Source organism: Nuphar pumila, chromosome 6 (genome assembly GCF_984573655.1).
Source record: "Nuphar pumila chromosome 6, dmNupPumi1.hap1.1, whole genome shotgun sequence".
In the NCBI taxonomy this organism is placed as follows: domain Eukaryota; kingdom Viridiplantae; phylum Streptophyta; class Magnoliopsida; order Nymphaeales; family Nymphaeaceae; genus Nuphar; species Nuphar pumila.
Genome location: NC_143254.1, coordinates 4,820,099 through 4,940,549, shown reverse-complemented (window position 1 = coordinate 4,940,549; position 120,451 = coordinate 4,820,099). Strand labels below are relative to the sequence as shown.

At 38.4% G+C, this 120,451-nt stretch overlaps 5 protein-coding genes across 6 annotated transcripts; 3 read left to right on the top strand and 2 right to left on the bottom strand.

Annotated features, from left to right (window-relative positions):
- Nucleotides 1-4,057: 4,057 nt before the first annotated feature.
- Nucleotides 4,058-9,959, top strand: LOC149833718 (plant cysteine oxidase 2-like). The gene is made up of 5 exons (XM_090010964.1): nt 4,058-4,881; nt 8,256-8,377; nt 8,522-8,681; nt 8,976-9,215; nt 9,494-9,959. Exons 1-5 carry the CDS (start codon nt 4,668-4,670, stop codon nt 9,595-9,597), a joined length of 840 nt encoding a protein of 279 aa, XP_089867090.1. The 5' UTR covers nt 4,058-4,667; the 3' UTR covers nt 9,598-9,959.
- A 20,409-nt stretch (nt 9,960-30,368) lies between these two features.
- LOC149833717 (WRKY transcription factor 72A-like) lies at nt 30,369-36,258 on the top strand. The gene is made up of 6 exons (XM_090009205.1): nt 30,369-30,494; nt 30,627-30,707; nt 31,546-31,632; nt 33,487-33,999; nt 35,083-35,196; nt 35,311-36,258. Exons 1-6 carry the CDS (start codon nt 30,402-30,404, stop codon nt 36,256-36,258), a joined length of 1,836 nt encoding a protein of 611 aa, XP_089865331.1. The 5' UTR covers nt 30,369-30,401.
- A 14,400-nt stretch (nt 36,259-50,658) lies between these two features.
- Nucleotides 50,659-69,893, top strand: LOC149833716 (Cystathionine beta-synthase (CBS) protein). Its single transcript, XM_090009826.1, has 6 exons — nt 50,659-50,823; nt 52,025-52,198; nt 52,742-53,187; nt 53,716-53,982; nt 68,639-68,811; nt 69,476-69,893. Exons 2-6 carry the CDS (start codon nt 52,027-52,029, stop codon nt 69,768-69,770), a joined length of 1,353 nt encoding a protein of 450 aa, XP_089865952.1. The 5' UTR covers nt 50,659-50,823; nt 52,025-52,026; the 3' UTR covers nt 69,771-69,893.
- Nucleotides 69,894-70,099: 206 nt separating this feature from the next.
- LOC149833715 (pentatricopeptide repeat-containing protein At4g30700-like) lies at nt 70,100-71,549 on the bottom strand. The gene is made up of 4 exons (XM_090009203.1): nt 71,363-71,549; nt 71,120-71,289; nt 70,950-71,040; nt 70,100-70,332 (listed from the first exon to the last, which is right to left on the bottom strand). The coding sequence occupies exons 1-4, from the start codon at nt 71,547-71,549 to the stop codon at nt 70,100-70,102; spliced, it is 681 nt and encodes a 226-aa protein (XP_089865329.1).
- A 13,811-nt stretch (nt 71,550-85,360) lies between these two features.
- Nucleotides 85,361-114,639, bottom strand: LOC149833714 (ABC transporter A family member 7-like). 2 transcript variants are annotated; one of them, XM_090010967.1, is made up of 18 exons: nt 114,403-114,639; nt 110,677-111,058; nt 110,399-110,478; nt 110,088-110,232; nt 109,884-110,003; nt 109,680-109,804; nt 107,418-107,576; nt 90,423-90,585; nt 90,220-90,345; nt 90,027-90,110; nt 89,545-89,912; nt 88,670-88,870; nt 88,365-88,474; nt 88,134-88,218; nt 87,684-87,812; nt 87,490-87,595; nt 86,667-86,755; nt 85,361-85,789 (listed from the first exon to the last, which is right to left on the bottom strand). In XM_090010967.1, the coding sequence occupies exons 1-18, from the start codon at nt 114,496-114,498 to the stop codon at nt 85,490-85,492; spliced, it is 2,868 nt and encodes a 955-aa protein (XP_089867093.1). In that variant the 5' UTR covers nt 114,499-114,639; the 3' UTR covers nt 85,361-85,489. The 2 variants fall into 2 exon arrangements, with proteins under 2 accessions (XP_089867093.1, XP_089867094.1); XM_090010968.1 differs by lacking the exon at nt 107,418-107,576 and having other exon boundaries at nt 114,403-114,638.
- Nucleotides 114,640-120,451: the final 5,812 nt, after the last annotated feature.

Here is a 120,451-nt window from a genome sequence, read left to right as displayed (position 1 = left end):
GTGTTTCTCCTCCACTGTCAGATTACCAAGGTTTTGTTATCCAAACAAAACGATTTGTAAATATGAATGCTAAATCTTATATCTGGTTTTACTATTCATGCTAAATAACACCTATTTTCGTACTGAAACAAATTGATTTGTACCTATCCACCTTCTGGGCATCGAAAAACAGTTAGTTAGCACGATTTGTTCTTATGAAGGCCAAACATTTCAACGGTGTGTACTTATGAAGGCTATATTTCTACAATGATTTGTACGTTTGATGCAACAAAGATTTATACGTTTGAAGCAGTAATGATTTAATGAAACTATCACGATTTGTAATTAAGTTTGATAAATCGTACAACAATGTATATGTATAAAGCCAAACGTTACAACGATATGTACTTATGAAGGTTGTGATTTATACAACGATTTGAAAGTTTGAAGCAACAACGATTTGTACATTTAAAGCACTAAATATGTGTATTTATGAAGTTACCTCGATTTGTACTTCAAGTCAAGAGTGAATCCAATGTTTGCACTCTTGTTATCATGTGCATCATTAGTGCACATGTTCACTTCTTCAGGTGCGTCATTAGTATAGATGTTCACTTCTCTATATCTTTTAAATGATTGAGATAGATCATCTTCATTACAACCAGATGATAAGCTCACCACTGTTATAAGCAAGATATCAATTTGCGTTAGCAAGCACATACGTTACTACGATTTATTCAAGATGCATATAACAACGGATACCGATAATGTTTAGCAAGTCAAAGAAACGATTGAATAAATCACAATATAAAAGCAACAACGATTTGTTATTTGCTTATACTATGCATCGAGTTGTTACTTACCATGTCAATAAAAAAAATGATTTGTCGTATATGTGTGGTGGCGATAGCGATTTAATTATATCTACGATGTTGTGAAGCGATTTCAATAGAAATCACTAACAAAGCAGTGATTTGAATACGAAAATTGCCACCGCAAGCACGTAACAATGTATTTATGCACGCACACATTTTAAAAGCCTTTCTACAAATATATTACAAATCGATACTAGAAAACACATAATATCTTACAAATCGATATACATATCGCATAATATATTACAAATCAATACGATAATTTAGCATAATAGCTTACAAATTGATACTACAAAATACATAATATCTTACAAATCGATATACATATCACAAAATATATTACAACTCAATACAAAAATTCAGCATAATAGCTTACAAATCGATATTAACAAACAAAATAATATCTCACAAATCGGTAGTATGTTACTACAACTGCGATTTGCGATGCATTGCATATACTAAGTGAATAAAGGATACCAAATGGGGTAGAGGCCCTTCCTCGCATCTGTAAACAAGCATTCTTGTCAACAGGTCCCAGCGTCTTACAAATATCGTTAAGTTTTCAACCATCGAAAGGACAAGATCCACCTGCAATAACAAAACAATGCTTTAATGGCACTCACGATGACATACGTTCTTCAACAATAGCATAATGACATAGAAATGTACTCACAATGCCTTAATGGCACTTGTTGGAATATTTGTGCGTCATTGCTTTCTTCCATAATGCCTAACGATAACAAAAAAGAAGAGAAGACTATAAAAAGAGATGGCCGACAAATGCCCTATGATGCCCACCAATGATCGAACCAGTCGATCTCGAACCCAGGAATGTTTTGTAACACAAGGCAGGAACGAGAAGGTGGCAATGTGTTATAACACAAGCTAAAAACCAAGGCAGAAAGCTCGAGTCGAGACGACGGCAAAGGCTGCTACTCCGGTGGCAAAGTTTGCATCGTTTAAGGGAGCTCCTGTTACAGCAGATGGTGCAAAAGTTTACTGCTTAGGGCGAAAACGGAATGTTTGTACTTTGAAGAGTTAACAACATCCTCGACTTTTTGAATGAAGGACATTTTGTCTGTTTCTCAAACCGTCATTTTCTTTTTTTTGAATAGAGGATATTTTTGTTATTTTCTTGAACCGTCGTTTTATGGCAAGAATAGCAGGAAATGGTACTTATGTCTTTGCAACCGCATTGGACTTGGATGCTAAGTGATGCCGACACACACGAGAATACGAGCCCTATGTGCTTATATACGTGATGATCATTGGGACCCCGAACGTGCACTGTGGCTAACAATCATCTTGAGGGGAGGGAGAACACACACCACCCTCCCGTTGATTTGAGATTGGATGTAGTATTTTTTTTTTCAGTTAAAATTTTTATGATTTTTTTTTGCTTTTTATTCTATTTTTTGTGTTTTTTTGTTTTTCTCAAATTTTATGCATGAATAGCATAACATAGATTTTTAGTAAATTGAGCGCCTTTGATTTACATCAATTTAGCTGTAACAATCTACGACTCCCCCCCAACCATTACCATGATACATCTATGTTCATGGGGAAGCAGTTCGATGAAGATGGATGGTTGAGTGCTCAACTAACAGAAGAGGCGAATGATATTTCACAACATGTCGACCCCTTTCTTGTGCAACCACACTTAGTTCCAACGAACTGCAACTACGTCACTGGCTGGAACTAGTCCAACCACATCACCCCCACCAGGTTTAGGCCGACAGGGATTCACCGTCCCACACTCCTCTCCTGTGCGCTTTCAGGCGAGGCATGGCCTAGCCGTCGGCATGACCCGCTCGTGACCCTCCACCAAACTAGACAGGCTGGCGTAACCCAGCCCCTCCGGCGGTGAAGCCTCCTGCGACTTTTTCGACTTCCTCGTTTCTCATATCTCTCTCCTATCTTCCCTCCCAAAAACTAGCAAGGACATAGGATGCCACCGACTAAAGTTGGGCCGACGACTTGTCCCCAGCCTGGTCAGGCTGGTCGGAGCCACCCTCCCCGACTGAAGTCCTTGTAGCTACATATCCTCCCTCTTCCTCTCCACGGCTATCACCAACCCCACTTCACCCGAACATGATCGACAAAGCCCTGATTGCTGGTTGGGTAATGGTCAGCGAGACACCTCTTGCCCTCCATAGTTGCCGTCTTCTACCCTCATCGAAGGCGCACCATGGGAGGCCGGTGGAGGGATTCCAAACCCTAACTCCACCTTGGCACCCTTCCCTGTCGTGAGAATGGGTGTTTTGTGATTTTCTTGTTTTCTGATCTATTTCTCATATTTTCTTGCTTCTCTCAATTTTCATTCGTAGGAGTAAAATTGCGTAGAGTGGGTTTTTTTTGTGATTTTCTTGTTTTATGATATATTTCTCGTATTTTCTTGCTTCTCTCAATTTTCATGCGTAGGAGTAAAATTGTGTAGATTTTCTCGGATTCGATTTACATCACAAACCATTCCAGTTTGATTAGGCCGAGCTTCTCTCTCTCTCTCTCTCTCTCTCTCTCAAACTGATCCATTTGGACTGGGCCATGTTATAAGCTGGACTTACTCTCTCCCTCTCTAAAAGTGACCCATTTGGTGTGGGCCAAGTTATAAGCTTTGCGCTCTCTAAACTGACCCACCTAGGATGGGACAAGTTGTAAACCTTTGTTCTCTCTTTAAACTGACCCACTGCCTGGGCCAAGTTGTAAACTTTGTTTTCTCTCCCTCTCAACTGACCCACTTAGGCTGGGCCAAGTTCAAAACAACACGAAACTTCCACAAATGGGGAAATGGAATGGTACGATGAGTTTGGGGGCGGGGTAGTTGGGGTAATACCGTCATTGCATGGCGTTGCCAATTTTCTTTTGCCAATTAAGCTGGAGCCGACGCCTTTGATTGGGTAGTCCAGTCAAAATCCCCTCCCTTCCCATGCGGATAAAATTCCGCTCACACCAGCCCACCGGAAACAATCCCCTTCACCCTCCCCCCCCTTCATAGCCGCCCCCGGTTTTCATTCCCTCCTCATTCCATTAAACTTATGGCGGTCCCCTCTCTCCCCATCCTTTTTATACCTCTACATCAGCCTCAACCATCTGAAAAACCCTCCCCCAATCTCCCCTCGATCCATTCCGTCCCAAAAGATTCCTTCTGGCCCTTCCCGCAACTTTCTGGACCATATTTATCCATTCCCTTGCCTACCCATCTTCAGATTCTTCGTGTTTCTTAGGTTCCTGTGCTCCCTCTACCGGGAAAATTCCCCTTTTCCCATTTTCTGGCGTACCCATCTTTGTGTTTTCCCTCTTTTCCATCCGGGTTTCTTTGTTTTCTCACGCGCACCAAGTTTTAGAATCTTTGCTGCTTTGTAGGGGTTTTTGTGTATTCTCTTTCTTAAGGAATCTTTGGTTCCTGGTAGTGTCCAGATTTCTGGTTTTTTAAGTTGTGCTCTTTGAGGCGATCTCCACCAGGAATCTGTTTTTTGGGAACACCCATCTCCGGATTTCTGGTGTTTTGATCGTTTTCCTTCTTTTTCTGAGCCATCTTTACCAGAAATCTGGTTTTTCATAATACCCACCTTTTTTTCTTTTTTTTTCTGGGTTTTTTAAGGTGCCCATATCCAAGTCTCTGGTTTTTGGTGTTGGCCTTCTTTTCTTCTTTCCATCGAATCTATATCTAATTTCTTGGCTTTTCAATCCAAAACTCGTTTTTGGTTGTTCTCTTGGTACCTTTTCCTTAGCATCTACCTACACGTTTCTTGAATTTCCTGGTGCTGATTTGGATGATCAGTACCTTGGGGTCTCGATTTTGAGTTTTCTTTAATGAAGGTTGAACGGAGATTGATCAGCGATACGGCGGAGAGTTTTTACGATCTCCCATCTGTGGAGAAAGTGGCCGATAAGAAGGCTAAGAAAAACCGCAAGAAGCAGAAGCGTGCCATGCTCAAGCAGCTTTTTGAGGCATGCAAGGATGCCTTTTCTGGCCCTGGAACCATTCCTACGCCACCAAACATTCAGCGGCTATGTTCGATTCTAGGTATCCATTTTTAGTGTCTTTACCTTCTTGCTTTTATTGCCAATTCGAATTCTAGCCAACAAACTTATGAAACTGTCAAGCATGCGGTTTGGAGTTCCACAATGCTGTTAGTTGGACTTTATAGGGTGTTTTGTGTGTGATCGATCTATTTGCAGTTTATCGTTGCATTGTGAATAAAGCAATGCAGTTTTGTCTGCTAAATTGCCACTGTATAGGAAAAACTGAAAATTTTACAAGTTGGAGTGGTTTTTTATTTCACAGTGTCTTGTTGGATTTTTTCTTTCTTATTGAGCTTCGGCTCGTTCAACTGGACTTTTTTTATATCATATTAAAATTCATTTGTTTCAGGATTTTATACTTTGATTTTATACGAGCATGCACACACACACACACACAGTATGTATATATATAATTACGTGTATAGTGTGTATTTTGGGTGGGGGGTCACTTGTCTGTGTATGGTTGCTACTGCAACTGATTGAAAGTAGACCTACAGTAAAATTTGTAGCATTGTACAAGCAAATAAAAGTGAAGAAAAAAATAAAGCTGAAGAAATCAGAACGGAACCCAATGTATTGGAATTTTTTTTTTCTGAAAATTTATGCTTTTGAAATTTGAAGTTCAGTCAGACATTTCTGTTTCCTGAAACAAGAAGGCACCTCGGTGTAGCAGAAGAGATTCCTTGCTCATTACATTCGTAAGAAAGGTAATATATGGATGGTGCAAATATGCTGAAGGGAATGCTAAGCATGCATCTGATTTGAACAGATTTTCTGTTAATAAGCAATGGATTAGGCATGCCTTACGAACATGTTATCTCAACTCATGTTTTTGCGACATATAACATTGCAGCAATATTCTACCAATTGAAGGTACATATATCATTCAAGGAGTTGAAAACTTGTAGTGCATTAGGAAAAAATTCTTTTAGTTTTTCTTGGAGTTCCATTTTTATTTGCTTTTATGGGAACAAGTTGAAATTGATGTCATGGTTACTGATAAGTCTAATTTCTACTTGAGTTCCCTGTTTGGATTATCAGGGAATTGAAGATTTATATCACATTTGTTACTAGTATTATCTTTTCCTGTACTGTTGAACTGGATGCTCTTCCAGTTATTTGTAAATCTGTGATAACAAGATACTGATGCTATCTAATATCAAACAGATAACACCCTTCTTTATTTAGAAAATTTGAGAAAAGAGTACATGATCAGAGGTTAAAATGCTAGGAAACAAAGAGCTCCATACAGCCAAAAAAAATTGTTATCATGAACTTCAAGTAGAAACAAGAACACGAGTTGACTTTTCTTTTCAAAAAACTAGTAAAATAAGATAGAGATGCCATTCTTAAACCTGATTTCTGCAGATTTGAACTCATATTTCTAGATGACAGACACATAAATAGAGTTATCGAGATGAAAGCATAATATTATTAAAATCATGATTAGTGTATTTTAAAGTTCAATGTTGGAGATAGCTACCGCTTTCAAACTTCTTTGAAGAGAAAAGAAGGCAAAAGGAATATTCTTGTTACTTTTAAATTTTGGGAAAAGGAACTGTTGTAGGTGAGGCCAATGTGGGAAGCTGCTGATTCCTAGATATTGCAATTTAATGTTTCCATAAGAGATTTCTATTGGTCATATTTTATGCCAAAAAAAATCTTCTATATTAGTAAACCATGTAAGCTTAGGTTCATGTTTTCTGTTGTGACCTTTTTTGGGTTGGAATCTCTTGTGTTCCTCGCTTGTAGGAGAGAGGCTTCAAGTGGTTGTTGCGAAGATAAAGATATTTTCTTGGAGTTAGTATTTTGGGGCCACGGGTTGTTTCATGGTTGAAACTTCAAGATGTTGATCGTAGGCTTCAATCAATGATATCTACGTGGTCCTGCAGTTATACCATTGTGCTGAATAGGCATTTATTTGCACTTGACTGTGTTCGAACACAGTTTGCCATAAAAGTTAAAGTGTGTGTATATATATATATATATATATATATATATATATATATATATATATATATATATATATATATATATATATAACATTAAACTAGTTGTGTTTATATAGATTCAACCTTTTAAAAATGACTAAAATACCCTTAAATGGTTCTATATATACATATAAGGTTAATCTAACATTAAACTAGTTGTGATTATATAGATTCAACCTTATGAAAATGCTAAAATACCCTTAAAATGGTTCTTTTAGAAATGCATGACTATTTTTTTGGGCATTATGGGGCTTTTGAACTTGAAGGGAATTGAAAAGTCAAACACCTTTTCCAAAAAAATAACTTTATGAATCCAACAAATTTACCTTTTTGACCTAAAAAAGTAACCATATATTTTCAACATACCACTTTTTAAGGGTATTTTAGTTATTTTAATATGGTTGAATTCATGTTAAACACAACTAGTTTAATGTTAGATTAACCCATATATATATATGTGTGTGTGTGTGTGTGTGGTCCATGTGGACCTCACGGTGCCATACAGTGTGTGTGTGTGTGGACCTCAAGGTGCCATGGTTGCAAATTGATGGAATTCTGTTTTATGTTTCTAGCTTCCCTATTTAATTGGGTTTGCTTGGCACGATTGCACCTCTCTCTCTCTCTCTCTCTCTCTCTCTCTATATATATATATATATATATATATATATATATATATATATATATATATATATATATATATATATATATATATATATATATATATATATATATATATATATATATATATATGGGGGCAGGGCGTAACGTTGGACACCCTTTTCATCTGATGTTATCAGATGCAGTTGCACAGCTGCGCAAAAAAAATTGCACAAAAGGTGCCTTCAGCAGTGTTCTTTTCTGCCTCTAAAGGCCCGTTTTGTGCAAAATCAGCACGCGCTGTTGGTCGTGTGCACGAGGGCGTGTGCTCAAGTGGGCATCCACTGTTACTCATATACATATATATATATATATATATATATATAAAATTTCTAGACATGCACATCCACAAACAGGCATTGAAGATATTAAAGTGTGTTCATGTTACATGCATTTATGACTGAATACATAACATTGCATTCGTATGTGCACAGCATGTCTGTGCATAGAAATAAATTCATTGTGCACCTTTATATGTAGAAATATACATGCTTCTAAAATACACCGTTCATTCTTTGCATTTAGGTTTTAAAATTCAATACAAAATTTTATATATTTTTAGATACATATGTATTAAGAATAGCCTGCATAGATCCCACATACATGCATGCTTTTAACATTCATTAATATATGGCCTTTGAGCTGTAATTACGGAAGCATGAACATGAAGACATACATATACTGTGTGTGGTGTATTTTGCTTATGCATTCAAGTTCTCTCATGAAGATAACATGAAGCCATCAGACCTGGGCCTGAGTGAGGATATGCCATATTTTAAGGTTGGTGAGGCTGAATTGACTCCATTGGTAACAATAATGCCCATTTATGAGCTCGAAAACAACTTCTCAGTACGTTCTTTACACCTCTCTAAGTTTCTTTAGTCACATCTATTAAACTAATTGGCAATAATTTTCTTATTTTTATTTTGTTTCTCCCTTGCATTACCTTCTCCTTGTATGTAATGAATCCCATTGCGTCTTGCTTGTTTACAGATCTGCATCTTCTGTTTACCTCCGGCTGCTATCATTCCCCTGCACAATCACCCTGGCATGACTGTTTTCAGCAAACTTCTCTTTGGATCAATGCACATAAAGTCATATGATTGGGTCACCAGTGCCCCTAATGCGAGTGATCCCATGAGCCAATCTGGCTGTAAGTCTGGTTCTCAATTTAACCATTTCTTTGATCAGCGGGATGTTGCACTATTGTCGGGGACCATTTATGGTATTATCATGCTTGGTTTTCAAGCAAAATTTGTATCATGGGATAGAAGTTAATCTTGTAGTTGTACCCTGCAGCTGTTGCTTGTGTTCATCTCAGGATTATCATGCTTGGCTCCTCTATGTACCCGATGATTTATGCACGATCAAATTACATCCATGTCTTAGTACCATAAGCAAAATGTTGCTGATATTGCTTTGTGACAATGTACGCATTGTTTGGCAGTCCAGGTGGTGAATTCAACTGCAAGTAGTGTTGGTCCTCGATTGGCAAAGGTTCATTTTGATGGTGTTTTTACCTCTGAATGTGACACCTCTATACTGTACCCTACTACTGGAGGTAACATGCACTCTTTCCGGGCGCTTACCGCATGTGCGGTTCTTGATGTTCTTGGGCCACCATACTCGGAAGTTGATGGCAGGGATTGCATGTATTACCGCAGTCTGCCATATCCAAGAGACTCGGGTATGTATCATTGGTACCTAAAAATGCTACGGGATCCAGTGTGTAACAGAAAACTGTGTATTTGGTGAATGAGCTTTGTCATAAGCTGCACTATTGTGTTTGCTAGGTCCATGTTTTGTACCATAATCCATCAGAACGTATGAATGGTTCAGAGGACTAGTGGCACAGCAAGGCCCTAGCAAACTGCATAAGGGTTCCTACTGGGGCTTCTAATATCGTGGCTTGTTGCTTGTCTTTTTCCCAGTGATTTGCTGATGTTCATTTATTCCGTGATTCAGGTGAAGGTGCGGTGTCTGCAGAGGGAGTTTATGAGCTGCTCGAGGAGATAGAGAAGCCTGATGATTTTTTCTTTCTTGGTGCAGAATACAGAGGTCCAAAATAATAGAAAGAAATTGAAGAATAAGAAAAAGTTCAAATGGAGGAAAAAAGAAAAAGAAAAAAGTGAAAGTTGCGATTCCTTTTCTTCTTGGGGCTCAATGCAGTTGTGGCCCTAACACGTGTGTACATATCAAGGAAAGAGAGAAGAAAGAAGGGATAGAACCCCACTTTTTATCTTCATGGCCTTTTTTTTGGGGGTGGGGGATTGTCCTTTTTTCCACCGTCTTTTGTTCTGGTGTTTCTTGTGTTCAACACGTTTAGTGTTTTACCGTGTTGATTCATTTATTCAAAGTTGAAGTCATTTGCAACTTGTTTGTCTGGTAAACTCTCCAGCAACTAAACCTTGAGCTTTCAAATAAGCCAGCAGCAGTCGATCCATCTTCCGTTCTGCACATGGTCTTCTCAGTTACATACGATTCTAACAATCTAATGATCATGTATTAGACAAAGTGCATTGTTATTTGGAGATATCAATTTGAAAGACCCATGATTCTGCTTGCCATGACTTGGGTCAGCTTATGCCAGTTATGGTCTTTCAGTTCCTTTATTGAGATGCAGTATTCTCTGTAAGTTTTTTGGACGACGAAAGCTTGGGGCTAGGCAAGACCCTTACCAGTCAGGACTCATTGGACCACTGTTGATTAGTGTTTGCAGACGCCATTCTAGCAGAAGCTGAGCAAGACCAATCATATCTGTGTGAACGAAACTAACCTTTGCACGTGGAAGATTTAGCAAAAGAGAGACTAGATGATCCAAGCTCGGACTGTGTGGGCCTCTATTGATGAGGGATACCTGATCCTTTCTTGAAGCTTCGATCATGACGTTCAGATCAGTAGAGATGCCACTAACAACATTTATCCACAATTTCCAGCCTCTACTTGAAACAAGTGAATGATCTGTCATCCATCCGGCTTTGAGAAATCGACCTTGGTGGTATCTTAAAGTGAAGCTAAACTGCCACCAGTTATCGAATATGCCAAACAGGTTAAGCTTGTCCCAGTGCAAAGGAGATGACCAACTGCCAGCATTGCGCCAATGCCAAACTACATAATAAATCCATATTATGACAGATCCTCAGAATATGTTCTCTAACTGCTGGAAAACATATTCTTCGGATTTGCAGGGCATTGAAACATATTCTTTGGATTTGCTTCTCTTATTTTAAAACGTAATTAGATTGCGCAAGTGCCACAGTTTCCAAATCATTACTTGAAACGCTACCAGCCAAACCCTGTTCAAACGTTTGGGTTTGAACCTGTTTTCTCCATCGCTCAAGAGACTCTGCCACCGATCTTCTTGGATAATCATACCTTCCAAACTGAATACAAATATGCTTCCATATCCTTTGAGACCATCGACACTGAATGAATAAATGGTCTCCTGATTCCTCTTCATGTTCACAAAACAGCATCGGCTGACCAACTCCATCCTCGTGACTTTTAAGTCTGTCATGAGAGAAGTTTTCTGCTGTAGGCAAAATAAAGAGTGAGGGCCGCTTTGAGGGTAATGCCCTTTGCACCAGATGAGAGTTGAGTAGGCCTGAATTGGATGCTACTGCCTAATGAACTCCCAAGCAGCCTTGGTAGAGAAATCTGAGTTACCTGCCCACATAACCCGGTCTTCCAAACTGGGTTGAAGGCTCATTTCCTTTAGGCTAACACCCTGGTCTACCCAAAACTAAGTATTTGTACCATTGCCTATTCTCCATGAGAGCTGACCCTTTATATCAAGAAGGCCTTGACAAATGCTTTTCCAACCCTAAGAACCTTTGCCGCGGGAACCACAGAGAATAAGACGCAAGATATTTGCATTGAATGAGACGAACCCAAGGGGGAGGATTCTTTTGCACCACCAACCACTTTTGCTTGGCCAAGAATGCTAAATTATGAGCTCCAAGGGATTTTATCCCCAAACCACCTTCTTCTCGACATACAAACCTTATCCCATGTGATCAGATGAACATGTAGGTTTGATGGTAAGTCATGCCAATTACACCAGTTCATAATAGTTTTCATTTTCGAAATAACAGCACTTGAAAGTTGGAAACATGAGCTCCAGTAAATAGGGAAGGACACTAAAACCGATTTTGTAAGAACCAACCTTTCTGCCATCCAAAGGGATCAGTTGCAGAGCTAAGGCGGCCTTTAAACAGAGGAAGGCCCAACTATTTAATAAGAAGCTGAGCCTTCTGCCAACCACCGACCAGAAGAAGAGATATTAAGAGGAAGAAACACAGATTTCACCAAACTAACAGCGAGACCCGACTTCACCTCAAAATCGTAAATGATATCCAAAAAGTTACAAATGGATCTCTTATGATCACGAATGGAAAAATAAGGCAACATTCGCGAAAAAAGAATGACTCCAACAAAATCCTCGAACAGACAGGGTGAAAAAGACCCTCAACCTCAGCCTGCTGCAAGTCTATCCATGACCAAAAAGGAAAAGGAAATGGAAATGTGAGAGAGAGTCCCCTGCCTCACCCCGTACTACTGGTAAACTCAAGTCTAGGCTCCCATTCACCACAACTGCAAATTTAGGCGTAGGTAACACATGATGCGTTGAATCCAAACCTCAACAAAGGGCATCTTCAAGAAAAGACTAGTCCACCCGATCGTAGGCTTTAACAAGATCCATTTTAAATAAGACAGATGGAGTCTAGATGTTAGCCATAGAAGCCACCAACTCATGGGCAATAACGATGCTTTCCTGCATGTCTTTGAAAATGATGGACCGGAAAGTAGTAAAAAAGCTACCTAGGAAGCCGTCTGGGCCTGGTGAGCGCTCCTCATCAAGACTGAACACCGCAACTGAGATATCCTCATTGGATAGTGGTTGGAGAAGACTATCTCTGATGAAGAGACAATAGGTTCCATACACCCACCGAAAGGATTGCAGTCCACTGAAGTGCTGGTGAAAAGCTTCACAAAGAAATCCGAGGCTTGCTTGAAGGTGTTCTCTCTCCGAACAACCTCTGAACCATCCTCCCTCTGGAGCCAATGGATCTGCTTCCTCTACAAGTTCCTGGTAGCCCGAAGATGAAAATAGTGGGTATTCTGGTCCCCTTCCTGTGTTCATCTGCATCTTGAGGTCTATCTCCATTTAGCTTTCTCTATTTTCAAGATCTCAGATAGCTCTTCTTGCAAGTGGATTTCTCTATCCATCGACACTGGGCAGCCTTGAGACATACGAGGTTGGATTTCCTCCTTTCTAGCTTGTAAATCCCCAACTACTTGTTTCCTACATTCTCGCAGTTGACGAACCTGTTAAGGAAACAGACTTTGTGAAATCTACAAGAGAGACGTCTTCCAAGGACTCTCTCAGAATCAATCAAGCCAGCCGAGTCATCCCAGCACATCAAATGGGTCGTCCAACGCTTCATCAAATGAGGATAACTCACCAACATCATCAAATGAGGATAACTCTCAACAACCCTGTCGAGAGTTCAAGAAACGAAAGAAAAAATAATAGGAGTCCATCCTCTTAACGATGTGGATAAATCTCCAGACTTTTCATTGTATTCAGTATCACGTAAATATGCATGGCCTTAGTTCAAGACTTACATGCTTCTCTCAGTGTACAAGAGAGTGTCCGAACTGTTGCACATTCCTTTTATGGTATCAAAGGACACCAACTCTAACTACCTTAGTTCACTCCCTTAATGTAACCCTATAGCTAGTCTCGTTTGGATGAAACTGAATTGCAAAAATTATCTTCTTTGTAGCGGAAAGAAAATCAACATTATCACTCATGAAGATCAACAAAATGTTGAACCCATGAACAAGATAAAAAATAAAAATAAAAATATAAAAAAACAACAAGATAAAGAAAAAGAAACTAGAGACAGATAGCAACAGACAACAAAGCTAAGCTCAACCAGGATTCGTTGTACTAGAAGGCAGGATTCGTTGTACTAGAAGGCACCACCGATGACTGAACGTTGATTAGAGGGAAGGGAAGGTCTCTAAGATGCATACATAGAATCACATATACATTAACCTAGATTTTATAGACAAGATTATTAAGGACGACCGAAATTTATCGAAAAATAGCATCATTGTGCATCATCCAAACAAACCACCAAGTAGTAAGCAACCACATCTTTCAGATCAACCTCCACCGCTTGCATCGTCTAATTCGAACAAGGCCCAAGAGCAGATTAAGCGCGAAAGACTCCTCTTTGACAAGTACGTCTGAAGATCTCCACATCCTATTAAAACGGATCACAAAGATTGGGCAGGACCAGAATAAATGAAAGACAGTTTCTTCAGCAGCTTGACAAAGCATACACCAGCTAAGAAATTAAAAACCCAACTTCTTTAAATAGCTGTGAGTCAACCCTATCATGCAAAATTAACCAAGCCAAGACCCGAGATCTTAGAGAAGGGCCCTTAACCCATAACATGCACTCAGAGAACCAATCGGCCCCCGAGAGGAGCAATGATCTATACACTTTGTGGGTGTGGAACACACCATTTGACACAATCGCCCATTGCGACCACTGATCGTAATTTCCCCCATCCCCAATTTGATCTCTGAAGAACGATAAGTCTCTCAGCCACATGTTTCGCAAGTACGAGATCGCCAACCCCCGGGTTCCATGACGAAGAAGAAATAAATCAGAAGCACCATATTTAGCATGAAGCAAACGATCCCATGGAGAACCCGATCGATGGGCTATCCAACATTGCTTGGCCAAAAGAGCAATACTCCTCTGTTTGGGTGCAAAAACACCTAAGCCAGCCATATGCCTAGGTAACACAACCGTTCGCCAACCAACCAAATAGCGCTTACCCAAGAGTTGACACCCAGACCAAAGGAAATTTGTCATTAAACGACAAATCTGCTTCTCCACACCCACAGGCATCATGAACATTGACATGAAAAATTCAGGGATAGAGGAAAGAACATGTTTGATTAAAGTCAGACGACCAGCGATGGAGATAGAATGCCTGCCATGAAAAATCTTGTTTTTCACTTTTTGAATAGTTGGAGCCCAAGCAGCGGAGGAGAGGCGCTTCACTTGTAACGACATGCCTAAATACATCATCAGCAACTCAGAGATCGCGCAATTAAAAATTTGTTGTCTCGCTGCAAGCATAGAAGACTCAACATTAAACATAGTAAGAGAGCATTTGCTATCATTTAGAGAAAGCCCAGAAAGAGAGAGAAAGAACTGGAGAATAAGTTTGAATCTAAGCATATGTTGTACATTTGTTCACCAAAAAATAATCATATCATCAACATAAATAAGAATATGGTCCGAGAAATTCGAAACATCTAAAGGATCTATCATGCGCTTCTCCTCAGCACGCTTAAGCAACACCACGAGACCCTCAACAATGGCATTGAACAACAAAGGTGAGAGAGGGCAGCCTTGCCGTAATCCATGCCCCAACTTGATCTGGCCACCTCTAATGTTGTTAATCTTAATCATAGTCTGAGCATTAGAGACCAATTCCCTTACCTACCCAAAAAATGATGACCAATGCCGAAATTGGATAACATTTGAAATAAGAAGGGCCAATGCACAAAATCAAAGGCTTTATGAAAATCTAATTTAAGAGAAAAATATGACTGACCACTAAAATGTAAGGAGTGAATGACTTCAAAGGCCAAGATGAAAGAATAGTGAATCATCTTATTGTGGATAAAAGCGAACTGAGAGTTTAAAAGTATTTGGTGAGCCACAACCTTCAACCTAAGGGCTCAGCTTGAGTCTGTTATACTCAGCCAAGACCTAGTCAAGTTTGTTTGCCAACCTAACCAGTTCATAACAGCTACTGATGAAAGCAAAATCGATAATGCAGATTTTCTCACATGGAGTTGCTCTGACCAACTGGCTCTCAGCTGGATCAAAGCTTCAGTATATGAGCCTGTATTAGGTTAGATTATGAAAACCAAAACAACAAGTGAAACATGGTTGGCGCTGGAAAAAATGTATGGATCTCAATCACCGTTGAGACTCATGATTCTGAAAAAGGATCTTACCTTCATCAAGAAGGAAGGTATCAACATGTTGTCATACTTAGATCACATCAAATTTTTAATCGATTCTCTTGCTACTGCAAATCATCCGATGAAAAATAATAACCTTGTTCAGATAGCCTTGAACAGGCCTATTGAATATAAAAGTTTTGTTACCTCAATCACCACTGGAGTTGCCACTCACTCTCTTGCATACTTGTATGATCTTCTCAATCAAGAAAAACGTGTTTTAATGCTCCACCTAAAACAACCCGAAGCACATGAAAATTCTCACATTGCCTTCAACGCCTCTAGAGGTTGCGGTTATGAACGTGACTTCTATAAAGGCCGAGGTAGAGGCCAAGGAAGAAATTTTAATCAAAATCAACCTAGTTCCAATCAAGGCACACAAAATCCTTCAAATCAACGAGGACCTATTACTTGCTAGTATTATGGCAAATGTGGTCACATTGCTAAAAATTGTTGGGACATTCCCAAGGCCTTCTCAACAACGATCGTACAACAAAGCAATGATATCGGTGAGACAAATCATCTTACCATGGACGATCAACAATTCTCCAACAAATATCAGTATCAAGGAAGTGACTCCATCATGATTGGTAATGGTAAGATGCTTCTTATTTCATAAACTGGCAATCTTGTTTTATTGTCAAACAATTCTACCTTTGATTTGAAAAATGTTCTACATGTTCTCTATATTATAAAAAATCTTCTATATGTAGGGCAATTTATTGAAGATAATAACTGTATTTTTTTAATTTAGCCACTCTGAATTCATTGTCAATGATCAATAGACATGCAAGATTCATTTCAGTAGATCAAAAACCAATGCAGGTCTCTATCCAATTAAGCCAGACACTAATCATATGATGGCGGCCTATGTAGGGACAAAAGCTTTATTTAACCTTTGGCATCAACGTTTGGGGCATGCCAACAAAAAGATTGCTTTATTTTTACAATCTAAAAATGCTCTTTCATTAAGTAGGGATAAACAAATAAAGGTGTGTGAAATCTGTCTCATTGGAAAAGCCTGCAAGCTTCAGTTTGGTCGCTCAGTTTCTTGCATAACCTCTTTTTTTGAGCTTCTTCATGCTGACGTTTGGAGACTAGCTCTAGTTCTCTCGTGTGAAGGTTTTTAGTACTATTTTCTTATAGTGGATCACTTCACTCGCTTCTCATGACTTTTCCCTATGCATGTTAAATCTCAAGTTTTTAATTGTTTCCAGAACTTTAAGCAGATAGTTAAAAATCAATTTCAGTTTGCTATTAAGTCTTTCCAATCACAGAATGACCTAGTAGAGCATAAACATTGTCACATAGTGGAAACCAGACCGAGTATGTTGAGCACCGTTTGTCTCTCATGATTTTTGGACTGATGCTTTTCAAACAACTTATGTTATCAATAGACAAACAACTTTAGTCCTTGGGTGCAAGTTGCCTTATGAACTACTTTTTAAACATTTACCTAGTTATCAACACCTGCATGTTTTAGCTCTATTTTCTACCTGCTCATAACTCCGTACAACACCTCTAAGTTTCAACAAAAAACTAAGCCATGTTTATTTCTTGGTTTTGCGTCTCATCACAAAGGGTACATTTGTTTTGATCCTAGCACTCACCGCATCTACATTTCTCGTCATTCTGGTCATGTCTACTTTGATAAAATGTCATTTTTTTCAAGCCACTTATCTTCATCACCTTCCCACTTGAACCTCTTTCAGTGGGATATAGAGTCTTATGCCGTTCTTTCTCCTCTCTCTCTCTACTGCAGTTGAGACATTTCCCCCTGTTAATGAGTCAACTAGCCCACTTGCATCCGGTCTAATCCTTTTATTGTAAGTAACCTTTTGCAACCAAACATGTCTTATACCTTTTAATGGATCCATCAAATTGATATTTAATTTTGTAAACCCATTTTAAATCGATCATCTTCTATCTACTTGTCATCTCTCATGGTCATTTGAAAATCTTGTGGCTTATCGTTGGATGAGATAGAAACAAGGAAAGCAAAATAGCTCTTTGAAAACTAAGAGAACGAGAGGCAGTGACACAAGGGATGACTAGTACCATTCATCTTAGATGACATGGCATGAGCATAGAGTGCAACATAGGAACAAGGACAATCTTTGAGATATGTGGGTCTAGTACTATTTCAGGTAGATTTTCTGATTTGGTTTTGGCCTTGAATGGTAGGAGGATCTGATTCACTATTTGGGACAAGTTCATTCTTAAGTTGATTTTTCTTAGGTAACTCAATTTGATTCATTGAAGGTGGGTTGCTTGGTTTTGATTCTAATTCATTGGGTCGGTTTCGAATATCAAGTTCATGGATTTCCACGTATGGTTTGGCAAAAAGTGATTTTGTGGAGGCTGATTTGTGCATGATTGGAAAGGAAATATATCTTCATGAAAAATCACATCACAATTAACAAAAAATAGAGTTATTTTCAAGATATAAAACTTTGTATCCCTTTTATCCAAAATAATATCCAATGAAAATGCATTTTCAAGAACGAGAATCAAACTTATACTTGTAATGAATATTATGAGCATAACATAAGCATCCAAAAACTCTTAAATGCTTATGATTAGGCTTGAAAGCATAAAGCATTTTATAAGAACTTTAATTATCCAAAATTACATAGGGAAGCCTGTTTATTAAATAGGTAGCAATGAGAATGCATTCTCAGTTTGCTTGAAATCATAAAAGCTCTTGCAATTTCTAACAAATGCATTTTCTCTCAACTACACCATTTTGTTGTGGTGTATCTACATAACTATGTTGATTGAAGATGTCATTTTCACGCAAATAATTTTGAACCTCATTAGAAAAAGATTTGATCATGTTGTCAGATCTAACGATTTTAACACAACAACAACAACTACTACTACGCCTTCATCCCAAAACAATTGGGGTCAGCGATATGAACCAAAAAAGAAATTCATATTGGGTCTTCCACATGAATCCTTTTCCTCCAATCATTTCTATCCAATGCCATGTCCTCGGTGTGGTTCAAAGCATTCATATCCTTTCCTATCATCTCCATCCAAGTCTTCCTAGGCCTACCCCGACCTCTTTTAACTAATATATTTTCCCATTTCTCCAACCTTCTAACTGGAGCATCATTAGGCCTTCGCCGAATATGTCCAAGCCACCGTAAACGGTTCTCTCGCATTTTATTTTCAATGGGTGCAACACCTAGCTTCTTACGTATCTCCTCGTATTTTAACAATTCCTTGAAAATAATTTTTAACCATAGCAATAAAATTTTGTAAAAATCCTTTATCCTGATCAGACTTGAACCTCATTAAATAAACCCATGTAGATCATGTGAAATCATCCACAATAATTAAGAAAAAATTAGCCCCAGTTATAGACAATGTAGAATATCCACCACAAATATATATAAATCAATTCAAAGGGGTGTGAGTTAGTCTTTTCACTATGACAAAAGCGCAAACGGTTTGACAAGCACAAGGACAAATATCACAATGACAATCATCAAATGAAATAAAATTAAATGTTTCAGATAAAAGTTTTAATTTATGAGAAAAAATATGGCCTAAACGTCAATGCCAACGATTAAATTGGGTAGCCTGGGTGTTAGACACAACTGCAATTTTATTGCCTTCTAAATTATTTGGATCCATGTTAAGAGAATATAGCCCATCATGCACTCTATCCACTCCAATCATCTTCGATCAAAGGTCTTGAATTTCACAGTGAAAAAGAAAGAAAATAACATTACATTTCAATAATTTTATGAGTTTATTGACCAAAATCATATTAAAGTTGAATGAAGAGAACCAATATATGATCAAGATAAATTTTTGAAGTTATAGAGGTTGTTTCTATGTGAGTTATTGAAAAAAGTGACTCATCAGAAAGTACTGGTTTGAGAGACTTACACAGTTTGGATGTAGTAAGCAAAGAAAGAGCTCATGTGATCAATGACTCCGATGTCCAATATCCAAAGTTTGAAAAAAGGAGATTTAGAAAAAGAATGGAGATTACCTGACATTGGCCATTGGTTGAGGGTTACCTGAAGAGATGATTGAAGGCAACTGATTGTATTGTTCCAGAGTGAATGATGATACCATATTACCTGAAGAGCTTTCAACTTCAGGTTGAATCTTAGCAGTATTGACAAATCTTTGAGAAAATTTGTGGAGGAAATAACACTCATCTTTAGTGTGCCCGAGTTTATTGCAATGATCACACCGGTCTCTCCCGATGATTATTTCCCTTAGCACATCCATATAGAAATCGAGGTGGACAATTTCTAGTGTCCACTGCAATAGCCATGTTGTGCTCTAAACTTGGTGGTGAATGCTTGCTTCTCTATCTTTCGTCTTGAAGAAGCAAGTTATAGGCTTTATTCACTCTAGGCATGGGTTCCATGATCAAAATTTGGCTACAAACAATAGTGCGTCTCATTCAATCCCATCAAGAACTGAGTAAGACGTTCTTGATGGTACATTTCAGGCAATGCTCTTGCTGCCCTACACTCAAATGTTGGCAGCGTGATATGGGTAGAGGGCTCGTCCGAGACTGTTTTTATTTTAGTGTAACATGCAACAATAGACATTTTTTTGATGCAAAGTGACCTTGGACCTTTGAATTTCAAAGATTCTAGATCCATTCTTTTGAGAAAACCATTTTCTCAAGTCACTCCAAACGGTGGTAGTGGTTTCACCATAAATTAATCACACTCTTGGTGAATCCATGAAAGTACCATGTTATTGCATCAAACTCATGTTGTTAGCATGAGGGACATAGATTCAAGCTTCAATACATATCTATCAATAAAATCCATCTTATTTTTTTATAGACAAAGCAACCATCATGACGAGACTCCAGGATGGATAGTTGTCCCTAGTGAGTGGGCTCGTCTCCAAGATTTGTCCTGGGTTGTTCGAGCGGTGAAGATAAAAGAGGTTGTTGTTGAACTCTCTGTTTCCTTGAGCTTTGAGTTGTTCAACATTATTAGTGTTGTGGCTCATGGTTAAGGTCGATGGACACGTGAAGCACGATGAAGAAGATATGAAACTCAATTCACGTGAAGGCTTAGAAATGTAAAAGTGGTAATGCATATACTATTTTGAAGATGATACAAGTAAATCCATCCAGACCAGGTCTTCGATCCTGAGGGTGGTTTATTCGTGCGAAATCAAAAGAATATTTATAAAATTTTAGGCTGTTGATTATTAAACCCTATAAAAACCTACTCATGTATCAAAATCCGATGGAGTCGATTCTTATAAAAACAAGCATGTAAATTCAAAATACTTCAACTTTTTTTTTCTAGAAGAGGGCTGAGTCAAATGACAATGTTTGCATCTGTAAAGACAGATTAAAAAAAAAGAGACCCCCTGAAATCTCTGTTTGTAAGCAGTTCGCACCTACACCCTACTCATACAACTTAGGTGTGTACATCCAGAGTACAGTGGTGTTAGACACCACTTTTCGGTGATTCAATAATATGGATATGGTTCATGTTCCATTTGCTACCAATTGGCCTTTGGTTTATGTTTTTTCTGCAAAAAAAATATGGTTTTATAATGATTTAAATTTTAAAAATTATAGATTGTTGATGTTTCAATCCTTTAAAAAACCTGCTTAACTGACGGAATTGGATGTTTCAAAAGCTGGTCCCCTACTAATTCAACTGTGTAGTGTATGGTCAGAAATAAAAAAAAAAGTTTGTTAAAAAATTGAATGCACTCCGTGCTCACAGAAATTGGTGCACACACACACACACACACACACACATATATATATATATATATATATATATATATATATATATATATATATAGAGAGAGAGAGAGAGAGGCAAGGTGGGGGACGGGGGAGACGGGTCTCACACGAATGTTTTACCACACACGTGTGTATGCAAAGTGCTTGCACTTCCTTCTTGCTTAGAAATATGCAAGCTTGATTGTAACATTTTTATGATAGTTGTAGATCGTGGCCCATTTATGCATTGACTTCATTGAGAATGCAACTTGACATCACTCATCTCCTGAGTTTTATGCTAAACTAGATAATGGGCACCTCGAAATTCATCTTTATAATGATTTAGCTTGTGATATGGAACTAAAGAAAGCTTTGATATCTATAAATAATGATAAAAAACAATAATCTGATCAGCCTAGCACATAAGTTCATCCATGTCCTTGATTTTTTTTTATCTAGTCCATGGTTGAATAAACTTAGGAGTCCAATCTTTATCTGGGGGAGATCAAATACTTCTCTATATATTAATTAAAAGATTAAATCTCACTTGAAATAGTCAGGAAAGAATCCCAGATCCCAACCACAGAAAACTAATTTCAATGCTTATTAAAAGCATTGACCATTCCTAATTTATTTCCAACTTGTCCTGATTCACAATTGTCTTTTTTTTTTTAAAGAAATATAATTTCATTCAGCATAATATATAAGGAGCTTAGTGACGAGGGATCACCAAGATTCCATTAAGAAAAAACGACACAGCAGAGTATCAAATACAAACAGAAAATAAGAGAGAAGTTAGCGGACTTCAGCAGGTACCCGCCTTACCAATTCTGCGCACTCCAACTCATTGCAAACCTAAACCCAGCCACTTTAACTGCAATCGCTCCAACAGCTGGCCGACGCAATAGAAAATCCAGATTCTTCTTTTCCTGAATAATCCTATTGTTCCTTTCTAACCAAATCATTCTTCACAAAAAAAACAGCCAACAATGCCACACGAAGATCCACCGACAACCCCAACTGCTAATTTTTGCTGCAATGATTAAGAGGCGCATAAGCTCATTTGACCCCATGGAACTAACAGTTGGATCGAAGTGCAGCCCCCAAAAGGGTGGTGCATGTCTTCCACATGTGCGAGGCATAGAGAGCAACAACTAGGAAAGCAAAAACCTCTAATTTGCCTTTGTCAAAATTTTATCTAAGAGCACTAACCAAACATTAAAAGAAACCCTTGCTGGGAGACTAATAACTCCACAATGCATCATCCGGGAGCCATTATACCATAGGCTCAGAGACATACTCGAAAGCTAGCTTAAGCCGAAGTGCATTACCTGTAGAGAAATTAAGATAACAAAAAATATGCGGAAGCAATATAGGATCTAACAAAGGCACAATCAAATCACAACACAAGGTTTTACGTGGTTCGATCAACACGACCTACATCCACGGGGCACAGAGAGAATAACACACTATAATGAAAGTAGAGAGTACAATGTAGAGAGTACAACGTCCAATAGCTTGCCCAAAGCTAAAGATAATAACAACAAAAAAATCACAGGAAGAAATGAATACAAGATTACCTCTCGGGTGCACAACTCGAGTCAAAGCCCACACCACAACCAACACCTCTCTCTGAGGATCAATGCGTGGTGACGAACCTTCTTCCTTCTTTTTCTTCTTTTTACTCTCTCTCTTTTACTTCTTCTCTCTCTGCACACAACCACTATATCCTTCTCCTTCCAGCACACAGCCTCTGCACCCTTATTTATAGATGACATAGAGTCTTCTAGATATGAATCTTCTACAAGTGAGTCTTCTAGACTCATTCCAGAAACTGAAGGGTTTTTAACCCTTCAACTTCCCCTGCATTAATGAGAAGTGAGTGGCTATTCCACTTCCTCACACCATTAATTAGGGATAGGACTGGACCCAACATTACCCCCATTAGGCTTTCATGATAATTGGTCTGAAATCTCATTAGGCAACATTGGGGAAGGAGACTCATAACTTGCAGCCATTTATGAATAGCCAATTCAGAAGATGTAACCCTCAAATGTATTGTCCTACCATCATTAGCGAATCATCTTTCCGCAATAAGGCAACCCTTATCCCTAGCTTCTCGATAAAAGGAAGAAAACTCTACAATAAGTGACAATGGGAGAAGTCATGGGTCCTTTCAAAGAAGAGTGCTTCTTCCATTGCCAACCTTCACTATAGATCCATCCAAAATGAATTGTCATAGGAACCCCGTCATTGTCTAATAAGTTATATGTAAAATCTATCTCTCTCTCTTGGCATAGAGTTGGACCCATGATCCATATAATTAGTAACGAACTAAACTGGTCGCTTAAAATATATGGCAGAACAAATAATGCTTCGGTTGTGTACTTACTATAAAAAATAATTAGCATAAAATATGCTATAAGAAAGTTGACCTTATGCAGACACAATTCTTCACATGAAAAAAACGGCTTGTGCACATGCATGAGCTTGTGCTTGTTCACTGACACTTGCACTTTCGTGTGTATAAACGTGCGTGCAGGCCTGTGCTTGCATGTGTGTGGAGAGAGAGAGAGAGAGAGAGAGAGAGAGAGAGAGAGAGAGAGTAGGGCCGTCAGCATATGTGTCGGGTATGACCTAATCCAACCCGGATCTTTGTTTGGTAATAAAGAAACATGTCACCACTGCCGGGGTGACCTGCGTGGCCAGAGGGGTGGTTGTGAGGGTGCTGAGATGAAGGCACTGGATCAAACCCCACTGGCGCCTCACTTCGGTGAGGGCTCCTCATCATCCAAAAAAAATAGAGAAAGATGTCCAAGTAACCGTTTGGGGTACCGGACCCATAAAATCCAATTAGGGTATGGAGCCGGGTATGATTTATGAAATTTCATAACAGACCTGGGTACGTTTGACCCGAGTTCTGATTAAAGATCCACAAACTTTTAATGTAAAATCTATAAAAAAACATATTTAATTTAGTGGGCCTGGTCCAGGTTTGGTTTATGATATCCTTATAAGACCCCAGCATGGTTTTGACTGCTGTAGGTCTTACTGAACCCGGACCTTGTATCAGCATCTTATAGTCTGATCTGGGTCTGCTAAAGGTCTGATCCTGACACCCCCCCGCAACACACACACACACACACACACACACACACACAGAGAGAGAGAGAGAGAGAGAGAGTTGTTTGGTCGTGGGAATCTAGTTTTTTTTTTCTTGAGGAAGGGACTTGATGAAGAGTAAACCCACATCAAATTGAAGAAAAAACATTTTTTTCTGAATAAAAAATTGAAGTAACAAGAAGAGGGGCCGAAACCTTATACGTGTGGGACTCAACTTGAGACCTAAGAGACCTTAGACCCTTTTCCCAACTCAGCTTGAATGAATCAGCTACAACACGTTTCCTATGTAAGAATTTTGACTTCCCTTTCTCATTTCAGTGTGTACCCACATTATCATGAGAAAACTGTGTTCACATCTGCAATTTCATTGCAGTCATGCATGAGCATATACATGCATCTTTATGTGTGCAGTGGTTTTATTGTTGCCATGTGCATGCACTTGGCATAGATTTGCATCTTAGTTAGCTTGATTTAGTATATATGCAAGAATACGTGTATATATGTGTGTGCGTGCATGCATGCATGCGTCCATAATATGCATGCTTTGTGTCTTTCTCATCATATTCGCAATCTCGTCATCGGAAAATATCGTGTGGAAAAATCTCACAATATTTTAAAGAGTTTTCTCGTGAAAATCTTGGGAAGATATCAATGTATATAGATACAAAATGCATAAAAAATATGAGATTTTAAAAACTCAACAAAACTGTTTCTATTGCATTAATATCATGATGAACATGTTATATTCTGAACGTACAAAATGTGCAAATATGAGCCACTTTTGTGACGATGGTCTTCATGCACTTGCAAGTGCATGTACTTGTCAATTAACTTTCTTTGCATTTAAGACTACTAACCAAGATGACATCTTGCTGATGTAATTTCAAGAAATATGTGCTTGTATCCACAATCAAAGCTGTGCTCATATGAAAAAATATTAGTTGCACTCAACTGTACCGTACTCTTTAATATAACCTCTTTCATGCGATCATTTTGATCATTCTGATCCCACAGATGTGCTCAGCATGGTTCATTCATTAAGAATCACACTTTGAATCAAGTGGTTTCAAATGAAAACATGTTTTTTTTTCGATCATGAAAGTTTTGTGCATTGACTGTTGATTTTGTTAAGCATGTAAAAACCTCCTTACAAGAGGCAATCAAATGAGTCAAAACACATTTTTGACTAAGCAAAAAATATAGGTTATATATGTAGGGTTTATTCTAAAAAAGTCAAGAAAATATAAAAAAATAAGTGGTTTTTAATAAAGAATATATTACAATAAAATGTAGACAATATTTTCCCATACGTGTGTTTGTGGTAATATAGGATTCATACTCTGTAACAAAAAGTTACAGTGTGTGGGTTTCATCTAGCACCATAAATATTAGTGATATTTTCAAAATTTTATGATATCATTACTTAGACAAAAATATGATATTATCGCTTAGTGATATGTGTATCAGCAGAATATAAGTTAAAATGCTATCCAGTTTGTTCTTTTACATTTTATTTATTTTTTTGTTCTTTTGGGTATACTTTTATTTTTATTATTTATTTTTCTTAAGATATTATTGATAAAAATATAAAAAATTTAAAACATCACAATATTTTCAATGCCAGATGTGTTCAACACTATTCATTTATTAGGCAAAAGTACTGGTATCGAACCCGAATCAATTTTCAAAACGATCCAGAGAATCAGCCGATAAGGATTTTGAAGTGAATCGGCCTTTCTTACTTTTTTTTTAATACAAAGAACATTAAAAATCTAAAAATATTATAAAAATATTAAAATATTAAGAATTGGCCGAGGTTCCGATTCATCGGCAACGATGGATCGAGCCGTTTCGATGAAAAAATATGATTGTATGTATGTGTGTGAGTGTGTGCACGTATAACAAAAAATTTGTATACTGAATCGCTTATGACCATGATATATGCTCAAGCATTTTTCCGGGAACATTTTGCTATTGGATTGTTTGAGGACTAACAATGTACATACTTACGATCATATATATGTACATTGACAATATGTATACATATATATTTATAGAGCATAACTTAATGAAAATTGAACTTAGTTGTACATGTGAGGCGTGCCATGTTATTTGAGACTTGTGGTTCGAAATTTGCCTTGTGTGTGTTAGGAAGGGGTTTTCAATAGGGTTGACAAAGAAGTTGAAAGCTCATCTCTGGTATTTTAAAATGGGTCTTCATAGACCATATGATCTTTTCATATCTCACTTTTCAGGCTTGTTTTCTTCTTATTTCCCTCCTCCTTTCTTCTTCTTTGGAGGTACACAAGCGATGACCAAACAATCTTTTTTTATTATATAATGTCCTTCTTAGCTAAGGGTGTCAACGAATCGGGTTTGGATCAGACCCAAGTAGAACCAGACCCAAACCTCATTTGAGATGATGGTACTGAGTCCGGACCCACCATAAGAAAAACCATACCCGGTTCTTTATAAGGATTACATTAACCAGACCCAGACCATACCTGATAAAATAATATTTTTTTGTCATTTTTACATTGAAAAATTATGGATCTTAATCGAAACACAGGTCAGGCCCGAGTCCAGTATGAAATTTCACTAACCATTCCCGACTCCATATATTAATCGATCGAGCCCTTGGGGTTTGACCCCGATTCTAATCAGGCCTTCTTATTTAGCACCAAACCCTGACCTTATAGAGTTTAATACGGGTCAGGTTCAGGTTAAACCCGACCCATTGACACCCTAATTAGGGCTAGCTGGCAAAGGGACCTTTGCCTTTTCACATGAGCATTTTTAGAAATTTAATACTCAAAAACTACCAAACTGGAGTCGTTAGCTAACAATTTTGACATAAGTATTGGTCCCACGTAAAATGATTAAAATGCCCCTAACCGTTGAAAACCAACAATGGTTACTGTATGAACAATCCCTGTATTTCTAACCTAACACAAGTTACAACAACCTATTTGACGGTTTGGAGTGACCAAAATACCCCTGATATGGTGGGTGATAACTGATAAATGTTCGATTGATGGGTTTTATGAATTATTCAATCAAGTCAATGGTCAAGGCCGTGTTTTGTTGGAAGAAAGCGGGGGGCTAGAGTTGGAGGGGTATTTTAGTCATTCTAAGATTTAGGGTTCCTCTGGTCTCGTGGAGACTTGAAGGGGAAAAGAAAAACTTTTCACCGTCGGGGACGCACCGACGTCACAAAAATCAATGCCGTAATTGCCCTTGATTATTTACCTAAACACTGAACGGTTTTTAGCAATTTAAGAAAGCAGAAGGTAGCTTGGTGAAAGTTTATAAGTCATAATAATATTCTTCAAAAATTTAAGAGTATGGCAGGTTTTGGTTATCCTTGTTATAAACATGGATATGTTGGATTATTTGCATACCCAAATACATTCCTTTTCCAAGGAAAGGCAAATAAAAGTTTTTTTTTATTAGCACAAATAATTTTTTTTAATGTGACCATAATTCAGCCAACACCATAATTGTGTCACCACACTTCCTAATTTCATTTTAGATATACCACAATGGTGTCACTACTAAGCCAAAGTCGTTTTCTTATTGATATAATTAAAGACTTGGCTAAGTCAAATCAAGGTTGGGGTTGAAACTTGGTAGTTTCACTTTTAGAATTATGCGTATAGTATCGGCAGAAAATCGATACGCATCACCCCTGAATCGGCTACTTTTAATAAATGTAAAAAATACTAAAAATTATCTTTTAATATTTTTTAAATATTATTTTAATGGTTTTAACAAGTGTCACGTTCTGATTGATACATAATGTTTTTTTATTATTTTTTGGCCAATACAGAACGATTCACTTTCACCGATACAACTGAATTGTTGGCCAAACGATTCAGGGCTCGATACAGAACCATTAAGCTTGGCAGTTTATAACCTCATTGTAAACCAACACAAATACTAGCACAAGAATACTACCTTTTGTGTTCATAGATTATAAAAAGAAAAACACTGCATCTTATTTTAACTGTTTAGTGTGCTAGGATGCATATCAATAATTAAGATTATTAATGTTCTAAACATACCTGTATAAGTATCAATGTATCAGGGAAACTGGAATATGTAAACTAGTATGAAGTGAGATTTTCATAGTGTTTTTTGCATATCTAACCCTGCAGATGTATTCAGCGTGGTCCATTTGCTTGAAATTGACTATTAGATCATCATAATCTAATCAAGAAATGTGATTTTTTATGCTTGAATGTTTACAAAAATTCTAAGCTGTTGATTTTCAAACCTTAAAAGACCCTTCTTATACATCACAATCGGATGATCGAAGAGTTTGTTTCTATAAAACCAAGCATCTAGATCGCATCCATACCATAAAATTTTAGAGAAAAAAAAACCTACGAAAATCTCGATGCATACCAATTTACATATTTCTTGGTTTATATATTCCAGTTACTCGACTGTACATTAATGGCTGGCCTCCCATTCGTAAAACCCTTAACATCTTCATTGCCAATAGAGAGTACACTCAACTTCCACATTGCAGCAATGGACACCCCCACATAGATTTTGAACTGTGATCAACTCATGTCAGGTGACAAACCACAATCACCGTTAACTAGGGCTGTCAATGGTGGATTTGACCTAGACCCGACCTGCACAGTACCCTATATGGTAAAGGTTTGGTGATAAAGAAGGAGGCCCAATTAGAGTTCGGGTCAAACCCAAAAAGTCTGATTAGTATATGGAGCTGGGTATGGTTTGTGAAATTTCATACCAGGACCGGTCAAACCTGAGTTTCAATCCACAATTTTATGGGGTATGAATCAGGTTTGCTTCATGTAATCCTTGTAGGACTCGAGTCTGGTTTTTTTCATGGTGGATCTGGTAGGATTCAGGTTCAAACCCTGTACCAGAACCTCAAATTCATATCCAGGTTCGGACCCACCTAGGTCCCCTATAGCCTTGACCAGGAAGGTGGAGCCCTTGTGGGTTAGTGAAAAATATCATTGATGTTCTGAAAACATCGCAAATTTAACCTGATATTTTCAAAATTTGACATTTCTGGAGCATGTTACCATTGTGTTAAAATCACATAAAACATTTTTTGCAGATTTTAAAATTATTTATATGTTTACTTTATAGTTATATATGTAATTCACATATAATTTCTATTTCTTATGTACAGACATTCTCTGAGATTTTTCCAAGAAAACCCAGATTGTTGAAAATATATATAGCAAACAAGATCTGTGACTATGGTCCCAATGCATCTTGGTCCTAAGCAATGGTTGGCGTAGTGGGGTGGGTCCTTGGCTGCTAGACAGGCAGTCACGATTCGATTCACCGCTCTGTGTGTAGCATAGGCCCTGGGGTCAAGGTTCCTAGCCTCGGAATTTTACGCTGCCGGCATGACGACCATAAGTATGGCAGACTGAGCCAGTGAGACCAGGTCTTCGTGACAGGAGCGGTTTCTTTTCGTTATAAATCCAAAAAAAAAAAAAAAAACTAAGCAACGGTTGAAGCTCTTCTAAATATCTTTGACAAACAAGGGTGTTTGTGAAAAGTTTCCCATACCAAGGGTACAAGGGTAAACTGCCCACCATAAAAAAAAGTCGATCTTAAAAAAAAAAAGGTGGGAGTGGGAGAGCCGTGGACTGCGGCTTGAAGTGCTGCACGTTGCATATGCACAAACCCCATCCACCATTGAAAATCTTATTCCACATCTCCTGCTTATGCAACCCATGGTTGACATTTTTGAATTAAAGAATCACAAGGAATACATTGGGTTTGAAAATTTTCATTAAATACTTTGTGGAGCTCATCAGCTAATAAAATATGGGTTTCAAATGTTCACCCTTACTGGTTTCTCACAACACACCAAGCAGGCCTCTAGGCTTATAAATAATTACTTGAAGGCTGGAGAAACAGGTACAGAAAAAAAAAAAGGAGAGGAAGAAGTTCAAGAGATGGCAATGGATCTGCTGTTGAAAAGAACTTCTGTTCTTGAGGAGAAGAATCAAGAACCCAAGAAAGCGATTGAAGAGATTAATGGAATTAAGGTATAATTTTTTGACCCTTGCTTCTGTTTTTCTTTTTTTTCATGCTTTTTCATGAATAAGATATGGGAAATGGTTCTGGGTGGAACCATGTTCTTGTTTTTGCTAAAATTGTGATCTTGAGGGTTTTCTTAGATTGAAGGAAGGTCGGCCATGGAAGATGAAAGTTTGAAGGTTTCATCTCCTAATAAGAAAGATTCAAGCATCGTCAATCTGGTGAGGAGTTGTGCCATGAATGAGTCGAAAATATTGTACTCTTCTTCTTCTTCTTCTTCTTCTTCTTATTATTATTATTATTATTATTATTATTATCATGATTGTTGCAATTATTGTCATCGACATCATCATCGTGGTTGCTGTCGATGTTATTAAGCAATTCATCAAATGTTGATGATGCGTCGGATAAATCTACCAGTTTTAAGTTTTCATGGTTATTTTTCTTTTGAAAGAAATTATGTTTTCACTGTTTGTTTATATTTACATGTTGAAACCGCCCCCAAGAACTGAGACCTAGCCGCACTGTCTTTTGGCAGCCTAAAACTCTATGGGCTTACCACTTGCCTCCAAGGAGTTGCCACTCTTCTGCTTGTGCAAGTGGTGACGCCCATGAGATTTGAACCTAGAACGCCTGCCTAGCAGCCTAAGCCCCATCCCACTACGCCAAACCCCTTTGGGACATGTTTCACTATTTCAAACTTAGAACTGTACAGTTCCATTAAAGAACTTATGGTTTATGCAGTTCATGAAATGTCTGAAAATGCTTTAGAAGATCTACCAAGATATTGCTTGGATAATTATCACTCTAATTGAATGGCCGATAAATCTTTGCTTTTTTAGTGGACCACACGACCAAGAATATAATATGATTTATCTGACTGCATATCCTTTCTGTTTTTCCTGATATGATGACAATATTTTTTTCCTTTTTTTGCTTCATATTCATGTAATATAGATATCTGTTTGTCTTCTATATTTCTTTTTTCTTTTTTTTTGAATGAATGTCTTATTCTTTTATATTTCTTATTTATTCTCTTTATGTATTATTCTTGACCAGGTTTCAAGGGGTAGTGAAAAGGCAGGCATTGATGGAAGTATGAAGCCATCTTCAGAGAACCAAAAGGAATTCATCCCAATTGTCAAGGTGTGTTTCTTTATTAGTTGATTTTCAAACCAAAAATACATGATGTGCTTTATTATCATTCAAGGAAAGAAAACAAGGACACTGAAATAAGCAAAGAAAATTTTAATTATTGGCTATTAGAAAGAGAAACCATGACTTTTTTTTTTGGATTGACAAGCTGGGGTTAGGCAGATCCCGACCAGTTACATCAAGAGTCAATTACATGTAGCAATCAAAGGGAAACCAATCTGGTGAAGAGAAACCATGACTTAGAGTTAATATAAAATCATTTCTTGTTTTATTACCTCTAAAATTCTTTTGGGTTACATTGACAAAAAAAAAATCATCATGATCGCATGATGTACGCTTGGATGACACAAAAAATCTAGAATTTTCCAAATTTTAAATAGAACACAATTACTAGGAAGCATAAAAAAAACCAGGAAAGATGTGGATTTGTGTCGGCGAATATCCTGGATTATCAATGTTTCTTGTAGGATATTTGAAAATCCTGGGATTGAAACAATCTAAGCATTCTACCGATTTGATGACATTAGATAATTAATGGATTAGATTCGCCATACTCAGGACTAATCCGGCTTAATTAGGCCATGGAAATCCACAAGAACTTTGAGCCAAGTTAACTATCTTAATTAGTGTAAATCCCAACTCTTAAACCGAGTCAGGTCAATTCATCTGAGTCCAGAGTTGCATACGTTGTTGGAGTCCACGTTCAAGTAGTTGATTATTACACAATCGTCACTAGGTGGAAATTGTATATCTGGCTCTTGATGCTAGTTTACACGTTACATTCTATAAACTGATAAATGGCAATTTGTCTGACTATTATGCACCCAATCACCTAACCCATGTTTTGAATTAATTGTCTAAACACACAGAAAGTAATGGTTGCTAGGTCTTCTGTTCACTAGGTTTTGTCATGAAACGTCACTATTTACTACCTATATGCAATTAGGGTGATGAATATGTGTCATCAGAGCACAAATGATATTCAATAATGAGACCAGACCTGGACTTGGCTCGTGGGTCCGATAAGCTTGTTGATAAGTCAGATAGGATCCAATGCTCACTCAGACTCAGATCCCCGTTGAATATGTCAGACTTATGTCTACATGCATCCAACCATCAGTCTTAAAAAAAAATGAACAGTTGAACACTTGCGATCTTATCCAAAGATCCTGATCATGCTGGATCCACATAAGATCAAACCTGGTTGGTATCTGGACCATGTTAAACATTTTTTATCTTATCGAGGTCTGATTCACTTTTATATATTTATATGGTCCATTTGCTTGGAATTGACTGTTGGATATGCTTTTTCGATAAAAAATATGCGATGATTGAATATTTACAAAAATTCTGAGCCATCAATTTTCAAGCCTTAAAAAACCCTGTTTATGCATCACAATAGGATGATTCAAGAGCTGGTCCCTATCAAACCGATCAAGTAGATCACATCCGTAAGGTAAAATTTAGGGGAAAAAACATGAAAATCTCAGTTCACACTCTAGTTCTCATATTCTAGTGACCATATATATATATATATTATCATATTTATAATGTGGGTCAGATATACTAATACCCCCACCCAATCCATCTAGAAATCTTGCTTCAAACTCTTTGCATCTGGATGAGAGATGCTCCTCCTTTGCTTTTATGGAGGTGCTTTGGACACGAGTATCATAATTGGAATAACCTTATTTCTCTAAAAAAATCCATTTCCATTTTTCAAAGAAAATCAAAGATTATTCTGGTTCTTGTATAAATTTTCTCTCAAGAATATATATATGATGTAAATTTGTATTCAAATATAGCATCTGTATTCAAACATGATAGTCCAACTATTATATGCAGGTAGACCAACTTGAATCCGCCAAAGCTGAGATGGGTGAAATGAGAGAAGAGAATGAGAGGCTGAGGATGATCTTGGCACGCATAATGAAGGACTACCGAGCACTGCAGATGCACTTCTTTGACATTTCCCAACAGGAAGAGAACAGCAAGAAATCATTATTAGAAGGTGCTGCTGCTACCACCAGTTCTGACCAGGACACTGAAGAGTCAGATTTGGTGTCTCTGAGCCTTGGGAACAGTTCAACAGCACTGCACAAGAAAGAGGAGAAGACCAATAGCAACAACAAGGGTGATGAGAGTTTGAAGAGAGGGTTGAGCCTTGGACTGGACTGCAGGTTTGGGCAGAGTGGTGAGGGTCCAGAGATTGAGGAATCCAAAGGGGAGGAGGTTGGGGAGGGGTGGCCACCAACCAAGACGTTGAAGGCATCAAGATGTGCTGAAGACGATGTTTCACAGCAGGCCCAAGTGAAGAAAGCTAGGGTTTCTGTTAGGGCAAGGTGTGACGCACCAACGGTTAGTACTGTTAACTGGTCTCCTGTGTTCCTGCTGCTTCTATTGCATGGCCTTATTGGTCTTCACTCAGATGGGATTAGTGTGACAAACACAAATTTCACCACAATTAAAAAATTATTTTTTCGAACTTGTTTATTTTTCTTTGTGAAAATTAAATTTTTTAATTTTTTAGATTAATTTTTATTGGTGATATTTTGCTGATAAAAATGCAAGAAAAAGAAATCGGTTTCTCATGAGAAAAATTTTGTTTTTTTTTTTCATTTTCAAACTTTTATCACTGTATATGCTTATGCCCATGGACTTGCCAAGTCTGTCTTGGTAATGAGTCTCAGCTGAGCAGGCCTGAATCTTGAGTCAGTTGGGTTAAGTTGCTAGCAATGCATGCATTAGCATGCATGCACTTGTTTGGTATGGATATGCATGTGCATGTATATTTACACGCTTGGGCTAGGATAGCATGCCATCGGACAATGTGAACCCCATTATATAGCATAATGTTCCCAGCGTGCCTTTGATTTTCATGGTGTTATTTTTTTTAAGGAGTTTTTCATGGTGTTATTGCATGCATGCATGTTTATGCATGTGGGCATGTAATTGAGATATACATACTGCCATTCATGCTGCTAGGGATGGCAGTGGACCGGGGGAAAGCGGGGCCCCGCCCCGCCCTGCCTTGCCCGTTTGGACGGGGGATGGAGGCGGGGACGAAGGTTAAAATCCATCCCCGTTCGGGGATGGAGGCGGGGATGGACGTACCATTTTCCCCACCCCGCCCCGCCCCGTCCTCGCCATGATCCCCGCCTCATCCCCGTTTGAACCGGGGATGGAGGACATGAAACGGGGATGAAGGCGGGGGTGGAGGTTAAAATCCATCCCCGCTGGGGATGGAGGTTCTAATCTTGAGGCGGGGGAGACCTTGTCCCCCGCCCCTCCCCACTGCCATCCCTACATGCTGCATGCATGCATGGCCATCACCTTTGTAAATCCCATATAAACTTGTAGTTTATCTCTTAAAAACTCAGAAAATGCTTTTAAATAACAGGAAGCTAAATTAGTCTGGTGCTTAATTATTTGCTTGAGCAGATGCAAGATGGATGTCAATGGAGAAAATATGGGCAAAAAATAGCTAAAGGCAACCCATGCCCACGAGCCTACTATCGATGCACAGTAGCAGCAGCATGCCCTGTAAGAAAGCAGGTATAACATCTAAGAGATATTAATTAAACTATTTTTTTCATTTCTTGTTAGTGCTAGTTAATAATCAAGATGATTTTTTGTATGCTAAAGTTTGATTTTTCTCCAAATTTTCAGGTGCAAAGATGTTCACAAGACATGTCTATACTCATAACGACATATGAAGGAGTCCACAACCACCCCCTACCACTCCAAGCCACAGCCATGGCTTCCACCACCTCTGCTGCAGCTTCCATGCTTATGTCGGGCTCGTCTGCTCCAGCGGCCGGAACATCCACAGCAGCCGGATTAACATTTGATCTGTCTGATAATTCAAGAACAAGACCCTTCTATCTAGCAAACCCGTCCATTTCAACATTCCCATCTTACCCAACAATCACACTGGACCTTACCTCCACATCCTCAACTCCCCAATTCACCAGGCTACCATCTACTTTCTCCACAGACCCTAGGTATTCTTCTTCAATTGGGGTCTCAAATTTCAACTTTTCTACTGACCAGAGTGCCCTCCCTACATCATGGAACGCTAGCACCACTACAAACACTTCCGGCTACTTCAGCTATGGCTCACATCAATACAACAAGAGCCCAATTGTGTCCTCAGTTTTAGCAAGACCACCATATGAGCAGTTCTATCAAAACTATCTTCAAAAACCCAATCATTCATCGTCCTCAACAGCATCAGCATCAGCATCATCCAAGCAAAACCTCTCTGAAACGGTCGCAGCTGCTACGAAGGTGATAACGTCGGACCCGAGCTTCCGATCGGCACTGGCAGCGGCGATTACGTCGATCGTCAGTGGCAACACTAATGGGATTCCAGGGCAGACCAATGAAGATAATGCGGTTCAGAATTTGAAGTTCGGGGAGCAATTCTCATCATCATCATCCATGGCCACTTATTCATCAGCAGGAGCAGGTTGTGGGTCAACCTTCTTGAATAGGACTACCTCTTCTAGTGCTAGTGGGAATGGGCAACAAGGAAGCTTGTTGTTTCTGGCACCACCTTTGCCTTTTTCTTCTGCCTCACCTGCTGCTGACCTTAACAGAGAACATAATAGTTGATATTAATATAGGTGAAAGTCGATCAGCTGTTGATTTCTTATACAGAGGAAAAAGACAAGAAGATAGATTCATTAAGCTGGCAAAGACTGACTTTATGAATGTACATTACCAGAGAAAAGGTTGAATAGAACAAAGAAAAAATATTGTGGTCGCTGAGTATTTGGTTGAATGGGGATTTGGGGGTGTGTTCCATTGAAGCATGCTTTGAAAAAGCTATATTTATTTATTTTTAAGAAGAAAAAGCTATATATATGTTGCGTAGGCATGTTGGCCTTCCTATGAAAACAAATCTTGGAAGATGAATTTTAAATGCAAAAACCAGATTTTTTTTGGATATCATACTTTTGTGTGTTGTGTTTGAGAGAGAGGGAGAGAGCCATTTTACTAGTCGTATAATATATATATATATATATATATATATATATATATATATATATATATATATATATATATATATATATATATATATATATATATATATATATATATATATATATTATACGGCAAAAGCCAAGTCCATATTTAATATTCAGATTAAGTAGCTTCTTGTGCTAAAAATTCTCTAATCACATATGAAAGCCCCATGTTTTTTTAGGTGCTTAATGGATTTTGAATGTAATAGATCATGATCCATATCTTGAAAACAACTCAGGAACCTGACCCTGATTATGTCCAGCTGAATCCATTTCGTGGAGTTAAAATATAACCGAGTTTAATTGCGGGTGCAGGATAAAAAGGTGCATATTGAATAAGTAATTACACCCGCCCAAGTAGATCTATCTGCAGCGAGCTTTGAGAGAAGGTGCTGACCCCTTCATCCCATGTTCGACTCCTACCGAATGTGTGGGTGCAATTTTAACTGGTGGGGTTCATAAGGAGTCCGGATCGGGTGCAATCACATGGCACAAATTGTGTGCATTAAGGCATTGGGCCCTAATGCACAAATATTTATGCAATCTTGTATTGCACCTGATCTTTTCACCTTCGTAAGAGCTTGGGAGTGACTCCACCTGGGACTTACCTCACAGAGGGTGGGCCCATTAAGTGACCCGGTTTTCGGTGACCACACCAGCTGTGTATATCTATTCCAATTTCAAAATGCATGCGCCTGTACGTATGTGTGCAATAGGTTGTAGCACACTGGGCTTGGAATCCAGTGTCACTACCATCTATGTATGTAAGAAATCTGACTTCCATCCATATGTGACTGACACAATATGAGAGTAGCTTTTCTTCAGCATGACTTTGTTTTCAGAAAACCACTTTCCCAGGAGAAACTAATTAGAATCGGTTTTGACCTCTAGTTTTTACATGAGGCAACATCCTAGTAGAGACATTTTTTAAGCATAGACAAGGAAGCAATCAAACACTTTACAATGTACTTTTAACTAGTGTAATAGTACAGTAAAAACTCAATTTGAAGGTGCTATAAAGAACCCTCTTATTTTTTTTCACTCCCAACTAAGTCAATGTCATTCTTCAAAAGATAATATTTGTCTTCCTTTTTCTGCATTTAAGGCAGGTCAGGAAGTGAAAAAAAAAATAGGAAAAATGTGAATGGAAAAGCAAAAAGGTATTCTTTTTCCAATTATTCAAAGGAGAGTAAAATTTTCCAAAATCTATGTTTCCCCATATGAAAAAAATTTCATATGACAAGCTGCTCTCTCTCTCTCTCTCAATTTGATTTTCACGTCACACAAGCAAAAAAAAGTTTTTCATATGAAAACTTCTAATATGTATTTTTTTGTTACTTCCAAATGTGGCCTTAATGTTGCAAACTGGTTGGCGACAGCCTTTCCATTTTCATACCTGATTGCATAAGAAAACTGTGTAAAGCAGCAAATCAGTTCCACTCATCCCCTATGTCATCCCTATCTTCATACCCCTCTTTGAGATTTCATTGATGCAATTTGTTTTGATCAAATCGGACTCCACAGATTTGTTCTACATCATTCATTTAGTGAAGATCCATCGATATTTAAATAGCTGAAATCCAACTTGTGTGCAAGATTTTTTGACGATTAAAAAATCAACGGTTGACAAAACACAAAATTGTATGACTTGAAAAATCATATTTTTCGTTGAAAAAATGTGATTCAAGGGTAGATTCTTATTAATTGACCATGCTGAATTTGATCAAAAGAACTAGTATCAGAAGATATAAGTCAGCTATGAAGGTAGGGGATGACAGGGCTTTCCAGTTTTCATGTAGAAAATGTGTTTTATGCGATCTAGTCACTCCAACAACGAGCTGCAAAAACACCAAAGTGTTCTTTGGTTGCTTATGAAAACGGATGAAAGTGGAGGCATGGCTTTCCACAATTTACGCCCTACACTTGATCTATCCAACCCAACAACCTATAAAAAAGAAGTTTTCTCATGAAAACTTCCTTGAGGCTGCGTTTGGGAGGCGGCATTTGGTGGGATTCGATGGGAGTTGAGGAAAATATAAATACCGAATTCAAGGAGAGTGTACTTGAAAGGAAATATGAATTTCCTTGTTGTCTGGAAGCACGAGTAATTCCCATGAGGATTCTGGTTTACAAGTCCATTTGATTCCTTTGTCTTGTTTGGTAAACAATTTTACAGGTAATTTGTTAGACCCATCTAAGTATCAACCTCAAGTTTTCTAATAATAATGGCCAAAAAACTTACTTCTAGAAGCTATAAATGAGTTGGATGAGATCGGAATTCAATTATATATCTGATTCGAAACAGTGATTTTAATAAGAAAAAAAACTCTGAATATGTAAATCAATATTTGAAACAAAGTCTTAGTTTCCAACCAAAGATTTGACCAAATCCAATCCGTTTTTAACCTTATTATTATTTAAGAACCCAAACAATTTAGATCTGGGTCAGATATCCAATTAATTGAATAAATCCATTTAGTTAGATTTGGTAAAAAAAAATATATTCAACCTAGATATGGATTTGATAGAGGGAATTTATGCCCAGATATGACTCCAAATCCAAATAATTTACATCTAACCCAAGTTGATAATGTAAAGGAGCCAATAAGAACTGTTTTTTTATCCAAAATCAATGTTTGACTATTGTGTGGGATTTGGGTTAACTAGATCCAAACTGAATATAAAACGGTGAACATGAGAGAGAGAGAGGTGAACATAATTTGGTAACTACACATAGAAATCCCACTACAAGAAAATTGCTAATTAGCGACGGATAGTAGCGACGACATTTTTCCGTCGCCAATTAGCGACGGCTTAGCGACTGTCACTAATCCGTCGCTACGTTTCGTGATATTCACAGATGTAGCGATGGAAAATGGTTCGTCGCTAAGCCTTCACTAAGTAGCGACGGCTTAGCGACGGACCAGTTTTGTCGCAATAACATGCTGCGGTTAGCGACGGATGGGGCGACGGTATTTTTCCGTCGCTACTTAGCGACGCCGTGAGCGACAAACATATTCCGTCGCTAAGGAGTTGTATATATTTACGTCGGCTTAGCGACAGAATAATTCCGTCGCCAATCCGTCGCTAATTTTCGCGTAAATCTCATCAGAACCCTTTTCCCTCTTTTCCTGTTTCCTCTCTCCCGCCCTCCCTACGCAGCCCGACCCCTTCCGCTGCCGCCCGCCGCCTGCCGCCCCGCGTTCCGCCCGAGCCGTCGCCGACCGACCGTCGCCTCGCCAGAGACAGGTTCGCCCGCCCTACGCGTTTCAAGAAGGGGATAAACCCCCTGCCTTTCCAGCATGGGGGGTCGACCCCCTGCCGGAAAGGCATGGGGGGTCGACCCCCTGCCGGAAAGGCAGGGGGTTTAACCCCCTGTCGTGCTTTCCGGCATGGGGGGTTGACCCCCTGCCGGAAAGGCAGGGGGTTTAACCCCCTGCCGTGCTTTCCGGCATGGGGGGTTGACCCCCTGCCGGAAAGGCAGGGGGTTAAACCCCGTGCCGGAAAGGCAGGGGGGTCGACCCTCTGCCGTGTCGTAAAGGGATGACGGCACGACAGGGGGTTTAAACCCCCTGCCTTTCCGGTAGGGGGTCGACCCCCATGCCTTTACGGCAGGGGGTTTAACCCCCTTCCCTGCCGGAAACGCAGGGGGTTTAACCCTCTGCGTTTCCGACAGGGGGGGTCGACCCCCTGCCGGAAACGCAGGTGGGTTAACCCCTGCGTTTCCAGCAGGTCGACCCCGGCAGGGGTGGTTGACCCCCTGCCGTGCCGGAAAGGCAGAGGGGTCGACCCCCTGCGTTTCCGGCAGGGGGGGTCGACCCCCTGCCTGAAACGCAGGTGGTTTAACCCCTGCGTTTCCAGCAGGGGTTAAACCCCCTGCCGTAAAGGCAGGGGGTTTAACCCTCTTCCATGCCGGAAACGCAGGGGTTTAACCCTTGCGTTTCCGGCATGGGGGGTCGACCCCCTGCCTTTCCGGCAGGTCGTCAACCCCCCATGCCGGAACAGGCAGGGGGTTAACCCCTAGCGTTTTCGGCAGGGGGTCGACCCCCCTGCCTTTCTGGCAGGTCGACCCCGGCAGGGGGTCGACTCACTAGCAGAAAGGCTGGGGGTCAGTTAACCCCCTATGTTCCATAAGGGGGTCGACCCTCTACCGGAACAGCAGGGGAGTCGACCCCTTGCCGGAACAGCTTCCTTTTTTTGTGGCGAGTTTTTTTTAAAACTGCATTTTTTTATGCAGATTTTTCAACGGAACCAACTCGTGCTCAGCCACCTGTGGTAAGTAAATGACAAAAACAATGCAAATCGGGTAAATGCCCGTGGTGAGTAAGTGATGCAAGCGTATCACATGTTATTTAATTTATTAGATGTAACACTTTATTGTTCACACACTCACTTAGTTGTTGATATTTAGGGTTGCTTTGTTGGAGTTCGGAGATCATGCTGAGCATGATTTTAATGTAGGAATACGGAAGTGTTCTTATTTTTGGAGTACAGAGTCCATGCTAAGCATGGTAGTAGTTAGTGAGATATTGAAGTGTGTTTGCTGCAGGTACATGTTTGCCATTTGTTTGATATGAATGATTATGATGTATTGCAATGTTTGATGTAATTGTATTCATGCTTGCATGTAGTTACTTTCAATTTGATTTTGACTTCCATGTGAAATTTTATAATAAAAACATGTTTCAAATGATTGTATCGTGTTATTAATAGTTTGCACATGAAAATATTAAGTTATCAATGCATGCATCAAAATTCTTGTTATTGTTTGACATAATATATTGCATGATAAATTTGATATTTTCTTCATCGTAGCATTCTGATTGTTTTTTTTTAATTTGTTAGGATACTATTCGTAACATCATACGACAGAATGACTGCAAACCGTGAATGGATGTACCGTAGGATAGTGGACAATGAGTTATCGCATGAATATATGGATGATGTTGACAGTTTTATTGAATTTGCAACGGCAAGTGTCAGTACAGTAGATCCCACAGGTCGGATTAGGTGTCCCTGCAAGATTTGTAAGAATAATCGATTTGTAGAACCTCATGGCGTTAGACATCACCTATACAGGAAGGGTTTTGTGAGTGATTATCAGAACTGGATGTTTCATGGAGAAGAATTTAAAAACGATTTTGATGCACGGGTGAATGTGGTGCACGATAATCCATATACGAATTTGATATTTGATGTCGCAGGAACAAAACTGGGTTCTTCTATGAGTTCTAGTGATGTAAGAACTGCCATAGATGAAGAATCACCAAACGATGCAGCTAGTAGATTTTATGATTTACTTAGAGATGCTGATGAGCCACTTTGGAACGGTTGTGAGAGTCACACTATCTTGTCTGCAGTTCTTCAACTAATGAATTTGAAGTCCGAGTATAATTTGAGTCAATCATGTTTTGACCGTTTGTGCATGATTGTGAAGAGTATGTTGCCAAAAGATGAGAAATTGCCACAAAATTTCTATCGTGCGAAAGTTATGGTTAACGCTCTAGGTATGGGTTACAAAAAGATTGATGTTTGTCCAAATCACTGCATGTTGTATTTCAAGGAGCAGGAAAATGACATATCATTCCCGTCATGTGGGCATCCTCGGTTCAAGCCAAAGACAAGAGGCAATGGTAGCACGAGATCAAAGAAAGTTTCATACAAGTCGCTTCGCTACTTTCCTATCACTCCTAGATTGCAGCGATTGTATGTCTTCAAGGACAGCTAAACACATGAGATGGCATGCAAATAAAGTTCGACACGATGAAAACAAGATCATGCATCCTGTTGACGCTGAAGCTTGGAAGCACTTTGATCGTACTCATCAGAACTTCGCAATGGAAGTGCGAAATGTTAGACTCGGTCTATGTACAGATGGATTTAATCCATTTGGGGGTAGATCAACTCCATACTCATGCTGGCCAGTATTTGTAACTCCATACAACCTTCCACCAAGCTTGTGTATGAAACGTCCAAATCTTTTCTTGTCTCTGTTGATCCCTGGTTCGACCTCACCTGGCCAAAATCTTGATGTATATCTAAGGCCATTGATTGATGAATTAAAAGTATTGTGGGATGACGGTGTTACCACGTATGATGCCCACAAAAAACAAAATTTCAACATGAAGGTCGTTGTTTTATGGACAATCAGTGACTTCCCTGCATATGGTATGTTATCTGGTTGGAGCACACATGGGAGGTTGGCTTGTCCGTACTGCATGGAGGATTCCAAAGCTTTTAGATTGAGGCATGGAAGGAAGCCTTGCTGGTTTGATTGCCATTGTCGATTTCTACCCAGCGATCATCCGTTCCGACGTCAAAAGAATGCATTTACAGCAGGCACAACTGAAACAGAAGGTCCATCCTCAAGATTGTCTGGCATAGAGATTCTAAGAAGATTGCGATACTTTCCAGATGTATTAACAGATGCCCGCAGTCCTACACCCTTCTGTGGATTTGAGAAGGATCACAATTGGACGAAAAAATCTATTTTTTGGGAACTACCGTATTGGCCGACCCTATTGATACGACATAATTTGGATGTGATGCATGTAGAGAAAAATGTGTTTGATAATGTGTTCAATACAGTAATGAATATTAAAGGAAAAACGAAGGATAATCCGAAGGCCCGTATGGATTTAAAATTAATATGTAAAAGACCAGAATTGGAACTCAAAGAGTATAATGGCAAAGTACTGAAACCAAAGGCGAAGTAGGTGCTCGGACCTGATCAAATAAAACATGTATGTCAATGGTTGAGACAACTGAGATTTCCAGATGGATATGTCTCTAACATTGCTCGGGCTGTGAAGATTGACAATGGACAGTTATATGGGTTGAAGAGCCATGATTGTCATATCTTTATGCAACGATTGATACCCCTAGCATTCCATGATATGTTAGACAAACCTATATGGGGGGTATTGCCTGAGTTGAGCAGATTTTCCAGAACATTGTGCGCATCGGAGGTTGTTGTATCAGATGTAAAGAATCTCGATGACTCTGTCATCACCACTGTTTGTCTGTTAGAAAATATATTTCCACCAGCATTTTTCGATGTTATGGAATATTTGATCATACATCTGCCATATGAACTAAGGGTTGGTGGCCGTGTGCAATATCGATGGATGTACCCATTTGAAAGGTATATGTTTTTTTATATTTGTCTCTTTAATGACAAATATTTAAAATTTGAAATATATATTCTTGTCAGATGCATGTTCGACCTAAAAAAAAAGGTTCGTAATAAAGCAAGAGTAGAAGGCTCTATTTGTGAGGCGTACACTTTAGAAGAAATTTCAAAATTCTCATCTATGTACTTCGAACCTCATATTCCAACATGTTACACATGCCCGCCCCGTAACGATGATGAAGAACAAGTAACTGTAGCTGACAAGCTGTCGATATTTCAACCACTTGGGCATGCATTTGACAAGAATATACATTTCAATCAGATGATGTCTAGAACTATACCCCGAGTATGATCAGTTACAGGAAGATGAGTTAGCTGAAGACAGTGATTACTATCAATCAGATGATGTCTATGACTTCGCTTATGGTCACGATGTTGCGCATGATATGCATGTCATATCTCCATTGGCCGATGAAACATTCATAGAGGAATGTGATCCAAATGATGTACCAAGTGGATGGGCAAACAATGAAGAAGAAGAAGAAGAAGAAAGTCAAACTAGTGACGAGGAAGAATTCTCAAGCTAGTGAGCAAAATCTTATACTACAAACCTCTATTTAAATGCATTGTAATACTTGATGTGAGTTGTGTTGCAATACTTGGTGTGAATGATTAAAAATTTTATTTGAATGTATTGTAATACTTGATACGAATGATTCGAATGCATTGTAATACTTGATGTGAATGATTTCAATTATCTGAATGTATTATAATTTATGCAACGAATGATTTGAATTAGTGCAATACTTGATGTGAATGATTTGAATTATTTGAATGCATTGCAATGCTTAATGTGAATGACTTGAATGCATTGTAATACTTGATGTGAATTATTTGAATGTATTGTATGACATATGTTATTTGTTAGAATATGGTTCGTGGAGGTTATAGTGGTCGCTCATCCAGTAGTAGCCAGGCTCAGCCTTTATCTTCACGGGCTCCTGTGATAGGTATATCATATAACTAATTGGATGCTTGATTAGTTCAAAATGCGCATTCTGAGAATTTCTAATGTATTTTTTTTACAGATGATGTTGCGCCTGTACACGACCCACCTACACCAGTTGATCACACAAGTCAACAGCCAACACAGAAAACAGGGTCTTCTCAGGCTGGCACAAGAAGACTCCTTCGAATAGTGTATATCGATAATCGACCGTAAGTATTTTGTTTTCAATTATTGCATATCTTTTAAATATTTTATATTGATATTTACTGTGTAACAATTCATGTGCAGCACGAGGTTTGAGCCACAAGAAGTAGTACGGGAGATTTAGGAATTCACTTCTTCAACATCTACCAGGACCAGTTGCTCAATGGAAAGAGTACCCAAATGAGGTGTTAGACAGATTGTGGTCCTCATTCATGGTATACAGTTGTTCCTCATAGTTAATGTGTTTCATATTTAATTTATTTAAGCAATGTCTACTAACTTTCTGAAAATATTTGTAGGCTTCGAATCGCTTTGCAACTACGGTGGAAGAAAATGATGCAAGGAAGGTGTGGCAGAAGGTGGCTGTCAATCGATTTGCAGACATGCTGCACACTATGAAGACTGCAGCAAAAATAGCATATGGCGTAGTAGATGATCCATTACTGTGGAAGGGTCATGGTCCTATTACTATCAGAAGAGATTATTGGGATGAAATGTGCGATAAGTGGGCGGAAGATGCATTTAGAAATCGCTCTGCGAAGGCTGCACAAAATCGATTGAAGATGCCCGAAGCTCATCTACACACAGGTGGATATAAGACATTTGGGAGCCACTTAAAGAAAATTGTAACTCATCAATATATAATATTAATTTTATAAGTATTGTTGCAAACTTATGTACTAAATCTTTTGTCATTTAACTTTGCAGGAAGCAGAAAAAGGAGGCAGTGTACCATATAAAGATGTGTTTGTAGAAACACATAAACGGAAGACCACGGGAGTCTTCGTATCAGAGAAGGCGAGAACGACAACGGTATGTATTAATTCTATTAATAATCATTGCAATATATATGCAAGTTATCATAATGTTATCATTAATTATTAATGAATACTTTAAACATTATTTTGTAGGAGGCATATGAGCAACAGATGGTAGAGCGATATGGCGATGACGCTACTCAGCATCCATCATTTGATCCTACAGCATGGGTGACTGCAACAGGTGAACCCAAAAAAGGTCGCATGTTCGGGTTTGGGAGTAATATTAACACTTCACCAGTTATTGGTTCTTCTAGTTACGGCTCACCGACTTCTTGCGCCGACATAAGCTCCAAGCAGCCGACTATTCTTTCCGGTGATGATGTACGCGAGATCATTAATGAATACTGAATAACTACTTCCAATACACCGTCGCCCCCTTTCTCCGAAATGAGATTAAGGCCGCTGTTCAGGATAGGGGATCTTCGATTCCAGGTCCCTCTCAGGTATAATCACATATTCAGTTTTTTGTCTGGCTTAGAACACATATGAGCATAATCGAATCACATATATAACTTTTTGCCTGCCTAAGAACACATATGAGCATGTTATAATCACATGTTCAGTTTTTTGACTGCCTTAGAGCACATATGAGCATGCTATAATAACATATAGAGTTTTTTTATTGCATTAGAGCACATATGAGCATGCTATAATCACATATAAAGTTTTTTTGCCTGCCTAGGAACACATATGAGCATGATAGAATCACATATAAAGTTTTTTTGACTGCATTAGAACACATATGAGCATGCTAGAATCACATATATAGTTTTTTGACTGCCTAAGAACACATATGAGCATATTATAATCACATATTCAGTTTTTTGATTGCCTTAGCACACATATTAGCATGCTATAATAACATATAGAGTTTTTTTACTGCCTTAGAACACATATGAACATGCTATATATCATTTATGATAGAATCACATATAAATTTTTTTGCTTTGCCTACCTTAGAGCACATATGAGCATGCTATAATCACATATTCAATTTTTTGACTGCCTTAGCACACATACGAGCATGATCGAATCACATATATAGTTTTTTGTCTGCCTTAAAGCACATATGAGCATGGTAGAATCACATATAGAGTTTTTCTAGATGCCTTAGAACACATATGAACATGCTATAATCACATATTCAATTTTTTGACTGCCTTAGCACACATACGAGCATGATCGAATCACATATATAGTTTTTTGCCTACCTTAAAGCACATCTGAGCATGGTAGAATCTCATATAGAGTTTTTCTAGATGCCTTAGAACACATATGAACATGTTATAATCACATATTCAATTTTTTGACTGCCTTAGCACACATATGATCATGATAGAATCACATATATATATAACTTTTTGTCTGCCTAAGAACACATATGAGCATGATAGAATCACATATAAAGTTTTTTTTACTGTATTAGAACACATATGAGCATGCTATAATCACATATTCAGTTTTTTGACTGCCTAAGAACACATATGAGCATGTTATAATCACATATTCAGTTTTTTGACTGCCTTAGAGCACATATGAGCATGCTATAATAACATATAGAGTTTTTTTATTGCATTAGAGCACATATGAGCATGCTATAATCACATATAAAGTTTTTTTGCCTGCCTAAGAACACATATGAGCATGATAGAATCACATATAAAGTTTTTTTGACTGCATTAGAACACATATGAGCATGCTATAATCACATATTCAGTTTTTTGACTGCCTAAGAACACATATGAGCATATTATAATCACATATTCAGTTTTTTGACTGCCTTAGCACACATATGAGCATGCTATAATAACATATAGAGTTTTTTTACTGCCTTAGAACACATATGAATATTCTATATATCATTTATGATAGAATCACATATAAATTTTTTTGCTTTGCCTGCCTTAGAGCACATATGAGCATGCTATATTCACATATTCAATTTTTTGACTGCCTTAGCACACATACGAGCATGATCGAATCACATATATAGTTTTTTGCCTGCCTTAAAGCACATATGAGCATGATAGAATCACATATAGAGTTTTTCTAGATGCCTTAGAACACATATGAGCATGCTATAATCACATATTCAATTTTTTGACTGCCTTAGCACACATATGAGCATGATAGAATCACACATATATATATATATATATATAACTTTTTGTCTGCCTTAGAGCACATATGAGCATGATAGAATCACATATAGAGTTTTTTTATTGCCTTAGATCACACATGAGCACATGATAGAATCACATATAGTGTGTAATTTATTTCATTATATTTTGTTTATCAATACTGACTGTTCTTTTCTTGTGTAGGCTGCTAGCGATAATCAGCGTAGTGAAGCTGAAGGGACAGATAAAGACAATGAACAAGAAGACGCACAAAATCTTGGCGATGATTAGAGGACTGTGTTGAAGAAGTTCTATTTTTTTTTATGTTTCCTAATTGTAATTGTTGAATTGTAAATAATTAAACTTCTTAATTTTAAGGTGGAACGATTAATTGTTGTAGATTCTTGTTATATGAAATTTTTTGTGTGGTTTGTTTTTTATTTACAGGAAATATAAATTGTACAGGAAATAGAAATTGCTCGGTATTTAAATTTCAAATAATTTTTTTTTATTTTTTTTTTCGTGTTTGCGATGGATTAGCGACGGAACCATCCGTCGCTATTCATATTAATCTAGCGACGACATAGCGACGGAAGTAAATCCGTCGCCAAGCCGTGGTCGCCGTTTAGTACCGGCGGATTGACGACGGAATATAGCGCTCGTTATTCCGTCGCAATTAGCGACGGACCTGGCGACAGAATAATTCCATCGCCAGTTAGCGTCGAAATATTCGCGACGTAAGCATACTGTCGCCTCGTTGTCGCTAATCCGTCGCTAACCATGTTAGCGACGGATTAGCGACGGAATGTGGTCGTCGCTAATCTACTGCTTTGTTGTAGTGTCCCTTCAAAATGAGTTGTAAATACTTTCTCATTGTGAAAAGAGTTGAAAGAAGGTAAAAGTAAGGATTTCCCAGCCTAAATTCACGGTTCCTGCATACCAACTAGTCTTTTGCTAAAACAAGATTTCTTAAATGACCATAACTATTTATGATACTCTCCCAATTCCTCCTACAACAACCTCTCAAACATAGACTTATTTTTCGAAAAACTATTGTGGTAAAAAGGTAACCCGTTTGGTTCCTGCCATTTCTATGTCATCCCCCATCTTGATACCCCCCTTAAATCTTATTATCCCAGTGGTTTTGATCAAATCTGATCTTATATATATATATATATATATATATATATATATATATATATAGAGAGAGAGAGAGAGAGAGAGAATGGTAGATTGAATAAGAATCGACCCTTGAATTGTATTTTTTCTACAAAAAAAATATGATTGTTTAAATCATAAATTTTTGTGCTTTGTGAACAGTTGATTTGTGAATCACCAAAAAATCCTGCATACAAGTCCGATTTCAACAATTTAAATAACACTCTTCACCAAATGAATGGCGTGTAACACATCTATGGAGTCCTATTTGATCAAACCAACTTGCATCAATGAAATCTAAAGGAGGGGTATGAAGATAAGGACATAAGGGATGAGTGTAACCTATGTGTATAACCACGCCTGTACCAGGGTTACCAAAAATGTTATAAGAGAGTGGAAACATGTTTCTTGATAAACTAATTTTGAAACGAAAAATACTATGTTCGAGAGACCCAAAAAAATCATAAAAAAATGTGTTTTTCATTATAGAAAACACATTTCTCATACTATGGGAAATGTGTTCATATACATTTTATTCACGTTTTCCAAGCATTTCCCTTTCATGGGTACATTTTTTTCATTTTTTATTTTATTAATGTATTATATTACTTTTTCTTAAACGTTTTTCATGTATTTTTCAATCATTTTTGGGTTATTTCTAGGAATGACAGTAGACCGGGGAAAAATAGGGCTCCGTGCCAATTCCCCCCATTTGGATCAGGGATGAAAGACATGAAACACGGAATGAACCAGGGATGGAGATTAATAAAAATTGAGGCGGACATGAACTTACTCTTGCCCCCTGCCCCGTTCCGGATTCTCGCTAAGAAAATTATTATTATACCCTTATGCATATTATAAAATCTTATATATATTTTTAACCCTAACATAAAACTCTTTTTCGAATCTTTTATCTCTTCTTCCTCTCCTTCCTCTAACGAGCCGCACAAACTCTCATTTTTTCTCTTCTCCTTTCTTTAACGACAGAAAATAGTAGCGGCGAAAAGCGACATTGGCAAAAAGACTCGAAAAACCGAGCCCACGCCCCCACCTCACACTGTTTGGACAGAGGTGGAGGACATGAAACGGAGAATGAACCGGGTACGGAGGTTAAAATCAAAACTGGTGTGGAGATGGAGGGCAAAATTTTAAACGAGAGTGGGGGTGAAAATCTTGTCTCCCGCCTCTGCCCCGGTCCACTGCCATCCCTAGTTATTTCTGAAACCATGTTTTTCGTTTTCCATTTCACATGCACCTAAAAAACCATGTTTTCTGTTTTTGTTTTCTAACACGTTTCTGCTTTTCGTTTCCTTTTGAGAGCAACCTTTGCCTGGACTACTGTTAGATTGGACAACCAGTAGAACCATTATCTGGAACCCGACCCGATCCCATCCCGCAAAAAACCCGCCAAGGGGTTTTTCAGTTTCACACGTGTATGCATTAGAAAGCCGACACGTTTCCATCCAGGGCACCCTTCTCGGCGTCTCGCACGTGCGTTCCTGGAATTTGTAGATGGGCGAACTTGACTCCCGGAGTTCTCTCTCTCTCTCTCTCTCTGCTACTCGACACTCAAAAAAAAGGGGATCACGAAAGCGAGACCGGAATTCTGAAATCGGACGTTTGAGAAGCAAGGCAAAGGGCATTTCAAACTCCTCTCCTCGTGGTCTTCTCACGATCTCTCCATTTCTTTTTTCTTTTAATCTTCGAGGTACCATTTTTTTCTACTTATTTTTCCTTTTTTGTCGCGGAAATTTGGGGTATTTCTTCTTCTTCTTCTTCTTCTTCTTTTTTCCTTCTCTTTGTGGGATTCGCATTGCGTGCATCTTCTGGTTTTAGTGTTTTACTCGGTCGCCGGGTTCGCCTTTTCTGGATCGTTTTGTTTCTGTTAATAGGATTCTCATTTTCCTTCGTTTGGAGTTCGTTGTTTTTAGGGATTTTTCAGGTTTTTCCTCTTTTATATTCCAGGTTTTTCTCGTCTGCAGTGCGTCTGCGGGAATGCTTTTTCTTGCTCTTTTTCTCCTTCTCTTTTCCCTTTTTTTAGTGCCATTGGTTGCTTGTTCTTGACGGTTTCGGAGGGAGAATTTTCTCAAATGTGTCTTAAAATATTAGAAAGTTGTGAGATTTTGTGGACCTGGTTTGGCTAGAGTGGATTAGCTCTCGATTCGGATTGTTATATCTCTAAATGCATATTTGCAACTGGGTTTGTTGATGTGAGTAGTTAGAAATTGATATTGTAATTGACGTCATTGTTTTCTTTTTATTGGAATTGTCGCTAGCTTCTACGAGCATTTCTTGATGGAAGGTATTAGCTGATTCTCTTTAGTCTGAGAGATGCAGACGTTTTCTTCGTGCATTATTGAGCAATTTCGAGTAGAGTCAGTAGTTACAGAATGCAGTGGCTTCATTGAATTGCAAAATCCTCTTTTTCATCTTCTGTTTTGGCTTTATCCAGAAAAGTGGGATATGGTTGGAAATTGCAGCATGGAACATACTGTCATTTCCTAGCTTATTCCAGCTTTTCTGGGTAAGTGGTGCATCAGAAATAATCTAGACCTCCAGCAGATTGATGGGTTTTGTTTTTCATTCGGGAGTCTGTTAGTGAATGTTGGCGATTGTGAGTGAAGGATAATATCTAACGATTTAATATTGAATTGATGAATTCTTTCATTGTGATGCTGATGGTTAACAGTCGAATATGCTGTTGTACATTGTGATGGACCACTCTAATCTTTGTTATTTTACACCCAAATAGTTGAGATCAATTGTATACTTGTTGGACTATATTCAAGATCTTCCCACCCACTTTTATATTGAGCTGGAAATATCATGACTCTCTTAGATATGCTTCCTCCAATTTGTCCTATATTTTAGGTATAAATAGTTGACATTGTTGGATCTTTCCTTGCTAGTTATGGCGGACCAAGCACAAGAGACTCCAAGAACTCCAAGAACTCCAGGCTGCGATGCTTACTTTGATAAGATTCAGTCCAGGAAAAAGCTGTCGGTTGCATTACAAGAAGCATTGACGATTGCATTTGCTAACATTCCGGTTTCATCATTCCCCCAAGTTCCAGGAGGGAAAGGTTTTCTCCTTTTTTTTACTAATCTATAATCCTGTAGTAATACTCCATCGAGAGTTGACCTTTATGTAATTATGGTGTTTCGTTTAAATTTTCTCTGAAATTATGATGGTTTAAATGATAATTTGTAATCTGTAAATATGCCTGCAACTTTTGCCGTTTTACAAATAAAAAAGCTTATTCAGCTATCCATACTTGCAGTAAAATTCATTTGTACAAGTTGTGTTGAATATGTGTAAACTAGAACATGTCAATATGATAGAATTACCTCCTAAAAGAATAACCTTGATGTATTTTTAAATCTTATGAACTTCTGCATCTGAAAAGGAAAACTACCCCTTTCATGATTTTTCTTCATTCTTTTGATTTCCATTGTAAGTCACTTTTCTTTGTATGTTGTTTTTCTTGCATCATGTTTCAAAGATCCGGTTAGCATAAAAACTAAACAAATTTGTTTGTTTTTTATGAATTCTAGCTGTTGTAAAAGGATAGCAAATAATCTCTTAGTTTTATGCAATTATAATAATGCCCTGTTTCATGCTGCAGTGATTGAAATTTCAGCGGACACACCAATTGTTGAAGCTTTGAAAATTCTCTCTGAGCATAACATCATGTCTGCTCCTGTAAGGAATCCAGATGCTGGAACGAGTCTTGACTGGAGGGATCGCTACCTGGGAATTATAGATTATTCTGCAATCATTTTGTGGGTGTTGGAGAATGCAGAGATTGCTGCTGCTGCTCTGTCGGCAGGATCAGCAACTGCTGCTGGTGTGGGTGCAGGTGCAATTGGTGCTATTGGAGCTCTGGCCTTAGGTGCCACTGGCCCAGTGGCATTAGCTGGGCTTACTGTTGCTGCTGTCGGAGCAGCGGTTGCTGGAGGGATGGCTGCAGAAAGAGCAGCAGGAAAGGATGCCTCAACTGCTGCTGCTGATCGTTTGGGAGAGGACTTCTACAAAGTAATCCTTCAGGAAGAGCCATTTAAGTCAGCCAATGTAAGTACTCTCTATTCTTGAAGACAATTTTTGTTACTAGAGAGTCATCTCATACCCTGACAATTAGAAGTTGGGTGCTGCCTCTAGTGGGGCTTCAATGGTTCATGCTAAGCCTATAGATGGTTGCAGGAAACTTCCAACCGCTGGCTCGAGCAATCTGAGTAAAGCCGTTGATGGATTTGTCCCAATTGTCTGACAGCAGACATGTTCTCCTAGTCACATGTCATGTTTTAGATAGACTTGTAAAGCAGTTATGAAAGAAAATTTATGGAATTGCATGTTCATGTAGAAATCTGAATCCATTTATCACTCAGGACTCATGGTTTTGACTTTTGAGTTAAAAAGATTTCAATCGGATTCAGGATGGCTGCATAGAAACTAATGCCAATCCTAGTGTAAGGCTATATCAAACATTTGTTTCAGGCTTACATTGTATTATGTTGTGTGAGCAAAGTTGCTAGTTCATTCAGAGTCATTATACACTTTTTGCTTATATTTGTTCATAAGGACTCTTCTAATCTAATCCAGGTACAATCAATCATCAAGTCATTCCGCTGGTCTCCCTTTCTTCCGGTCGCATTAGACAGTTCCATGTTGACTGTTTTGCTTTTGCTTTCAAAGTATAGACTGAGGAGTGTTCCTGTGATTGAAACTGGCAAACCCTTTGTGAAGAATTTTATTACTCAATCTGCTGTAGTCCTGGGTCTACAAGGATGCAGGGGAAGGGACTGGTTTGATTCCATCTCTCAACAGCCTATTTCTGATTTTGGACTTCCCTTCATGTCTTCTGATGAGGTATGGCTGCCTCTGCTTCTCTAACTGCATATGCATATGATGAGGTACCTTTGCTATGTAAGTGATATTGCTTTTTCCTGTGTATGCTTAAACATGAGACTCACTGGAATTTTCACCTTACTAATATTTCATTTGTGTCCTTGGTATGTCGTCAAAATTGTTACAAGGGTTCCTTTTAGGCAACTGATTCTCATTTGGATTTTGATTAACCTGTTGAATTATTCTCACAGTTAACTTTTAACAAGGTTCTCATATTCGTTATTGGAGATTGGAAGTTGTTAACTTTAAGCATATTGTATATAATGTAATAAAACAAGAAGACTTAAATCACGAACCAAAGGTTCTCCAATCTTCAACGAAAGAGTTCTCTCAAGGAACACACTTACAACATCCACAAAGAGAACCACAAAGTGTTCCAAAGGATCACTCTCACAAACTCCACAAAGGGGATAAAAAATATAATTTATTAACAAAGAGAGTGTGCCAAAAAGCTTACAAAACAAAGGGGAGAACACCCCTATTTATACACAAGGGAGAGAAGTGAGATATTAAAGAGAGAGAGAGTAGAGAGGGTGCAAGGCTCCCAACGGCTAGAAATTCTAGCCATTGGGAGCAGTCAAACTGAGTTTGACTTCTCCTTATATTACATATATTATTTACATGTTTAATAAATATATATATATAATATTATATATATATATATATATATATTCAAGTATATATATATACATATATATACTACTATATACTATGTCACATGGGTGCGGGTGCGGCACTTTCAAAAAACTTGGGTACGGGGGTGCGGCAAAAAAAAAAAAAAAAAAAAAATATATATATATATATATATATATATATATATATATATAAATTCCAAAAGTTGGACATAAATGACCCTGGGTGTGTTGACTGCACCCAGGGTCAGGTTGACCACATCGGGTGCGGGTGCGGCACCTACTTGGAGAATCCCTGTGACATATAGGGTGAAAAAATTCTTGACAATTTTTTTAAGTCTGAAAATTGGACCAAAATGACCCTGGATGCGTTGATCGCAATCAGGGTCAGGTTGACCACACCCGGTGCCGCACTCGCACCTGCGTCGCGTCAACGCGAGTGCGGCACCCTGCTAGCCAAATCCCTGTGACATAGACTATATATATATATATATAAAGTATAAATTTTTGTACATTTTAACCTATGTCACAGGGATTCGGCTAGCACGGTGCCGCACCCGCGTCGACCGACTCGATGTGGGTGAGGGTGCGACACCAGGTGCGGTCAACCCGACTCTAGGTGCGTTGACCGCACCCAGGGTCATTTTGGTCCATTTTTTGGATTTTTTTTTTTAAATTTGCCCTATGAAATGGGCTGCAGAATTTAAAAAAGAAAGAAATAATAATCGCTCTTGAAAGCATTAACGCTAAAATCGTGATATACTGAAAATATCACTTTCTACTTGTTATGTAGCAGAAAATTGTTGTGTCCAATATGGAATTAAACTTTTTAGAAATCAGAGTTAATATGCATTAGGTAATGTGCATCATTTTAGGCTAATTAATTGTTGGTTTAGATGGTTTTCCATAAAACAAACTTTGGAAAGTAGTAACTCATTAAGAAAAGAAAAAATGTTCAAAATTCGAAGCCTTGGGAAGTGGAACTCAATTACTTTGATTGAGTGTTTTCGAGTAAAGCCTTTAATATGGTATATAGCTTGTTTTTTTTTTTCCAATTTAGCCTTTTATGTTTTAAGTATTAGTTTAATTACTGTTGGTGGTGATTTTGACTAAAAGAACGTGAGATTAAAAAAATTATTCAAAATTCACCAGGAAAACACGTGCAATAATTTCTCGTTTTAAACTTTTGTCACTATGATGTACACCTAAATTTATTTCTCGATTAATTTCATTTTTTTTGTTATGATCAAAGTTTAAATTCCAACCTCGTTTATCCAAAGCCTAGCCATATGATTATGGACGAGCCATTGTCTACTTATGATGATTATACCAGGTATAGATCCGGGTTCAATTGATTTACATGAACCAGACCTGAATTATACCCGGTAAAATAATGTTAGCCAAATTTTGACCAATGAATCAATTGCACTATTGACTATTCAATTCATGTCCGCCAAATTTTGACCAATGAGAGGCTTGAGGTGTTTCTTTTCTTCCCAATCGGGTCAGGTGTTCGATCGACCTGAATCCATTTAATTAGTTTTGGTAGAAAGTTTCAGATCCGATTCTCGTAAGCAGGTACATATGTGCTGCATGGGACTTGTCACTTTTTTTCCAAGCGAGTTCTTGAGAATTGTGGTGGAAAATAAAGGCCGTGATGGGTTTAGGAAGTTGGAATCGCTAGATTCGTGAAAGTAGAAAATTCATGTTTGCCATTTTCTCTTTTTTTTTTAAAGACTGACTCGTGGCTCCTAATAAACGGCGAAACCACTTGTATTAAAGGACCAGAAGAAGCAACCAAGTGCCCACAAAGCAATAAGAAGCCCCCACCTCTTCACTTGGGCAATTTCGATATGGGCATTTGCAAGGACTCCTCACCGCGCCGGGGGGAACCCCTGACCCCCCTTCTCTCTCTCTCTCTATATATATATATATATATATATATATATATATATTATTTTTATTTTTATTTTTGCCGCATCCCCGCACCGAGGTTTTTTGGAAGTGCCACATCCCCGCACCCGCACCCATGTGACAGATTTTAACACTTCTCCTCAAACTTACAGTAGGATAACCGAAAGTTTGCCTAAAAGGAAGTGAAACCTAGGAGTAAAGGGAGGTTTGGTAAATAAGTTTGTCAACTGGTACTCTAATGTGACAAGGTTGATCAATATTCTTTGAAGATATTCCTCTCGAACATAATGACAGTCTATCTCGATGTGCTTCTGATGCAGGGCAGGATGGACCCAGGTCCATACCGTCTGACCCAGGCAGCGGACCCGATTTGCCTAAAGGGATTGAGGATCAGACCCATGCAGTGGATCCGATCCAGTACACGTTACCGAGACATTAGGGAAGTGGTTCCCCTGCGTACCTATTCCGGACAAGTACGAGGCACTCCGACCCGAACGACCCAGATCCGTCATGAAGAAGACCCGGATCCCGTCTCGGGTCCATGACTGGACCCGAGACCCGGATCCGCCAGCTGACTATTTAAAACCCTAGAGGGTTTTATGCAAACACATAATATTGAAAGCTCGCAGCCGCTTTTACCTTTGATTTCTTTTTCCTTTGGATTTTTTTTCCTGTCGGACTTTCCCTTTGATTACCCTGTTTTGCTTATGATTTGTTATTCATTTTATCTTGGTCCTGTTAGATTGATTTTTATATTGTCTTGTTGATTCCCATTGAAATAAAACATAAAAAGGTTACTTTCTTTTTTCACTCTTCGGTGGCCCCTTTGATTTTGTTCACTGGTTCATAACACGACGAGAGGTTGTGTTTTAGTTTCAGCCCACAAGCATTCGAGACACCGGTACTCCTCTGCATTAGAGTGGTATTAGAGCCAGCGCCTTTCCCCTCGCCAGCAAGATGGTTTCAGAGGTAAGGGGCGATCCGGCGACGGAAATCGAGTAGGAGGATGCCGACAACGCATATCCAATGTTGCGGATGATGGAAATGATGACGAAGATGCAAGAGAACGTGTTGTGTATCAGCCGGGACGTGCCCGACATATCCCGACGACTTGATAGGGTCGAAGATCGGGTTGCGAGGATCGAGTCGTCGGTGACAACACCTATGCCTTCTACACAACAAATGGATCCGATTAGGGGTGGCAGCACTGTCGTTCTCGTTGAAGCGGTGGCTGACGGTCCAGCCCAACCAACTCTTCAGGCTGCCGCGCCATTGAAAAACGCAGGGAGGGAACTGCGCAGGAATGCCAACCTCGTATCGCCCCACTTCGAGGTACTGATGATGGCCTGTGGCGAGACGACCACTCGGCTGGGGGAAGAGGGGGGTCCCAGTGGCAGCTTGGGTGCGCCTGCCTGGCATCGACCCACGCAGCAGGGACTGCAGGTCGGGCATGGCATGCGTGGCCTGAACGTGATGTCAGACCAGACCGAAGTGGGGCTCTCCAACCGCAGTTTGGGTGTGCCTGCCTGGCACCGACCCATGCAGCAAGGGCTGCAGGTCGGGCACGGTCCGCGTGGCCCGACCGTGCCGCCGGGTCAGGCAGCCGGTGCACCAGCCTTAGCCCGGGCTGGGGAGGGTCTGTCGACCTTCCCAGCACCTGCGCGCGGGGGTACTGTCGCAACCCACTCGCAGGTTAAGGGGGCTGACCCTTTGTGGGCTGGATCTGACCTCTCATCAGGGTCAGGTCAAGACCCTATGTTAATTGGGTCCGGACCCGGTTACCGAGGACCACCCTTTGGGTTCTCGAGAGCGGGTCCGGGTCTAACACCCTCCTACCCAGTTGGGTTTCATTGTCTTTTCGTACCAATACTGTGGCAGATTACACTGTTGAGTTTCATTGTCTTTTCGTACGAGTGCAGATCGAGGAGACCGCCCGTCAGCAAGTCACGAGGTATATTTTTGATCTTTGTCCTGCTATTTCTGACGACTTCAGTTGTGTCACAGTCGAGTCATTGGATCAGGAAAGTGGTTATGCCATGAATGTAGAGGAGAAACTGAAAAGGAGGCAGGAACATAGGACTTTCCGTAGTGATCAGTCCAGTCACCCAAAGTTGAGTTTCCCAACCAGGGGAGCGAGCTTCTCTAGGAAAGAAGACTTAAAGTCCACCCCAAGAGTTGACCCTAGCAAACCCGATCAGTCTGGACCAGCGTACCACACCAGATCTAGGGGTAAACCCAGTGAGTCCACCGTTCGTTGTTTTAGGTGTCTTTTAAGACACCTCAACCCCCATCTATAATATGGTAAGTGGACAATCTAAAAAGACATAACAACGAGTGTCACACTCATAATTAGAGATCATATACCAAATCATTCTAGAGTCCCAAGGTGCCCATAACTCACCTCAACCACCATCTATAATATGGCAATTTGGACAATCTAAAATGATATAACATGAGGTGTCCGTAACTCATCTCAACAAACATCTCTAATAAAACAATAATAAGGCCAAAACAATGATGCATTAAATAACATGTGATGGACAAATATAAATGCCACAAAAAGGCAATAAACACTTTAGGAATCATTAAAGAAAAGAGGACCGATTAAAAAAGGTCCAATAATCAATAATGTGCTTTATAACAACAAATTTGCATAAACACAAATTATGCTTAATCTTCAAACAAGTCATTGCCAAAAAAAGACTTATTAAGCAATAAACACAACAACATAAAGAATTCATCAAGACAATCAAGCTTTTAATCAAAGAAATCATAAGAACCGTAATGGTTCACAAAGAAGGCTTTAACACAATACTCAAGGAAAGAATATTTAAAACACTTGAAAATTTATAGATTTAGGGATTAAGTCCCATACAACAATTTTTTAAAAAATCCTTTGATTGTGATGAGATATGCGAAAACATACAAAGTGCTAAAAGCACTTACAATGATTTAAAAAGGACTCAATATCTAAATTCATTATATTTTTCACAAAAAGAAATGTGCATAAAGGCTCCATAATGCAAAAATGTCTACGAAGAGACAATACACATGTAAGCACAAAAGGCTTTATAAAAGATGTGCACGAAGGCACTCATACAATACTTGAACAAATACACACCAAGGTGTAAACAAACATGCACTAAGGCATGTATTTCATAAAAAAGAGGGAATGCATACAAGCGCAAATATTTGAGAAACAAATGTGCACAAAATACAAAAATACACAAAAGTGAGCAAGTATGCACTTTATAAAAAGAGCAATGCTTGAAATTCTCAAACTTTAACAATTGCAATTGAGGACAAAGAAAACCAAAAACCATATTATGGCCAATGTAGGCATTTTTAAAAGATATTATTAAGAGGTTTCGAAACCTTATGAAAAATACAAACCAACAAGTTTATAAAGATGAAAAATGAAATCATTTATACCAAAAGGATGCAATAGATGAACTATGCACTCTATGTAGTGTGAGAAATTCCTTTTAAAAAATCTTTCCTAATGGTTTATCATAAACAATTTTTCAAAAAAGAAACATTGAAAAACTTTTAGGAGTTCTTATAAGTTATCATTAACAAGAACTACTTTAGGATTCAACAAAGATTTTAGATGTGAGAGATTTTCATATAAGGATTATATCAATTTTTTCAAAAATGCACTAAAATTCATAATAAAAAAGAGGAACTCAAATCAAATTAGGGTTCATATGAGAGTTAAGAAATTTTAAGCAAAGATCATTACTTTAGCAAGAAATCATATATATAATTTTAAAAATTAACTTATAGGTCAATCATGAGATACTTATGTAAGAGTTATAAATCTCACATAATTGAAGGTGATTTTAAAAAACATAAATTGCTATTATATGCGATGAGTAGTTCGATAGACGCAAATTATATATTTGAACAACAAACGCGTTCACCAAATTTGAGGGAGATATTTTTTTTTTTTTAAAATATACGAGCATACGAAATGTGAAAAGACATAATTCAACTATCATAACCATTAAACGAACAAACTATATGCAAGAAACATATTTTCAAATGCATAATACTTTAAGAAAAGGGATATATACCGAATAACTTCAAAACAAAAAGGAAGAGCAATGAATACTTCACCATTTCTTGAGCGACACGCTTTCCGTTGCACCCAAGGACAACCCCATCGTGACCTTGCTCTGATACCATGTTAGAAAATGACTTGAAATACATTTGGTTCAATAATGAACCCATACCTATGCACGTGAAGTGCAAATATACCCATTAAAGGGAAACAACACAATCACATAATGTGCTAACACATAAAACCCATAAAAAGGGAAAAATATGACATAAAGTCATAAGTTGCATATCATTGAAGAAATAATGGAGAAGGGGTAAAAACCCCATTACAATGGAGCAAGAGCTCCCTCAAGGATTAAGAAATACAAAGGGGAGAGCCCCTATTTATAACAACAAAAAGGAGCCTTGGAGGGGCTCCACTCATAGACGTTGGAGCCCCTCCAACGGTCACAAATGTGACTGTTGGAAGGGGCCCAACGTCTATTTGAGTGGGGCCCCCAAGGTACCTTTTGGTACTTGAGAAAAAAAGAAATAAAAATAAAAGAAAAATAAAAATAAAATAAATTACAATCACATTCATAAAGTGAATGTGCGTAAAACAGAGGAAAAGACTAAAATACCCCTACGGCTAAACAAAAGGAAAATATATATTTTATATATATATATATATATAAATAGGAGGATACATATACATATATACCATATATGTATATGTATCATCTTTTATATATATAAAATATATCTAATTACAACAATTGATGGGTACATTTTAACAAAAAGTTAGGTCATATTGCGTCCAAGTGTCCCACCATGAGTAAGAACACTCATCTAGCTAAGAGCATTGTTGAGTCTGCATCCGATAGTGAGAGCGAGGGTGAGTCGCTTGTTGAGGGGAATGACGAGGTAAAAGTCATAGAGTTCGATGGCAACATCGAAAATTTGTTAACCATCCGTCATGTGTTGACCACATCCCGAGAGTCGGCCCCCACAAAATGGTTGCGAAATAATATTTTTAAAACCCTGTGCAACCGTGAGGGGTGTGCGTGTGATGTTATCATTGATACCAGAGCGTGCGAGAATATGGTGTCTGAGAGTGTCGTGTCCACCTTGAACCTAAAAACGAAAAAATTGTCCCAACCTTATAAAATGGCATGGTTCAAGAAAGGCAACGAGGTGCCCATCACCCTGCGTTGTCTAGTTTGGTTCTCTATGGGGGAGCATTACCATGATGAAGTGTGGTGTGACGTGGTGCCCATGAGTGCGTGTCACATCCTATTGGGACGTCCCTGGCAGTTTGACCGTAAGACCATCCATGATGGCCGTAGGAATACGTATACATTTGTCTTTAAGGGTCATAGGATAGTTCTCCTTCCCACCAAGGAGGTTGGGTTGCCCCGGCTAGCGGGCCTATTTGACCGATCTTCCCTCCTTGGGCTGCCCGAAACTTGGCACCTTTCTCTTACATTTAATGTGTCTGATCTATATGCTTACTGTGGAGACAACAAGTCGTCAGAGCCGACTTCTTTCCCACCAGGGAAGAATGATGCAGGGCAGGATGGACCCAGGTCCATACCGTTTGACCCAGGCAGCGGACCCGATTTGCCTGAAGGGATTGAGGATCGAACCCATGCAGCTGATCCGATCCAGCACACGGTACCGAGACGTGGGGGAAGTGGTTCCCCTGTGTACCTACTCCAGACGAGTACGAGGCACTCCGACCTGGACGACCCAAATCCGTCAAGAAGAAGACCCGAATCCTGTCTCGGGTCCATGATTGGACCCGAGACCCGGATCCGCCAGTTGACTATTTAAAACCCTCTCCTAGGGTTTTGTGCGAACACAGAATATTGAAAGCTCGCAGCCGTTTTTACCTTTGATTTCTTTTTCCTTTGGATTTTTTTTCCTGTCAGACTTTCCCTTTGATTACCCTGTTTTGCTTATGATTTGTTATTCATTTTGTCTTGGTCCTGTTAGATTGATTTTCATATTGTCTTGTTGATTCCCATTGAAATAAAGCATAAAAAGGTTACTTTCTTTTTTCACTCTTCGGTGGCCTCTTTCTTTGATTTTGTTCACCGGTTCATAACACGACGAGAGGTCGTGTTTCAGTTTCATCCCACAAGCATCCGAGACACCGGTACTCCTCTGCATCAGTTTCATTCTTTTGTGAAACGTGGTGTTGTTGGCAATGTAGATAGCACTTTTGTTGTCGCAACACATCTTTGAAGCTCTTAAAATCTTGATTCTCATAACAGCCAGCTGTCTTTTTAGCCACACAACTTTCATTGTGATAGTAGCCATGACCCGGTACTCGATTTCAGTTGAAGAAAGACAAACCTTCTGTTACTTTTTGCACATTTACGAGATCAACGATTTACCTAAGAAAACACAAAAACATGTGGTTGAATGTCTATTGTTTGGATCACCTCCCCAGTTTGCATTTGTATGGGTAAGTAAATCTAATGTAGAAGAGGAAGACATAAACAGACCTCTATAGTGAGAATTTTTAAGATATCTAATAATATGCAAAACAACTATCATGTGAACAATTGCGGGAGCATACTGAAACTGACTGGTTGTGTGTACATGTGCTATATCAGGTCTAGTAGTAGTTAGATAAGAAAAAACTTTGATAAGCTGTCTATAAGGAGTTGGATCATTGAGAGGCTCCCTATCATCAATTCTCATCTTAACATTTGTTACTTCAGAAGTGTCAACTTTCTTATCATCTGATATTCCAGACTTGAGAATAATATCTAAAACAAACTTAGATAAAGATAATAAATACCCTCTAGGGGAATAAACTTTTATTCTTAGAAAGTAGAATAGAAAACCCAAATCAGTCATTTCAAAACTAGTTTTAAGAATATTTTTGATATATTAAACTCCCTGTTTGTTGCCTCCAGTGATTAGCATGTCATCTACATAGAGTAGCAGAATAACACTACCTGCATTAGAATCTTTAATAAACAAAGCAATGTTAGTTAAGCAAGATTTAAAACCAATATCAAACATAACTTTGCTAAATCTATCATACCAGGCTTTGGGTGCCTGTTTTAACCCATATAATGCCTTTTGAAGGCGAAGAGTCTTTCTTTGAGAAAGACTCATACCGGGGGGGTGCTTCCATATAAACTTCTTTCATAAGATTTTCATTTAAAAAGGCATTTCCAATATTCATTTGGTATATAGATCAGTTTTTAATCGAAGCTACTGCAATATGAGTTCTAATCGTGGTCATGCGGGCAACCGAGCTTTATATCGCTCAAGGGTTCCATCACTCTTGGTTTTTATTTTATATACTCATCTACAACCTATGAGTTTCTTTTCCGGTGGAAGATTTTGAATAGACTAAGTTTGAGCTTTTTTAAGGCTTCAAATTCTACCCTCATAGCTTCAACCTATTCAGGGTGTTCTTTAGCACAAGTGTACGATGAGGGTTCTACATACGAGTGAATCAGGGTTATGCATGCTTGATTGAAGAAAATGAATCATAGGATACACATTTTGATGGGGGTTTTGATACTCTAGATGATTTCCTAATTTGTAATTCATCTTTACTAAGGATAGAAACTTTTCATGTGCACATGGAGGGTTTTGATTTCCCCGCCTAGAATATTGCATACAAGTTTGATCATTGTGGGGCAATTCATCAAGTGGTTCAAAGTCACTAGATTCATTAACGTTCTCCAAATCATGTTCACAATCATAGTTGTCAATATCTTGCTTTGAGATAAGGTCAAACAAAAAAGAATACTTGGTTACTTCCTTTGGTTGATCCTTATCAAAGAAATTTTCTTTTTTCAAGAACGTAACATTTCGAGAGATTTATAGTTTTTCATTTTTAAAATCATAACACCTATATTCTTTTGGTTATCGGCATAACCAAAGAAGACACAAGGAATAGCTCTAGTAGAAAACTTGTCATTCTTATTGGTAAAAATAAAGCATTTGCAACAAAAAATTGTAATCTTGAATAATCTGGGGAGAGTTTAAAGAGTTTTTCAGTTGATGAGATATTGTGTAAAGAAGATTATGACATTTTGTTTATAAGATAAACAACAGTCAGGACAATTTTTGCCCAAAAAGTTTAGGCACATAGCTACCAATAAATAAAGTCCTTGAAGTTTCAATAATGTGTCGATGTTTTCTCTCAGCTAGACCATTTTGTTGTGGCGTGTATGGACACGATCTTCGATGTGTGATGACATGTGAGTATAGATAATTTTTACATTTTTTTGACAAAAAATTTCCACCTGAATCAATACAAAATATAAAAATATCATTTTCAAATCTATTTTTGACCATTTTATGAAAATTTTGAAAATAAAAAATACTTCATATTTATGTTTAAGAAAGTAAATTCAAATATATCTAGTAAAGTCATCCACAAAAATAACACAATATGCATATCTACTTTTACACACAACTGGTGTTGGACTCCAAACATCCGAATGAACCAACTCAAATGGTTTAGATGAAGCAAAAGTTCTATTATTGAAAGGTAATCTTTTCATTTTTCCGAGAACACGGTCTTCACAAGTGAAATCATTAATATTACAAAATTTTTCCAAACTTGAAAAAAATAGAATTTTAGATACACCGGGATCTCCTAGTCTTCTATGCCATAATTTTAAATTTATTTTTTAGACATTATAACAAAAAACATCTTTTGGTATCTCCAAAAAAACCATATAGTAGAGACCTTCCTCTTTATGGCCTTGCCCAATTAGCTTCTCTGATTGACAATCCTGCACCAAACATTCATTTGAAGAGAAGGAGATATTACAACCATAATCGGATATTTAAGATACAGATAAGATAGTCAAATTTAATTTAGGAATGTATCTAATTTTTGGAATGAGAAACTTTTTTGAGTTCAAACGATTTTTTTCAAAACTTTTTATTCTTTTGGTTTCAAAAGTTGTACCATCGGTCGTGAACACTTTTGACACACTTGAGTTGCTATAGCATTCAGATAAATTATCATTGTTTGGGGTCGTGAAAAGATGCAACAAAATCAAGAAGCCAAGAAATCTTACCTGGGTTTGAATAAGTTGATACTGCGGCCCCAACTGAGGAAGATGACCCTCTAAGAAGAGGTTGAAGGGCTTCAACTAATTGAGCTAGAGACATGCTTCCAATAGATTATTTTTGAGGTGTGAGAATGTCCTTTTCCTTGTCGTTTGATTCTTGAGGAGCGCCAACCAAAGCAACCTTCTTTTTAAATGTCCCTTTTAGTTTAGGCCATTGAGGCTTAGTGTGTCTCGGTTAATGACAAAAATAACAAATGATTTTCTTTCTTTCATAGTCATTTTCTTGTCTTCTATAGTGAGATGACTTGTATGCACGAACATAGTTTTCCGATCGAGAAACGACTAAGACCGAGTCATCTTCACTTTTTGCTTAAATGCTTTTTCATTATATTTTCTTTCATACCCAACTCTTCTGTAGTGTCTTTAATAAAGGGCACTTTTCCTCTATGGAGAAGAATAGACTTTTTAGGTTTAAATTTCGGCCTTTGACTGTTAATAAATTGATAAAAGTGTTCCGCATCTATTTGCCTTTGGCAGAGTTCTATGTCTTCAGGACAATGCCACTTTGACTCTAGAAGAGTCAATTCTTCCCAAAGTTCGGATAGGTCATTATAATATTTTCTAATAGTTTTATCTTCTTGAACCATAGTTCGAACTCTCTCTTGCACATTTCATACAAGTGCAATATCTTTAAGAGAATACATTCTCTTAAGATAATCTCAAGCCTCGTTGGCATGCTCAAATTTGGCAAGGCTTGAACATTTTTTTACAGTCACACTACTAATAAGCCAAGACATGATCTTCGCATGTTCCATTCTCCACTCTTACTTTTTTTCATAAGTGGTTATACCCTTAGGTTTCTCATTTTCGGTTAGAGGAACCTCTTTCTCACCCTCTACCTTAGTGAGAACTAGCTTGGATTCCGGATCGGATCCATCTACTAGTTCCTATAATCCTTTTATCCAAATAAGGTGCTTCATGATAGAAGTCCATGTTACGTAACTGAAAACATTGAATTTTATGGGTTTAATGGTGGCATTATCCATTTTTACAAGGGCTAAGAGAGGAAAAAGGGTAGATATATGGAAAAGAAAGAAGAGAAGAGAGATAATGAGCACGAGCATTCTTCCACCAAAGAATTTTACGATAACTTGAACGCTTGCAAGATCACCAACACTTTTGAGGAAGATACTTTAAATGAGCTTCAACACTTTTAAGCTATGATACCATGTAATAAAACAATAAGACGTCAATTACAAACCAAAGGTTCTCCAATCTTCAACGAAAGTGTTCTCTCAAGGAATACACTTACAACATTCACAAAGAGAACCACAAAGTTTTCCAAGGGATCACTCTCACAAACTCCATAAAGGGGATAAAAAATATAATTTGTTAACAAAGAGAGTGTGCCAAAAGGCTTACAAAACAAAGTGGATAACACCCCTATTTATAAACAAAGGAGAGAAGTGAGAGATTAAAGAGAGAGAGTATAGAGGGAGCAAGGCTCCCAACGGCTAGAAATTCTAGCCGTTGGGAGCAGTCAAACTGAGTTTGATTGTGCCCAACAACTAGAATTTCTAGCTGGTGGGAGCAGTCAAACTTAGTTTGACTTCTCCCAATATTACATATATTATTTATATGTTTAATAAATATATATGTAATATATATATAAGGATAAATGTATGTATATTTTAACAAGATGGTATTCACAGGAAAATCTCCTGTAAGCTATGTCACAGGGACTCGGCAAACTGGGTGCCACAACCACGTCGACGCGACGTGGGTGCGAGTGTGGTCACGGACCCTGGGTGCGGTCAACGCACCCAGGGTCATTTGTGTCCCAACTTTTCTTCCGGCAAACGCAAAGAGAGAGAGAGAGAGAGAGAGAGAGAGAGAGAGAGAGAGAGAGAGAGAGAGAGAGAGAGGACGCAGTAGGGGGCTGCCGGCTTTCCGGCGAATGCAGAGAGAAAGGATGAGGGCACGATAGGGAGCCGTCGGCCTCCTGCCCGCCCTTCGGCAAACAGAAGAAGGAGACGAAGAAGAAAAGAAGAAGAGAAGGAGATGTGTACGTGAGAGAGAGCCGCCGTTGGGGTTCGGTCGCACGCCGGGAGCGAGAGAGAGTAGGGAGAGGAGGAGGAGCGCAGGGGTGAGGGCTTCCCCCTCACCCTTGCGTGATTTAAAGGGCACGGGAGGACGCAAATCGGGGTTTCCCTTATCAGCATAGGGAAAAAAAATGACCAATAGGGTTTTCCCTTATCAGCGCGGACGTTAAATTTTTTTTTAAGGGGTTTTCCCTGGACTCGATTCCGGTCCGGGTCCAATTTTTTTTTCTTTTTTTTTGTAAAATCGTTTGTTTTACACCTACCCCCAATGAGCAAAGCCCTCGGAGCGATGAGACAGCTGCACCCAGGGTCATTTATGTCCAACTTTTGGACTTTTTATATATATTTTTTGCCGCACCCCCGCACCCGCACCCGCACCCGCACCCATGTGACATAGCCTGTAAGACATTTGCTTGTTTCACTGCTATACAAGGATCCAGTTGTTAGTTATTGGTCATTGCTCCGGGCCCAAAATTTTCAAATGCCATGAATTGAGCAGTGACTTTTTCAAAAAAGCTGTTTAACAGAATGAAGTCTGGAACTTTTGTTTATTCTCATCTTCATGAAAGAAATGTGGAAAGTCTTTAAGAAGAAGAAAATATGTAATTAAGAGAAATACTTGAGAGAATAGTCTATCTACAAAGAGTGCTAAAACTGCAAATTGATGAAAAGAGGTAGAGGGAAAGTATAGGCATGATAGACGGGACAAAGCAGCTTTCTTTCTTTTTCACAGTAGTCCTGACTTAATTCATATTGTTTCTTGCAAAATGAAATATTTTGAAATTGGCACCTGATCTTTTAGCCTCTTCTGAAAGCAAAACTATCATTGAGAATTGTTGGAGATATAATAGTTGATGTATGTGACATTCAGGTTATTAGTGTCAAGGGAGATGAGCTAATTCTGGAGGCTTTCAAGCTCATGAGAGATAACCACATCGGTGGTGTGCCAGTTTTAGATGGATCCAGTAGAAAGATTATTGGGAATATAAGCATCCGAGACATCAGGTTCCTACTTCTTAAAGCTGGTCTTTTCTCTAACTTCAGGTACGTCAGATTGTTACAGCCCCTTCAATTTAAGTTCTTTCTACTTTCTTTGCAAAGTAACAACCAATTATAGGATAGATGATTCTCAGAACTATAATTTTTTGTTTCATGGTGTTATTGTCTAGAATTTTTAAAGTTTGGTTTTTGATAGTCCGTGTAATTTTGAATTCTTTCTTGAAAGGTAGGTGGAGATTCAATGGATTATCAAACAGTTGTCTTTCATTAATTGCACAAAATCATCTACAAGTCATATGAACAGGGTTAACTGCAATAAAATCTGAAGATGGATAATGCCCAACATTCAAGGTAGATGTTTGATCAGCAGGCTTATGTACATAACCATCAGATGCAATTGGATGGGCGTGACCTATCCTTATAATGGATGGTGTTCGTACATTTCTGCCATAAGAAACATGTGCCCGACACAAGTTTGATTGTGTCCATGAAGTGTTGTGGTGTGTCTGGTGTCATGTCCGGTGTTATGTTGTGTCAAGACAGAATACACATACCGAGCATCCATGTAACATAGATGGGTCCCTGTTCACTGTTCAGATTATTATTTGCACTAGTCTTCTCCACTAATGGCTCAACTTTGTTTTATGTGTTGGCTTCTTATATTGAGATTAAGAGTCCTTTTTCACCTTTTTTTTTGCCCGTGTTGTAGGCAATTAACAGTGACAGATTTCGTGAGCACTATTGCTGCAATTACTGAGACACAAGAGGAGGAGGGCAAAGCCATAATGAAGCCACCAGTCACATGCCAGGTTGACACAACTCTTGGGCATGTGATAGAAACCTTAGCAACCAAGTGCATCCATAGGGTTTATGTGGTCAATGATGAGGACCAGGTTGTTGGTGTGGTGACACTTCGTGACGTTATTTCGTGCTTTATTTATGAACCACCTAATCATTTTGATAATTATCTTGGATTTGCAGTAAAGGAAATGTTGAACAAATAGACATGTACACACGTATGATTTGGTATTATACATACTGGATCAACTTTTTTGCCTTCTAAATGTGTACGAGGATTATCTTGTCTGCTACCTTTGATTTTAATGAAGTGGATGGAATGTAAGAAACGAACGAGCAATAGATTTATACCTTTATGATCAAGTCACTAATTGTTAGCTAACCGTACTCACTGCTGGCGGCTTCTTCATTCCCCTTTTTCACCTCGACTCTCTTAGCCTTTCCACATCTACCCATGTCCCCTGCTCAGCATATATATTTGATAATACCACCAAGGGTGCAGGGTTTCCAGGTTCCAACCGTAATAATTCTCTAGCTATTTCTTCTCCCAGCTCCACATCAGAATGATGGCTACAAGCACCAAGAGTAGTGTTGCAAACATGGATGATGAAGGATCCATCGACATCTCTTTTAACAAGCCTCTTGCCTCGTTAAGCCTGCCAGCTCTGCTGAAGAGATCAACCATACAGGTATAATGCTCAATACCTGGTTCTATTAAGAATTCTCCACTCATTCTGGTGAATATTTCCCATCCCCTGTCAACCAAGCCTGTGTGGCTACAGAGACAAAACAGATGCAAACGTAGTTGAATTGGGTATAACATTTTCTTTCTGCATATTGTCAAGTGTTGTCAATGCTGATTCTGAATCCCCATTTCTTCCATGTCCACCAATCATGGCATTCCAGAGTGCTGTATCACCATGTCCACTCCTTCTATCAAAGACCCCGCAAGCTTGGATGATGCAGCCACATTTTGCATACATGTCAAGAGAACTGTCTCAAGAAATACTACATCAAGGCCTGACCTTATGATGTATCCATGGATTTTCCTTCCTTTTTGAAGATCTGTTAGACTAGGCATATTGTTAGTATGCTTATTGATACACCATTAGGCTTTATTCCTGATGATTGCATCTCTTTGAACAATCTCAAGGCTTGAAAAATAGAACCCTGTTTAGCAAGCCCGTTAACCATTAAGTTCCATGTGGTCACATCAGGTTCCAGCCCTGCTGATGTCATCTGTTGAAACAGTTCTACTGCAGATTCACAATGTCCAAACTGCAACGTTGCCGATATCATAGCATTCCAGGTGATTAAATTCTTTCTAGCCATGGACTTGAAAACGTGGTATGCCTGTCTCAAGAATCCAGATCTCGAATACATACCTATAAGTGCTGTCCCAGTTAACAAATCAACCCCATGAATAGATTTCATTACATAACAATGGGCTTGCCTACCTTCTAAAATTCTAAAGATCTGAACAAGCAGATAACAGAGAAATCAGTGTCACTGAACTGGGTCTCTGTCCATCCTCTTGCATTTGCAGAAAAATTACAAGTAACTTCTCAGGGGAACCATTTTCCCAGAATCCTGAAAGCATCGCATTGTAACACACTACATTCTTGTCAGGAATTGAGTTGAGCATCCTAACAGATGAACTCAGGTCTCCACAGTTGGCATACATTGTTAGGATCCGAGTACCAACAAACAGATCTAGTTCAAAATCTGATCATAGAGAAAGCATGGAGTTGCAGGCCTTGATGCTGAGTCTCCATCATGGAGCAGGTGGTCAGCAAACTTGCAATTGTAACTGAATTTGGCTGGAACCCATTACTCTGAATCTGTTTGAAAACATACACAGCATCTTCAAAGAATCCATTTTGGACAAACCCGGAAACCAGAGCATTGAAGAATTTGAGTTTCGGTTTGGGAGTTTCGTTGAACGCTTGAAGTGCATCAGAAAACAACCCAAGTCCTGCATACATGCTTGTGAGAGCTGTCTGTATAAACATCATGGAAACCAGTCTTGAGGATGTGGGCATGGATTTTCTGGCCATGGGAAAAAGCCAAGAGTTCTGTTCAGGCCTTCAGAATGAAAGGAAAGGTAAAGATCTTAGATTGGTATTTAGAAGGTGGGTTGTGAGTGTAGAGAGAAAGAGCTTCTAACCAAATTCGATATGGTCAAATTTAAGATTTTTATATTATTGACATAGAATCCAAATTAAAGCATGTCTATCATATTGAAATTCATATGTTTGATTTTAGTGAAATTCACATTCAAAATCGAATTTAAGGAAAAAATGGAATTTAATAAAATAATCAGTAAATTGAGCCTAAATAAAATCGTGTATGATTTTGGGTGAATTTAGGTTTAATTTGGATTTGGATTTGATTCGAATTTTCACATAAACTAGAATTGAATTAGATGAAAATTCAAATTTGAATTATACATTAATTTGAAATCTTATTTGAATTTGAACTTAATTAAGTGTGAATTTTAATTATTTTAATAAATAATTAAAATATGAATTCATCTTGTGAGCGCAAGTTCATTTCCTGACTTGGTCCTAGGAAGGGAGAAGTTTTAGAACATCAAATACCAGAAATTCGCTTTACACCGTCCATTTTTTAGATGGACAACAGGAGATCTATAACCAAGTTATTACACAACACAGCACTAATATTATATATTTGGCTTGAGACCTTGGCTGGTAATGTGTGAATGACTGGACGTATACACGCAGGTATTGTCCTCTGGTCAGTAGTATAGGTATAGCAGTAGGGGTGTTAACGGGGTTTGGTTCAGACCCAGGTGAAACCAGACCCAAACCTGATTTGAGATGATGGTATCGGGTCCTGACTCAGGTATAATCGGACTCACCATAAGAGAAACCATACCCAGATCCTATAAGGATTACATGAACCAGACCCAGACCATACCTGATAAAATAATAATTTTTATCATTTTTTCATTAAAAAATTGCAGATCTTATTTAGAACTCGGTTCAGGCCCAGGCCCAGGCCCAGGTCTGATATGAAATTTCACAAACCAGACCCGGCTTCATATATTAATGGGACCCTTCAGGTCCGACCCAGATTCTAATCTGGCCTTCTTATTTATAACGAAACCCTGACTCTATAGGGTTTGGGACGGTTCAGGTCCAGGTCAAACCCAACCTATACATAGCAGCAACAAGCTTTTTAAACGGCAACTTATCAGCCAAGAAAATATCGTGATATTTTGAATTCCTTTGTTTCTTATTGGAAAAGAGCTTGGAAAATAAATAAATCAAACTTTTTTTAAAAAGGAAAAGAAAAGGCGTTCAGAAAAATCTGCAAAAGATAAAATAACTGTTTATTTTTTCTGATAAAAGCTCCAAGACCTCACATAATCACAATATCTTTGTTTAAACAATAATGTAACAATATTTTGAATTAAACAGCGACAAAGTATGCATCATAACTGTGGCCCTTTGTCTGTGTTGTGAGTATTCCTATCTCACGAAGATACCTGTACACGCGAGTTCGAGACTCTGAGAAGCAATGTTGTCAGTATCGGTATCGGCCCTGAATCGTTGGGCCACCCATTCAGCTGTATACCTATACTCAGCTGAATCGTTATGTATGTATCAGCCCAAAAATAAATAAAAAATATTGTGTGTCAATCAATCCTAATGTGACACGTGTTAAAAAATATTAAAATCATTTAAAAAGTATTACAAATAATTTTTAGTACTTTTTTTTTACATTTATTAAAAGTAATGGATTCAGGCCTGTGGCATATTGAAATTCCTGATAACATTGCTTAGAAGTTCTTTTGAAAAAAAAAGATACAAGGACACATATTTTAATTTTTAATGTAGGATATTTTAATACATCAAAACATATTTTTGTTTAAATATAATCAAAATTATTAAAATATGTGCATACATGTTTGGGTCGTATCAGCGTGTCATAACATGTCCGGTTTGTGACAAATGGGAGCAGCCAAAATGGTGCATCCCTGTTTGATGCATACTCATAAAAAATCAAATATGGGTATTTATGCGCCAAAAAACCCCTCTTAGTTACTCAGGCTTTTTTATGAAAGGGTTAGCTACAAAATCATACCCAATAAGGCGTACAATTCTCAATTGGTTTCACAGTTTTGTTGATGGTTTGAGTCGATGCTGGTGTTTTTGTTAAAATTATTGACTACCGACTAAGATGGGAGTCCTTATCCCATATCGTAGCCATTTAGGAACCCATTATCCTTAGGTTCCTTTTTTGATCAATTCTCTATCCCTAACTACCACACATTATTTCCTTCCTTTCACGTCCTGCACTACCTCCTCTTATGGCCCTATATATAGCATCGTCTTGTATGCCATACGTGAATCGTGATCAATAATATGAGCACCGTTCCTTCTTCTTGTGGACGTAGGCCAAGTGCCGAACCATGTTAAATATTATGTTCTTTTATTTCTTTTTTTATCATGGTATCATAGCAGGTCAAATCCAGCTCATGACAGCAGCTGCGCACATCCACCACCATTGACTATGGTCGAAGGAGAAAGCGATTTGAGCTCTCCTGCATATGGCGCATCAAGGATGGTCGTGCACGAACAAAATCCAACCCTCAAGATTACCATTGTACCTCTCAACGGATTCAACTACTTATCATTGTTGAAAGCTGTCATGCTCTTCTTCAGTGGAAACTCCAAGTTAGGATATATCAACGGCAAGACTGTTCCCCCGAAACCTGAGGACCCTACCTACGAAGAATGAGAATCCGGGAATCACCTTGTTATGTCCGGGTTGTTGAACTCCATGGACCCAAGTATAGTTGAAGGTTTTTTATTCCTCGACACTACCCAAGACATATGGGACTCCCTACGAGACATCTATGTTGAGCAAAATAACTTAGCAAGACTCTACCAACTCCAGCAGGATATCTCGCGCCTGACCAAGAAAGATAAACCTTTCCACACTTACCTCAGTTCACTGCATGCCATGTGGGATGAGATCAGCCTCTACCGCATCATTACCATCGACGTAGACACCATCAAAAGACACATCAAAGAAGACAAGGTGTTTAAGGTCCTCGCTGGCCTTGGACATGACTACGACAACCTAAGAAGCCAAGTCCTCATGTCCAAGGAACTACCGTGCTTCAACAAAGTTTGCTCTATCATCCAACATGAAGTGACTCACCGCAATGTTATGGGATCCAAGCCCAAACCACATGTCGAGACCCATGAGAAAGTTGCTTTCTTCAGCAGCTCTAAGGAAACGTATGCCAAACCGCCACCTGAATCCACCACCGGCGAAAATCCCCATGGTCGTGTGCAACCTTGCTGCAGTCACTAAAGGAAACTTGGACACTTAAAAGAAAAATGTTGGGATCTACATGATCGTCCTGAGCAGCAAAAGATGCAAAGTAAAGAATCAAAAGTAGGAACCACCATGGATGAGCTCGCGCAACTCCTTCAACAGATTAATAAATCCAACCTTACGATATTACTCGAAGGTCAACAAAAGGACTCTGCAGGTAATATATCCGCCCTTAGCTCCAAACTCATCAATTTTAGGTGGGTCATCGATACAGGTGCCACTGGCCACATGACAGGTAAGGTCAGGCTATTAACTAATCTCCAACTCGCCAATAAGGGCCCTGTTAGTATTGCTAATGAAACTCAGATCCCTATTGAAAGTGTTGGTGAGGTCTCTCTTCTTAATGGGCCAAACCCTTTAAAGGCCCTGTATATTCCCTTCTTTCCTGCTAGCCTCATGTCAATTAGCAAGATCACGGAAAGCCATAACTGCATTGTTATTTGTTCTTCTAAGCACGTGGCTTTTTAGGTCATGAGCACGAAGAAGGTGATTGGTAGGGGATAGGCGGTAAATGGGCTTTACCTCCTGGATGCAGAAAGCAGGGCTCACATCGCTCGCAAAAGGACCAACATGGATGAAAAATGACACTTTAGACTCGGACACCCCTCACACCAAATGCTAAAACGGATATTTCCTAACGTCCCTCCTCCTGAGCACTCATGTGATGCATGCCAATACTCTAAGCAAACCAGAATCATGTTCTCTTTATCTAAAACTAAAAGTGATGATTGTTTTTTTCTTATTCACTTTGATGTATGGGAATTGACCCCCATTGATTTTTATTTTGGCTATAAATATTTCGTCATATTTACTGATGACTATTCTCATGCCATGTGGGTATACCTGCTCAAACGCAAGGATGAGGTTTTTGATACTTATCGAGAATTTCAAAGCATGGTCCAAACTCAATTCAATGCTAAGATCAAGACCCTCCGATTCGACAATGGGACAGAGTACACCAATGCCAAGTTTACCGGATATCTTACTAATCATGGCATAACTCACTAGACCAGTTGTGTTGGCACACTCCAACAAAACGGAGTCGCTAAACACAAAAACAAAACCCTTCTTAATATTGCCAGGGCCCTCATGTTTCACATGAATGTTCCTAAACGCTTCTGGTCAGATGCCATATCCACCACGCGATACATATTAAATTGCTTGCCAAGCCAGACCGTTAATTTCATGATCCCCATGGAGATGGTGAGGGGAAAAAGCTTATCATTGTCTCACTTGCGTGTTTTTTGGTGCAAGTGTTTTGTCCACCTGCAAAAGTGACATAGAGACAAGTTCGAAAAGAGGGCGACTAAGTGCATATTCTTGGGGTACTCCTCCATAAAAAAGGGATATAAATGCTACGACACTATAAATAGAAGACTTTTTTCTCTCGAGACGTTGAGTTCTTTGAAGGGGAACCGTATTACTAAAACAATGATGCCCCTTCCTATGACATTGAACTTCAGGCGGAGGACTCATCGCCAGATGCCACACCTGGCCTACCTGGCATTGACATCAGCGATTGTTTCATTACCGAGCATCCTGGCAACGCACCCGCTGAGCCGCCCAATGTCGATGTCTCCACCACTACGGGCGCCTTAACACCCGTCAAGACCTCCAAAGATAGCAACGCCATACCTCAAAGGTCCAGTAGGATCATCAAACGTCCCAATAGGTTACAAGACTTCTATACCTATATGGCCTCCAGGTCCACGGATCATCTGATTGAGAGATACATTTCTTTTGACGTTTTTTTCAATGCATATCTCTCATACTTATACAATGTTTATTCCAACACGGAGCCCTCTACCTTTAAAGAGGCCAACACACAGGAAGTATGGTGCACCGCCATGGACGAAGAACTTGAAGCTCTGCACAAGAATGGCACCTAGGAAATTGTTACTCTCCACTGAGAAGAAACCGATTGGTTGTCGATGGACCTACAAAATCAAGTATTATAGTAACAGAACCATCAAACGTTACAAGGCTAGACTCGTCGCCAAGGGATACACCCAATTCTAAGGCACCGATTATCATGAGACTTTTGCTCCTATCACCAAAATGAGCTCCATAAGAATTCTCCTATCCGTAGCAGCCAACTGAAGGTGGCCCATGTACCAGCTTGACGTTAAGAATGCTTTTTTGCATGGAGAACTCCAAGAGGAAGTTTATATGGAATTTTCACCAGGGCACTGTGATGCGCACAACAAAAACCTTGTCTGTCATTTAAAGAAGGCATTATACGACCTCAAACAGTCATCCTGAGCATGGTTTGCCAATCTGAGCGATGCACTCGTATAATTCTGTTTTCACAGAAGCCCATTCGAGTACTCCATGTTCTGCAAGAAGCACTCTACTGGGAGTGTTATTAATTATCCTTGTCTACGTGGATGACATCATCATAACCAGAGATGACCTAGGGCTAGTCGATGCTGTCAAACTTCATCTCCATCAAAAGTTCGAGATCAAGGACCTTGAAAAGCTCTGATACTTCCTCAGTATAGAAGTTGCCCAACCAGAAAGAGGGATATTTCTCTGCCAAAGGAAGTACGCCATGGATTTACTTCAAGAAGTTGGCATGCTCGGAGTCAAGCCCATCAACACACCCATAGACCAGAGTCATAAGGTTAACAAAGATGATGGAGAACTCATACGCGATGTTGGGAGTTTCCAAAGACTCGTGGGACGTCTAATCTACCTCACCATCACAAGACCCGACATTATTTATGCGGTCAACCTCATTAGCCAGTTCATGCATGCCCCCATGGTCCCACACCTGACTATTGCTCATAGAATCTTGTGGTACATAAAGTCATCCCCTGGCAAAGGCATCCTCATGCATAGGAACGACCATACTAAGGTCGTGGGATACTCCCACACTGACTGGGCGGGTGACCCCAACAACAGAAGATCGATATTCGAGTATTGCATGTTTGCGGAAGGAAACCTTGTTACATGGAGAAGTAAGAAGCAAAATGTTGTCGCCAGATCCAGCATCGAAGCTAAGTACAAAGCTATGGCCTCTATATCATGCGAATGATAAAGGCTCTCCTCGAAGACATGGGCCTCTCAAATGATGAGCCCATGCAACTAAAGTGTGATAATCAGGCGATCATCCATATTGAAGCAAACCCGGTCTTTCACAAACGGACCAAACACATAGAAGTGGACTACCACTTTGTGAGACAAAAAAATCAAGCAGGAGTTATATCCACTGCACACGTCAGAAGCGTCGACCAACTCACCAACATCTTCACCAAGGCGGTCAATAGTAACAAACTTTAAGGAATCAGAGTGAAGTTGGGACTGATCAACATCGAGTCCCGACTTGAGAGTGAGTGTTAAAATTATTGACTACCGACTACGATGGGAGTCCTTATCCCATCGTAGCCCTTTAAGAACCCATTATCCTTAGGTTCCTTTTTCGATCAATTGTCTATACCCTAACTACCGCATGTTATATCCTTGTTGTTGATAAGCTTGTAGTGTCCTTCACGTCCTGCACTACCTCCTCTTATGGCCCTATATATAGCATCATCTTGTATGCCATACGTGAATCATGATCAATAATATGGGCATTGTTCCTTCTTCCTGTGGACGTAGGCCAAGTGTTGAACCACGTTAAATATCGTGTTCTTTTATTTCCTCTTTTATCAGTTTTTGATCAAACGATGATAATCAGTGCTAGGATTATCATGATATTGATTCGAGTTTTTGGATCATGTGGAAACTCAAATTATTTGGTAATGGAGTCAAAAGGGATGTACTAAATAGTATGATTCTTGAAATTGAAAAGCTTAATGAAAAAAACTACTTATATTGAAAATCTTGTATAAGTTTTATTTGATTTGTCAAGATTCATCTGAAGAGGTTAATGAATCTGATATCGTTCAAGCACCTAATGGAGTGAAACACACATGGGCAAGAAGAAAATGGAAAGCCAAAATCAATAAGACTTTATTTGTGATCTAGGCAACGTAGAAGTGGATGTGTGGTGAGACACCTAAGGTTGGTATTGGGACATGATATGGCTGAAGAGTGTGGGTTTGTGTAGTACCCGTTTTGAGCATATCAAGGTCCATGTTTCTAACAGGTCCCATTTTTTTTTTACTGGTATGACCACAAGCACTAAGATCTTTTGTATTGGCAAATGAATGATGCTTTAGCTCATGAGTCGATGGGCAAAAAGGCCTCTCAGTCTGCTAAGTTGGTTGAGAAATGTTCTACTCATGTTGAAGCAAAGGATGCCCTTGACTTGTTGTTTGAGCTCGATGGATGGTGCTCGAGAAAGATTGGGCCTGGTGCACGAAGAATGCCAGTGAAAGGACTTTGAAGATGGTTCATATTAGGGTTGTCAACGGGTCGGGTTTGGTTCTGACTCAAATGAAATGGACCACATTTTTGGGTATGGTATCATATTTAAACCCGAGTCTAATCAGGTCCACTATAAGAAAAACCATACCCGGTCCTAATAAGAACTGCATGAACCAAACTCGGACCATACCCAGTAAATCCATATATTTTATCATTTTTACATTGAAAATTTGTGGGTCTTAATCAAAACTCAGGTCGGTCTGAGTCTGGTATAAAATTTTACAAACTATACCCGGGTCCTTGTATTAATCGGACCTTCGGGTCCGGACCCGAGTCTTCTTATTATCACTATACCTGGACCTTATAGGGTTTGGTTCGGGTAAACCAAGGCCCGTTGACACCCCTAGTTCATACAGTGAGGTGTGAGAGTCATGGCACTTGTGATATGTTGTGTTGGTTGCAGGTACGAAAGGTCTCAGTTGCAAGTGTAATGAGAAGTTTACCATCCCTAATTTGCGTCAGGTCATGATTACTTGTTAGAAGGTAATGAGAGAGCCTTCAAGGTGAAAGCTACATCTGGGGACTAAAGTGTTGTTGAGTCTATCAGATAGAAGCTAGCAGGAAGGACCAAATTGATATTTGATAATGGACCATTTGAAAAGTGACAGTGGCTAAAAGAATCACATATTATGTAGAAGACGACGAGTGAGTTAATGGGCAAGAAAATTTCATTAAAGAAAAAGTTACTGCATAAGAGGTTGATTTGGATCAAGTTTCTTCAGCTAACCAAGTTGCTAATATCTTGGTAAAGCCATTGGCGGTGGCTCAGTTTGATCAGAAGTTGCCTAGTAAACTCTGCATTGCGAACTTCGAGTCAAAACTAAGGGTAAGTGTTGAAGTTTAATGTTGACTAGGTCTTTGGCCAAGTTTATTTTTGTTTTAGTTTGAATCCTAACTGGATTGGTTATTTTGGCAATTTTTACTTTTAATGGCAGTTGAGTCATTGTAAGGGAGTAGAGAATAGTCCATTGTTATGGAATAGAGTATATGGAGCCATGTAAATCTCTTTTCATTGAAGAAAAAAAACATTAAAAAATATTCACAGCATTTTCAGGCCAACCACCGGCTAGAAAATGGCTAGGCTAATTCCATCTGGTAAGGGATGCACCAATCCGGCCATTTGCTGACTAATGGCTAGTGGAAAAGTGGTGGGATATCCTAAACACAATAAAGGAACATTAAAAAAAGATGGCCCATCCATTTTTCAGCCAATCACCAGTCAAAAAATGATCGGTCTGGTGCCTCCCTACACCAGTCCAGCCATTTCCTGGTTGGTGGTTGGCTGTAAAATGGTTATATATAAAAAAAAAAAACACTAAAAAGTATAAAAATATATATATAATTGGTTGGGCCATTTTCCAGCTAGCCACCGGTCGTGAAATGGTCGGGCAAGTGCCACCTGACATGGGAAGAATCGGTCCGGCCGCCATTTCGGCTTGTGGGAAAATGATTGAATATCCTTTAAAAAAGTTGTTAAAAATGCTAAAAAACATTAAAAAAACATAAGCAGGTCATTTTTTCGGCCAGCCACCCATCGAGAAATGGCTAGGCTGGTGCCCGCCCCGGCAAGGGAGGCATCATTCTGATCAGTGACTGGTCGAAAAATGATCTTATAGCCTAAAACAAAAAAACGAAAAGAAAATGACGAGGCCATTTTCTGGCTAGTCACCGACAGTAAAATGGTTGAGCTAATGCCACCTTTGTTGTTGGCATCAACTAGGGGTGCAAATGGGCTGGATCATGCTAGATTAAAATCTGAATCCAAAATACAAACAGTAAATCCAAATACATATTGGGATTCAAATCAGATTCAGGAGGTCAGATTGAATCTGAATCCGAAAAGCATGATAAAAAAAAATAATAAAACAAGTCATTTACATGTAAAATGCATTCCGGTCAGATTTTGATCCAGATCCGACTTAAAATTGATGATCTGAATCCAACCTGAATCTGAAAGTGATCTAATTGAATAGGATATTAATTAAAGAAATGCATTTACATGAATCCACATTCGGATTTTAATTAAAGAATCCATATCTGAAAAAAAATCAGGATAGGATATAAAGCTAGGTTGTCCAATGTAAAAATTGTATATCCTCAGTTTTTTCAAAACCAGGTTTGGTGTCACCCAAACAGACATCAAACCTGGTTTTCATTTGAAAACCAACTATACACCTGAAACCAGGTCTAAACAGAACTTTAGCCCTTGTTTGTATCATTCCTCCCTAAAGGAAAAGCTCTACATGAGAATGAACACATATTTCTAAAAAGTACTACCACCTCAACCGTTGTGAAAGTTTTTCATGTGAAAGCTTACATGGGGGAGAGATATGAATGAATTTACGTATAAAAAGTGGACTTACGCGTGGTGAGAAAACTAAATCCCACCACTTTTCCATCATTATGATTTGATGTTTGTTTCATTCACGGTGGAAAAGTATTACATCAGGCTGCCAACTGAAACAAACTAGGCCTTAGTCATTTTCAAGTACATAGATACACACATGCTCGCAGCATTTTTTTTACAACCATTCGTCTTAGGTATATGCATAAATGATAACCAGCATTTAGGGTAGTTGGACTGATTACAGTCAGCACTATCCTACGACTGTTAGACCACAACGATGGTATGTCAGGCCGAGAAAATGGAAATGCAAATTAAAACTGAACCTGTATAACTAAAGAGTATTTAATTTGCTCAAAAATACATACAAAGTACAATGCTGGATTGGGGTCTCTTATCCAGCAATAATCAAAACTCAAACCCAACCCACGTATCATTCAAGTTGGACTCAGGTCCATACCCATACTCACTTGATCCGGTTTGGGTTGGTTTCACAATCCTAGCCCATTGACAGCCCCAGGTAGGATATAAATATTCAATCCAAAATTTAACATCTTGTTCTCTTGCAAAACAGGGAAAATAAAAAAACTCCGAAAGTTGAATTTTGAATCCATAAACGAAACAATGGGTATGCTCTAAATGGCCTAGTGTAATTAATTTGGAAGGAACGTAATTCAGCGCATTTTCAGGGGGCTGTGCAGTAATGGATCGACTATGATGGAAAATTTCGGACAGGGCCTGCTCTAAATGGCCTGGATGTCCAATTGAATGGATCGGGATGAACCGGGCGATCTTTTGATCGGTTCCCAACATTGCCTTTCTTGTGCTTTAATTCTGCTGTATTTTCGGTTTTTCGGGTCTGGTTTTTTCTTTTACCAGATTCGTGTACCTATGTATCTTTGACATAACGGGTGGGACATCTCTATGCATCTGTTGTTAACGCTATCATTACATATTTATACTCTTTCAAAAAAAAAAAAACTGCTGAAATGAGATCAATGGTGGATTGTGCGTGCTCATTGCTTGCAATAGATCACATCAATTGGATGGTGAGCTACACATCATAGGTATTATCTGTTCACTTCTGAATACGAAAATTTAGGTCCAAGTTACGATCTTGTATTGAGGAATTGAAATTTGAAATTGGAGAGACTGTGATTGAACCAAAAATAAAATATGCAGGCAGGCATTTCTCTGTACTCTTTAATCTAACTGCATATTAATCTATCAAGGCTTTTTCAATTAGCAGTTAGTCATAGGTAATCAAAAATTACCGGCAAAGATGTAGATGGCACTAGCTTCTGGGCATAATGTCAAAATTGGCCGCGGATTAGAAAATATAACAAATTTGACCATTTGAGTTTTTTTGGCACTGATCTTTCTAAGTTGCCTGAAAAATCAACTGATGTAAATTTTTGCCTGAAAAACTCATGTGTCATGTAAGTTGTCGCTTACAAAATACAGGCGCCGTGACACAGGGCAAAACTATAAAGAAACAAAGTAAAATTAGCCATGATTGTCATAATTTCTAGGTTAGTTGGTCTTGTATGTTATATTTTCTAAGTAAATTGGTCGTGTTTGTCATATTTTGTAGTTGGTGGCCATATATGAAATTGTACACAAAATTATACATTTCTAGATGAATGCAACATGTTTCTTCAGGTGCCCAAGTAAATGAAAAAAGAAAAAAAAATAAATAAAAAGGAGAGAACAAAGGAGAGTTTCTGGCATTCTCTGTTATGCAAGCTCTCCACCTCCATCACCATGAAGGGTAGGTGATGTGGTTGACTGCCGGAGGTGCGATCTTTCCAACTGAATCATACATGATCACACCAGAAAACTCGGGTGGCTGGCATTTTTCTCCCATGAGTATGTTCTTCTTCCATAGACACAGCTCTTGACTGACTGCAGATTCATCAGTGGTTACATCTCCTGGCCGAGTCCATTGAATCGCCTTCATTGTGAACAAGTGTGGGTCGGCATTCATTGGAGCAGTTGGATTGGAGATGAACATGGTTGAAGCATTGAACCGTCTTCGCCGGCGCCTCAAGTTGAAAGCACACATTGTTAGCACAAAGGCGCAGAGCATGAGGCCAGCCAAGCCCGTGGCCGCACCCTGAGCAGAGTGTGTCTTGTGCAACCAACGTGCCATTTCTTGGATACAACAGTAGGTCAGCACACTTCAACTGAAGGGGCGCCTTCTTTATAGCTTTTTGAGGATTAAGATCAAATAGGTTAGGATCACCAACTCCACTTATTGTGATGTGGGGCTTCTTTTTGGGATCAAATTGAGTAGGTGGTGGCTTCTATGATTGGAGTGGTGTTTATGGTTTTGTTGGGTCCAAATCCACTATAGAGTGGTGCCTAAGTGGACCCAGAAGATGATGTGGGGATATATTGGTACTTAGCATGACAAATTTGCTGCTATTTAATTGCCAAATCATCCTGAGCCTGCTCCACCATAGGCATCGTGGTGAATGTACCAGACTTCCATGGGGTGCCTCTAGACCTGCTGATACTAGAAACCCTGTGAGGGCGTTTGCAATTAGGGGTGTAACTGGATCGGGTATACCCAACCCGACCTGATGTCCCGAACTGATATTGGTGGACCCATGGGTTTTGTTCGGGTCCAAAATATAGACACATAGTAAAAATGGGTCAGGTCTTAGGTATTGTAAATGAAGACCCGACCTGTTATGTACCAAGACCTGAATGGTTCTCTATATTTTAAAACCGAACCAACCCATACCCGAACCCAATTCAAACATGATCCATATGAAAGTTTCTAATTGGTAAATATTATATATTCAATTAAACATTTAAATATGTTGATAAATTCAGAATTAATAGGCATTGCATTTTAGTAATCTAAACTTTAATTCGATTTTGCTTATACTTCTTATTGCTCTTTTGTTGTGGAAATTGTGGGATTGAAATGAATCCTAGAATAATACACTCATTGAATTTGATACATTATTTGAATATGATATATCATTGGGTCTTTTTTCAAGTTAAAATGTTTGGTTGGCGTGGATATCTTTTTATATTCAGATTTTGACATTACTTAGAATAATGATGAAGCTTTTATTTTGTTAACATATAATCTTCGTAATAAACAGTTGATTCCATTAATTTACAATTTTTTTATTGGCAGGTAATTAGGTCTAGAACACCGATCATATCACCTGAGCTGAAACCCTAACCCCTTAACCTATATGGGTCTACTTTTTCCAGCTATCATAGAGAGAGAGAGAGAGAAGGGCAGCATCAATCTGCTCGTACATAGATGGACCCACAAGGTCACTGAATCTAGAGGTGGTGCATGAGATAATATGGTGGGCATCCAACTACACGAAGTTGAAACGTGATACTGCTGAGGATATAATACACTGAACTCAAATAGAGACATCAGTTCGTCGTCAACACTAGTAGAAGATAACAGTAACTGAAACAAACCTACTCATGGAACAAAGGAAAAGGAGAGACAGAAAAATTTGCACTCAATAACCACATTTTCTGTAGTGTAATGGGATTAATGGCCTAAAAAATAATAAAATGAGATCACAGTAAGATTGCTTGAAACAATGAAAACCATCTCAACATCATCACAATCATCACTCCTATTTGCATAAGCTCCAATCAGCCTGGTTTGTCGGCCCAGATCTTTGTACCCATGATGTCACACAAAAAGGAAGACACAAATAATGAATCAAATTTGCAAATCAGATTAAAAGCCATCCCACAAGTATCATTACAATAAGGTGATGAACTAATTAAAATTTTCTATATACAGAAAGAGGAGAAAAAAGACCAAAAATCCTATGATGATCACAATAATTATGGGAGCACATTAAATGCCTGTGCTCCTCGAGCAACCTTGATGAAAACATCCTCCAAGGTGGTATCTGCTAAACCCCATGCCTGAATGCTTAACTTGCTTTTTGCATTTTCCACAGCTTGGAACACATCTGCAATTCTAACTTCCTGCTTAGGAAACTCAAATTTCTGAGTACCTGATAGATGGTATATTTTGTTTGCAGTTGGAGATATTTGACGCACTAAGTTCTCCACCTCTTCCTCTTGACTAGCTGATGTCGTCATTGTAAATACATAAGAGCCTCCATATCTAGCCTTTAGCTGTTGCAGCATATTGAAAAAAAATAAAATAAAATAAAGAAAGAAGGAAAGGAATGTTAAGAAAATGAGATACATCCCATGAATTACTTAAATAGACAAACAAAGAGCATCGAAAAAATGAGATGAAGTACATGATTATTTACGTAATAACAGACAATTAACCCTCTTCTTGAACCCAAGTAGTTGCAGCGAGAAACAGAAAACGTGGTTTTCTTATTAAAATGCTAAACAAATCACTTAGTTCAAGACAAGATTATGGTTTGATGATTTTTGTCCTGCAAAAGTCATTCATTGTCAAAAGTGCATGATATATTTTTATATATCCAAGTGGGGTTATACATTTAACACTGACGTTCTTTTACACTTTCATCATATGGTTTTGTTCATAGTTAAGTGAAATTACAAGAAAATGCACCAGTTCTATTCTAGTAAAGCATATTCTACACTTTGAAAATTATATATATATATATATATGTGTGTGTGTGTGTGTGTGTGTGGTAGAACAAGTACATTGTTAGATTATGCCTTGAAACAGAGATAACAAGGTTGTTTTCTATTCAGCAACAGTGGATGATCCAAGTGCATTGCCCCAATTCATTACATTTCTATATAGCTATCTGGATTTTGAATAAGTATCGATCCTAGATAAACTTGCAACAGTATAGACCAATGTTAGTTAATTGTCCAATTTGAAGAAATGGAACTGCACAATTTCAGGGTAAAATGGGCAATCTCACATTTCACAAATTTCGTGCACTTTTTCCCATTCTTATAGAAAGTTTTGTTGTTTGGCATCTCATGCATATCATGACCTTTTCTCTAGAACATGATTAATTCCTTCTATGAAAATAAAAGATTAAAATGAGATTTTTTTTACCTCTTTTGGGTTTCCTATGCATTGCAAAGCCCCATCTACAAAAATTCCAAGTCGATCACATAGAACCTCTGCTTCTTCCATGGAATGTGCTGAAATAGGAAAACACCCAGTCAACTCTTAACACGATCAAGTCATTCATTTCAAGGACTCTTAGCATCAGTTAGATGAAAGGCAAGGAATAGGACATATCAACCATTACATAGGCACAGAGACTACAAGAAGCTCATGGGTTTCAACAAGCCCAAGGCACCATTAGAACTCTTGCTACACATTTTATTGAAAACTAAAACATTTGAACTAATTGGTACTGAAAGCGATCAAACATGAGGGAGAGGGTAATTGATGCTAGAAGTTATTTGTGTGACTCTTTAAAGTACTCATCAGAATAAAAATTGAAATTTCCGACAATATTTAAATGCAAAATTAGTAACTTTTCTAACTGACTTCCCTCGGCCCAAGGCTGTTTCAAGTGTCCCAATGCTAAACAACTTGGTCAGTAAGCAACAATTTTGTGAACAACATTCTGCAATCCATAATCCATAGGGACACAGGCCAACTTGCTGGATCGAATGGAGCCCCAACAGGTTTGCAATCTAAAATTAACTGGACTCTACCTTGCCTTATTTGGTGGGATCCTAAGGACAAGCACCACATGCCCTAATTTTCAAGTTTTTGTTCCACATGCCCATTTCATGGGTTGAATGAGTTATCTGAACAGTTATGTCTCACTATCATTGCTGAGGGGTCTCAGGTCCAAATCAGCTTGCCCATAAAAACAAAAAATAACATAATAAATAGAACAGTATATAAAAGGTCATATTACTTGTTAGTATAATTGCTCGATCTTGTTTTGCACGCTTCACAACATTCCACAAGTTATTTCTTGAAGCAGGATCTAACCCTGTGCTTGGTTCATCCATATAGACAACCTTGACAAGAAACAACCGCATACTTCAGAAAATAAAAACAGGGGCAAAGTTTACTAAACAGGACTAATCCTTTATGGCATTTGCATACCTGAGGATCTCCAATCAAAGAAATCGCAACACTTAGCCTCCTCTTCATCCCCCCACTGTATTTCCCAGAAAGCTTATCACCGACACCTCCATTCAAAAGATTGACACTCTTCAGTGATTCCTCCACTGCCTGTAGAGAATGCAGATGACAAAGATGACAACAATGGTAGCAACAACAACAATGATGATGATGATATGTTTATCCATAGAGAAAGTTGGACTAGAAAGATCCCACCCAAAAGAGGAGCCCAAAATTGTAATAACTTCCCAGAGACCACCCATCCTAGTATAATTAATTTCTAGCAGGGAGTTCTAGTGGGAAAGCAATCTACTTTCACAAATTTAATTATCATTAAATAATAACAATAGTAATGATGATGACAATATGCCAGTCCAGCAATAATCAAGAAACAAATCTTCAAGAGATGATTGAACTGAATAGAGGTCTTACTTGGATTAAAGCAGCACCTTTGAGATTTTTTAATCTTCCATAAAATAAGAGGTGTTCTCTACCCGTCAATGTTTCCCAGATCAAGCTGTAACCATCAGAAGCTAAAGGTCATGCATCATCTAATATATTAAACATCGGTCCTAGCCACAGTCAGATAAACGCTTGAATTAAATGGATTTTCCAATAATTAGAACTTGATCTTTATTGTAGAAGGAGAGAAACATAGATTACTCATGTTGTGGACAGACACCCATGTTTGTGTATATTTTTCCCATGTCTTTCTTTATATCAAGACCCTGAATATATGCAGTTCCTGATGTGGGTGATATAAGCCCAATCATCTGCAGTTAGCCAAGAAGTTGAAAATTTTACTTCACATGCCATAGACCATACACAATAACTAGGAACAATTATCACTAAGTTTTGATTAACATGTTTAGGGACACCTGTTATAATAAGAACCAGGAACTCAGTGTACACAAAAGATGTCCTCGTCAGAAATTAAAAGTCTAAGAAAAATGAATCATTTCATTTACCATATTGATAAAAGTTGTTTTGCCAGCACCATTTGGACCAAGCATGCCGAAGCACTCTCCACGTGGCAAAGCAAGAGACAAGCCTTGCACTGCATATTTTGCAGGGTTTCCATCCATCCCAGTGTACACCTTTTTCAGGTTATCACATATGATAGAATGACTTGAACTGGATTCAAGTAATAGCTGCTCAACCACTTCCCTCTACAACATAATGACATGTAGTGATCATTATTTCAATGATAGAATGATAGTTTCAAAATTATTTCATATAAATGAATGAGAAAAATGTAGACAGTTGAATATGTTGGAGCGGAAAAACTAAACCACTTGAACAATGTGATGGACTTTGGTTTGCTGATGGTAAGACCGGGTGAACCTCCCTGTATATTAACCTGACTGTTTGTGTGTGCACGCGTAAATGTGCATACATACATAGGTAGGAACATACATATGCATGAAAATATGTACAAAAGCTTCACAAGCAACTCATCAGGCTACTAAGGTAACATGATTTCTGTCAAAGTGAGCTTCCAAAACTTGTCCAGTAAAAAAGAGTTAGGAAATTGGGATAAATATGATGTCTAGCAGAAGCTTATGTAGATCTGAAGTCAGCTGTTTTCTCATTAGTATGAAGAGAATGAAAATAGCTTCTCAATCTTATTGAAGTTCTTTATTACGTTACTTTTGGAAATTTATAGTATTATACTACAGTATTTCATCAATGATGTCATGGTTAACTAAGACAAATCCATCTAAAACTAATATAAAACCTCAAATCTTTATGTCAGCAGGCAAGCTGCAGAGAAGACAATTTATGAGCAAACAGAATCAAAAGGAAAATAAAAGAGTCCAACAGAATAGTACCACAACCATACCTCTTGGGAAACATCAGGTTTCTCCATATCGACAAAAACTTTGGATCCCTGTCTCTGTAGACTTGGCCTCCTAAAAGATTGTGTGGTTTTCCTTTTGAAGCATTGTAAGAAAAACAAAGGACTTTTCCTGACACCACTCCCCATTGAAACAACTTGATCCAAGTAGTAGGCAATTGGAAGAAGGATGAACCATTCCAGAGCCATGATAATTAAGACAGTCTTCATGCCATTCCGACTATCGTTCAAATTTTTCCAGTGCATACCGCTAGTTTCCATATACTGTCCCACAAAAGCATACTGCCCAAGTTCAAAAAGACCTCGGAATAGGGAAAAAGCAGGAAGAATCTCCATAACCACTACCCAGACTCCTGCAAGAAAATAAAAACTAAATAATGTATATAACTAATGCAACAGGTTGAAACATTAATTTGCATAGCATATCAGAAACAAATAGTTTATTATTTGTATAACCATTGACTTACTTGAAAAGGTTGTGTCTTGAACAAAGAATTGAAAAAGGAAAGATCCTAATAGCCCTGACCCAAATACATATATGTAGCCTACAACTGCCACAGCAAAGTTGATTCAAGAGAGAAAACGAAGAAATTATTAACAGAATGAACTCAAGGAAATAGCCAGCTTGGCAACAAAATACACATTACAAGCAGGCCAAACCTGTAGCAGTCTTAACTTCAGAAAAGATAGGTGATAATAGGAAAGCAAGTGCAATCTGCAAGTTTAGGTAAATGAAATAGAACACAAACTGCAAGCTGTAGTCATTAAACTTGAAGAATTGAAGCCCTGTAAAGCAATTCAGCTGATTCAATACCAGAAACAAATTCAAGAAATAAATAGACATCAATTTGATGTTTCCTTACCAATGATGGAACCGAAGAACACAAAACATATCATATATACTACTGAAATGAACAAAAAATAGAGATAGGAAATCAGCCAGTATGGACCATCTCCAAGCCCGTGCATTTTCATCATGATTCTCAGTTTCCGTTGCTTCTCATAAACCAAATATGTCAACATCACCTATATCAAAGGCAAAGAGCCATAAAATACAAGTCATCAATTACATCAAGAAAAGATTTTGTTAAATATGCATGAAATATTATAACTAAGAATGAACAAGCCGCTCATTGAATTTTGGTGGTTATACAGAGGGATGAGAGAGAATCTATACACAGGGATGAGAGAGCATCTAAATTCCAAACAGCAACTTCTGATGCGATTTTTCAATATTTGTTTTTAATAATTCTAATCAGATAAAAAGAGTAAGATTAGAAATATTAAAGATAAATGAACAAGCCGTTCATCGAATTTTGGTGGTTATACACTAGGTTTAACTGTGTATTCACAATAAATTTGGGTTAAAATTTTGTAATATCATTAAGCCTAGCACCAGTAATCAGAAACGTCACAATTTTTCATGACATCTTAGTGTTAAAATATATATGTAATATATATTTATATATATATATATATATATATAAATATATTCTGCCCGATAAGGGGTAATTCTGTAACTCGCCCAATAGGGGCATTTTAGTCTTTTTCCTTTTCTATTTTTTTCCTTTTTCCTTTTCTATTTTTTTCCATTTCTTTTTGTCTTTTTTATTTTTCTTTTTTGTGCATTTAATGCACAGCCATTGGGGGGCCCAACAAAGAGTCGTTGGGCCCCCAACGGTCACAATTGTGACCGTTGGGAGCCCAACGACTCCTTGTTGGGACTCCCAATGGTCCCTCTCTCTTGCTTTTCTCTAACTCTCCCTCACTCCTCTCTTGCCTATAAATAAGTGGGGTCTCCCCCTTTGTAAAGTGTGGCTTCTACAAGCCCTTTAGTGCATTTATAAGATTTTATGCTTTCTAGCCATTTTTGGCTTTTGTGTATGTCCTCTTTTGGACTTGTTCTTTGATTTCTATGTGTGAATGTCCATTGTAGGACATACATTTCTTTTCCGCATATTTCATTACATGGTATCAGAGCCTTGGTTGTGCTCTTGTTTCATATAGCTAGTTGTCTAGTTTTCTCTCTCTCTTTGTTTGTCCTCCATTCTTGATTATATAATGGAAGGAGAACAAAAGATTGATCTCTCCTTCAAGCTTAACGGTACGAACTACATGATGTGGGCCGCCGCCATGGAAAACAACCTCAAAGGTAAAAAGCTTTGGGGATATGTGATTGGCACCATTAAGGAACCTCAACTTCAACTTACAAAAATAGATGGTGATCAAGAAAAGGCTCTAAAAGGAAGTGCTCGCATGAAGGCTATTGAAGATCACCAATCCAAGGTAGAAGATTGGGAAAGTAAGCCATGAACAACGTGAAGCTAAAGATTTGCGCCAACATTGCCAAATTCCGCTTAGCAAATGAAGCATGGTTCTTTATGAAAGGTATGTATACCCAAAAAGACCTTGCTCGTCAATTCTTTATCTAAGAAAAAATTCGTACCATTAAGCAAGGTGAAATGAGTGTAAGAGATTACTATAGCACTCTTAGACCTTTATGGGATGAGCTATCCCTTCTTGAACCCAAATGGGTATCAAGTGAAGATGTTGAAATGAGAAGAGAACAAATGGAGAAAGAACACTTTTTCCAATTTTTACATGGGCTTAGGCCCGAATATGAACAAGTAAGGTCCTCCCTTCTTCATAGATCAAAACCGCTTCCATTGGAAGATGTCATAGCCGAAATATGCCAAGAAGAAACTCGTCTTGGCATGATTAAGGGAGGAGATGAAGTTCTTGCCGTGTCTAGACCCGACAATCATATGAAAGCATATAAGCCTCCACACTTTGGGAGGCAAAATAACTATAATGGCAATTATAGGAAAGCTATTTGCCATCATTGTCAAGAACCGGGTCATATAAGACCTAATTGTCCAAAGATAAATGAGCCTCCAAAAGGTAAAGTTGCTACTATTGAAGAAATTCCCCAAAAGGAGGAGCCAATGAAAGGGAAAGAGTCCTTCTCCCTTGCTCAACTATCCGAAGCACTTCAAATTCTACTCAAATCGCCGTCAACTTCGGGAGCCGCCATTGCCTCTTCTTCTTCTCCAGGTACGCCTTCTTGGATTCTTGACTCTGGAGCATCTTTTCATATGACCCCTATTGAAAATGGACTATCCAATGTATATAGCAACTCCAAAAATTCTTTTGTCTCCACCGCCGATGGTACCTCTTTACAAGTTAAAAGCTTTGGAACCTTAGATTTTTCAAAAGATTTTTTTGTGCCAAATGTAAGAGTAGTACCTCAACTTAATTTAAATCTCTTATCTGTCTCTCAAATATGTGATCATGAATGTGAAATCTCCTTCTCAACCAAGGATTGCTTTATACAGGATCTCCAGTCCGGGAAGCGGATTGCGCAAGGCCATAGGAGGGGAGATCTCTACTACATGACCAATTTGAAACTTCCCACCAACTCTTTTTGTAATTATGTCCAAGATAAAAATATAGAAACTTGGCATCAAAGACTTGGACATCCAAGCTTCTCAAAAATGTACTCCTTTCCCTTTGGAAAGAAATTTTGTAATGAGAAACATTTTGTTTGCAAGAGTTGTATTTTTGGAAAAATGAAATCCACCCCCTTTCCAAAAAGAACATTTGTGTCAAAAAGACCCTTTGAATTAATTTATTCGGATGTTTGAGGTCCTTCTCCGGTTATATCAAAAGGAGGATACTCATATTATGTTACTTTCATTGATGATTTCACTCGATATGTGTGGATCTATTTTCTCAATTTAAAATCCGAAGTTTTTAACTTTTTTAAAAAATTTCATATGATTGTCAAAAATCAATTTTCAACTAATATCTCCATTCTTCGATCCGATTCCGGTGGAGAATATCTATCAAATGAATTTCAAGAATATTTGGAAACCAATGGAATTTGTCATCAAAGGTCATGTCCTAGGACTCCCCAACAAAACGGTCTAGCCGAAAGAAAGCATAGACACATTTTGGAAACCACTAGGACTCTTCTCATTTCCAAAGAAATTCCAAAATGCTATTGGGCCGAAGCCGCCTTAACCTCCACTTATTTGATAAATAGAATGATATCCTCATCCCTTCAAAATATATCTCCATATGAAAAACTTTTTGAAAGAACACCCGATTTTAATAGATTAAGAGTTTTTGGGTGTAAGTGTTTTGTCCTTACACATAAAAGAGATAAATTATCTCCCAAAGCTATCGAATGTGTGTTCTTAGGATACGGAGAAAATCAAAAAGGTTTTAGGTGTTTCGATCCCAAAAGCAACAAACTATATGTATCCAAAGATGTTACTTTTTTAGAAAATGAGAACGGCTTTGAGAAAAATAAAGATATTGATGAAAGCGAATATGCTTTCTTATTTGATCTTCTCTCTCAAGAAGATGTGATTCCTCACGTAGAGGATGTTCTTAATGATTTAGAGGATACTCCTCTTAGTAATGATGAAAATGGAAGTAATGATGTTGAAAATAGGTCAATTCAAACCTATACTAGGCGTGATCAAGAAATTCCCATAAGTGCTTTAGAAAAATATTCTCAAAGTTCCAACATAGAAGAAACCTCTTTAAGGAGATCTAGTCGAATCTCCAATCCTCCTAATAGGTTTGTTTCCTATAAATCCCTAACACCTAAGTATAGGGCATGTCTAATTGTATTACACTCTTATCATGAACCATCACACTATAATGAAGCCAAAAACATTCCTCAATGGGTTGAAGCCATGAAACTAGAACTTAGTGCTCTTGAAAAGGCTAAAACTTGGAAAATAACTTCATTACCCACTGGAAAGAAGTCTATTGGATGTAGATGGGTCTTCAAAATTAAAACTAAAAGTGATGGGTCATTAGAACGGTATAAAGCTAGGTTGGTAGCTAAAGGATATGCTCAAGAGTACGGAATAGACTATGAGGAAACCTTTGCTCCCGTAGCTAGAATGACTAGTGTTAGGACTCTTATTGCGGTTGCATCCATTAAAAAATGGCCTATCTATCAATTGGATGTTAAGAACGCATTTCTTAATGGCAAACTAAGTGAAGAGGTCTATATGAATCCTCCACCAGGAGTATCTATTGGTGAAAACAAAGTTCTTAAACTAAAAAAGGCACTATATGGGTTAAAACAAGCTCCAAAAGCTTGGCATGACAAATTTAGCAATGTAATGACTAGCTTAAATTTCCGTTCATGTTATACTGACACTGCGTTATTTATGAAAAGTGCAGGGTCCTCTGTAGTTATTTTACTACTATATGTTGATGATATGATCATCACTGGAAATGATGAGCAAGGAATCCATGATATTAAGAAAATTTTAAAAGGAAATTTTGACATGTCTGACCTTGGTTTCTTAAGATATTTTCTAGGTATTGAAGTTGCATATTCACCCCAAGGGTATATTCTCTCTCAGATGAAACTTGCTGCTGACATTTGTGCCAAGTCTGGAATTTCGGATGATAAAAAGACAAAAACCCCTGAGGTTATCAATGCAAAGCTAAGGCTGGAAGATGGGACACTTCTCGAGAACCCTACTCCCTACCGTCAACTCGTTGGGTCTCTGACATACTTATCTATCACTCGGCCAGACATAGCTCATGCAGTTCATTCCGTCAGTCAATTTCAACATGCACCTACAACTGTGCACATGAGTGCAGTCTTAAGGATTGTCAGATATATTAAAAACACCATAACTAAGGGAGTTTTTCTTTCCTCTTCATCATCACTTGATTTAATTGCTTATACAGATGCTGATTGGGAAGGAAATCCCAATGATAGAGTCTCAACCACTGGTTTTTGTGCTTTCTTAGGTGACTCTATGATTTCTTGGAGATGCAAGAAGCAGCATAAAGTATCATTGTCCTCAACTGAAGCGGAATATCGTGCAATGGCCACTACAACCATGGAGCTTGTGTGGCTTAGAAGTCTCCACTGTGATATGGGCATCGTCATCTCAAATCCTTCGAAGATGTGTTGCGATAACAAGAGTGCTATCTATATTGCAAGCAACCACACCTTCCATGAGCGTACTAAACATATTGAGATGGATTGCCACTATGTTCGAGATGAATACCTAAAAGGAACCATTATACTGCCCTACGTCACATCCGAGTACCAGTTGGCGGACTTCTTCACCAAAGCTCTTGCTGCTCCTCGTTTCATGTTTCTTCTCAACAAACTTTTCGTTGTATCCCCGTAAAGCTTGAGGGAGGGTGTTAAAATATATATGTAATATATTTATATATATATATATATATATATATATATATATATATATATATATATATATATATATATATATTCTGCCCAATAAGGGGTAATTCTGTAACTCGCCCAATAGGGGCATTTTAGTCTTTTTCCTTTTCTATTTTTTTCCTTTTTCCTTTTCTATTTTTTTCCATTTCTTTTTGTCTTTTTTATTTTTCTTTTTTGTGCATTTAATGCACAGCTATTGGGGGCCCCAACAAAGAGTCATTGGGCCCCCAACGGTCACAATTATGACCGTTGGGAGCCCAACGACTCCTTGTTGGGACTCTCAATGGTCCCTCTCTCTTGCTTTTCTCTAACTCTCCCTCACTCCTCTCTTGCCTATAAATAAGTGGGGTCTCCCCCTTTGTAAAGTGTGGCTTCTACAAGCCCTTTAGTGCATTTATAAGATTTTATGCTTTCTAGCCATTTTTGGCTTTTGTGTATGTCCTCTTTTGGACTTGTTCTTTGATTTCTATGTGTGAATGTCCATTGTAGGACATACATTTCTTTTCCGCATATTTCATTACACTTAGACGTACTTGAAGGACTTTTCTGCCATTAGGTTTAACTGTAATATTGAAAAATTATGATTTAGAAGTAATGACAAAAAGAACAAAGGACCTAAACATCTTATGTGAAGCTTATAATGAGAAAAGCATTTGGAGTTTTTTATAGAAAGTCCCTCTCTGGTTAACCTATAAAGTTGATGATCTTGACATCTTCAGATACACATGTTTGAAGCATGATACATGTTCAATAATGAGAGCATCTTCAATAAAGATGAAATTCTCTCAAAGATCCAATGTATTTGTAGTTTTCTGGGGAGAAATGCTTGGTTTGAAGCATGCAAGTTGGATTCAAATGTAAAAACTAAAAAAAAAATATTTGTATTGATTCGGGCCGGATTCAGACCACCGCCTCTCGCTGTCATTAAAGACAGCGAGGCAGACGGGAGGAGGGTTACGAAACCCCCCTCACCGCCTTTCTCCTCTGCTCTCTCCCTTACCCTCTCGCTCGTCCACTGTCACCGACGCCGGCGACCCCCGACAACCCACCGCCACCGACGTCGGCGACCTCCCGTCTCCAGCGAGCTTCTCTCTGGCAGCCTCCCCAGGTACGCTCCTCCTCCTCCCCTTCTTCTCCTCTTTCGTCTGCCTTTCTCTCTCTTTCCCCCTCGTTTCTCTGTTGCGCAGGGAGGGTGGCCAAGTCGCCTCCCTGCTGCCCTAAATCACAGGGGAGGGGCAAAGCCCCCTCCCTGCGACTCTTTTTAGCGAGGGAGGGGCGAAGCCCCTTCCTGTGCCGTGGTTGGTAAGGGAGGGGCCGAGCCCCTCCCGATACCCTCTTGTTGCAGGGGAGGGGCCCAGCTCCTCCCTGCACCCTTGTAAGTAGGGGAGGGGCTGAGTCCCCTCCATGCTTCTTATTACAGCAGGGGAGGGGGTCGGCCCCCTCCCTGCTTCTTGTTACGGCAGGGGAGGGGGTCGAGCCCCTCCCTGCTCTTTGTTTCGGCAGGGGAGGGGTCGAGCCCCCTCCCTGTGCCTCTTAGCTCTTTAGGCGAGGGCATCGCTCCTGCCTCCACTGTTTTTCGACAGATAGGGGCAAGCCCCCTCGCCTCGTTCCTGCCTGACATCAGGCAGGGCCTTCACCCCTGCCTGTTCGCATTTCATTAGGCAGGGGCCGAGCCCCTGCCTCTGTGCATGTTCGAGAGGCAGGGGCCTGCCTCTTTTTTACTTCGTCAGACAGGGGCGCAACCCTGCCTGCCCTCGCTTTCTGAGGGCAGAGGTACAACCCCCTGCCTCCTCGTATTTTGCTGACATCAGATCAGCAAGGGCTCGCAGCCCCTGCCCCTGCTTCTTGCGCTCATAACAGGTATGCAAGGGCACTATGCCCTTGCTTCTGCTTCCTTTGCGTTAGGTCAATGGCAATGACTCCAACCTTCTGTTTTGGTGTTACCATGCTAAGATTGTCGCTTTTGCAACTCGTACGTCGGATCTCGCACTCCGCGACCCGAGCCGTCCATTGCGTATACCCGCAGACGCCAGCAAGCTCGCAACTCTCCAAAGTAGGGGAAGATTGCACGGAAGACTTGGATAATTGAATTAAGTTCAATTAAACTAAAAAGGACCATTAAATATATATATATATATATATTTATACGAGTATGCACTTAACTCAAGGACGCGGTTTGGCGATCCTTGTCCTTTACCTTGTATCAGTCTTTACTTGCCGCCGCGCATCACGCCGAGGTTTTGCGTTGCACTCATGCTTACAGTTTTTACTTGTTGTTGCGCGTTGTACCGAGGTTTTGCATTGCAATTCTGCTTACCGTCTTTACCTTTCCGTCGCGCTTTGCGCCTAGGCTCTTGCTTTTGCATATCTATGTCACATGGGTGCGGGTGCGGGGATTCGGCACTTCCAAAAAACCCAGGTGCGGGGGTGCGGCAGGGGCAAAAATGTAAAAAAAGAAATATATATATATATATATATATATATATATATATATATATAAGGGGGTCGGGGGTTCCCCCGGCGCGGGTCGGGGTTCAGTTTTTTTTGCTGGTGTGTTTGTTTGAAGACTTGTTACCCACGTTCTGCTTGTTGTGTACTTTAGCTCAATGGGACAAAATTGATGAACCGAAAGGATTGGCAATCTGATCAACCCAGCCTGTTGCGTTCTGCTGATTGTCATGATTCAATCATGTCTGAAACTCCCTGGTCTTCACAAAAAAAAATATAAGCGAAAGGTTTGATGTGGTTTGTTGGAGAGACAGTCTTCACGAGGCCTACGGCGCCACTGCCACGCCACTACCTAGGGTTCTTCAAATTTCATTTTATATACAGTTGCACACAGATGACAGCTAAAAGAAATTTATTGGATTTGACATGTGGAAAAGAGAGGTCTACACAAGGCTACGGCTAGAGCACCCATCTCGTCAGGAGAAAAGTGAATACTAATAGCCACCAAGGCTCAACCTCCACCATTATCATTTATTATGGAGAGAGAAAATCCTTGACGAAAAAGGATCTGGTTGGTTGAAGCATAAAGACTTTAAAAGGCTCTTGAATTTTGGTTTTAATTTTTGAGGAAGATGGATCATCATTTCCAAGTTAACAATATGTTTTCCAACGCTGTGAATTAATTGTTTGGAGGCAGGAATAGCATGGGATGCCAACAAAGCTCGTCAGATGTTGTGGACACAAGTGCCCCTTTATAAAACAAGAGCAGCAGCAACAAGCAGTTGTCTAGATTTTTTTTTTTAAATTCTGCAGCCCATTTCGTAGGGCAAATTTTAAAAAAAAAATCCAAACAAAAATGGGCTGAAATGACCCTGGGTGCGGTTAGCACACCCAAGATCGGGTTGACCGCACTCGGTGCCGCACCCGCGTCGAGTCGCGTCGACGTGGGTGCGGCACCCTGCTAGCCGAATCCCTGTGACATAGTTGCATATGTGTTGGTATTGCCTTGCTATTGCAGATGACGTGCAGGTTCTCGCTCTTTGCGTATGCCTTAAAGGCATCCTCGTGGAGGATGCAAGGACCATTCACCACTCTCTCTCTTGCGGCGAGAGTTGAGTTGGGAGCTAGCGTTACATCCTCATCTAAGGAGAGGGATACCTCGTAAGGATCCTGACTCTTCGAGTACGCAGTGTTGCAGATGAGTTGGGGTTCGAGCGAACTTCTTAGCAGGGGTTCTGTTGGGAAACCTGTATCTCGTCTATCGAGGCCGGTATCGAGTCATGCGAGGAATGTAGATATCCCGATAGCGGATGAAATTCTAGAAAATCGCATGCATAATGTTGGCACAAGGTACTGGCTATTTCAAAAGATAAAGAATGTCAAAAGTAAAGTTGATAAGCATTACATCTTTGTGGAACACTCCTGTTGAGGCTTCTATTGAGGAGCAATACTGCCTTCATCCTAGAGTACTCGCAGTCGTGCACTACACGTCTAGTACTGCGATGATCGGATGAGACGATCGTGCGACCTCGAACAGTGTTAAATGCACAATGTTGTAATCACATAAAATGACCTCATATTCGCCTTCACAGGCAAGATGCTCGAGTGGTTTAAAGACCACAGCATAGAATGGGTCGTTATTTAAACAACCCCTAACGCACTCATTCGCTTCTTGTTGTTTGTCAAGAGAGAGGACAGAGCGGTACAAAACTCCAATGGACAGGTTGTTAACAACCACCCCACGGGCAATGATCTGACCTCCCCAGTCATTGGAGTTAGGGGAAAGGAGCTATAATAGTTAGCTCAACACTTCTGCAGAAGTTGGATGCATCTGTGGCATTGTTTTTCAGCCTATGGGGAATTCTCTCTCGGCTAAAACCGTCCCTTTAGGAGCGGACTCAACTAGCTATTCGGATTATTGAAAATACATAGAATAACAGACGCCCGAACTAGTCTCAATTGTTTCTACGTTTTGCCTGCGCGTACCCGCAGGCCAGTAATATCAAAACATAAAGTTTGTTCACACTGGTTGTTGGGTCGTGAGACTCGCTTGCACTACTTACTCTCTTGCAATACTTATTCGCTTCCACTATTTACCTGCTTGCACTGCTTACCTGTTTAACTGCATATTTGCTTTAAACTGCGTAACCTACTGAATTAAATGTACATAATTCAGTTTCTTGTAGTCTCTCTTGTGCACCTACTAATTTTTCGCGAAACTAACTCATTCTAATGGGTACAGGTGATGATTAGTGTTAAAATATGTGTATTATCGTCATTTGTAATCTCGTATATATTTATATTCATATATATAGATACATATACATATATATAGATGTATATGTATATCTATATATATATATGAATATAAATATATATTCTTTATTCACCCAAAAGGGTATTTCTGTAAATTCCTGTTTTGCGCATATTCCACTTTGGAATATTGCTTGTAATTTTTCATTTTTATTTTTTATTTTTCTTCTTTTTTCCCTTTTTAATTTTCGGCTTTTGTGCCACATAGGGAGGCTCCCCAAAGAGTCGTTGGGGAGCCTCCAAGGGGTAAAAACCCCCTTACAATGGAGCATAAGCTCCCTCAAGAAGTTGATAAATACAAAGGGGAGAGCCCCTATTTATAAGCAAGAAAAGGAGCCACAAAGGGGGCTCCCAAAGAGTCGTTGGGGATCCTCCAACGGTCACATATGTGACCGTTGGGGGCTCCCAACGACTCTCTTGGGAGCCCCCTTTGTGGCTCCTTTTCTTGCTTATAAATAGGGGCTCTCCCCTTTGTATTTATCAACTTCTTGAGGGAGCTTATGCTCCATTGTAAGGGGGTTTTTACCCCTTCTCCATTATTCTTCAATGATATGCAACTTATGACTTTATGTCATATTTTTCCCTTTTTATGGGTTTTATGTGTTAGCACATTATGTGCTTATGTTGTTTCCCTTTAATGGGTATATTTGCACTTCACGTGCATAGATATGGGTTCATTATTGAACCCAATGTATTTCAAGTCACTTTCTAACATGGTATCAGAGCGAGGTCACGATGGGGTTGTCCTTTGGTGCAACGGAAAGCATGTCACTCAAGAAATGGTGAAGTATTCATTGCTCTTCCTTTTTTTGAAGTTATTCGGTATGTATCCCTTTTCTTAAAGTATTATGCATTTGAAAATATGTTTCTTGCATATAGTTTGTTCGTTTAATGATAAGTGGAATTATGTCTCTTCACATTTCGTGTGCTCATATATTTTAAAAATATCTCCCTTTTAAATTTGGTGAACTCGTTTGTTGTCCAAATATATAATTTGTGTTCGAACTACTCGTCACATATAATAGCAATTTATGTTTTTAAAATTACCTTCAATTATGTGAGATTTATAATTCTTACATAAGTATCTCATGATTGACCTATAAGTTAACGTTTAAAATTATATATGTGATTTCTTGCTAAAGTAATGATCTTTTCTTAAAATTTCTTAACTCTCATATAAACCCTAATTTGATTTGAGTTCCTCTTTTGATTATGGATTTTAGTGCATTTTTGAAAAAATTGATATAATCCTTATATGAAAATCTCTCACATCTAAAATCTTTGTTGAATCCTAAAGTAGTTCTTGTTAATGATAACTTATAAGAACTCCTATAAGTTTTTCAATGGTTCTTTTTTGAAAAATTGTTTATGATAAACCATTAGGAAAGATTTTTTAAAAGGAAATTCTCACACTACATAGAGTGCATAGTTCATCTATTGCATCCTTTTGGTATAAATGACTTCATTTTTTCATCTTTATAAACTTGTTGGTTTGTATTTTTCATAAGGTTTCGAAACCTCTTAATAATATCTTTAAAAAATGCCTACATTGGCCATAATATGGTTTTCTTTGTCCTCAATTGCACTTGCTAAAGTTTGAGAATTTCAAGCATTGCTCTTTTTATAAAGTGCATACTTGCTCACCTTTGTGTATTTTTGTATTTTGTGCACATTTGTTTCTCAAATATTTGCGCTTGTAGGCATTCCCTCTTTTTTATGAAATACATGCCTTAGTGCATGTTTACACCTTAGTGTGTATTTGTTCAAGTATTGTATGAGTGCCTTCGTGCACATCTTTTATAAAGTCTTTTGTGCTTACATGTGTATTGTCTCTTCGTAGACATTTTTGCATTATGGAGCCTTTATGCACATTTCTTTTTGTGAAAAATATAATGAATTTAGATATTGAGTCCTTTTTAAATCATTGTAAGTGCTTATAGCACTTTGTATGTTTCCGCATATCTCATCACAATCAAAGAATATTTAAAAATTGTTGTATGGGATTTAATCCCAAATCTATAAATTTTCAAGTGTTTCTTAAATATTCTTTCCTTGGATATTGTGTTAAAGCCTTCTTTGTGAACCATTACGGTTCTTATGATTTCTTTGATTAAAAGCTTGATTGTTTTGATGAATTCTTTATGTTGTTGTGTTTATTGCTTAAATAAGTCTTTTTTGGTATAAATGACTTGTTTGAAGATTAAGCATAATTTGTGTTTATGCAAAATTGTTATTACGAAGCATATTATTGGTTATTGGACCTTTCGATTCAATTTTTTAATCGGTCCTCTCTTCTTTGAAAAATGATTCCTAATGTGTTTATTGCCTTTTTGTGGCATTTATATTTGTCCATCACATGTTATTTAATGCATCATTTATTTGGCCTTATTATTGTTATATTAGAGATGTTTGTTGAGGTGAGTTATGGGCACCTCGTGTTATATCATTTTAGATTGTCCACCTTCCATATTATAGATGGTTGTTGAGGTGAGTTATGGGCACCTTGGGACTCTAAAATGATTTGTTGTATGATCTCTAATTATGAGTGTGTCACTCATTTTCTCTCTTGTGGCCATTGATATTATTAATGCTTCTATGTAAATGTGATGGACATATGGTGTTTTGAAACCTTAAATGTTTTAAGGTATATTTAAAATCAAGGGTTTTGGGATTATTGCCCAACTTTTTCTTGCTTATGGATCTTATGAGTGCATTTGCACATTTATGATTTTGTGTTCTTGTGTTTTTGCACAAGTGTTCTAAGTGTTCTTAGTGTGTGTATGTTCACACATTTGTTCTCAAGAATTTTTATCGATTATAGTATCTTATTGAAGATATTTTTTACATGCATTTATTCCAAAAATGTTATTGTTATGAGAATTCTTTTTAAAAGGAATATTATGTTAATTCAAGGTTTTACTGTTGTCATTACAAGTTTATTGCCTCAAAAGTCTTTTCCTTTTATGCCCATTATCTAAGTGTCATCATATGTAGACAAGAATTTTATTACACCTTCGTGTGTTTTTAGCCTTTTGTTGGCTTTTGCTCTCTTGGTCTAGTAGCTGAACACACTTGTCTTGAGTGATCTTATATGTAGACAAGACACGTTGATTCACACCATCGTGTGTGATCTTAGTCCATGTTGGCGTTTGTGTTCTTGTTCTAGTCGCTTAGATGTATGCCCATGGTTGGCTTATTTCACTCATGTCAAGTGCCATCTTATGTAGACAAGAGATGTATTATGTTTTAGCCCATAGTTGGCTTATTACTCTTGTTCTAGTAGCTGAACATACTTGGTTTTAAGTGTATTTTTTACGTAGACAAGAGATACTTTTTAGTCCATGTTGGCATGTATTCTCTTGCTCTTGTCGTAGATGCACTTATTTCAAGTATTATTATATGTAGACAAAAGGTTCGTTTACACACCTTTGTGTGTGTCTTTGGCCTTTAATGGCTTTATATTCTTGATCTAGTAGCTTATACACTTGATTTATGGGTTTTGGAGGACTAATGAGAAAGTTGTTTGTAATGAATAAACTATTATTGAAATTTGCAAAATTTCATTCATGACTTGTGTTTTTCAAGTAACTCATATTTTTTATATGGATATCAAGTTGATTTCTTAGCATTTAACCTATATATTAAGTGCTTATGGTTTTTGCCACCCTTATATGCAAAATGTGGATTTTGTCAATTAAGTATGACTTTCATAAATGATTTTAAAACCTTGTGAACTCTTGGGTTTATTTTGCCTATAGTATGCTTAGAGACTTCGTTTCTCTTGTTTGGGACTTCATTACATGTTTGAAGCATGATCATTAATGAGTTCCTTGAGTATTAATTCATTTAATGATAAGTATATGCATATGCTCTTTATGGTCTTTTTTGGGCTCTCATTCAATAAAACATATGTATTTTATGCCTCTTCGTAGGCTTCTTGTGGTATCCCTTTGTGGATCATTTTGTTATTCCCCATTATGGGGTTATATTTGTCCAATGTTGGACTTTATGAATGCATTATGCATTCTTGCAATTTATTTTTGCATAATTTGCTTCCGCTCAGTTTGTTTTAACATGATGTATGATTTCGAAACTTTAAGTGTCATTTCTGCATAATTTGCATAATTTCTAACATAGGTCATCCATGATTATGCTAGTTAGAAATGGTCCATTTGAGTAAAAGTGCAAAGATATGTTTTACTTGTTTCTTTGTTGATTCTCTACAGGATCGCTAAAGATGTGGAACATTAGATGCATCATGGATTCGATCGATGGGGAGTTGGACTTGAAGACCTAGCTCAAACTGTCATGAAGATGGAGTTTTTTCTTAAAAACTTTTGAAGAATTGGACTTCGTCTCAAGGCTTCCCTTTGTTTTTCCAAACTTTCGGGTTTTTCCCCGCAAAGTTTGAGGGGGGATGTTAAAATATGTGTATTATCGTCATTTGTAATCTCGTACATATTTATATTCATATATATATATAGATACATATACATATATATATATATATATATGTATATGTATATCTATATATATATATATATGAATATAAATATATATTCTTTATTCACCCAAAAGGGTATTTATGTAAATTCCTGTTTTGCGCATATTCCACTTTGGAATATTGCTTGTAATTTTTCATTTTTCATTTTTATTTTTCTTCTTTTTTCCCTTTTTAATTTTCGGCTTTTGTGCCACATAGGGAGGCTCCCCAAAGAGTCGTTGGGGAGCCTCCAACGGTCACATATGTGACCGTTGGGGGCTCCCAACGACTCTCTTGGGAGCCCCCTTTGTGGCTCCTTTTCTTGCTTATAAATAGGGGCTCTCCCCTTTGTATTTATCAACTTCTTGAGGGAGCTTATGCTCCATTGTAAGGGGGGTTTTACCCCTTCTCCATTATTCTTCAATGATATGCAACTTATGACTTTATGTCATATTTTTCCCTTTTTATGGGTTTTATGTGTTAGCACATTATGTGCTTATGTTGTTTCCCTTTAATGGGTATATTTGCACTTCACGTGCATAGATATGGGTTCATTATTGAACCCAATGTATTTCAAGTCACTTTCTAACAGATTAGGTACACCACGGGCGATGACAAGATGGCTCCAAGACTTTCTTCTTCCTGCTCTTAGCTCGCATCCTGGACGTTTGGGGTTTTGTAATGGATTTTCCTTGGGATATCCGAATTTTGTACTATTTGGAGAACTTCTTAAATGAAAGTGGTTTTTCCAAGTGTTTGCAAGTAGCATGGTTTGTGCATTTTGGTTCTTTAGCTAACGCGCTCAAAGTTGTCAGCTTGCCTTTCTGAATTTAACAAAAAAATAGTCTTCCGCTGATTTCATAAACAAACTCTGAAGGAAAGAGATATTTCTAGTCTCTTGCTTGTTTTTCTGAAAAGGTTCGCGAGTTGAAATTTGGAGCGTTACACAAATGTGAGACATTTTCTATAAAAATCAATTCTTCAGTCATAGCTGCAATATCTATATCAAGAGCAATCATGGATTTTAACAAGACCATTTTGAGTCTTTTGACACATTAGTATCAGAAGAAAAAAATGTAAAGGAAAAAATTTTACGGGACTCTACAAGATTCAGATGAATGAGCAACAAAGGTAACTTGTCTAAAACAATGAAGGTGAACAGCTAGTCAGCTATGAAAAGTGCACCATTTAGCAAGATTTTTAGAATATCTTCAATATAGGATCTAGCTAGCCATGTGCCTAAAAGCATTTATACTTGATCAACCATAAGGTGCACTAGAGGCCTCAAAAAGATACATATTCATAAGTTAGGAAAAAGAACAAATGTTTATATGCACCAAAAGGTCCAAAGTACATTTGGACCTAACACAGCAAAGAGTACAGCTGACCAACTTAAATGATGATATCAATATGGTGGAACCAGTGAAAAAGCCCAAATTATTAACACTAGCTTTTAGATTGCATCTCCCACGATCATTACCCCTTTTACTATAGCTTACACTTGATAGGTTTCCATACCAAGGCTCAATTCAATCAAGTTCATAGCATCTACCGATTTTTTCCTATCCCCCTTGCTTTTGAGGCTGGGATCCTTATACAATACTCAAAATAGGAAAAAGTAACCATATGAGCCCATAGACCTCTTTTGAGGACACTAAGCCCTTATTGCAATTGATGCTACCGAATCAGCTGCTTTATCTTTAGTACCAACTACATAGTTGAGTTGTTCTATGTATAGTGATCAATTGATTTAATGGCAACAGAATAGTGGATTTTAACTCGTCAACTCAAATTTTCAATCTTGAGCATTTGGAAATGAAAGTTTAAGAAACTCTAAACTAGATGAAGTTCAAAACCATGAAATATGCCACAACAGGAGAGAAATTTATCATGAATTTTTGTAAATGAAAAGAAGATGCTTCTTTGGAATGTGATCTGAGATACTGATCTATAATGAGAAATGATTATTATCAATCACGTCAAAGGGAAAGCCTATGATGAATGCATAGACTATCGAAGAAAGACCATTATCCTTCAGATGAATTATTACTGAACCATAGAAGAATGATCAAATTATTATGCCAATATGGGGTAATTAAGATGCTTTCCTACACAGAATTAGGGGGATGCCTATAGCATGCACCATCAAGAACATGGATCTGACTGCCATGAGGCCTATGGCTCAATTGAAGTCAACAATCCTCATCAAATGTGTTAAAATTACATATTATACAACGTTAGCATATCTTCATGAATCTGAAAGAAAATATTTAACTTAGAATGCATGTATGTTGCATACTAGCATATCCAAATATACACAAAAAAATGCAAAATTTGCAGAACAGGTTGCACATTCAGAAAACCAAGCTTGTTATCACTCACAGGAAATAGTAATTCAATCACCCATGTAAAGAAAAGTGGACCAATAATCGACGAAAAATCCAGCCTCAGTTGTGTTGCTGGTTTAGGCATTTCCTTCACAAATTCTAAAGGCATCTTCACACCGGTACCTTTAAGGAACTGGAGGTAGGCATTTGATGCCTGCATAAGACAATTAGTCACCTTTTCAAATACTACAGGTAAGCATTTTATAAATGAAATGTAATAAAAGTATATATATGCATAACACAAGGGAACAAGCCTGCACATGTCATACAGGTGAAAATACAAAACAGAAATTAGCAAAAAGTGTAAGAATACCAAATAAAGTAAAGTTTGTGTGGATATAGGAAAAAATTATTAACCCAAGGCAGAACTAGTGATTTATAATGAAGCACCTATGAATTGAAAAAAGCACCAAAAGAAAGAATGATGAAGCCTTTGCCAGAAAAGGTAGCATCTGCATAGTAAAAGATATTAATTCTCCCACAACAAACAGTCCACCCAAGGTTGTAAGTAGTGTATCGTTACCCGTATCGGTAGGGCCAATAGTAACACCGTATCGTATTGTAAATTTTTAATAAATTTTTTTAAAAAAACCAAAAAAATAAGAAAAATCAGAAAAAATAGTAAAAATTCTAAAAAAATCATATCACATCAAATAATGATGAATTGCACAAAATACAAAACATTTATGTCTCTATGAGCTACATAAGACATCAGTAAACATCAACTATCTCACAAGAACAATGCAAAATATTAAATATTTTGCAATTAAGAACATGCCACAAGACTCATACTTTCATACTACATAAACAAAAATATTATGACAATATTTGTACTCGATTTTCAATAAGTTTTCACTCATTACTTGAGTGACTCATTGCTATGCTGGATCATCTAATGTCATCTTTGTTGGAGGAGTGTGGAGCTTGATTTCTACCTTGATATAAATATTTAATTTATGCAGATCCAACTTCTTTGTTAGAGGAGTGTGGAGCCCCCGAGGCAAATTTTTTTCAGAGAGTAGCTTTGTAATTTTACTCATAATAAAGATTGTTTTACCTTAATAAATTTTCTTGAGTGAAAAAATGGTGGAAATGCACTTCTAATGGTGACTAAACAAATGGAGAAGTTGGCCCTCAAAAGGTATTTAAAACCCAAAATGAAAAAAAAAATTGGCCTTTTTAAAGTGCGCCGAAGGTGTATTGTACGATATGCCATGTATCGTACGATGCAACACGATACAGAAGTGTATCATACGATACACCCGATATGGGTACAATATATACTTGTATCGCGATACAAGTGTGTATCGTATCGTAAAGCCCAAAAGTAACGATATGTGTCATACCGTATCGTACAATACGGCACAATACGAACAACCTTGAGTCCACCAAATAGACTTAAAGCAAATCGAACTACTTGTTTCTAAAGAACAATGTAAGTCACGATTTCAAGAGAAAAAATAATTGATTCACTTGTTTCTAGAGCTGGCGCTTCGACAATTGTGCAATAAATCTCAGTGGTATGTAACTAAACTACATTTAATTTCCTTTACATTGTCTTTTCCAATGTAGAGATAGAAAGATTACACGGAAAAAGTCCATATTTTACAGAATAATCTGATTAGCACAGAGAATATTTTATACCTTTTGTAGCTGGCATAATGTGTAACTTCCTAAAGATTAAGAGTCCTCTAGTACCTTGGGAGGTGTGAACAGTGCAGGCACGGGACACGATGGCTCACTAGCATAAGATTTGACAAAATTTAAATACAACTTGGAAGTAGCAGTGTCACCTATAAGGAAAGATGGCCCAATTATCAAGCGAACCACTTAGGTGTAGTTGGGCTAGGAACTCGTGAGCTGATTCCTTGATTGTTATTACTTGATCCCTCCAGCCTCCAATTTCCTTATAACTACACCACTAGTGGAATTAAATGCCTTGTGATTTCCACCTTTGTTTGAATGCTAATTGAACTAGAAAAAAGAAAAATCCTTCAATGAAACAAGAATGGCATCCTGTTCCTGAAGTAATTTAAAGTTTAAACAATAAAGAAACAAGTAGAAACCACAGTAGCATGGCTAACAATAGAATTATGACCACTGCATCAAGATTATAAAATCTGGCAGAATTCATCTGCTGCTATTATCCGAATGACAGTTCATTCTAATTTCCAAAAAATAAAAAAAGGAAAAGGAAAAGAAAAGAGGTGTTCAGTAGCATGCAGGGATGAAGAAGGTGCATGGTGATCATACGCACCACATTTATAGAACGTGCAACACGCAATAATCTAGCAGAAGCGCCCCCTGTGTCATTTTTATATGTTGAATTGTACCAAACACTCACATTGAAACTTTTGTCATTTGAGTTTAAGAAATCATAAGCTGCATGAAACACATCAGTGTGAACCAGACAATTCAAGCAATCGATCAAATAATCAAATAGTGATATTTATTGCCATACCTGCAACAAATTCATTAGTCTCTCTTTTTGAATTTCCCTTTCTGTAACCCTTGAATAATTCATTATTAATATCTGATGACTTATTGCGCCACAGAGGTAGACCTTCTACACATTTTATCTCTGCAAATACACTCTCACTAGTAAAAAATTAAAATTTAGATACACTGATCCTGGAGAGTTTTGGAAGATGGGTACAGCATATACCTTGCTTGAATTGAATAGAAGCTATCTGGATATCTAATTTCCCAAGAATTTCAGCCGCGCATTGAGGTCTGATGATATATAAGGGACGATCAGAGAGGAAAGCAGGTTCAATAAATTGTGTGGCTCGAGGATTTGTATCTGTTCCCTGAAAATGCATTAAAGAAACAAAATAAATAAATCCCACATGCATTCTGAAAAACGTATTCAGTAAGACCTGTGTAACAAAAGAGGTATCTTAAAGAAAAGAAGAGAAAAAAACATGGGCCTCGGAAAAAATAATCATGCCCATGAAGGAGGAAGAAAATACATACTGGCAGGAGATCAGACAATGTGCCCAAAGGATCTGACATGTTTGCAGAAAGATTACTTGTAAAGAAGTTCCCAGCTAAGCCTGCCAACACATGGCAAAATTGGCACTTATAATATTCAAGGAAACACTAGAATTAAGTTTTAAAACACTGAAACATAGTCTTCAACGAAACATGATCAATTCTAATTTACAGGTTTCTTGAAACAATGAAAAACCAAATCATTCAAAGATCCATCTAAACATAATTTTCCAAAAAACATTGAGGAGAGAATTGCATACTTTCTGCTAAGGATTGGTTCCCCCCAGTAAACAGTATGGTCACAGGGCATGTCTGTGTTTCCCTACACGAGCTGTGTGGTAAGTCCTCTGATGGATCAGAATCGCTTTTGACAGCCCGCAGCTCAGGATGTGGTATCTGCAAGAGAGATGGCCATTCTGGTGGGCTAGGTATGGGACATGAGAAGGCTTGATCCAGCGTTGAGTACTGGATACCACAAACTTTTTGGCACGAACCATCAGCTGCCGTGCTGACACACTTGCAGCCGCATTTGTACTTAGGCTTGTCTAATTCATTGTTGATCACCTTTTGGAGAGTCAAAAGCAACAGACACAAGACGAATGGGAAAGCGATGAGCCCAATATTTGTTTTATAATTTCGCTTCTGCAGATGTGAAACAAACAAATACTACATATCAGCACAAAAATAGGAATATAATCAACGGAAGACTCTCAAACTGTTCACTAGAGGAACAAAAGCATGGCACATAAACATTAACTCAATGAAAAAAAAAAGATTATTAGATCAGAGTAGTAACTACTCTATTTGGCATAGTTAAGGGTTCAATTCATCCCCAAAACCAAGATGGGCGGCTGAAGTCTAAACACTGCATCGACTTGTCCAATATAAAAAATTTCCTGATGATGAATCCAAGATGGCAAGATCATTTTACCTTTCAAAGTTTAGTATAAAAAAATTCCTGATGTTGAATCCAAGATGGCAAGATCATTTTACCTTTCAAAGTTTAGTATAAAAAAATTCCTGATGTTGAATCCAAGATGGCAAGATCATTTTACCTTTCAAAGTTTAGTTTTTGGACCATTCTTGAAATCAAAATATTATGTACTTATTTATATATTGATAAAAACATGCTAAATGAGTTTTCAGGATCTTTTAGTTTTATTTTTAAGTTTTGACTACACAGATGTGATCTACGTGTTTGATTTTATATGGATCAGCTCTTGGCACATTCAATTCCAACACATGGGTAGATTTTTTTAAGGTTTGAAAAATCAACTGCCCAAAATCTTCATAATTTTTTTAGGCTCCAAATATTTCTTTTCACCGAAAAAACATGATCAAGGTGTCAATTCCTGGTAAATCGACCATGAACAACACATTTGTGAGGTCAAATTTTGAAAGAAGCATCAAAAAACCCGACATGTTTTCATCTCTCTCTCTCTCTCTCTCTCTCTCTCTCTCATATATATATATGAGAGAGAGAGAGGCGAACTATAACCATCAACATTATGAAACAGGTTCAACCAACATTGAACCTGCCGAAAAGCCAAAAACGGCCCAAGACATGCCAAGGAGCCCAAAAAAGAAAAGAAAAACAAGATACAGATACAGTTAGTCGACGAGCATCACGTTGGATCATGAGGGGGCCATGGAGGCAGATTGCGCTGAAGATCAGGGATGTCCATGCATAGAATGGCATACACGTCGGGCAGAATAAGGTTCAATAGTTTATTGAACATTGTCGGAATATGCCAAAAAATAGCGTTGTTGCGGGTCATCCATACGGCCCACCAGGATGAGAGAAGCCAAGTTCGCCAAATAATCCGTCATTTGTTGCAATGATGAACTGGCTAGGGACCCCACAGCAAGTCGATGGTGAACGATTCCTAGCGCACGCTGACCCCCGGCTTATTCCAGGTCACCTTAAAGATGTTTTGAAAAACAATGCATTCTCAAAAAAGGTGAAACGTAGATTTTTCGACCGCCTCACACAACACACATTTACTCGGCAGATAAAATCCGATTGATTTGAAGAAGTTGTCAGTCTGCACCAGATCGTGTAAGATTAGCCATGCCAGGAAACATGATCGAGGAGTCGGTCCCTTGCCCTAGATCAGGCTCGCCGGGAACCGGTCCACCCCCGAAGGAAGGAGAGCGAGGTAGCATTCTTTTGAGCGGAAAGATCTGTTCAGAGCAAAGTTGCTTCCAAAGAACTGTGACTGTAAGTCAACATTTCCATTATTTGAAAGAACCGCGGAGCATGCTTTGATCCATGATCGACGAAGCTTTGACATTGTTCGCTGATGCACGCTTGTAGCCCCCACCAACGATTCCACACCCTCGTATTTAGCTAGAAGAACGCTTGCACACGTGGACCCAGGTTGGTGCGCGAGCCAGCTCTCCTTCACGACGAGCACCATATTCCTCAGCCTGGGATCCTTGATTCCCAAACCCCCCCTATATAGAGGAAGTCGAAGGGTGTCCCACCCGATCAGGTGGCACTTGTTGTTAGGGCCTCACCCAGACCACAGGAAGTTCGTCACTACCCGAGCTAGCTTCTCACTAACCCCCATAGGCATTAGGAACATAGACATAAAAATTTCTGGCATAGCATTTAGAACGTGCTTGATGAGAGTTAGTCTACCAGCGATGGAAAGGTAAGAAGCTTGCCAGCTCGATATTTTATTTTGAACCCTTTGAAGAGTAGCGCTTTAGGCTGTCGTTGTTATACGACTGATTTGAAGCGGCAGACCCAGATAAGAAAATGAGTTTTTCGATATCGAGCACCCGAATATCTGTTGGCCCATAGCCAGCATTGACAGAGGGGCATTTACCATGAACAGACAACACTTATCATAGTTTATGGATAGACCTGACATCGATAGGAAAAAAGGACAAGCTTGAATCTTAACATTTGTTGGACGAAAGCCCTTCCGAAGATAATTATATCATCGGCGTAAGTCAGGATCTAACTATGGCATTCCTGTATACCGAGAGGCTCAATTAGACCACACTCCACTGCCCTCTTAATCAAAACCACAAGGCCTTTAGAGACGACATTGAAGAGTAAAGGAGACAGGGGACATCCTTGTCGAAGACCACGACTAAGTTTGAACTGTTTCCCTTTTACCCCATTGATCTAAATCTGTGACTGGGCATTGGTTACCAGCGCATGCACTCAACTAGAGAAGCGCCTACGGAAGACCAAGTTCGCCAACATGTTGAAAAAGAACGGCCAATGAATCGAGTCATAGGCTTTATGAAAGTCGAGAGTGAAAAAAAGGCCTCCCACTGATCTTGAGAGAATGTAACACTCAACTAGAGAATGTAACACATCTTGAGAGAGAGAGAGAGAGATTTCCCAAAATGAAAATATCATTTTTCACGAGAAAAACATGATTCCAGGTGTTGATTCCTGGTAATTCAACCATGCCGGACACATCTATGGGGTCAGAATTGAAATAAATAAATAAATTTATTTGTTCGGGTCCCATGACCATCCAATTTAGCTGGAAATGGTGGGTGTAGGCTGTATCAACTCAATGTGACCTCATATACGTATTCGTAACATCACGAATTTTTGAAGTCCTTGAGAAACACGCTTACGTCGTCGCAATCACATGATGCAAAACCCATCTTCCACTAAAACAAAGCATGTAAATCACGAGAGAAAGTACGGGAATAGGCGCTGTGTCGACAAACAACATGCAGCTAACCCTAATTCGCGATGGAATGAATTCACAAAATCAGCTCATAAATCTGGTTTGTCAGTAAAAAAATTGAGGTAGCAAAACAAGTTTAGAGATCAAAGAACCCAACTCCGCAGTTTATTCGACACTAGATTGGATGAAAGACGCGAACACAAGACACATAGAAGCGATTCTTTCAACAGCTCAACAGCGTTTCACGAAGAAGATGGAACCGACTGCAATTTGGCCAGAAATCGATTCCAGAAGCAAAAAAAAAACAGAGAGAGTTGTGCGTACTTGGAAGGTGAGGTTCTTCCTGAGGAGAGCGTTCGCCTGAGTGAAGAACGTCGGTGGGCCGAGTGACTCCCTCCGCCGGCCGTACGATTCCGCCATGGACGGTCACGATTTGCGAGTTCCGTCCAAGGCTCCAATGAGATTTTTCCCTGACCGAGAAGGAAGCGCGATTCCTCCCGCCAAAATTCAGGAAAGGGATGGAACTTCGTTTGCTCTTTCCCTTCCACCGAACCCCGCACCGCTGGCGCCATTTATCGGGAGCCGGCAGCCAGTCTCTTAGTTGACGAAAATGCCCTTTATTCGTTACATGACGGTAATGCCCTTAATTAAACGAAGTTGCTGGCCGTTTGAACTTTGAAGCGCCCGCCATCTGATAAAAGTCCCGAGAAGAAAGGATTTTAGATGACGAAAATACCCTTAAATGAAATTACTAAAGCACCCCGTTATCAGACTGACTCGAAGTTTTTTCTGCATCTGCATACCAATAAAATTACCAAAATAACCTTTCAGTTCTCAGGCGAGTTTTGTTGCTCGTTTGGGAGAACGACAAAGGGTTTTTCTTTTTTCTTTTTTCTTTTTTCTTTTTTCTTTTTTCTTTTTTCTTTTTTCTTTTTTTTTTAACCAATGGATGCCGAACCAGTTGACCGAATTATCCCTGACCTTTAACATATAGGCAACAGAGTCCGGATATCCGCACGCTGATAAAACGGTCGCTTTCTCGGTCGTCTATTTTTTCACCAGTTACTTAGTAAATTTTTTATTTTACTAAAAGCAAAATATGCAAACCTAAAACCTCAAAATAAAGATTAAAAAATAAGATCATGTGTAAATAAATTCATTAGTTTTTACAAGGACATGATATTTTATTTACACGATAATATCATTATATTTTAAATAATGAATCCTCGAAAGAGTTACCTATGCTTTCAAACAATAGGAGCATGCAGTTGGGATGGACCTTTATGAAGGGGCAGCTGCCAAATTCGTGATTTAGTGTAAATACAAAGGAGAAAGGACCTCACTTCTCATCCCAAATGCATAAACTCTCACTCAGCCCCGAGATTTCAAACAGGACCACCAAGGTAGTTTGACCAAGATTTTACTTCCGAACCACCAAATGCATAAACGCTCATCCCAGCATCGAGATTCCAAACAAGCCTTAAAGGAAATCCACAACTCCTTTCAAAGGCGTAGCTAGGGGGGCAGCTGCCTCCCAAAACAGTTATTTTTTTTTTTAAAAGCCCAGTCATAACCCAGCCCTTATTCCATATGAAATAGATTTTTATCCATTTTTGTAGCTCAGCCCAGCCCTGACTGCAGCAAATAGTTTGATTTGTCCATATGAAATAAATTTTTATTAATAATTGTAGTCATTTTTTATTTTATCTCAAAAAAAAAATTTGGGGGGGCGCTGCCACCGAACCCCCGACTATCACACAAATAAAATTTCTTTTTTTGCTACACCCTTGTTTGTCTACGCCACTGACTCCTTTGAAATACATTACTCTTGAGGTCTTGTTTTTTATTTTCTTTAAACTTGCAATCCCTCAAACACGGTTTTCAAACAAAGCTTCAAAGGAGTTTACCCGCCTTTATTTGAAATCTCAGGGCTACTTTTGTCATTTATTACTTATTCCAAGGCAACGTGATCGAGCAAAGGACCCGACGTGCTTGCATGGTAAGCAACGGAAATGCGTTAACCATAAAGACAAAATTCCATAAACACCCCTACATATAATAAAACCATCGAGATTATCCTCTTCATTTGGCATGTAGTGGGTGAGGCCGTTATACAGGGATGGACGCAACCCAATGACTTTTCGTACATACGAGGGAGGCCGTTTAAATAATGCAATTTCGACACCGATGAGCTCAATTTAGTCCAGTCTATAGTTTGACCGAGGATTGAATGGTCATCCAAGTTGAGAAGGGGGGCGAGGTGTCTCGTTTTGGGACGTAATGGCAACTTGTTATATTTTAATTGAACAGTGCATTTATATTACTGCGCCACGGGACAATGCGGAACTCTGAAAAGACAAGAGCCCTTCATTAAGTCAATCTTGACGCTTCCCGTCAAAGATTTCCCAACACGATTCCGTGCATGGGAGAACCACAAAGATGCTTTGTAATTCGTACCCAATTTCCAATCGACTTGGACCAGGGTTGTGGAAACGGACCCGATGTGGGCTGGATCATGGTTGATTCGAATACAAATTCAAGTTTTAAGCAACAAGTCCGAATACAAATCTGAATGCGGAACAGATCCAGTGAAGTAGATGTGAATCACATCCAGATTTTTTATGTGGTACTGTCTGATCTGAAAACGACTATCAGATTTCACTTTAAGATCTATACTAAAAATACTTAATTGGATTTGAACCGGATGTCCAACCAAATCAGATCCATACATGCGAATTTGGGAATCTGCATATCCCAATATAGTAAGGCATGACACTTATCCTAAGAGTAGGGCTGGTAACCGAACTGAACATTGCATGTTTGGGCTTGGCTAGTTTACCAATTGACTGAGCTCCTGCTCATGTATAGCCGAGCCTAGCTCCGCTCATCTGGTTTGTGTAAAAATATTCTATGTTATATATATAAATATATATATATATATCATTCTGCCCCATTCTGCTCTATAGGTTTTAAGTGTTTTATAATAGATCTGGACTGTTAGATGTGGTTAAAGTGATGTATTAAGTGGGAATCGATTCTTGAATCATATTTTTTTTTACAAAAAAACATGATCTTATAAGTCAAGAAAAACTGGTACCTTTATAGCCATTGATTTTGGATCACCCGAAAAACCTATATTAAGGTCAAATTTTGACGATCCAAAAGTTGGTTCCCACTAAACAGTCAGTTGTAGATTTTAAACTTTCTTTTATATATATATATATATATATATATATATATATATATATATATATATATATATATATGTGTGTGTAACTAAAATATGTAAATTGGTATGTACTGAGATTTTTCTAAGTTTTTTTGTTTGTTTTTTTTTATTTTATCACAAAAATGTGATTCAAATGTTTGATTTTATAGAAACAGACTCTTAAAACCATCCAATTGCAATGCATAATCAGGATCTTTTAAGGCTTGAAAATCAATGGCTTAAAATTTTCATAAATATTCAAGCATACAAAATCACTTTTTTTTATCCGATTATAAGATCGAATAGTTGATTCCAAGCAAATGGATCATGACGAATGCACTAGATTTCCAAAAAACCTTATAAAAATCCTGGTTCATACTAGTTTACATATTTCAGTTTATATATATATATATATATATAATGTGTATCTTAGGCTTTTTTTTATCGATCGAACCTTACATATGAAATTCCACTAGAAGGGGGTGAATAGTGAAATTCTATATAGATCGATCAAATAAAAAGAATGCAATAAGGCACACCACATAAAACACAGAATTTATACTGGTTCGGTCAAAACCCTGACCTACATCCAGTCCTCAAGCAAACCACTTGAGCTTTCCACTATAACATCTGAGTTACCAGATAAATAGTACAATACCCTCTTCCTCAGAGGTCTTCTTCTCTCAACAGAGAAGGAGCACACCCTCTTCCACAGAGGTCTTATTCTCTCAACAGAGAAGGGGAACACCCTCTTTCACAGAGGTCTTCTTCTCTCAACAAAGAAGGAATACAGTGAATAACAGAAAGTTACAATACTTCCTATAGAACCTTCAGAAGGATATGAATGCACGAATGAAGGATTCTCATAATGTTCTGTTCTTTTCACTCAGAAGATACTCTTTGTCAAAGAGCTATTCTTGACTTTTTCTCTTTCTTTTCTTTTTCTTTTTCAAGGCTCTTTTTCAAATATCAAATAGGAATTTTTCTCGTTGTAAGCTCACATGTCCTTGTGAAATAAGTAATTTGATTGCGTTTATATAGCCTTAGAAAAATAGTCGTTGCCTTTTTGAAATGATAGTCTTTTTGGGATGTGAGATGTCAAGTCATTTCAAAAAACATCTTTATGGATTTTCGAAAAGTCTTCTTTCCATAAAAGTAGTATTTGGGGTACAGTAGTCATTGTAATATTTTAGGTATGATATATTTTATGTAAAAAGTCTTTTTCTTACAATAGTACATTGAACGTTGGATGTGTAAGCCATCATGTAGTTTTGTCTCTATTCTAATTAATGATTTGTAGTACTTAAGTATTTTATTTAGAAATTGTCACTTCTTTACTTAAATGAGTGTAAGTACAATAAATGCTTTGAGATCTTTATTTGTAAATAGTCATATCAAGAATTGTTTTATGATGTGTTTTTCAATGTCTACAAAGAGGATGAAGTCTTTAAGCAAGTCGACATTCTTGAGTGGAATTAAACTAGTTATTTCTAAAAAGATTTTTAAAGGAGGTATTTAATGTTTTACAAAGAGAATGATGACTTCAAGTAAGTCGACATTCTTGAGTTGTAAAAAGGTAACTAAAGTCTTTTCAAAACATATTATATTTGTTTTTCTTTATCTAGCCGATTTCCATGTTTTGTCTTTTTCTTACACATTTGAAATCATTTATTTTATTTTATTTTAAGTTGTCTTATACATGATAGAAGGTACAATTATTGGTTTTCAAAAATGTCCTTTTTGAAACTATCGTATACTTTTATGAAATATAGCTTTTATGAATGAGTATGTAATATGCAATATGCATGCTTCTGAAGGTTCTGTTACATATGATTCTAAAGAAGAAAAAAGTCTTCATCTTGAGGTAGCCGATCTCTATAGATGATCTTTAGGAATGCATGGCTCATCAAGTTTTTTATTCAAGGAGTATGATTGCACCACGGTTGCACTTGAACAGGAGGTCTCCATCCTTTTTGGGTGAGATATCCTTGCATCAAATACTCGTTAGATACATGGCAAAGCATATCCAGTCATAATATAACATTTTCAAGAAGACATATTATCATATCATATAAAATCAAATATGACAGTGTATCATATTATGTGTCATCAAAATATAGTTTCTCAACATTCTCCCCCTTTTTGATGATGACAAAATATGCTCCCCCTGTCAAAAAGACATTATGCATAGTAATAATAATATCATATAAACATATTGAAAAAAAAATGCAAAGTATTTTTCTCCTATTGGAGACAGGTTTTTCTCCCCCTTTGTCATGGACAAAAAGGAGGGGATCAGAGTAAGCAGAGTTATTACAAACCAAAATAATGTAAAGTTATTACATTCCAAAAAAAAAACAAATTTACTCCGAAGGTGGAGATGATTGATGTGTTCGGGCGTCGTGATTCTGCTGGAGGGTTTGTAAGGACTGCTGCATTGATGCTTGATTCCGAAGTATAAGATCATGAGTTTGCTGGACATCCATGATCGCAGATAAGTAATCAAAGTCGGATGGAGGATCTTCTACATCAGAGCCGATATTGGCAGGGTGCAGGGACCTTAGATTGAAGGAAGTAGCATTGAGGATCTGCGAGGGATAGATGATAACTTCATTTTGAAGGGGGACCTTGAAGTATTTTAAAATGGGAGTTATAAAACACTCAAAAAGAAGATGCTGGAATTTTTTATAGCGAATAAAGTGGGCGAAAATGATGTTGGACCAATTTATCGAAGTAGAGCAGGAAATTGCGTAGAGGAGGAGAGAGATTTTTCTTGGGACTAATCCCTTGCGTGGAAGCTTGGGACAGATATTGTGGAGAAGAATTTGGGCAAGCAGTTGAGCATGAGGTTGGAGATTGCTCATGTGCCAGGGAAGGTGTGTGAAGTGTGTAGAGAGGAGAATTTTTCGAAGTACCGAGCGGTCGAGTGTTACTATGTTGGTTAGATCGGTGCCGGTGGAAGGAAGGTTGAGAATGTTGCCTAGTGAGGAAGCATCGAAGATAATCAGCTGTCCTCGGACTTTGCTAGTAATGGTAGTTTGGTCATGATCAGAGGAAAGATTTGTATAGAATAGTCGAACAAGTTCAGGATAGTAGGTGGCTTGGGATGAGGATCATATTAGATGTTTAAGTTCGGGGAGTGAGCTTTCAAGATTAAATAAAGAA

Excerpts from the sequence above, each read along its gene's own strand:
- LOC149833718 (XM_090010964.1), top strand. The coding sequence starts at position 4,668 with ATGAAGGTTGAACGGAGATTGATCAGCGATACGGCGGAGAGTTTTTAC. Across the intron at positions 4,882-8,255 it reads GCGGCTATGTTCGATTCTAG|ATAACATGAAGCCATCAGAC; the intron begins GTATCCATTTTT and ends TCTCTCATGAAG. Across the intron at positions 8,682-8,975 it reads TCCCATGAGCCAATCTGGCT|TCCAGGTGGTGAATTCAACT; the intron begins GTAAGTCTGGTT and ends ATTGTTTGGCAG.
- LOC149833717 (XM_090009205.1), top strand. The coding sequence starts at position 30,402 with ATGGCAATGGATCTGCTGTTGAAAAGAACTTCTGTTCTTGAGGAGAAG. Across the intron at positions 31,633-33,486 it reads AATTCATCCCAATTGTCAAG|GTAGACCAACTTGAATCCGC; the intron begins GTGTGTTTCTTT and ends TATTATATGCAG. Across the intron at positions 34,000-35,082 it reads CAAGGTGTGACGCACCAACG|ATGCAAGATGGATGTCAATG; the intron begins GTTAGTACTGTT and ends TTGCTTGAGCAG.
- LOC149833716 (XM_090009826.1), top strand. The coding sequence starts at position 52,027 with ATGGCGGACCAAGCACAAGAGACTCCAAGAACTCCAAGAACTCCAGGC. Across the intron at positions 52,199-52,741 it reads CCAAGTTCCAGGAGGGAAAG|TGATTGAAATTTCAGCGGAC; the intron begins GTTTTCTCCTTT and ends TTCATGCTGCAG. Across the intron at positions 68,812-69,475 it reads GGTCTTTTCTCTAACTTCAG|GCAATTAACAGTGACAGATT; the intron begins GTACGTCAGATT and ends CCCGTGTTGTAG.
- LOC149833715 (XM_090009203.1), bottom strand. The coding sequence starts at position 71,549 with ATGTATGCAGGACTTGGGTTGTTTTCTGATGCACTTCAAGCGTTCAAC. Across the intron at positions 71,290-71,362 it reads AAATTCAGTTACAATTGCAA|ATTTTGAACTAGATCTGTTT; the intron begins GTTTGCTGACCA and ends CTCTATGATCAG. Across the intron at positions 70,333-70,949 it reads AACTGGGACAGCACTTATAG|GCTTGGTTGACAGGGGATGG; the intron begins GTATGTATTCGA and ends GTAGCCACACAG.
- LOC149833714 (XM_090010967.1), bottom strand. The coding sequence starts at position 114,498 with ATGGCGGAATCGTACGGCCGGCGGAGGGAGTCACTCGGCCCACCGACG. Across the intron at positions 88,871-89,544 it reads AACCTGATGTTTCCCAAGAG|AGGGAAGTGGTTGAGCAGCT; the intron begins GTATGGTTGTGG and ends ATTATGTTGTAG. Across the intron at positions 87,813-88,133 it reads AAGGTGCTGCTTTAATCCAA|GCAGTGGAGGAATCACTGAA; the intron begins GTAAGACCTCTA and ends CATTCTCTACAG.